The sequence below is a fragment of the Papio anubis genome, chromosome 18, assembly GCF_008728515.1.
Source record: "Papio anubis isolate 15944 chromosome 18, Panubis1.0, whole genome shotgun sequence".
Taxonomy (NCBI): domain Eukaryota; kingdom Metazoa; phylum Chordata; class Mammalia; order Primates; family Cercopithecidae; genus Papio; species Papio anubis.
This window is the reverse complement of record NC_044993.1, coordinates 68,817,088-68,934,128: the sequence shown is the minus strand read 5'-3', so window position 1 is coordinate 68,934,128 and position 117,041 is coordinate 68,817,088. Positions and strand designations below refer to the sequence as shown.

At 50.3% G+C, this 117,041-nt stretch overlaps 4 protein-coding genes and 1 long non-coding RNA gene across 16 annotated transcripts; 2 read left to right on the top strand and 3 right to left on the bottom strand.

The window, feature by feature from the left end:
* Positions 1-4,940: 4,940 nt before the first annotated feature.
* On the bottom strand, positions 4,941-14,343 carry NAGPA (N-acetylglucosamine-1-phosphodiester alpha-N-acetylglucosaminidase). The gene is made up of 10 exons (XM_031658499.1): positions 14,210-14,343; positions 13,657-14,112; positions 12,135-12,274; positions 10,443-10,551; positions 8,957-9,085; positions 8,049-8,254; positions 7,915-7,962; positions 7,351-7,452; positions 7,207-7,270; positions 4,941-5,763 (listed from the first exon to the last, which is right to left on the bottom strand). Exons 1-10 carry the CDS (start codon positions 14,293-14,295, stop codon positions 5,556-5,558), a joined length of 1,548 nt encoding a protein of 515 aa, XP_031514359.1. The 5' UTR covers positions 14,296-14,343; the 3' UTR covers positions 4,941-5,555.
* Positions 14,344-23,956: 9,613 nt separating this feature from the next.
* On the bottom strand, positions 23,957-45,366 carry C18H16orf89 (chromosome 18 C16orf89 homolog). Its single transcript, XM_009195943.3, has 8 exons — positions 44,928-45,366; positions 41,339-41,488; positions 38,932-39,082; positions 37,158-37,275; positions 34,782-34,917; positions 33,999-34,103; positions 26,677-26,763; positions 23,957-24,308 (listed from the first exon to the last, which is right to left on the bottom strand). Exons 1-8 carry the CDS (start codon positions 45,133-45,135, stop codon positions 24,178-24,180), a joined length of 1,086 nt encoding a protein of 361 aa, XP_009194207.2. The 5' UTR covers positions 45,136-45,366; the 3' UTR covers positions 23,957-24,177.
* Positions 45,367-49,637: 4,271 nt separating this feature from the next.
* ALG1 (ALG1 chitobiosyldiphosphodolichol beta-mannosyltransferase) lies at positions 49,638-63,096 on the top strand. Of its 7 annotated transcripts, none has more exons than XR_641237.3 (13): positions 49,638-49,881; positions 50,764-50,841; positions 50,966-51,069; positions 53,331-53,479; positions 55,051-55,140; positions 55,509-55,619; positions 56,344-56,465; positions 56,651-56,689; positions 57,340-57,399; positions 58,553-58,663; positions 60,188-60,404; positions 61,297-61,372; positions 62,273-63,096. XR_641237.3 is itself a non-coding variant. In XM_003916499.5 (13 exons), the coding sequence occupies exons 1-13, from the start codon at positions 49,674-49,676 to the stop codon at positions 62,402-62,404; spliced, it is 1,395 nt and encodes a 464-aa protein (XP_003916548.1). In that variant the 5' UTR covers positions 49,638-49,673; the 3' UTR covers positions 62,405-63,096. The 7 variants fall into 7 exon arrangements, 4 of the variants coding, with proteins under 4 accessions (XP_003916548.1, XP_021787422.1, XP_021787421.1 ...); XR_641235.3 differs by having other exon boundaries at positions 58,553-58,718; XR_641236.3 differs by having other exon boundaries at positions 58,553-58,718; positions 60,188-60,302; positions 62,273-62,900.
* Positions 61,875-75,393, bottom strand: EEF2KMT (eukaryotic elongation factor 2 lysine methyltransferase). 6 transcript variants are annotated; one of them, XM_003916501.4, is made up of 8 exons: positions 75,222-75,373; positions 73,031-73,093; positions 70,736-70,816; positions 69,024-69,125; positions 67,818-67,951; positions 67,470-67,735; positions 66,497-66,646; positions 61,875-63,246 (listed from the first exon to the last, which is right to left on the bottom strand). In XM_003916501.4, exons 1-8 carry the CDS (start codon positions 75,315-75,317, stop codon positions 63,146-63,148), a joined length of 993 nt encoding a protein of 330 aa, XP_003916550.3. In that variant the 5' UTR covers positions 75,318-75,373; the 3' UTR covers positions 61,875-63,145. The 6 variants fall into 6 exon arrangements, with proteins under 6 accessions (XP_003916550.3, XP_009194203.2, XP_003916551.3 ...); XM_009195939.4 differs by lacking the exon at positions 75,222-75,373 and adding an exon at positions 74,604-75,105; XM_003916502.4 differs by lacking the exon at positions 69,024-69,125 and having other exon boundaries at positions 75,222-75,393.
* Positions 75,394-75,947: 554 nt separating this feature from the next.
* Positions 75,948-82,661, top strand: LOC116271326. The gene is made up of 3 exons (XR_004179856.1): positions 75,948-77,462; positions 80,667-81,020; positions 81,983-82,661. It is a non-coding gene; the product is annotated as an uncharacterized LOC116271326 (long non-coding RNA).
* Positions 82,662-117,041: the final 34,380 nt, after the last annotated feature.

Genomic DNA, 117,041 nt, shown 5'->3' with positions numbered 1-117,041 from the left:
GGCTGGGGTTGTCACTTGTGAGAGCAGAGCCGGTGTGGTGTTTCGTGTGATGGCACGAGGGTCATCTGTCCACCTAGCTTCTGCTCCCCAGCCCTGCCCAGCACAGCTCATCAGGGGAGGGGAGGCAGCTCGCACTTGCGTGTGTTCTTTGGCGGTGACTCTTCCGTGGATTTCTCTGGAACTGTGGGTGGCGGGTTTCAAAGGAACAGCCAGCTGACTCGTGGGTGCGGCGGGTGAGAAAGAACAGCCCTGTGGGGGAAGACGGAGCTCCGGAGCGTGGGCGGGAGCTGGGATCAGGCCTGAGCTGCGGGGCCCTGCTGACACCTGTCTCAGCCACAGCGCTTCCCTGGAGACCTCCTGGGGCCTGGACCCAGAGCAGGCCAAACATGCCCATGGCTCCCTGTGGCCCAGAGGCTGCCTCTGGGATCAGTTCTTCAGGGATCAGGTCACAGACCCCTGGGACCTCTGCGGAGCCAGGCTGGACGCAAGCAGCTGCCGTGGGAGCTGGGGCAGGGCCTGGGAGGAAGGGAGCCAGGGCCTTCAGGGATGTCAGAGGCTGTGGCTGCCAACTTCTCCCTTTCACTTCCCTGTCTCCCTTGGTGCTCAGCCCCCCACCAAGGCATTTTGGAGGCATGTGGGTTCCCAAAAATCACATTTTTCTTTTGAGACAGGGTCTCACTCTGTCACCCAGGTTGGAGTGCGGTGGCGCGATCATGGTTCACTGTAGCCTCAACCTCCTGGGCTCAAGCAACCCTCCTACCTCAGCCTCAAGTAGCTGGAACCACAGGTGTGCGCCACCGTGCCTAATTTTTGTATTTTTGTAGCGGCGGGGCCATGTTGCCCAAGCTGGCAAAAAGCACAATTTGAAACCTCTGAGCCAGAATTTGATTTTTCAGACACAGACTCCTCGGAGAATCCCGTGAAAACTCAGGACACACACACGAATGGCGTTCGCTGTGGGACCCCAAAGAGTCTTTGAAAGCCCACCCATTGACAGCAGGACGAGAACCTTTCTGGGGTCTTTCTCAACACTAAAGTTCTGTGCAGAGCACCCCAGCAGCTGAGACGTGTCACCATGGCGACGGCCCAGCGCGTGGAACTCTCAGGGTTCCCAGTTGGGCTGCAGAGTCTTCAGTCTGCAGTCCAAGACTCCCGGGCCTGTGCCTGGGGGTCTTGAGTCACTACTGTGGGTGGGGGAGGGGACCCTTGCGTTGCTGGGATCGGAGCAGGGGAGACCCTTGCACTGCCAGGATTGGAGCTCATGCATCCCCAGCCAGCTCGCCTGCAGCTTGATGACTTTAGCTCTTGTATATTTGTGTCCCCACCACCACCATAGGTAGGTACTGGAATCTCAGACACTTCTGCCTCCTGCTCCGTGTCCTATCCGAGGTCTGTAGTCCAAAATCTAAATGCCTGAGCCCCCAGATGTGCCTCTCCTGTAACAATACAAGTGTCACACATTTTGGGTTGCAGGAGACCCCTAAACCCAATACAAATTGCCTCAAGCAAAAAATGGGAATTTATGGGTTCATGTAATTGGGAAGTCCAAGAATGATCTCACTTCAGGTACAGCTGGATCCAGGCATTCAAATCATGTCTCCTCCTCCACCCTGAGTTTAGTCCTTTTCCACACCGGCTCACCCGCTCCATCTCTTGGTTCCAATTAGGTCTTCTCCACGTTGGAGAAGAGTTGGTTTCCACTCCTCCTCCTTGTGGCCCACCTTGGGCCCACCTTGTGCCTCCCTTGTGTCTAACCTGAGAAGTTAGTCCCAGCAGAGAGAGTTTCTTCTTTCATCTGCAGCAGAAGTTCCAGGGTGGACTCTGACTGGCTGACCCGGGGCCAGTGCCTAACTCTGGACCCATCTCTGAGGCCCACCTGCAACTTGGGGTGAGAAGACAGTGCCACCCAAACTACCTGGATGGAGAATGGGGGAGAGGTACTACCCTGAAAGCAACACGCTAGAGGCTCACAGCCAGGACTCCTGGGTTGTGGGGTCTCCGGCAACCCCAAATGTGTGACACTTGTACTATTATAGGAGAGGCACATTTTGGGGCTCAGGCATTTAGATTTTGGACTGCAGACCTTAGATAGGACACGGAGCGGGAGGCAGAAGTGGCCACCTCCCTGGGCACTCTCATTACCATGGAAGACTTCATGTTGCAAGATGCTGCAACTTTCCCATAGCTCCCTGTGGTTGCCAGGGCACGCTCGGTCTCTGGGTAGGGCAGGCTGGCACTGCCAGGGAGTCAACCCCCAGGAGCAGCCCTCAACCAATGATGAATGGGTGTTGGCTAATATGCCAGCTTCCTCGCCCTTGAAAGGTACAACCGAGACCTGTTCTCCCAACTCTCCCAGAGGCCCCCAGCAGGATTGAGCCCCTGTTGCCCACAGTATAGACCTACTCACTCCTGCACCCTGCACAGGCTGCCTTCCCTCCCTGTCCTCTAACAGTGCTTCCTGGGGCCACCTCCCCAATAAACTACTTGCTTTCACCTCCTTGTCTTAGTTTCCGGGTCTGGGGAATCCCAGCCTAAGACAGGACTGTTACTAGAAGACAGACTGGATGTTGGCCAGGCAAAGAAAATCAATATCATGATGACAAATGAAAAAGAAATTAGAGGCCGTACGTGGTGGCTCAAGCCTGTAATCCCAGCACTTTGGGAGGCCGAGACGGGTGGATCACGAGGTCAGGAGATCGAGACCATCCTGGCTAACACGGTGAAACCCCGTCTCTGCTAAAAAAATACAAAAAAAAAAACTAGCCGGGCGTGGTGGCGGCTACTCGGGAGGCTGAGGCAGGAGAATGGCGTAAACCCGGGAGGCGGAGCTTGCAGTGAGCTGAGATCCGGCCACTGCACTCCAGCCTGGGCGACAGAGCGAGACTTGGTCTCAAAAAAAAAAAAAAAGAAATTAGAGGCTCACGCCTGTAATCCCAGCACTTTGGGAGGCCCAGGCGGGTGGATCACTTGAGGCCAAGAGTTCGAGACCAGCCTGGCCAACGTGGTGAAACCCCACCTCAACTAAAAATACAAAAATTAGCCGGGCATGGTGGTGCATGCCTGAAATCCCAGCATTCGGGAGGCTAAGACATGAGAAACGCTTGAACCCAGGAGGCGGAGCTTGCAGTGAGCCGAGGTTGCACCATTGCACTCCAGCCTGGGGGACAGAGTGAGACTCTAAAAAAAAAAAAATTCCAGGGGCCACAGGACTCACACCACTCAGCATGTTTGTCACCTGACCTGGGACCCCTCTAACCTGCTGTGACAGGCCCTCTTCAGGTACTGCTGCCTCTGGGCCTGGATTCCACTGGATTCCAGTGCACAGTAATGTCTTTTTTCCAACTCAGCTGCCGGCACAACAGAGGACAGAGATGTCCCCTCAGAGGTCATGGTTCTCAGGCTAAGGGTCATTTCAGGATGGCCATCACGGCCATCACGGTGGCCATGGCCTCAGACTGAGAGTGATCCCTGTAGATTCCAGGATCTGCAGCCAGGCTTGGGAGCCGCTTTTCGGAATACGCCTCAGTGACTAAGGTACCTGACTTTGCAGCTCCTCCTAAAGAGGCAGAGCCCGTTTCCCTTCCCCCGAATCTGGGCTGGCCTGGTGACTTGTGCAAGTGTCCACCGGAGCTGCCAGATCTTTAAAGAGAAACCAGCAATCTGGAATTTTTGTTAATCTCTGGATGTTTTTTTTTTGAGATGGAGTCTCGCTCTGTCGTCCAGGCTGGAGTGCGGTGGTGTGATCTTGGCTCACTGCAACCTCCACCTCCTGGGTTCAAGCAATTCTCCTGCCTCAGCCTCCTGAGTAACTGGGATTACAGGCTCCCACCACCAAGCCTCATTTTTGTATTTTTAGTAGAGACGGGGTTTTGCCATGTTGGCCGGGCTGGTCTCGAACTCCCGACCTCAGCTGATCCACCCGCCTCCGCCTCCCAAAGTGCTGAGATTACACGCGTGAGCCACTGCACCCGGCCCTTATTTATTTATTTTTAAATCTCTTGACTTTTACACATGGGTAACTAATTTGAATTCTATAAAAATACTGTGAGGAAAAACTGAGCCCTGGTCATTCAAAGTATGGTCGGGGGCTGGGCGCGGTGGCTCGAACCTGTCATCTCAGCACTTTGGGAGGAAAAGGCAGGAGGTTCACTTGAGGCCAGGAGCCTGGGCAACACAGTGAGACCCGTTCTCCGCAAAAGATTTTTAAAAATTAGCTGGGCGTGGTGGCATGTGCCTATAGTCCTAGCTACTTGAGGCTGAGGTGGGAGAATCACTTGAGCCCAGGAGGTCAAGGTTGCAGTGAGCCGAGATAGTGCCATTACACTCCAGCCAGGGCAACAGAGCAAGACCCCGTTTCTTTTTTTTTTTTTGAGACGGAGTCTCGCTCTGTCGCCCAGGCTGGAGTGCAGTGGCTGGATCTCAGCTCACTGCAAGCTCCGCCTCCCGGGTTTACGCCATTCTCCTGCCTCAGCCTCCCGAGTAGCTGGGACTACAGGCGCCGGCCACCGCGCCCGGCTAGTTTTTTATATTTTTTTTAGTAGAGACGGGGTTTCACCGCGTTAGCCAGGATGGTCTCGATCTCCTGACCTCGTGATCCGCCCGTCTCGGCCTCCCAAAGTGCTGGGATTACAGGCTTGAGCCACCGCGCCCGGCGACCCCGTTTCTAAGAAAGACAAGAAGTGTGGTCTGGGGACCTGAAGCATCAGCATCGCCTGCAAGCTTGTTGGAAATGCAGAGTTGCTTGCCTCACCCCAGGCCCAAATCTGCATTTTAACAAGATCTCCTCGTGACCTGTGCATATTAAAGTTTGAAAAGCACTGGATTAAACAAGCAGGGAACGAGACTTGGCTCCGGGACACCGCTGTGACCTGTTTCGGGATAAGCTACACCTGCTAAGCCCTAGCAGCGCCCTGAAGTCCATGATTCAGAATCCAGACACCACCTGGTGGCTCCTTTTATTATATCAATTTATTCAAGTGATTAAAAAAACTTTTGGCAGCAGGATGACAAAATAGGTCTGTAAACATGATTTCATCCCCCGCCCTTCTTCCAAGCAGTTTCCTATGACAGGAAATCGAATTCTAGTTGGCAAATCCTGTGATGAGGTCTGTAGGAAAGGGGTGCTGTGTCACAGCGCGGAAGGCAGGCTCGTCCGTTTAACCCACCCCAGCCAGGGGTGCTGGCCGGGATGTGCTGTTTTGTCACGATGTGGTCACCAGGCTTGGTTCATTGGCAGCCCCTTCCCCAGGAGGTGGGAGACTCTTTGGCAGTGCAGCAGCCCTCCCGGGGACACAGGCTTCTCGGCAGCAGACACAGGCAGGCAGGAAGCAGGCGGCTGAGTCTTTCCAGGGAGCGTGGTATTGCTAGGGTCACAGGTGCCCTGGCGGGTGGCCAGGTGAGGGGCTGAGGCACAAGTGCTATCAGGAACTTGGCTGCCCCACAGGGGCTGAGGACACCCACATGGTCCACGCCAGTGGCCTTGAAATTTCCCCTGCAGAAGCCAGACGATGGGGAAACAAGCTTTCGGGACGTGCCACCCGGGGCAGCTGGAGGCTTCAGTCCTTGAAGGGGTTGTGGGCGCCCCCTGGCTGCTCCTTCTCTACGGCCAGAAGCTCCCCGTTCATCTCCTGCAGCGGGTGGTATGCATAGTCCCCACGCAGGCGCCGGTTCCTCTCTGCTCTGGACAGGAGCAAGGACAGGTTCGCGGCGATGCTGAGCAGCAGGAGGAAGGCCAGCGCCAGGGTGAGGGCTAGCCAGGTGGTCCTGCAGACAGGAGAGAAGCCCCAAGTGGGGGACTGCTGGGTGGACTCGGGGCTGTGGGAGCACTGGAGGGGCTTCCTTTACCCAGTAGAGACAGCACTCAATCGGGTGCCTCCAGGGACCACACAGGGAATGTTTTGAGCAAAATGGACTAGGTGGGGATGGGGCAACATTTAAGACATGTGTAGGGAACAGCAGAGGCAGTCATGACATGCAGTGCAGGTCCGTGCTACCCCATCTCCTGATTTTTTTTTTTTTGAGGTAGAGTCTCATTCTGTCGCCCAGGCTGGAGCGCAGTGGCGCGATCTCGGCTCACTGCAAGCTCCGCCTCCTGGGTTCAAACGATTCCCCTGCCTCAGCCTCCCGAGCAGCTAGGACTACAGGCTCGAATGACCATGCCCGGCTAATTTTCATATTTTCAGTAGAGACCAGGTTTCACCATGTTGGCCAGGCTGGTCTTGAACTCCTGACCTCAAGTGATCTACCCGCCTCGGCCTCCCAAAGTGCTAGGATTACAGGTGTGAGCCACTACGCCTGGCCTCATATTTTAAGAGAAGCCACTAAAAAAGTTTTTAAGGCTGGGCGTGGTGCTCACGCCTGGAATCCCAGCACTTTGGGAGGCTGAGATGGGTGGATCACTTGAAGTCAGGAGTTCAAGACCAGCCTGGCCAACATGGTGAAATCCCGTCTCTACTAAAAATATGAAAATTAGCTGGGCACCTGTAATTCCAGCTACTCAGGAGACTGAGGCAGAAGAATCGCCTGAACCCAGGAGGTGGAGGTTGTGGTGACCTGAGATTACACCACTGCACTCCAGCCTGGGTAACAGAGTGAGACTTTGTCTCCAAAAAAAAAAAGTTTAAAAACGTGAATGTTACTGCTTTTCAGATGCTGCTAATATATTTTAAATTTTTAAAAATTGTGTAAGCCAAATAAAACACAACTGGAGGCTGGGCATGGGGGCTGGGAGGCCAAGCTGAGAGGATCACTTGAGCCCAGGACTGTACACCTCGTCTGTGCAACACAGTGAGATCCTATCTCTAAAAAAGCAGTAAAAAATAAAATTAGCTGGGTGTGGGGGTATGTGCCTGTTGTCCTAGCTACTTGGGAAGCTGAGGCGGGAGGATCGCAGTGAGCTGACTGCACCACAGCACTTCCGCCTGGGTGACAGAATGAGGAAACCCCCTGCCCCCACCCTGGGATCTCATCTAGCCCAGTTTGCATTCTGAGCTCCAAGGCGGATGCTGACAATAGAGGCTGGGCACTCAGAGGCCCTGGGCTCTGCTCCAGGGTCCCCAAAGCAGAGAGTGGGGAGAGCTGGTTCCCCTTCCTCTAAGGCAGGGAGCTGGCAGGGGACAAGGGTGGAGATGGACCACACAGGGGAAGGGTGCGGGAGAGAAGGGGGATTCTTCCCACCTTGGCCCCACCTCCCACAGAAGCACCTACCTGGTGAAAAAGGAGAGTTCTCCCGCCCTCAGGGTGGCTTCAGATGGCTGGAGACACTGCTTTACTGTAACATACCAGAGACAGGCTGAAGGGGCCGGAGCAGGAGCGTCTGCCCATACCCCCTCCCCTTGGAGGGGCAGGTACCTCCGGAGACGCTGCAGTTGGCAGTCTTGGGGTCACAGGGACAATGGTGCTCACACTCACAAGGCCTCTGGCAGCCCGGCCCGTGCCAGCCAAGTGGACACTCTATGGAAAGGAGATGGGAGAAGGGAGGAGAGAGGACAGAGGTTGGGGCCTCCAATGTCAGAGCCTTTCTTCACAGTACAGGATACCTGCCCTGCCCCATGTGTACAGAGCTGGGCTAAAGGCGAAGCACCCCTGCCCGCCCTGGGCTAGCCCCTGAATGTGACCTTATTTGGAAGCAGAATCTCTGCAGAGGCACTTCAGTTAGGATCTCAAGAGGAGACCATCCCGGATTTAAGCTGGGCACTGGAGCCAGAGCCCAGGATCCTTGTTTTAGCCGAGCCCTTTGTGGAATGGGCTGCAGCAGCCACAGGGAATCATGCAGTGATTTGCAGGTGAGGCAGGGGCAGAAGACAAGAGGCAAGCTGTTCTCAGACCAGAAGGTGGGGACAGAGGCAGCAGAGGAGCAGTGGGGGCTGTTGGGGCCACCGTCTCCCCACCCGCCAGTGGCGTGGCAGCTCCTACCTTCACTGCAGTTGGACCCGGTCCAGCCGGCATCACAGCGGCAGCCAGCTACCGAGATAAGACCGGGGAGGCCAGGTGAGGGCCCAGGGCAAGGCAGGGCCGGGCAGAGACCCCTCCCCAGAACCCCCACTCACTCTCTGTGCACAGCCCGTGCTGGCTGCAGTTAGAGGGGCCACAATCCAGCTCGCCGCAGCTGGGACCCCGCCAGAAGTGCCCGGTGCACTGGCAGTGCCCGTCCACGCAGGTCCCATGGCCGTGGCAGTCAGGTGGCTGGCAGCGGGGTTCGTGCACACACACCACGGTGGACACTTGGCGGGGACAGCGCCACATGTTGTCCTGGCTGTAGAGGGATGTGATGTGTGAGGAGAGGCCACGCCCAGACGGCCCTTCAACTCCCTCCAGGGCAGCCCCCACCGCCCCTCTCTCCATTCTCGTCTTTCTGCCTCCCTACCTATGAGATGGGGTCTATCTATTTATTTCTGAGGTGAGGTATTGCAATCCTTCCACCTGAACCTCCTGAGCAGCTGTAACCATAAGATGTGCACCATCACGCTCAGCTAATCTTTTTTATTCTTTGTAGAGATGGGGTCTCGCTATGTTGCCCAGGCTGGTCTTGAACTCTTGGGCTCAAGTGATCCTCCCACCTCGGCCTCCCAAAGCACTGGGATTCCAGGCGAGAGCCCCTGTGCCCGGCCCCTCTCCAGCCTTTTATAGGTTCCTCTGCTTCCTACAATCCCTTCCAGCCCTGGGCCTTTCACACATGGTGCCCTCTGCCCTGAAGGGTCTCCCACCCCCACCCCGCTACCACCTCCTTCAAATCTCAGTTCTTATTCTGTTATCCTCAGGGAGGTCTTTGTTGGCCGACTGACCCGTTCCTAGGCCGGGGTAGTACTGGCATCCTAGGGGAGGGACTGTAGCAATTTCTGCTCACTCTTGAACCCCCAGAGCCTGGCACACAGCAGGCACTCAATATTGGCTGAATGAGACAGGCTGGGGCAGACCTGGACTTCAGCCCTCATGATGGCGTCTTTCACGTGCTTACCAGTGATCTGACGGGTAACTGGCCAAGGTCCCATTGAGCACGAAGGTGGCAGAGCCACCCCCATCCAGATTGATGGCGTTGACCACGTCCTGTTTCAGCAGGAACTCCGCCATTTCCCACAGGTTGATGCTGCGGCACAAAGTGGCACTGTTCAGGCTCAGCGCCCACCATCGTTTCCGATTTAACTCCTTTTCCTTCCGCGGTGCGCAGCGGCACGCCCACGGTGCAGGCACAGTTCTAAGCAGCCCCCATCCTCAAGCATGTCTCGTCCTAGCCCCCAGAAGCTGTGAACATGTGAGATCACACCCATGCCTGCGCTGTTAAATGGCACAGGCATCCTTAAGGGAGGGGAAACGGCCTGGAGGATGTGGGTGGGGCCACTGGAATCACAGGAGCCGTTCAACACAGAGGACCTTCTTTGGCTGGTGGCAGAAAAGGAAGTGAGGTTTGAAATACGAGGGGGATGAGAGGGTGGGCTGGACAACTGGGGGAGGGGACACATGTGGGAAGGAACCTGGGCAGCTTGACGGAGCTGAGGCCCCAGACTGCGGCCAGCAGGGAAACTAAGACCTGAGTCTCACAGCTGAGGGGACGTGGATTCTGCCAATAACCTAAACAAGAGGATTCTTTCCAGATCAGACTGCCCTGCCTGACCAGCATCTTGGTTTTGTCCATGGAATACCCTGAACATAGAACATTCCAAGTGGACCAGCCTGGCCAACATGATAAAATCCTGTGTCTACTAAAAATATAAAAATTAGCCAGGTGCAGTGACTCACGTCTGCAATTCCAGCACTTTGGAAGGCTGAGGTAGATGGATCACCTTAGGTCAGGAGTTCGAGACCAGCCTGGCCAACATGATGAAACCCCCATCTCTACTAAAAATATAAAAAGTAGCCGGGCGTGGTGGCGGGTGCCTGTAATCCCAGCTACTCGGGAGGCTGAGGTGGGAGGATCACCTGAACCCGAGAGGTAGAGGTTGCAGTGAGCTGAGACTGCACCACTGCACTCCAGCCTGGGCGACGGAGTAAGACCCTGCCTCAAAGAAACAAACAAAAGAACATTCCCTGTTGAGTGTTGCTAAATTTGGGCTAGTTACGCAGCCAGAGCAAACCAATACTCTCTCTTTATAGGGGATAGAAATGCGGCTCAGGGAGGCTGAGTGACTTGTCTACGGCACAGGATGGCTGAGCTGAGGTTGGAACCAAGGTCTTCTCCCTGCTAACTTTGTGACCATTTCCTTGTATCCTAACTAGGGTTCAGGAAAGGTGAGGCCTTAAGCTGGAGATGATGAGTACTTGGAATCGGGAAAGATCTCAGGACCCTCATCCTGTGGGAGGGTAGGCGGGGGGGCCCTGGAAGGGGGAGTCAGATAGGTGTGAACATCCCAGAAAGCAGGCAGAATCAGAGGGCGGCTGTCATTGGGTCAACGTTCCTCCCAGCAGGACTGAGCCCCAGCCAGGGGGCCTCAGCGCCCAGGACTCACCCACGCTGCTCCGTTTGGCCGTCCGCATGAAAGAGCACCAGCTGCCCTTTCCGGTCGTGGCCAATGGCCGTCCTGGCTGATATCACATTCACAAATTTGCTAAAGGAACCTGAAGGAGAAGCAGCCTGGCTGATCACCGGCCCCTTGGGAGGCCTCCTGCTTCTTGCCTAACTCCACTTCCCACTGGTCTGAGCTACCCACCACTTTCCTGGGAAGCACAGCAGCCTCCTGGCTCATCTCCCTACCTCCCCTCTGCATATCCCAGTCTCCCCAGGACAGCCGGGGGGCTCTTCTTGCAGGTAAACCAAGCTATGCCAGCCTCCAGGTGAAGACCCTCTAATGCTTTCCCCTGTTCTTTTATTTATTTTTATTTATTTATTTATTTTTTGAGACCAAGTCTCACTCTGTCGCCCAGGCTGGAGTGCAGTGGCCGGATCTCAGCTCATTGCAAGCTCCGCCTTCCGGGTTCACACCATTCTCCTGCCTCAGCCTCCTGAGTAGCTGGGACTACAGGCGCCCGCCACCTCACCCGGCTAGTGTTTTGTATTTTTAGTAGAGACGGGGTTTCACCGTGTTAGCCAGGATGGTCTCGATCTCCTGACCTCGTGATCTGCCCGTCTTGGCCTCCCAAAGTGCTGGGATTACAGGCTTGAGCCACCGCACCCGGCCATGGTTTCCCCTGTTCTTAGAACAAGATCCAAAAGGCCAGCATGCCCTCCCCAGCCTCTTCCTCCTCCTGCCTCAGCTCCTGGGTGTCCCCTCACCACCCTGCAGCCACTTTGCACTTCCTGTTCCCTCTGGCTGAGAACTGCGCTTTTCTCTAGCTTGCTCCTTCGTCAGATCACCTCGTTAGTGAGGCCTTCCTTGACAGCCCACTCTTTTTTTTTTTTTGAGACAGAGTCTCACTGCCTTGCCCAGGCTGGAGTGCAGTGGCGGGATCTCGGCTCACTGCAACCTCCGCCTCCCAGGTTCAAGCAATTCTCTTGCTTCAGCCTCCCAAGTAGCTGGCACACACCACCATGCCTGGCTAATTTTTGTGTTTCTTTTTGTAGAGATAGGTCTCACTATGTTGCCTAGGCAGGTCTTGAACTCCTGGGCTTAAGCAATCCTCCTGCCTTGGCCTCCCAAAGTGCTGGGATTACAGGTATTAGCCACCACACCTAGCTTACTGCCCACTCTATAAAAACAGCCCATGCCCACATCAGGGCCATGGTATCCTGTCCCCACCCCAGTACTCCGCATCCCAGTGGTTCTCAACCTTGAGTGTTGGTCAGAACCAGTACGGAGGCTGTTAAAACACAGATGCTTGGGCCGCCTCTGACTCTGCAGGTCTGAGGTGGGTGGGGCTTTGGAACGAGCTCCTGGGCCACGCCGATGCTGCAGGTCCATGAAGATTTTTTTCTCTTCACTATTCTCTTCCTGTACCCATGGCTCCTGTCCCCATCTCTCCCCTTTCCCCCAACTTTATTTTTGTTTCTGAGCACTTACCAATTCTTTTCAGCACATTCTATAACTATTTTCTGTCTTATATATTGAATATAAGCCTATCTTCATCCCCATGAATCCCCAGTACCCAGAGTAGTGCTGGGCACAAAGTAGCTGCTCAATACTTGAAAGACTTAAGAACAGCTCCGCCCAGCCCACTGGTCCTGGTTTTCAAGACGGCTGTTGTCAACAGCCTCCCCATCCAACCTGTCTCCTGTGTCTCGTCGCACTCTGTGGCTTGGCTCTCGTTGATGTAGATGCTTCCATTACGAATCAGCCACACGACCCCACTCAGCAGCTGCACAAATGGGTTCTCAGTGTCCAGCACCTCCTCCTCAGACAGGTACCTGGATCCGGGGAAGGTGGGAAGCTCACTCACCAGCAGGAGCAACTGCAGAGTCAGGCTGTTTCTCCCTGGCTGCCCCAACCTGGCTGCTAGATTCCCCCTCCTGCCCCAGGAACCTGCTGGGACCTGAGTGTAGCTGAGACAACTTAATGGCCCTAGGAAATCTCCCTGTTGTCAGAGCTGAAGCCGGACAGGGTTCTAACAATAGGATCCCCATGCACCTTTGCGAACAGTCTAAGTTTCATTTAATAGAAATGACCATCCGCCAACAGATCTCAAATCCATCCATGGCCCTCAATCTCCAGGCCATGCCCAGCCCAACTACCACCTGATCCCTGTTATGGCCTCTTCATTGGGTTCCTCGTTTCTCCACTGATTTCTCTCACCTGGTCCTACTCAGGATCAGAACAAGCTTTAACATCACCAAATAATTTTTTTGTTTTTTGTTTTTTTTTTTGAGACTCAATTTTAAATAATTCAAACCATCAGTCTTGGCAGAGCGTGGTGGCTCACACCTGTCATCTCAGCACTTTGGGAGGCCGAGGCAGGCGGATCACTTGAGGTCAGGAGTTTGAGACCAGCCCCGCCAATATGGTGAAACCCCGTCTCTACTAAAAATACAAAAATTGGCTGGGCGTGGTGGTACACGCCTATAGTCCCAGCTATTCCAGAGGCGGAGGCAGAAGAATCGCTTGAACCCAGGAGGCGGAGGTTGCAGTGAGCCAAGATGGTGCCACTGCACTCCAGCCTGGGCGACAGAGCAAGACTGTCTCAAAAGAAAAAAACAACCCCACAAAATCATCAGTCTTGATGAGTTGATGTTTCTGACACCCCACTCCTTTTTCAGTCCCTCTCACACACAAGCCCCCCTGAGCCTCCGACCTTTGTGCTCGGGGTTCCTTTGGACTGAAATGCTTTCCTCCCTTCCTCCAGTTCTGTCTTTGACTTAGTGAGTAATCTTCAAGTTTCAACTCAAAGGTCACCTTGGAGAGGCCTGTTCCAGATCACCCTCCCTAAAATCAACACTGTATTTACAACCGCTTCACCCCGTTGGTTGCTTGGCTGCACACACAGCAATCAGAATGTATGTTAGATATTTACCCGGCTTTTGTTGATTTTTCTAGTAATGGGGGAGGTCTGTTAATGCAAAGACTGTGTTGTTCACGGTTATCTCACCAGGGCGCAGCACATTGCCTGATACAAGCAAGTGCTCAATGACACTGAATGATGAATAAACTCTGCAAAGAAGCGATTCCTACGCCCATTCTGCAGATGAGGAAACAGAGGCTCAGCTTGGTTAAATGACTTGAACACGGAGGCACGGCTACAACCCAAATCTCAGCCCCTCTGCCCTCGACAGCACGGGGCTCCCTGCCTCCTCACCCGATGACCAGGGTCCCGTCGCGGCGGATCCCGAACTGCGCGTTCTGCAGCCCCCCGGAGCTGCTCACCCGCCGCTCGTCGCTCACCACATTCCCCAGGCACTCGCCCGTGTTCATGCGGAAGAAGCCGCCGTTCTGGGCGACGCGGCAGCCGGCAGCCCGCGCAGTCTCCTCCACGGTGGCGCGTCGTCTCGCCGCGCAGCCGCCGGGCCCACCGGGCTCCAGCACCGAGAAGGTGAGCAGGGGCGCAACGGCCCGCGTCAGGTGGCCGGTCACCGCGCGGTCCCTGAAGTGCGACACGAAGGTGCGCACGGCCAGACCGCCGGCGCCGGGGGTCGCGGGGGGCGGAGGCCAACTCTCGTGCTCGCGGCGGCCGGCGCGCACCCGTGTGCAGTCCCGGGGGAGGCGCGCGCGCGCGCGTGGATAGGGCAGCAGGAGGTCGTCGTCGCGGGAGGCCCTGCGGGGACGGGCGGCCGTGAGTTTGGGGGGCTGTCCTCGTGAGCTCGGAGGACGGGGGGCCCCCGAACCAGGCTCGCCCCGGGAGCTGCACTCACCCCGAGTCGAGGCCGCCGGACGCTTCCCAGAGGAAGCCGAGTAGCGCAAGCCGGAGGAGAAGCCAACGACCCGTGGAGGCCGCCATGTTGGACCGGGGCCTCGGGTCACGTGGGCTGGCCTCACGTGACTCAAGTCCCGGGCTGGCCGCTTTTAGCTTGGACTAAATTACCTGTGCTCTTCCGGGGAGTCGGCCGGTGCTAGTGATGGTAACTTTTTATCTCCATGTTATCTCAAATCTACAGGAAGTTACTAGGGGCGCATAAAGAACTCTCGTAGAACTTTTATTCTTGTTTAGCAGTTGTTTAGGCTTGCCTGATTTACGCAATCGTTTGTACTTCGTTTTTTTTTCCTGAACCAATTGCAACCAAATTGCAGACATCATAATCCTTTACCCCATACCTCACTATGCATCTACTAAGAACAAGGGCTTTTTTTTTAACCCCAGGGCAAATCTCATTACGACAACCCCCACTGACACAGTTCTGTGATCTTATCCACAGCTAACGTTCAATTGTCCCTCTAATGTCTTTTTTGTTTTCTTCTTTATTTGTTTCCTTTTTGGCTGCCCCTGACCCTGTAATCCAGGAGTTGCTTTTAGTTGTCATGTCACTTTGATCTCTTAATCTGGAAGACTTCTCAGCCTTTTGCCTTTTGCGACCTTGGCATTTTTGAAGACAGCCCAGCTACATAATTTGTGTGACTCAGTGCAAAATGAAAACGTGGGGACACTTGCTAAAAAAATCCAGAAAACTATTAAGAATTTCAAGATGGTCAGAGCGAATGGTTACAGCAAGCCAGGGACCTTCTGAGTGAGGCCATGAAGCTGACCCTGAGTATAGAAGCCAGTTTAGGCCGGGCTCGGTGGCTCAAGCCTGTAATCCCAGCACTTTGGGAGGCCGAGACGGGCGGATCACTAGGTCAGGAGATCGAGACCACCCTGGCTAACACGGTGAAACCCCGTCTCTACTAAAAAATACAAAAAGCTAGCCAGGCGAGGTGGCGGGCGCCTGTAGTCCCAGCTACTCGGGAGGCTGAGGCAGGAGAATGGCGTAAACCCGGGAGGCAGAGCTTGCAGTGAGTGGAGATCACACTACTGCACTCCAGCCTGGGCGACAGAGCGAGACTTCGTCTCAAAAAAAAAAAAAAAAAAAAAAAAGCCAGTTTATTTTGTAGCATGTGCTTCAAGCTCCCTTTGAGAGGATTCGTCTCTTCAGGCCTCTTGTCCCAGTACAGTGTCCAGGGTTGGGTGGTGTCTTGGTGCCAGTGCAGTGCATGGGCCACTCCAGGAGCCACAGCAAGTCTAGTTGGCTTGATACTGTTGCAGTCTTGCCAATGCACCTTAATGTAGCAGTTTCTACTTGTCTGAACTAGTACCAGGGGTTCTTTGTCCTACCTCCAAGAAAACTAAGGAGTGTGGACACAAGGGTGGGGTTGGAGTGAACGTTTAATAAGGGAAAGAAGAAAGGTCTCCGCAGTGGAGAGGGGAGTCCGAGGGGATTGCTGGGTTACAGCTGAATGCGAAAAGCTTTTTTTTTTTTTTTTTAAAGACAGGGCTTTGCTCTTGTCGCCCAGGCTGGAGTGCAGTGGTGCGATCTTGGCTCACTGCAGCCTCCACAACCCCGCCTCTTTGGTTCAAACGATTCTCCTGCCTCAGCCTCTCGAGTAGCTGGGATTACAGACATGTGCCACCATGCCCGGCTGATTTTTGCATTTTGGGTAGAGACGAAGTTTTACCATGTTGGCCAGGCTGGTCTCAAACTCCTGACCTCAGGTGATCCGCCTCCCTTGGCCTCCCAAAGTGCCGGGATTACAAGCATGAGCCACTGTGCCTGGCCGCAAAAAACTTCTATAAGACACTGCTCTCCTCCCGGTAAAACTTAGTAACTTTTTTTTTTTTTTTTTTTGAGACGGAATCTTGCTCTGTGCCCCAGGCTGGAGTGCAGTGGCACGATCTCGGCTCACTGTAAGCTCAGCCCCCCAGGTTCACGCCATTCTCCTGCCTCAGGTTCCCGAGTAGCTGGGACTACAGGCGCCCGCCACCTCGCCCGGCTAGTTTTTTGTATTTTTTTTAGTGGAGACGGGGTTTCACCGTGTTAGCCAGGATGGTCTCGATCTCCTGACCTTGTGATCCACCTGCCTCAGCCTCCCAAAGTGCTGGGATTACAGGCTTGAGCTACCGCGCCTGGCCAAACTTAGTAACTTCTTATCAGTAAAGCTGCCTGTGCAGCTCCCCTTATCTTATGCAGCTGTGGGTATGTCTCGAGGCAAGTGCAAATTGCTGCTTCTCTTGTGTAACTGTGGGTTTGTTTTAGGTAAGGCCCCCTCCTCCCCGTGCCAGTTTCCGTGGAGCCCACCGTGTATATGCCTGAAAAGGGGAGGAAACTTTCCCGGGAGCCTGCTGACTATACAAAGAACAGAGGGCTTTCGCGCTGGACCCTGTTTGCTTCTCTGTGTGCAGGTGCAGCTTGAGTTTTTTCCCAGATTGTTTTATTTTTGCCAGTTGCTATGACTTTTCAGGCAGGCCACTTCGGAGGTGGGAATTTTCCCCAACGGATTTTTCTTTTCCTTCTCCCTCACTACCACAGGTATGGGGGGACACAGGTATAGGGGCCAGGCCAGCCCCTTTTCATCCGCAGTCAGCACTTCTGTGCTTGATCTCAGGCCGCTCTTCGAGCCACTGCTCCTTTGAGCCAGTGGACGGTGAGGGTTACTGAATTCAGAGAGTGTCCCCCCCAAACTCATGTCCTTACCAGAACCTCAGAATGTGAACGTATTTGGAAATCGGGTCTTTGCAGATGTAATTAGTTAAGATGAGGTCATACTGGAGTAGGGTGGGCCCTGAATCCAATCTGACTGGTGTTCTTGTAAAAGAGACAAATAGACATGGAGGAAAGGTCATATGAACACAGGCAGAGATTGGAGTGATGCAGTCATAAGTCAAAGAATGCAAAGATTGCTAACAGCCACCAAGAGCTAGGAGAGAGGCGTGGGACAGACTCTTGAACTTTGACAGAGAACATGGTCATACTGATGCCGTGCTTTTGGAAACTAATACAATTCAGGGACCTCAAAGGGGTCCTAGGAGCAGCTCTGACGCTCCTAGTTCACTTTCTTTAACCACGTACAAAATGATTGCTCTTCCCAGAGGCTTAAATGACCTGGCCTGACGCAAATATATTGATGTGAAGGGAGTATATCTTTCTGATCTTTGCATTGGGCCGCTAAAAATAACCAGCAGAGGAACCCAGGCCTGACGCCTACTCCCTGCCTCTGGAAGCGCTCTTTTTTCTGCCTCCGTTAGGAGTTGCAGGAACAGGCAGTCTTTGGCAAGTTCTGACTTCCGTTTTCTCCCTACTTTGAGGCTTGCGACTCCTTTGCCAAGTTTTTCTAAGCACATAATGGGTGCCACAGAAATTCTGCATTTGAACAGAGCAGCCCATATCCACAGTTCTCGCCACAGCTGCTAACAAAGCCAAGGGTTTTCTTTTTTGTTTTTCAGCCTGGAATACTTTTGTCCCCTCTTAGCATCCTCATCTGAGTTCCACCATCATTTGTGTGTTCAACAGGCTGAGCACCTCGTATATGCTCCATTGCTGATGATCCCTGCCTTCACGGAGCTTAGATTTTCAGGGGGAAACAGACATGAAACAGTTACGTGATGAATGCGAGAAGCAAAGGGCGGGACTCCGAGCGAAGGATGTTGCAGGTGTGGCAGGGAAGCCTCTCCAAGCCCATTTAGACTGATTTGAAGGGAAGAAAAGAAGGTGCAACTGTGGGCACATCAGGGCCAGAGCCTGAGGTGGGAAACAGCTTGGCAGGTGCAGCAGGAAGGTCCACCTGGTGGGAGAGGAGGGCCATGGGAGAGGGGGTGGAGGTGGTAAGCAGGGTTGAGGTGGGAGGGCCAGGCCAAGGCCAGATCCTACATGCAGGGATCCAGGGAAATGGGTGTGGATTTCAGCCAAAGTGAAATAGTAAGCCACTGGAAGGTTTTTAAAAAACTTTATTAATATATAATTTACATACTGTAAAATTCTCCTGCTTTAAGTGTACAATGCAATGATTTTTAGTGAATATACATTGATATTCCAGCATCACCATTATCCAGTTTTAGAATTTTTTTTTAATCACCCAAAAAAGTTCTGTCATGTAGTTCTATTATTTAGAGACAGGATCTCGTTCTCTTGCCCAGGCTGGAGTACAGTGGTGCAATCATGGCTCACTGCAGCCTCGACTTCTTCGGCTCAAGCAATCCTCCTGCCTCAGCCTCCTGAGTAGCTGGGACTACAGGTGTGCGCCACTACGCTCAGTTAATGTTTGTATTTTAGTAGAGATGGGGTTTCACCATGTTGGTTGGCCAGGATGGTCTCGATCTCTTGACCTCGTGATCCGCCTGCCTTGGCCTCCCAAAGTGCTGGGATTACAGGTGTGAGCCACTGCACCCGGCCAGCCTCAGGGAATCTTAAGGGACAAATCAAATTTAACCAGATTTGGGGTGGGGGCAGATTCTCAATTGCAAAAATGTGGAGCCAGCCCAAATGCCCATCGATCAACGAGTGGATAAACATCATATCTATATGATGGAATACTACTCAGCCATAAAAAGAAATGAATTAATGGCATTCACAACCACCTGGATGGGATTGGAGACTATTATTCTAAGTGAAGTAACTCAGGAATGGAAGGCCAAACATCGTATGTTCTCACTTATAAGTGGGAGCCAAACTATGAGGATGCAAAGGCATAAGAATGATACAATGGGGCCGGGTGCTGTGGCTCACACTTCTGTAACCCAGCATTTTGGGAAGCCGAGGTTGGTGGATCACCTGAAGTCAGGAGTTCGAGACCGGTTTGGCGAACGCCGTGTCTATTAAAAATACAAAAATTAGGCTGGGCGCGGTGGCAGGCGCCTGTAATCCCAGCACTTTGGGAGGCTCAGTCGGGTGGATTGCCTGAGTTCAGGAGTTCGAGGCTAGTCTGGGCAATACAGTGAAACCCCGTCTCTACTAAAGCACAAAAAATTAGCTAGGTGTGGCGGTGTGCACCTGTAGTTACAGCTACTCGGGAGGCTGAGGCAGGAGAATTGCCTGAACCCAGGAGGCGGAGGTTTCAGTGAGCCCAGATCACACCACTGCACTCCAGCCTGGGGACAGAGCAAGACTCTGTCTCAAACAAACAACAAACAAACAAACCCCAAAATCAGCCAGGCGTGGTGGTACGTGCCTGTAATCCCCAGGTACTCAGGAGGCCTCAGCACAAGAATCACTGGAACCCAGGAGGCAGAGGTTGCAGTGAGCCGAGATCGCCTGCTACTGCACTCCGGCCTCAAAAAAAAAAAAAAAAAAAAAGAAAAAAAGTTACAATGAAATTTGGGGACTCGGGTGGGAAAGAGTGGGAAGGAGGTGAGGGATAAAACACTACAAATTGGTTTCAGCCTATACTGCTCAGGTGATGGGTGTACCAAAATCTCTCAAATCACCGCTCACGTAACCAAATACCACCTGTTCCCCAAAAATCTATGGAAATAAAAAATGAGAAAGAGAAGAGGTGTAAACCTGGAAAAACCAGGGATACTGGGGGGACATTGCCCAAGTCAGTCTTCCTGGCTCTGGTGGGCGATGGGGGCCAGAGGCTTAGCCTTTGAGAGACGGGAGTGGGGAAGGAGGTATGAAAGGATGGCTTGAACTTGCCCCAGCTCTCACCAATCCCTTCCCCACCCTCTCTTGCTCTCTCAGACCTCATTCCAAGCAACGGTTCTGCAGACACTGTTCTCACAACTGCTTCACACTACAGTGACATGACAGAGAAAGTCTTAACTCATTCCTTTTCCTGTGTGTATTTACGACTTAAGAGGAAACACTTTCAACCAGGCATGCTGGCTCATGCCTGTTTGCTGACTCAGCAATTTGGGAGACCAAGGCGGGCGGATCACCTGAGGTCAAGAGTTCGAGACCAGCCTGGCCAACATGGGGAAACCCCTTCTCTACTAAAAATACAAAAATTAGCTGGGTGTGGTGGCGTGTGCCTGTAATCCCAGCTACTCAAGAGGCTGAGGCAGGAGAACCGCTTGGACCCAGGAGGTGGAGGTTGTAGTGATCTGAGATCATGCCACTGTACCCCAGCCTGGGTGACAGAGTGAGACCCTGTCTCAAAAAAAAAAAAAAAAAAGGAAAAACTTTAAGAACATGATGACTTAATAGAATTACTCGTTCATGGTGGGATTGTATACCTTGAGCCGGGAGCTGGAAGGAATGCAAGGATTGACCAAGGATTGTGGCAGGGGCACATAGAGCCACCGTGGGCCGGGTGCTCCCACCAATGAGGGCCTCTCTCTCGGGCTGTATATTTGGAGGGCAAGGAAAGAAGGCCTTGATGAAGCCCTGAGGTGGGGTTTGTGCTGGGGGACCTGCTTTTCCATCCCTCTCTCATTTAACTTCAAGTCCCAAGCCTCCTTCTCTCCCTGTCTTCCCCCCACCCACTCCAAACAATCTGCCTGTGACTGGTTTTTCCGCTCTCTTTGCTACTTGAACAGGAGGCTGTCAGAAGCTGTTCTGCTCCAACGAGGAGAACCAATGACTCTCATTTGTGGGGTGCTCCTTGTCTTGACCTCAAGTTTTGTTTCAAGCCCTTTGGAGGGTTCCCTCTTTTTTCTTTTGAGACAGGTTCTCGCACTGTCAGCCAGGCTAGGATGCAATGGCATGATCATAGCTCACTGCAGCCTCAACCTCCCAAGACTCAAGTGATCCTCCCGCCTCAGCCTCCCAAGTAGCTGGGACCACAGGCACAGGTCACCATGCCCAGCTGATTTTTGTGATTTTTTGTGGAGATGGAATTTTGTCATGTTGCCCAGGCTGGTCTCCAAATCCTGAGCTCAAGCAATCCACCCACCTTGGTCTCCCGAAGTACTGGGATTCCAGGTGTGAGCCACCGTGCCTGGTCATATGAGAGGGCATTTGAGCAGAGACTGGGGCAAGGTGGAGTGTGAGTTACGTGGATGTCAGGGGAAAAGTATTTGGAAAGACAGGAGAGCCTTGCAAGGGACGTGAGCTCCGTGTGGGCTCGGTGTATCTGTTGAGTGGATACATTCCTGGGAGCTTTTGGACTACAGTTTGGCTGTGACTTGCTCCTGAGAAAGTCTTTTTTTTGTTTATTTGTGTTTGCTTTTTGAGATGGAGTCTTCCTCTGTCACCCAGGCTGGAGTGCAGTGGTGTGATCTTGGCTCAGTGCAATCTCTGCCTCCAAGGTGCAAGCTATTCTCCTGCCTTAGTCTCCTGAGTAGCTGGGATTACAGACAAGAGCCACCACACCTGGCTAATTTTTATATTTTCAGTAGAAATGGGGTTTCACCATGTTAGCCAGGCTGGTCTTGAACTCCTGGCCTCAAGTGATCCGCCCGCCTTGAGAAAGTTCTTTTTAATTTTTGGTTTCACATCAGTCCTTTAAATAGAGGACCAGGCTGTGACCGGGTCATCAGGACAGGTTATCTGCTTCCCCACGGGTGTGCCTGGGCTGCAGGGACCTTGTTGCTGAGACTGGAAACAGCTTGTTGAGGCAGGTGCTGCATTCGTTTCTGGGGCTGCTGTAGCGAGGTACCATCGACTGGGAGGCTTAAACCACAGAAATTTATGGTCTCACAGTTCAGGAGTGCCGGGATTATAGGCGTGAGCCAAGGATTCCCTTTCCTTGAAAGTGACTGATAACGCTCCGCTTTCCGCTACAGCCATTTCACCCTCTGCCTGGTTTGGTAACTGAAGCCTTCTGAAATGAACCAGTGTCAGGCCCCCGTGAGGACTCCATCCCCAATTCAGGAAGCACAGAGGTGGAGCATAATTCCCCCGATTTGTTTACGTGCAGCCGACTTCTCTCAGGGTTGTGTGCCTGTTTCGGAAAACTTTTGTTTGCAAGACAATGTGAAAGAAATCCTTAAAGTTCACGGAGTGCCAGGTGGGTATGACATTCTGGTCCTTGGTTCCCCCAAGAAAACAGCAATCTCCAGAAAGCGAGTCAGCAGAATCCAGGGATGTTCCTCGAGGCCTGGCAACTTAAGAGTGATCATGGGAAGGCATTCAGAGGACCGCAGCAGAGGATCAGGTCAAGGGAGCCTATCTCCTAAAGGAAAGATCGAGAGGAACCATGCCCCCCACTACCACCTGGGCTGCTCAGCTGGGCACAGAAGCAGCCAGGGATATTTTAATTCAGATGCTCACATATGATTCAGTTGCCACATGAGGATGATTCGCGGCGATTTTCCACCTTGAGGTAAAGCAGGACAATGCATGTAAAGAGGTTTGCAGCCCCAGGACCGGGTTTTCAGCTGGTTTTTCTACCCCAGAGTGTAAGGCATGGAGGCTGTGCCATCAGCACCACAGACGGTCCCAGAACCCGTAATAACGTTCCAGAAGGTTTTCTTGCTAAATTAGTGTCAGAGCTCCAGGGAACACATTCAGATATAGTTACACTGAGTCAGAGCTTAAGGGAAGAGCTGTAAGCTGGGAATGAGAGAACCGATGACAAGGCAGCGGCCTCTTCTGGCAGTTCCGGAGGAGCCCCCAGTTAATGTGACATCATCCCTTGAGGCAGCAGGTAATATTTACTTGGCACTTAGTATGTTATGAGCACTGTTCCCAGTATTCTACAAACACAATACTCACAGCAGTGGAGGTGACATTGAGGTAGGGGCTGGGTTTTTTTTTTTTTTTTTTTTTTTTTTTTGACTCCCACTCTGTTGCCCAGGCTGGAGTGCAGTGGCGCAATCATAGCTCACTGCAGCCTTGAACTCCTGGGCTCAAGTGATCCTCCCTGTCAGCCTCCTGAGTAGCTGGGACTACAGGTGTTCACTGTTGTACCCGGTGAGGGTTTGTGGGGAGGTGTCTCGTTATGTTGCCCAGGCTGGTCTCCAGCTTCTGGATCCAGGTGATCCTCCCACCTCAGCCTCCCAAAGTGCTGGGATTATAGGGGCGAGCCACTGTGCCCCACCAAGGTGGGGGTTATTATTATCCCAGTTTTACTGATGAGAAAACTGAGTCCCAGAGAAGTTGGTGACTTTGCTCAAGGACACACACAGCTGGGACTTGAATTCAGGCAGCCTGGCCACAGAACCCCTCCATCAACTGCTACGCTATACTGTGTTTTGTAAAATGACATGGTGGTCACGTGAGGCAGTGTAATGATATGGCAGAGTTTTGTGCTCAGGATGTGAAAATGAGTATGTGCTGCCTTTCATGGTCATCTCTTGAGTTCTGGCTCATGACCTGAGCTCTTCTTTTCCAAGACCCTTCCTTCTCCCACTAGGAAAGATACCATATTTGATACCTGAACAAATAGCCTTTAAGATACCAGTTTATGGGGCTTTTTAGAATTTGTGGCTGGGTGCAGTGGCCCATGCCTGTAATCCCTCACTTTGGGAGGACAAGGCAAGAGGATCGCTTGAGGCTGGGAGTTCGAGACCAGCCAGGTCCATATGATGAGACCCCATCTCTACAAAAAATTTAAAAATTAGCTTGGCATGGTGGCACACATCTGTTGTCCCAGCTACTCAGGAGGCGAGATGGGAAGATGGCTTGAGCCCAGGAGTTGAAGGCTGCAGTGAGCCTGGGTGATAGAGCGAGATCTCGTCTATTAATTAAAAACAAAATAAAGAAAGAAAGAAAAAAAAAAGAATTTGTGTTGAGTGGGACTGGAAAGTTGAAACAGACCAAGAGGTTGTCCAAGGTTGTCCTCAAGGCTGAGAAACAAGACTCAACCCTGGGTCAGTTACAGTCAAACTTTATTCATCCATTCACACCTGAGTCCCTCCCGGCCCCCACCTACCCTGGTCCTGCGTACTCAGGGCTTCCCAGATGGGGCATCAGGGTGGCTTTGCTTCCAGATGCCTGCTCCCCGGGATGTGAGCCATGCCCTCCAGGATCTAAGGGAGGAGGACTGAAGGGGTCTGTTCGTCCTCCAGGCAGCAGGCGTGGAAACATCCGTCTCAGTGGCTGCTTGGTGGCGGCGGTGTGGATGGGTGTGGCTCTCTGTTTGCTGGGGGGTATTCTGCCAGGATGTATAGGAAGCCACCCAGGGCTGCCACCGCTGTGGCTGTGTTGTGGGAGGAGCAGCCATCTGCGGGAAGAGAGCCCTTGTGAGTGCTGGGTGGCAAGAACGTTGGCCCTTTAATCAACACAGTCCCATTGAAAGTGCGTTTCAGCCAGGCATGGTGGCTCACGCCTGTAATCCCGCACTTTGGGAGCCTGAGGTGGGCGGATCACTTGAGATCAGGAGTTCGAGACCAGCGTGAGCAACATGATGAAACCCTGTCTCTACTAAAAAAATACAAAAATTAGCCAGGTATGGTGGCAGGCACCTATAGTCTCAGCTACTTCGGAGAATGAGGCAAGAGAATGACTTGAACCCGGGAGGCAGAGGTTGCAGTGAGCTGAGATCGTGCCACTGCACTCCAGCCTGGGCCACAGAGCAAGACTCTGTCTCAAAAAAAAAAAAAAAAAAAAAAAAAAAAGTGCTTTGCAGGTACTGTTTCAGGCAACTTGCAAGACACTGAGTGGGTGCTTCAGTGCTCCCTTAGGCCCCTTTTGCTGGGCTGGGTGCCCTTCTCTGGGAGGTATGTCCCTCCTAAATAACTTACCAATACAGGGATACAAAAGCCTGGCCACCTTGTCCCAGGGGGATGACTCTGTGGTGCAATTTATGCTCCAAGGCATTCCCCTCCCATCCCTGAGGGGGGATCTGACCTGAGACCGCATCCTGTCCAGCTCCCGCCTGGCTTAGCCTGCTTCCCTGACTTACCTACCTCAATAAACCACGTGCACCAGAATCCTGTCCCGGGTCCTGTGTAAGACCTTCTGAGATGGGGAAACTGAGGCTCGGGTAGCCAAGCTGAGCCCCCGGCCCTGGTGACTCCACAGCTCATTTTCTGACCCCAACCGCCTTCCTGTTAGTTGCCTCTGGTCTGCCTGGTCCCATGTGACCTCATGGTTCATGGAGTCAGAGTCTCAGGCCTGCGCACTTGCCTGAGATAATAACCCTTAGATGTAGTTAGTTCTTTGAGCTCAAAGTGGGCTGCAGCCTCTAGTCTCACAATCTGTCCGCTTGTGGGAGGGAGTCAGGAATTCTTTCTTCTCTACCAGAAACTTTGGGAAGGGGAGGGGACCCCAGCCAGGTCCCTTGAAGGGAGGGAGAATGCAGATTTCAAGGTGCTGAATGATTAACCCTGGCAGTTCATGCCTCCTGGTGGTGTACTGTATGCCACATACAATAGGGAGGGCTTTGCACGATGATCAGTCATTAGCCCCCAACAGTTTGGTGCCCATTTTACAGATGAGGAAAATGAGGCTCAGAGAGGTTGTGTGACTTTCACAGCAAGTAAGAGGCAGAAGCGGGACTCGAACCCACACAACCTGACCTCAAACCCTGTGCTCCTAGTCTCTACACCAGCTGCCTCCTGCTCCGTGGGCTTGTGTCATAAGTGCAAGAATGAGCACACCCCTGCCGGGCAGTTTTCTAGGCTGCTGGTCAACCTGGAGGTGCCTCAGGGAGGGCCTTGGGCTCTGGAATTTCTGCGTCTTCCGCTCCAGTCCCTAGGACAGTTCTTGTGTTGGGCTGTCCGACTCTGGGAACAGGCAGTTGACCAGGTAGTATACAGCAGGCCCCTACCACCCCAGCCATAGGCAGCCCCAGCCCCTCTGTGTCAGGAAGGCCTAGCTAGGGTAGAGGCCTCTGGAAGTCTCCTGAGAACTTTTCTCCCTTCTGCCTGAGCTTTGGTGGCAGCTGCGAAACTGACTCAGTGTATTTCTGCTTTCACTCCTCTGTCCTGTCCACCTGTAGGCGGATGATGAGGCCACAGTGGGGTTGATGGAGAGACGTTTAGTTACTGGAATGATATACCCACATATGTTGGACATCTACTCTGTGAGGTGGTTATTCCATATCCCTTCCTGCTTTTGCCGGCAGTTATTTAAGTTTTACTTTATTTTATTTTATTATTATTATTTTTGAGACAGAGTCTCACTCAATCACCCAGGCTGGCGTGCAGTGGCACAATCTCAGCTCACTGCAACCTCTGTCTCCTTGGTTCAAGCGATTCTCCTGTCTCAGCCTCCCAAGTAGCTGGGACTACAGGCATGCGCCACCACGCCTGGCTAATTTTTGCATTTTTGGTAGAGATGGGATTTCACCATGTTGGCCCGGCTGGTCTTGAACTTCTGACCTCAGGTGATCCACCCGCCTTGGCCTCCCACAGTGCTGAGATTACAGGTGTGAGCCACCGCACTCGGCCTGTCTCCCCACTTTCTAAGAGGAGACCATCAGTGACCCCCAGCCTCCCTTCCACCTCCCAAACATGAAGGGCCTCTGATTAGTGCCCCTTTGGTGATGCCAAGTGCTTTTCTTCCATAGCAGAGAATAAACACAGGCCTCTGTTTTGCTAGGATATCTCAGTTTCATGTCAAGAAACTCCCTTGGGTATTTTCATTACCTGAAAATTGTTTTTCTCGCCTCTTCACTCTCCTCAAAAAATGCTGTTGATATTGGATAGCTTTAGATAATTCTTCATCTTCAGCATCTGGGAGAAGAGCAAAAGTTGAACTTCTCAAGAGAGATTTTTATTTTTTATGTTTTTATTTCTTTTTACTTCTTTTCTTTTATTTTAGAGATAGGGTCTCATTCTATTGGCCAGGCTGGGTGCAGTGGCACAGTCATGGCTCACCGCAGCCTCAAACTCCTGAGCTCACACAATCCTTCCTGCCTCAGCCTACCAAGTAGCTGGGACTACAGGCATGAACTACCATGTCCAGCTATTAAAATTTTTTTTGTTGTTTTGGTAGAGATGGGATCTCGCTATGTTGCCCAGGCTGGCCTTGAACTCCTGGGCTCAAGTGAGCCTCCAGCCTTGGCCTCCCAAAGTACTGGATTATATGTGTGAGCCACTGCAACTGGTCTCAAGGTGAATCTTTAAATATTACTCACTAAACCTCCTGCCCCAATAACATTTCAAGGAAATTAGGTCTTCTCTTGAAACTCGAGGCTATTCCAGAAGTTTCCATCTGCACCTGTCTGCAGATCCTTTTGCATGGCCTAAACTTGTCATCTACTGATGGTTTCCCAAACTGTGGTTCCCCAAACACCCACCATCGGAACCACTGGACGTGCTTGTTAAAAATGTAAGTCCCTCCAAGACAAGCAAAAACTGAGGGAATTCATCACCACTAGACTGGCCTTACAAGAAGTGCTCAAGGGAATCCTACATCTGAAAAGAAAAAGACAGTAATCACTATCATGAAAACATGAAAAGGTATAAAAGTTACTGGTAGAGGAGAAACAGGAGAAAGAGAAAAGAAGCAAAACGATCACTAGAGAAAAGCACCAAATAGCAGTGATAACAATAAGAAAGGAAGAAAAAAATCAAAGGATATAGAAGATAACCAGAAAACAATGAATGAAATGATAGGAGTAATTCCTCACAAGCCAATAATAACCTTGAATGCAAATTGATTCAATCCCCCACTTAAAAGATATATAGACTGGCTGAATAAATGAAAAAAACATGATCCAACTATATGCTGCCTACAAGAAACTCACTTCACTGGCAAAGACACATATGGAATGAAAGTAAAAGGGTGAGAAAAGATCTTCCGCATAAATGGAAACCAGAAGGGAGAAGGAGTAGTTATACTTAGATAAAACAGACTTTAAGTCAAAAACTGTAAAAAGAGACAAAGAAGGTCATTACATAATGTTAAAAGAATTAATTTAGCAAGAGGACATAACAATTCTAAAAATATATGTATTAAACACACTGGAGAATCCTAAAGCAAATGTTATTAGATATAAAGGGAGAGATAGACTCCAATACAATAATAGCTGAGGACATCAACACCTTGCCGTCAGCATTGGACAGATCTAGACAGAAACTCAACAAAAAAACACTGAACTTAAACTGCACTTGAGAGCAAATGAATCTAACAGACATTTACAGAACATTTTATCTAACTGCTGCAGAATATATATTCTCATCAGCACATGGAACAGTCTCCAAAATAGACCATATGTTAGGCCAAAAAACAAGTCTCAGCAAATTTAAAAGAATTTGAATCATAGCAAGTATCTTCCTGACCACAATGGAATAAAACTAGAAGCAATAACAAGAGGAACTTTCAAAATTGTACAAATACAGGGAAATTAAACAACATGTTCCTGAATGACCAATGAACAAATGAAGAAATTAAGAAGAACATTTAAAAATTTCTTAACACAAGTGAAAATAGAAACACAATATGCCAAAACCTATGGGATATATAGCAAAAGCAGTATTAAGAGGGAAATTTACTTCAATAAATGCCTACATCAAAAAAGCAGAAAGATTTCGAGTAACGAACTAATGATACATCTCAAGGAACTAGAAAATCAAGACCAAATCAAGCCCCAAGCTAGTAGAAGGAAATAAATTGTAAAGATCAGAACAGAAATAAATAAGAGACTAAAGAAACAATACAAAAGATCAATGAAACAAAAAGTTGGTTTTTAAAAAAGATCAACAAATAGATAAATTATTAACTAGACTAAGAAAAAAAAGACTCAACTAAATAAAATCAGAGAGAAAAAGGAAATATTACAACTGATAACACTGAAATACAAAGGATCATTAGAGACTATTACAAACAACAAATTAGAAAACCTAGTGGAGTGTGCCAGGCATAGTGACTCATGCTTGTAATCCCAGCACTTTGGGAGGCTGAGGTGGGCATATCACTTGAGGTCAGGAGTTCGAGACCAGCCTGGTCAATATGGTGAAACCCTGTCTCTACTAAAAATACAAAAATTAGCCAGGTGTGGTAGTGGGCGCCTGTAATCCCAGCTACTCGGAGGCTGAGGCAGGAGAATCACTTGAACCTGGGAGGCGGAGGTTGCAGTGAGCTGACATTGCGCCACTGCACTTCAGCCTGGGCAACAGAACGAGACTCTGTCTCCAAACAAAAGAAAACCTAGTGGAAATTGATAAATTCCTGGACACATACAACATACCAAGATTGAACCAAGAAGAAATAGAAAACCTGAACAGACCAATTATGAGTAATGAGATTGAATGTGTAATAAAAAGTCTCGCCAAAACAAAAAGCCCAGGACCTGACAGTTTCACTGATGAATTTTACCAAATATTTAAAGAACAAATACCAATTCTTTTCAGTCTCTTCCAGAAAATTGAAGGGGAGGCAATTTTTCCAAACTCATTCTATAAGTTCAGCATTACCCAATACTAAAACTAGACAAGGACACAACAACAACAAAACTGTAGGCCAATTTCCCTGATGAACCTAGATGCAAAAATCCTTAACAAAATACTAGCAAACCAAACCCAGCAATACATTAAAAATCATTCATGGCTTTCCTACTTTGACCACTTCCAGTAAGTAATTGAATGTTTTGCATTAAAAAAAAAAAGTCATTCATCATGAACAAGGAGACTTTATTGCAGGGATGCAAGGATTGTTCAACGTATGTAAATCAATAAATATGACACATTACACCAATAGAATGAAAAACAAAAATCATATCATCATCTTAATAGATGCAGGAAAATGCATGTGATGAAATTTAACATCCCTTCATGATAAATCTCTCAATATGTTAGGTATAGAAGGAATGTACCTCAATATAATAAAGGTCATATGACAAACCCACAGCCAACATTACACTGAATGAGGAAGATGAAAGCTTTTCCTCTAAGAAGTGGAACAACACAAGAGTGCCTACTTTCACCATTTTTATTCAGCATAGTACTAGAAATCCTAGCCAGAGCAATTAAGCAAGAGAAACAAAAAAGGGCATCCAAATGAAAAAGGAGGAAGTCAGATTATCCCTGTTTGCAGATGACATGATCTGATAGACAGGAAACCCTAAAAGCTCCACCAAAAAAACTCTTAGAACTGAATGAATTCAATGAATTCAACAAAGTTGCAGAATACAGAACAATCATACAAAAAAACAGTAGCATTTCTATACACCTGCAATGAACCAGCAGAGAAAGAAATCAAGAATGTAATCCTATTTATAAGAGCTAAAAACAAAATACCCAGGAATAAATTTAACCAAGGAGGTGAAAGATCTCTACAAGGAAAACTGTAAAAGACACTGATAAAAGAAATCAAAGAGAACACACAAAAAATGAAAAGACATCCCATGTTTATGGATTAGAAGACTTAATATTGTGAAAATATCCATACTACCAAAGTGATCTACAGATTGAATCAAAATACCAATGACATTCTTCACAGAAATAGAAAAAAAATTCCTAAAATTTATGTAGAGCCACAAAAGACCCCAAATAGCCAAAGCAATCCTAAGGAAAAAGAACAAAGCTGGAGGAATCATATTACTGGACTTCAAAATATGCTTCAAGGCTACAGTAAACAAAACAAGGTCAGGTGCAGTGGCTCACTCCTATAATCCCAGGACTTTGGGGGGTCGAGGTGAGCAGATCACTTGAGACCAAGAGCGCAAGACCAGCTTGGGCAACATGGAGAAACCCTGTCTCTACTGAAAATACAAATATTAGCTGGGCATGGCGGTGGTGGGTACCTGTAATCCCAGCTACTTGGGAGGCTGAGGCAGGAGAAGCACTTGAACCCGGGAGGTGGAGGTTGCAATGAGCCAAGATTGTCCTACTGCACACCATCCTGGGTGACAGAATGAGACTGTCTGAAAAAAAAAAAGAAAAAGGAAAAGAAAAAGGCAAATAAGCTGCATGGACGTCTCAAAAGAAGGCATACAAATGGCCAACAGGTCTATGAAAAATGCTCAGCATTCATAATCATCAGGGAAATGCAAATCAAACCACAATGAGATAGCATCTCACACTACTATTAAAAAGACAAAAAAATGGCCAAGTGCAGTGCCTCACGCCTCTAATCCCAGCACTTTAGGAGGCCGTGGCTGGTGGATCACTTTGAGCTCAGAAGTTCGGGATCAGCCTGGGCAACATGGTGAAACTCCGTCTCTAAAAAAAATACAAAAATTAGCCGGGTGTTGGTGGCTCCCACTGTAGTCTCAGCTATTCAGGAGGCTGAGGCAGGAGAATCTCTTGAACCCGGGAGGCAGAGGTTGCAGTGAGCCGAGATTGCACCACTGCACTCCAGCCTGGGTGACAGAGTGAGACTGTGTCTAAAAAGAAAAAAAAAAAAGACAACAAATAAATGCTGGCAAAGATGTAGAGAAAGGAGAACTCTTACACACTCTTGATGGGAATGTAAATTAGTACAGACGTTATGGAAAGCAGTATGGAGATTTCTCAAAAAGCTAAAACTAGGACTTGGATAATACCACTACTGGGTATTTATCCAAAGGAAAGGAAATTGGTATGTTGAAGAGACATCTGCACCTCCGTGTTTATTGCAGCACTATTCACAGTAGCCAAGATGCAGCAACCTGAGTGTCTATCAGCAGATGAATGGACAGAGAAAATGTGGTATACAGACCTAATGAAATACTATTTAGCCATAAAAATAACCAAATTATTTCATTCATAGCAACATCAATGAACATGGAGGACATTATATTAATTGAAGTAAGCCAGGCATGGAAAGATAAATGTTACATGTCCTTCCTCATTTGTGGAAGCTACAAAAATTGATCTCATAGAAGTGGAATGTTGAGTCAGGTCACCTATAATCCCAGCATTTTGGGAGGCTGAGGCAGGTGGATCACTTGAGGTCAGGAGATCCTGACCAGCCTGGCCAACGTGGTGAAACCCTGTCTCTACTAAAAATATGAAAATTAGCTGGGCATGGTGGCACACACCTGTAGTACCAGCTACTCGGGAGGCTGAGGCAGGAGAATGGCTTGAACCTGGGAAGTGGAGGTTGCAGTGAGCCGAGATAGCACCACTGCACTCCAGCATGGGTGACAGAGCGAGACTCCATCTCTAAAAAAAAAAAGAAGGGGAGTGTTGAATAGTGGTTACTAGAGGTGGGGAGGGGGATGGGGAGAAGAGATAACCAGAGGTTGGTTAGACGATGCACTAGTATGGCCAGGAGGAGGAATAAGTGGTACTGTTCCATAGCGCTATAGGGTGATTGCAAATAACAACAATTTGTGGCATGGTTGTTTTTTTTTTTGTTTTTTTTTGTTTTTTTAAAAAGACAGTATCTCGCTGTGTCACCCAGGCTGAAGTGCAGTGGTGCAGTCATGGCTCACAGCACCCCTTGACCTCCTGGGGCTCCCAAGTAGCCAGGAGCATAGGCGTGCGCCACCACACCCAGCTAATTTTTTTGATATTTTTAGTACAGATGGGGTTTTGCCATGTTGGCCAGGCTGGTTTCTAATTCCTGAGCTCAAGCCATCCACCTGCCTTGGCCTCCCAAAGTGCTGGGATTATAGGGCATGAGCGTATTGTGTATTTTCAAATAGCTAGAAGAGCGAATTTGGAATGTTCCCAACGCAAAGAAATGACAGATGTTTGAGGTGATGCATCTGCTCATTACATATTGTATACATGCATGGAAATATCACACTGTACCCTATAAATATGTACATTATTACCTGTCTATGGAGAATAATAGTAAAGCCAAAAATGCAAGTTCCATAGCCCCATCCTCAACCTGCCGAAGCTATAGGTCTGGGGGCCTAAGAATCTTCATTGTATAAACTCTGTTTTAAAAACACACCATCTTATTTCAAAAGCGTTTGCTTCTTGGAGCATCCCGAGCTTCTAATGAGGACACTAGCATTTCCTGGGAGCTGCCCTGTGCCTGGCACAGGCTATGCGGCTTCAAATGTGTCACAGCGACTCTCCTTGCAGCTCAGGAAGGTCGGGATTACTATGCTCATTTATTTACAGACAGGGAAATTGAGGCTCAGAGGGGTGAAGCAGCTTATTCCAAAGGGACCAGCTGTTCAGTGTCACCCAGCTAGGAAGTGGCTGAGTCCTCTGCGTCTCCACCCTCTGCTCTGTCACCTCCTCCCGTGTAGTTGTTCCTGACCACCCACCTGGAGAGCCTTCCCTGGAGTTTTCTTCCTCACCCTGTCGTCTCCTTTATAGCTCTTACCAGAAAGTGCAATTCTTTCACTTCTTGGTTTGTTCAGGTGATTTATGTTTCTTTTCCTCGGGGCTCTGGTTTTTCCTAGAGCCTAGATGGTGTCTGGCACATTAGTAGGTGCTCAGTATGTACTTGCTGAATGAATGGTGATGTGGTGTGGCTGTGTCCCCACCCAAATCTCATCTTGAATTGTAGCTCCCATAATTCCCAGGTGCTGTGGGAGGGACCTGGTGGGAGGTAACTGAATCATTGGAGCCGTGTCCCCCATACTGTTCTCATGGTGGTGAATAAGTCTCACAAGAGCTGATGGTTTTATAAGGGATTTCCCTTTGTGCTTGCTTCTCATTCTCTCTTGTCTGCTGCTATGTGAGACGTGCCTTTTGCCTTCCACTGTGATTGTGAGGCCTCCCTAACCATGTGCAACTGTGAGTCCATTAAACCTCTTTTTCTTTATAAATCACCCAGTCTTGGGTTTGTCTTTATCTTCGGCCTAAAAACAGTACAATACAAATGGGCTTGTTAATGCAGCTGCAGGGGCCAGCACCTTCCAATAAGGCGGGCTCCTGTCTTGCCACATTTTGGCTTCCAAAGCTCTGAGCCTGTTTGTACTTGTGTGCACACATGTCTGTGTGTGTGCACCTGCAGGTTACAAATCCCTCACCAACCTTAACACCAATGCATTGTTTCCACACCTGGCCTAGAAACCCAGCGCCGCCCCCCACCCCCCACTGTCCCCACTCTTAGCCAGGGCAGCAGCGCAGCTCACCGGGCTCCCCGAAGCATCCTTCCCGCTGTTTCTGCCAGCTGAGGATGGCCTCCAGCCACCGGAGCTTGTAGAAGTCGGAGAAGCCGCCCATTCCACAGAACATGACTGGAAGTAAAGACGGGGGCCCTCTGCAGGCCTGCCCCCCAGGCCCACCTCCTCCCACTCCCCAGGGCTGCCACGGTACCACCTGCGTTCATCTGCCTGGGTTAGGCAGCACTAGGGGGTGGGTGTTCAATGCAGGGGCTGGAAGGAGGCAGCTCGAGCCTTTGCCTGAGCAACTAAGGGCTCCCACACTTGTGTCCCACCTCCCACTGAGGGCCTTGGTCAGGGCTGCTCCAAAGTCAGGGTCAGTGGAGGGGTTTGGACACCCCAGCCAGTGAGAAGCCGCCCAAGCGCTCCCTGTCTCACTCATCCATATGACTTTGCAGGTCTATCTGCCAGTCACCTGGTCCATCTGTGTAGAGCTTAGTCACTGGGGCAGCCTTTGGGGCCAGGAAGCTGTCACACAGTGGCAGGTGAAATACAGGATGCCCAGTTACATTTGGGTTTTCGATAAACAATGAATATAATTTTTGAGTATAAGTATAACCCATGAAATATTTGGGATAAAGTTATACTAAAAATGGATTCATTGCTTATCTGAAGTTCAAATTTAACTGAGCACTCTGTTTACTTGCTTAATCTGGCAACTCTGTGTGTGTGTGTGTGTGTGTGTGTGTATGTGTTTGTGTTGGTAGGGGGACACCCTGCTCCTTTGTCCCTGGGGCAGAATGCTGGCCATACTGTTTTCCATGAAGATGTCCCGGGTAGGGTAGGCGTATCCGATGGCCTCAGCTCTGCGGTTCAAGTCCATCATGTTGGCGCAGAAGAGGTTGATATAGTCCTGGCTCTGTTGGAACGGTCCCTGTGTGCATCCCCTCTGGGGAGACAAACACCCAAAGACGAAGGAGTCAGTGGTACAGATGACAGACACATGCCCTGCTATGGGAAAGTCTTGCCGTTCTGAGACGGTCTTGCAAGGGACTGTGTTTAGGGCAGGTCTTTTTCTCCTTTTTGCAGGATTTCTTCCCCATGCACACCCCCAGCCTGCTGGGGCTCCTTCATCAGAGAGAGTTGGGTTCGAGATCCAGCTTTGCCACTTAGGAGCTGTGTGATCTTGATTTGCTAAAGTAACCTTTCTGAGCCTCAAGAGTTTTTATCGGGAAAGGGTGAGGCCGCTAGAAACTGCACCAGAGGTGCTCTCATGTGGGTGGATGACACAGCTGGGAAGTGCCCAGTGTGAGGCCTGAGCCACTAGGAGGTGCTGTATGATTGCGGGGGGGCAATGCAATCTACAACCAGCCTGACCCCGCGGGCAGCTTCAGTGCTACTCAAAGTGTGGGCCGAGAACCGGGCTGGTCACTGCCTACACTGGGAGAAAAGGACAGGAGTTGACAGCAGACTTTAGACACTTCTGCAGCAGTGTTCAGAGTGACTTTCCACCTGTTGAATCTGATGATCAAAATCATTCCCTTGTAATATGGTTTTTATTGTATTTATTAAAATATTGGTCTGTCACAGCTTGCAGAGAAATAATCATTTTTAAATTCTGTTGGAAAAAAAAAAACCAGTGTCCCCTCAGCTAAGAATTTCTGGACAAAGATGATGAACCCTACTTTTCTGTATGAAGAAATTTATATGGCCAGGCGTGGTAGCTCACGCCTATAATCCCAGCACGTTGGGAGGCTGAGGCGGGTGGATCACGAGGTCAGGATTTCAAGACCAGCCTGGCCAACATGGTGAAATTCCTTCTGTACTAAAAATACAAAAATTAGCTGGGCATGGTGGCATGTGCCTGTAATCCCAGCTACTTGGAAGGCTGAGGCAGATAATTGCTTAAATCCAGGAGGCAGAGGTTGCAGTGAGCCAAGATCACACCACTGCACTCCAGCCTGGGCAACAGAGTGAGACTCTGTCTCAAAAAAAAAAGAAAAAAGAAAAAAATATATAGTGGCATATATATATATATATATATAGTGGTGTGTATATATATAAAGAAAAGAAATATATATTGTGGCATATATATTTTTATATATGTATGCCACATATATATATGCCACTATATATATGTGCCACTATATATATAGTTCTTTATTTTATATTTTTAATATGTGTATATAAAGTGCCATATGTATATATAGTGGCATATATACACGTGTGTGTGTGTGTGTGTATATATATATATGAGAATAATGTAGTGACATGATCTCAGCTCACTACAGCCTCTGCCTCCCTGGTTCAAGTGATACTCCTGCCTTAGCCTCCTGAGTAGCTGGGATTACAGGTGCACGCCACCATGCCCAACTAATTTTTATATTTTTAATAGAGACGGGATTTCACCTTGTTGGTCAGGCTGGTCTCGAACTCCTGATCTCAAGTGATCCACCCACCTCGGCCTCCCCAAGTCCTGGGATTACAGGCGTGAGCCACGGTGCCTAGCCTCATTCATTTGTTTTTGTTTACAGAGTTCTTTCTGATGATTCTCTTTTATTCTCTCTGTCTTTCTCTCATTGTGTTTTTCTGATGCCCTGCAGTCCAGTTCAGCAGGCAAAGCTATCTGTTTCACCGGCTCAGCAGAATCCCAAATGCCAGATCCCAAATTGGCTCAGTTACACAGCAGAAGTATGGTAGGGGCCCTACTTCTCCCTCCTGAAGTCCCAAGTAGAAATCCAAAACTCTGCTTATTTTCCTGGTGTGTAGCAGACAAAATTACATTGCCACAAGCCCCTTTTCATTTCTTTCTTTCTTTTTTCTTTTTCTTTTTCTTTTTTCTTTTTGAGACAGTCTCACTCCGTTGTCCAGGCTGGAGTGCAATGGCGTGATCTTGCTCACTGCAGCCTCTACCTCCCGGGTTCCAGCGATTCTCCTGCCTCAGCCTCCCCTTGTAGCTGAGATTACAGGTGCGCACCACCACACCCAGCTAATTAATTTTTGTGTTTTTAATATAGAAGGGGTTTCACCATGTTGGCCCAGTTGGTCTTGAACTCCTGGCCTCAAGTGATCTGCCCGCCTTGGCCTCCTAAAGTGCTGGGATTACAGGTGTGAGCCACCACGTTCGGCCGCCCCTTTTCCTTTTTCCTTCCCCTTCCGCTGGCACGGCGGGGCTCCCTGGGTACTCACCATTCTGGCCCAGAGGAAGAAGAGCATTTGGTGGGACAGGCAGTAGCCCGAGCAGCCAGGCTTGGTCATGAGGCTCCAGCAGAGGTCCGAGAGGCCGCAGGGCTCGCTGCTGTCCGTCCTGGGGGAAAGTGGTTGCAAGCTGTTAAGGATGGAGCACTGACCCCGCCCTGCGTCTTCCCAGGTTGTGATGCAGCCTCCCAGTTGTAGTTCTTGGAACTCCCAGTAGATTCCAGACAACCAGCTGGGCGTGGGGGTTGCCAGAGAAAATATAGCAGTTCTGCATCTCGATTTGCTAAATCTGGCTGCCCTAGCACAGGAAAGATGATGCTAGAGCTATCCCGGGGTTGAGGAAGCCACCAAGGCTGAAACTTCCTCTTGCTCCCTGGGACAAATCACATCTTTTCCAGCCCTAAACGGTGGGTCCTTGAATACAGACCACTTGGAATCTGGGCCCAACATGCTTATTCCTCCTGCACCAGCTGGGCGCGGCGGCTTACACCTGTAATCCCAGCACTTTGGGAGGCTGAGGCAGGCAGGTCACCTGAGGTCAGAAGTTCGAGACCAGCCTGGCCAACATGGTGAAACCCTGTCTCTACTAAAAACACAAAAATTAGCTGGACATGGTGACACACACCTGTAATCCCAGCTAGTTGGGAGGCTGAGCTAGAATCACTTGAGAATCACTTGAATCTGGGAGGCAGAGGTTGCGGTGAGCTGAGATCGCATCACTGCACTCCAGGCTGGGAGACAGAGTGAGACTCCATCTCAAAATAAATAAATAAATGAAAAGAAAAAATACACATACAACTACAAAAATTAGCCGGGTGTGGTGGCGTACGTCTGTAATCCCACCTACTAAGGAGGCTGAGGCACGAGAATCGCTTGAACCTGAGAGGCAGAGGTTGCAGTGAGCCGAGAAAGAACGCACCACTGCACTCCAGCCTGGATGACAGAGTGAGACTCTGTCTCAAAAAAAAATTAAATAAAATTTTTTAAGAAAGCAGGGGTCCTTGACTGGGGCCCAACCCCTCGGTGAGCTCAGCTATGTCCTGGCCCAAGCACTGCTCTGAAGGATGCTGAGAGGATGCGGCCTGGGCACCTGCTGCCCACTTTGCCCATGGGCTCCTGCGTCCAGGGCTGCCGTAGGGTCTTGCTCCAAGCCCACCAAGTACCAGGATAAAATGAGGAGCCCAACTAGGCTCAGTCCTGCCTTCCCGGACCTGCATCCTCACTGGGGATGGGGACAGGCCCATAATACAAATGTAAATTGCATCTGTGGCTATAAGACCTCTCACGGGAGGTCTGCTATGTGCTGGGGTCGGAGGTAGGATGGGGTTTGGAGGTAGGATGCTGGCACCAACCCTGGGGGATGGACAGACTTCCTGAGGCCCAAGGGGTGGGGTGGGTGGGGTGGGGGAGCAAAGTCTTTGAAGTGGGAGGGAGCCTGGGAGAGTCTGAAAAGAGGCCTCTAGGGGCCTGGGGACTTGGAAGGGTGGAGAGGAATTGGGAATTTGTCCTGGGACCTGGAGGTGGTGTGTTCAGCTGTGGCTGCTGGAAGACCCCCTGTGGCATGGGAGGCCAGCGGGCAGCTGGAGCAAGGGGCACCCTGCGAGAGTGGGAGAGGGCAGAGCCTGGCAGCTTCGGGGAGCTGCACCTGGGTCTGCACAAACCCCTGGCTTCAGCCCTGGGGGCTTGGAGAAGTAGGAGTGGGACAGGGCCAGCTGAGAACAAGTGCGTTTGGGTTTCCAGCAAATAGGGCAAGTGCAGGGCTCACCCGGTTCCCAGCAGCTGCACCAGGCATGCGTCGCTGCTCTCCTCTGAGAATGAGTCCTGGGGCTCGAACGTGGGGTAGACCAAGGAGGCGTTGGTGTGGATCCAGGCATGTGGGAGCTTCCAAAACCCGGGCTGGAGGGTCAGCTGGAACTCTGCCAGAGAGGACAGATAGGTGGGGCAGGCTGTGGGGGTGATCCAGGAGCAGTGGGCCACCCTGGTGTCCCCACCCCCTCCGGCAGCTCTGCCCACTGGCAGGTGCAGCTCAGGGCTCTAAGCCCTGTCTCCTGGCTCCAGATTGGGTTTGAAACACTCAAGAAAGCTCCTTTCGCTTATAAAACCATTTTTTCCCCCAATCAATAGGAACAGTGTTGGGACGGGATTTGACTAAACCCACTGCATCCCATGGAAGACCCAGATAAATAAAAGGGTTCGTTTCCCAGGTGCGGGGCTCACACCTGTCATCCCAGCACTTGGGGAAGCTAAGGAAGGAAGATCGCCCGAGGCCCAAAGTTCAAGACCTGCCTAGGTAACATAGCAAGACTCTGTCTCTACAAAAATGAAAAAAGTAGAGCCAGGTGTGGTGGTGTGCACCTGTAGTCCCAGCTGAGGCAGGAAGATGCTGGAATGCAGTGAGCTATGATTGGCTTTTTTTTTTTTTTTTTTCTTTTTTTTTTTTTTGAGGCCAGTCTGCGGCTCTATGCGCCCAGGCTGGAGTGCAGTGGCGGGATCTCAGCTCACAGCAAGCTCCGCCTCCCGGGTTTGCCATTCTCCTGCCTCAGCCTCCCGAGTAGCTGGGACTATGGTGCCGCCACCTCGCCCGGCGCTATTTTTTGTATTTTTTGGTAGGGCAGGGGTTTACCGTGTTAGCCAGGGGATGGTCTCGATCTCCTGACCTTGTGATCCGCCCATCTCCGGCCTCCTAAAGTGCTGGGATTACAGGCTTGAGCCACCGTGCCCGGCTTTTTTTTTTTTTTTTTAGTGATAGGGCTCACGCCTATAATTCCAGCACTTTGGGAGGTCGAGGTGGGCAAATCACTTGAGGTCAGGAGTTCAAGACCAACCTGGCTAACACAGTGAAATCCCGTCTCTACTAAAAATATAAAAAAGAATGGCCGGCGTGTGACAGGTGCCACAGCTAGTACAGGGAGGTACACCTGGGTCTGCACAAAGCCCTGGCTTCAGCCCTGGGGGCTTGGAGAAGGAGCTACTTGGGAGGCTGAGGCAGGAGAATGGTGTGAACCCAGGAGGCGGAGCTTGCAGTGAGCTGAGATTGCACCACTGCACTCTAGCCTGGGCAACAGACCAAGACTCTGTCTCAAAAAAAAAGAAAAAGAATTAGCTGGGCGTGGTGGCGGGTGCTTGTAGTCCCAGCTACTTGGGAGGCTAAGGCAGGAGAATCACTTGAACCCAGGGGGCAGAGGTTGCAGTGAGCTGAGACTGCACCACTGCACTCCAGTCTGGGCAACAGGGTGAGACTCTGTCTCAAAACAACAACAACAACAACAACAAGTGGGGAGGTGGGATTAGCAGGGAGGTGATATTAGTAGACCGCTTTGGTTTGGTGAGAAAGTGGAGCTCTTAACTAAACAGGTGCCCAGTCATAGGCATCTTTAAGACGACATAGGCGGGGACAGTGTTAGGGACCAGGCCTGGGAGAGGGTGGGGCCCTCAACACTATAAAGGTCGGCCTGGGCTATGGTCCCTGCGGCTGGACTGCCATGTGAGTATGAAGCATGGCCTGGCTACCTCCCCGCTGAGCCCCACACATCTGATGGGAGCGGGGAGCAGGGGAGACAGGCTTGGAGCAGCACGACGGGCTGGTTATTTGTGCCCCACCCTTGCCGTCCAGGAACAACTCAGCCAGACTTATTAGGTGGGACCTTTTGCAGGGTCACCCTGAGCTAGTGAGGAAAGAGAGACTCTCAGTGGTCATAAGGCGTGAGAGAGATAAACCGCACCGTTTTGAAAAATAGAGTGTGGACAACTTCAGGAATTTTTACTGACATTTAATGAAGTGGATTAATATAATTTGGTGATATGGGACACTACTGTTTGCTGTGCAAAGGGTCACATCGCCTTTTGGACACTCTCCCCTCTGGGACAGCCCAGCCCCTCCGCTCTGGTCCAGGACCAGGACCTCCAGCTTGCGCATGCACTGAATGCATGAGAGTAGACGCCCTGCCTACTCCGCACCCCTCTGTGTGGGTGGGAGAGCCCATCAGAGTCTGAAGTCAAGGATGACCGCACGTCCCCAGGGCTTGTCTGTGGCTTGTTTGGCAGACAGGTCGAAGTTGGTTACGGACTGTCCCAGCCCAGCCTAGCCCCAGGAGAGCCCACACTGGGTTATTCCAGTCAATATCCCCAGAGGCGCTATTCCTGAGGGAATGGGACACCCCACGTGTGCTCACCTCTTAGGTACTTGGGGTCACTCAGCTTGAGGTAGAGGAGGGATCTCTGGATGGCAGCCTCCAGCTTCTCCCCCAGCGTCCCTACACGCAGGCTCAGCAGCTGCAGCAGGGGCTCCTGAGCCCACTTCTCCTGGACGCTTTTTAGCTGCTCTGGAAGAGATCGGAGTTAATTCACTCTACTATTTGGAATTGGGACTCCTTTTTTTTTTTTTTTTTTTTCTTTTTTTGCCTTGAAACAGGGAAAAAAAAAATTTCCCCGAAGTCTAATGCTTCCTGGGAGCCTCTCTGGCTTCTCCAGCACTCAGAGGGGAAGGATTTACTGAGCTGACTGGAAATGAGGCCAGGGTGGGGGTGATCTGGGCAATAAGAATGGGTGTCAGAGTGGTAGAAGGTGGTGGCTGAGAGCTTGGTTTCTGGAGGCGGACCTGGGTTCAAATCCTTGATACTTGAGGTTCAAATCCTCAAATCCTTGACTCAGACACTTTCTTGTTGGATGGCCAGAGAAAGGTTGCAGGGTAGAGAACCACTGTGTACAGTTGAGCAGGTTGTACACTGCACAAGGGCAACACACATTCGGATCATGGGTTTGTATACGTAGTAAGACAATTTCCCAGCAGATGGCTGTCAAGTGACTTCAGGAAGGAAGTGCCTTTTTCTACTTCCCACAGAGGTACCCTGTGGGCTAGCAGTAGCTTCGTTGGGGTGGGAGAGAATGGTGAAGATCCAGAGATGGCCAGAAACTAGGGAGACATGAGGGAGAGCATCTGAGTGAGAGCACCCACACAGGGCTGAGAGGGCGAGGGATGAAGTAGGGCAGCTGCCGTCAGGTAGGAACCTTGTTAGGGAGGATGGGCTAGGTTAAGAAGGATGCTGAGGACGTCCTTCAGGGCAACTGGCTCTGTCACGCCCCTCTGCTCAGTCCCCTTCATGGGCACACCCGCAGGGAAGAAGTACAGACTTGGGAGTGCTAACAGGGAGAGGCTCCCGTGTGTCAGAGTGTCTCCCCCTGTGATTGCACCGGGTCTACAAAGTCCAACAGGACAGGGGTCCTGAACCCCCAGTTCAGTACTGGTCTATGGCCTGTTAGGAACGGGGCCGCACAGCAGGAGGTGAGTGGTGGGTGATCGAGCGAAGCTTCATCTGTAATTGACAGCCGCTCCCCATCATTCGCTCTCGTTACCGCCTGAACTCTGCCTCCTGTCAGATCAGTGGCTGCGTTCGATTCTCACAGGAGTGTGAACCCTGTTGTACGAACTGCACATACGAGGGATCTAGGTTGCACACATTAGATGATGAGGATCTAATGCCCGATGATCTGTCACTGTCTCCCATCACCCCCAGATGGGATTATCTAGTTGCAGGAAAACAGTCTCAGGGTTTCCACTGATTCTACATTATGATGAGTTGTATAATTATGTATTATAACATAATAACAATAAACAGAAAGTGGGCCAGGCACGGTGGCTCATGCCTGTAATCCCAGCACTTTGGGAGGCTGAGGCAGGTGGATCACTTGAGGCCAGGAGTTCAAGACCAGCCTGCCAACATGGTAAAACCTCATGTCTACCAAAAATACAAAAATTAGCCAGGCACGGTGGCGGGCGCCTGTAGTCCCAACTACTTGGGAGGCTGAGGCAGGAGAATCGCTTGAACCCGGACGTGGAGGTTGCAGTGAGTCGAGGTGTTGCCACTGCACTACAGCCTGGGCAACAGAGCGAGACTCCATCTCAAAATAATAATATTAAATAAAAAATAAAGTGCACAATAAATGTAATGCACATGAGTCATCCTGAAACCCTCCCCTCCACCTCAGTCCATGGAAAAATTGCCTTCCGCAAAACCAGTCCCTGGTGTCAAAAAGGTTGAGGACCGCTGCAATGGGACATAGACCGTGCCCACTGGGAGCTCATTGTTTAGAGAGACACAGATGAGGAAGCCGTTGCTGCTAGTCAAGGATGCTCAGCGCTTTGATAAATGGAAACAGTAATGGCTGACAAGTACTGCCCCACTGGGAAGATGACATAGACACACAATCGCACGAGATACATGTGCATGATTGTGTGCTACTCCCATCCACCAGCTCAGCTGAAGGATGAGGAAACCAAAACTCCACGAGAGCAGGTAACTCAGTGCCATGCAGCCAGTTGGGGGAGATCCAGGATTTGAACCCGGGCAGTCCGGTTCTGAAGTTCTGTTCTAGGCGCTGGCACTTCCTTTGCTCCCTTCTAGGCACAGTTCATGGTTGTCGTTGTATTAAGCGCTGGATTCCTAGGCAATCTCTTATGGGAGCAAGATTATTGTGAGGGGAAGGGGCAGTGGATGTGTGATGTGGTGTAGGCGGAGAAGCCGGGCTCACTGCGGCTGCCAAGGAGGGGGGACCCTGGTCTGAGGCTGTTAGGTGGGGCCGCTTTCCCAGTGAATGCTACCCAGTCATGAGTAAGAGAACCCCCTCCCTTCATTGGTAAAAGAGGATAATAATAATGGGTGTAACCTCAGGGAAGACGGGGAGAGGGCATTGAAGTACTCCATGCAGTGCACCTGGGTTGTGCCCACGTTGAGCAGATACTTAGGGAACTGCAGCTTTTGCTATCACATGCGCCCCAGGAAGCACCCACCCCCGTGGGAGCCACCTGCGTGCTTGTGTGTGTGATGTGCGTGTGTGTGTGTGCGTGCATGCGTGCTTGTGCGTGTGTGATGTGTGTGTGTGCGTGCATGCCTGCTTGTGTGTGTGGTATGCGTGTGTGTGCATGCATGCGTGCTTGTGTGTGATGCGTGCTTGTGTGTGTGTACATGCATGCTTGTGATGTGCATGTGTGTGCATGCATGCGTGCTTGTGTGTGTGATGTGTGTGTGCATGTGTGCGTGCTTGTGTGTGATGTGCTCGTGTGTGCGTGCATGCATGCTTGTGTGTGTGCGCGTGCATGCGTGCTTGTGTGTGTGATGTGCATGTTTGCGTGCATGCTTGTGTGTGTGTAATGTGCATGTGTGTGCGTGCATGTGTGCTTGTGTGTGTGTGTGATGTGCGTGTGTGTGTGCGTGCATGCATGCTTGTGTGTGTGTGCATGATGGGTGTGTGTGTGTTTGCCTTGGCCTGTCTCCAGCCCCCTTCTTGGGGATCTTATAGCTCTCAAAGCTAAACAAACACTTAACTGTTTTTGCAGAACCTTCAGGAGACTGGCTGAAGTGGAGGAAGCGGGGTTGGAACCGGATCTTGAGGGTCCTGAGTTTTGTCCACAGCCACCTCCCTCAAGGGGAGGGGCCCTCCCACAAATATCTGTTGGCGGAGCACTCTCCCTGCTCCCCTTGTTCGTGGTGAGTCAGGAGGGGCTGTCAAATGGATCATTTCATTCTGAGAAAAAGATAATTCCCAAATCCCTTCCCATGTTGCCTTTAAATCTTTCCTACTTCTAAAAAGTTGCATAACAGTTAGCTGGGCCACAGTCCCCAGGAAGAGCCAGCCCCTGGTCTACTCTCTCCTTATAGCCGAGGCAGGCTATTCTGGGGTCAGGAGGCTGCCAGGTCCCAGGCATACAGAGCAGGGCAGAGGACAAAGCTGAGTGTCCAACCAGGGGAACTGGGGCTCACTTACCTTCCAGCACCCGGACCCCCACCATGCCATCCAGGTTGATTTCGGGCAGCCTCTGTTCTAGGAAGACGGTGGCTCTCTCCAGCGCAGACAGGATCGGGTCCGCAATGGTGGCTTTACTTTCGGCAGTGTCCAGTCCAGGTAGCAAGTAGGACCCCAGCGGTGGCAGTGCCGTCAGTAAGAGCAGGAGCAGCAGCCCCGGGCTGGCCATGGCTGGCCTCTGCTCACAGCTGGTCACACGCTCAGCACCCTGAGCTCTGGCCCAGCCTGGGCCGCCTCTGCACGCCCTCCTCCCACCTCCTCCCCACCTCCCCCTGGCAGACCTGAAGACAAGTGGCCTGGCAGGGCTGCCAAAAAGCCTGGGGTGGCCTGGGCAAAGGACTCTGGGAAGGGTGGCTGCCGGGGGATGACTGTGAGGCAGCGGAGGTTAGACCAGTCCTGGGCGTACAGCCTGCTGTCCGCGGGGTGCTGGGGAGAGGGGCGCCCGCCCTGTCCTTGGCCCTGATTCTCCAGACCCACAGGCTACATCTTTGATCTAGCAATTGCAATTCAACCCAGAAATCCAAAAGCTCTGAAAGCGAAAAACATTTTTTTTTCTTCCTTTGTTTTTTGAAATAGGTTCTCATTCTCTTGCCCAGGCTGGAGTGCAGTGGTTTGATCACAGCTCACTGCAGCCTTGACCTCCTGGGCTCAATAGATCCTCTTGCCTTAGCCTCCTGAATAGCTGGGACTAGAGGCATGTGCCACCTTGGTTGGCTAATTTTTTCTTTTTTTATAGAGACAGGGTCTCACTATGTTGCTCAGGCTGGTCTTGAACTCGTGCGCTCAAGTGATCCACCCTCGTCAGGCTCCCAAAGTGCTGGGATTACAGGCATGAGCCACCACACCCAGCCTTTGTTTTAAATCAATTTGAAACAAACTCTTTTTTTTTTTTTTTGAGACGGAGTCTCGCTCTGTTGCCCAGGCTGGAGTGCAGTGGCCGGATCTCAGCTCACCGCAAGCTCCGCCTCCCGGGTTCACGCCATTCTCCTGCCTCAGCCTCCTGAGTAGCTGGGATTACAGGCACCCGCCACCTCGCGGGCTAGCTTTTTGTATTTTTTAGTAGAGACGGGGTTTCACTGTGTTAGCCAGGATGGTCTCGATCTCCTGACCTCGTGATCCACCCGTCTCGGCCTCCCAAAGTGCTGGGATTATAGGCTTGAGCCACTGCGCCCAACAACAAACTCATTTGAGGGCACATCTGCCTTGAGCTGAGGCAAACTTCCTTAGAGGGGCACCGTCCAGTTGAAATAGAATTGGAGCTACAAAGGTGAGCCATGTGTGCATTTCAACATTTCCTAGTAGCCACATCCAAGAGAGCGGCAATAAGCGGGCGAAGTTAATTTTAACGATCTAGTTTATTTGACCCAAGATTTAAAATATTATAATTACATCTGTAATCAATATAGAAATGATTTATTTTTATTTTTCTCATACTAAGTCTTTGAAATTGATGAGTAGTTTACGTTCACAACACTATTATTTTATTTTTTATTTTATGTATTTATTTATTTTTGAGATGGAGTTTCGCTGTGTCGCCCAGGCTGGAGGGCAGTGGCGTGATCTCGGCTCACTGCAAGCTCCGTCTCCTGGGTTCACGCCATTTTCCTGCCTCAGCCTCCCGAGTAGCTGGGACTACAGGTGCCCGCTACCACCCCCGGCTAATTTTTTGTATTTTTAGTAGAGACGGGGTTTCACTGTGTTAGCCAGGATGGTCTCGATCTCCTGACCTCGTGATCCGCCTGCCTCGGCCTCCCAAAGTGCTGGGATTACAGGTGCCGGCCTTTATTATTTTATTTTTAAGAGACAGGATCTCACTCTGTTGCCCAAGCTGGAGTGCAGTGGCATGGTCATAGTTCACTGCGGTGTTGAGCTCCTGGGCTCAAGGGACCCTCCTGCTTTAGCCTCCCGAGTAGCTGGCACTACAGGTGTAAGCCACCATGCCAGGCTGAGCACATTTCATTTCAGACTATCCACATTTCAAGGGCTTGATGGTCACATGTAGCTGGTATACTGGGCAGTGTCTTAGTTTTGTGCTACTACAACAGAATACCTGAGACTGAGGAATTTATAAAGAAAAGAAGTTCATTTGGCTCATAGTTCTGGAGGCTGGGAAGTCCAGTTCAAGGGGCTGCATCTGGTGGGGGTCTTCTTGCTGTATCATCCCACGGTGGAGGGCAGAAGGGCAAGAGAGCTAGAGAGAGAGAAGAGAAAGAAGCTAAACTCATTCCTTTATCAGGAACACGCTTTTGCAATAACAGCATGAATCCATTCATGAGGGCAGAGGCCTCAGGAAAGATTCCCTCTCTCAACACTGTTGCGTGGAGAATGAAGGTTCCAACATGCGAACTTTAGGGCACACACTCAAACCACAGCAGAGAGTGAGGACCTAGCGTCCAACATGCGAACTTGAGGGCACACACTCAAACCACACCAGAGAGTGAGGACCTAGCTTCCTTATTTATTTCACTCAGTGTGAATGTGCATCTATTTCCTTGTAGAAATTTTCATGTTGGTTTCCTGGGCGCTGCCCCAAACCTTGCTGGGGATGTTGTATGTGTGTGTACCACATTATCTTTCTAAAAGCCAAACAATTTTGAATTCAGAAACATACTTGGTTCCAAGGGCTTCAGTTAAGAGATTATAGATCTGTAATAATAATGAAAAGAACACCACTAAAGTGTGTATCTGATGCTCCCTATGTGCAGGTGCTAGGTTAGAGTTTCTCCACCTTTTCATGTCATCATGGCTCTTTTTTCTACCCCTGGAGTGTTTTTAGACATTTTAATCCTGAAAAATCTTTAATAAGAGGCTTATTGAGCTACTATTCACGTACCATAAAATTCACCTTTTAAATGTGTACAGTTTCACAGTGGTTTTCAGCATATTCAGAAAGTTGTGCAGCCATCCCTGTCTACCTCCAGAATGTTTTTGCCACCGCAAAAAGAAATCCCACGCCCATTCGCAGAAACTCCCTATTCCCCCCTCCCCAGCCTCTGGCAACCATGAATCAACTTTCTGTATCTATGGTTTGACCTATTGTGGATATTTCATATAAATGGAATCATACAATGCGTGGCCTTTTGTGTCTGGCTTCTCTCACTCAGCGTGATGTTTTCAAGGCTCATCTGTGTTGCAGCACATATCAGTACTTTATTCTTTTTTATGGATGAATAACATTGCCTCCTAGGGAAGCCCCTCCTGCTCTGATGAGCTAAGAGGATGAGGGTTATGGAGATGACAAACCAAAAGTAGACAGCTAGGCCAGGTGTGCTGGCTTACGCCTGTCATCCCAGCACTTGGAGAGGCTGAGGCCGGCAGATCACTTGAGGTCAGGAGTTCAAGACCAGCCTGGCCAACATGGTGAAACCTGGTCTCTACTAAAAATACAAAAATTAGCTGGGCGTGTTGGCACGCAACTGTGATCCCAGCTACTTGGGAGGCTGAGGCAAGAGAATCACTTGAACCTGGGAGGCAGAGGTTGCAGTGAGCCGAGACTGCACCCCTGCACTCCAGCCTGGGCGACAGAGTGAGACTCCATCTCAAAACAAACAAACAAACAAACAAACAAACAAAAAAGGAGACACCTGGGAAACCTTGGGTGGGAGGCTGCGGGAGCTGTGGACAGACCGCACTCCATTTATCACACATCCGCTGATGAGCCTTTGGGTGGTTTCCACGATTTGATTCTTGTGGACAGTGCTGATATTTGTTTACAAGTTTTTGTTTGGAAACCTGTTTTTCATTCTCCTGGGTGTATACCTGGGAATGCTATTGCTGGGTCATGTGGTAATTCTATGGTGAACCTAATGAGGGACCACCAACTGTTTTCCACAGTGGCTGGGCCAGTTACATGCCCAATGGCCGAAGATGAGGGTTCCTCATGTACTGTCCCATGAAATTTTATTTTACTTATTTATTTTTTTGAGACAGGGTCTCGCTTTGTCACTTAGGCTGGAGTGCAGTGGTGTGATCATAGTTCACTGCAGCCTCGACCTCCCTGGGCTCAGGTGATCCTCTCAGCTCAGTCTCCCGAGTAGCTGGGACTACAGGCACACACCACCACCATTTTTTTTGGTATTCTTTGTAGAGATGGGGTTTCACTATGGTGCCCAGGCTGGTCTTGAACTCCCGGGCTCAAGTGATGCTTCTGCCTCAGCTTCCCAAAGTGCTGGGATTACAGGCGTGAGCCACTGCTTTCAGCGTTCATGAAATTTTAATACTGCAGATATACTGCAGGCTTGTGTATTGTATCGATATCGGTGCTTTATACATAAAAAGGGTAAGGATGTTTTGCTCCCCAAGAACCATTTCTGCCCCCTTGGGAGCACCACTGGGAACCCAGGTTCCAGGGGAAGCTTGTCATTGTCATTACTTCTGCTAATCCTTGACAACCCCTCAAGCGGGTGCCAACCATCCTGAACAAAATCTGAGGCTCCAAGGAAGATTTAGTGACTTATGCATATGTCCCAATACAGTAACAGCTTTACTTTAGTCGGGGAAATACACTGCTGTGTAGGGAATCTGGTGTATGTGCGTGTGTACTACAACTAATAAATCTTGGCCCCAGGGGCTCCTGGGGGTTCCCTGACCCCCTCTTAGGGAACCGCGTCCCTATCTCGCCTTCTCTCGGCCCACTTCGGAGGCTCGGTCTGCGGCTGCGCACAGCGCGCGGAAGCGCGGTCACGTGACTGTTGCGGGCCCGCCAAGATGGCGGCATCCTGGTTAGTCTTCCTGGCGCTGTGTCTGCTGTTGCCGCTGCTGCTGCTGGGAGGATGGAAGCGCTGGCGGCGGAGGCGGGCGGCCCGGCATGTAGTAGCCGTGGTGCTGGGCGACGTGGGCCGCAGCCCCCGTATGCAGTACCACGCGCTGTCTTTGGCCATGCACGGCTTCTCGGTGACCCTCCTGGGGTTCTGCAGTGAGTGGCCAAGGGTCTGGGAGGGAGGATGCTCTCTCATCCTTTGATCCTCGGTTCTAACCGCCCTGGGGAGTCGAGGCGGAAGTGCTCCTTTTGTCGCTGCCTTTGGGCAGCTCTCCGAGATTGGAGGAGCGGGTTCTGCCCAGCCTTTCCTGGGTGGATCACTAGGTATAGCCGGCGTTAATCTTGCCACGTGTCAGAACTGTGTTAAGTGAATCCATTGCGTGGTCTCACGTAATTCTCCTAGTAAGTGGAACCCAGGTGCGTGGGATTCCAGGGCTAGTGCTGGTAGCTACGTCTGTGTGCAGCTACCTTTGTCAAGCTATGTCTGAGTTGACAGGATATCTTATTCCTCATCCCTCAAAGCAGAGCTCTGCAGACAAATGTTTCGTTTGTTCTTCATGTCCATCTTTTACCCACAGTGTGCAGGGCAGCGGTGTCTGCTCCTTCATTATTCTCCACGTTGGTATCTTGAGAGGGTAGCTCAACCCCATGTCAGGGAGAAGTGGGAACAGCACTAGTTGCCTTTAATCCCTGTTTAGAGTCTGCTAGGGTGATGGGGTAGAGTGGGACTTCTAGGGATGGCTCTGTGGTGGGAAAATTCCACTATCCAGAGAATCTAGATTAGTTTAATTGAGCTCGTACTGTTTGCCAGGCATCGTGTGAAGTGAAGGTAGGTAAGATTCAGGCTCTCTCTCTGTGGGCTATCTAGAGGAAAAGAATTGGCCGCATTCTCTGTTCTGGCTAGTGAGGAACAGAGAGAGGTTTTGAAATATTTTACTTTCCAAAACACTCTTCGTGCGTGATTCAGCCTGAGTTGGGAGATTATCTGACTTTAGATTGCTGCTTCTGGTACATTAAAGGGATCATTCTCATTTTCAGACTCCAAACCCCATGATGAGCTCCTGCAGAACAACAGAATTCAGATTGTGGGGCTGACAGAACTTCAGAGTCTTGCAGGTAGGATGCGGTCAACTCCAGAATCCTCTGAATCCGTGGGCTGGGGGCAGGGGGTGTTTGTTTGAAAAGCCTTGCAGATTGCCAGACGCTCCTTTGGTAGTCACAGGTGTTTTCTGACTTGCAGTTGGGCCCCGAGTTTTCCAGTACGGAGTCAAAGTGGTATTTCAGGCTATGTACTTGCTGTGGAAGTTGATGTGGAGGGAGCCAGGTGACTATATCTTTCTCCAGGTGTGTATCAGCCTCTGCCTCCCTCTGTGAGAACCATGTTAATGGTTTATTTTCCAGCACAAATTAGTAATATATTGCATATTCATATGTGTGTGTGTGTATAAAAGTTTAAAGATGTGAGTGTTTAATCATGCACAAATTGGTAATAAATTGCATATTCTTATGTGTGTGTGTGTGTGTTGTGTGTATAGGCGTTTAAAGACATGAGTAGGAGCCTATGGTATGTGTCTGTTTATGGCACCTGTCCATGCTGTCTGTGTCATTACAGTCTTACATTGTACTGACTGTGTATCTAAGTGTTTTCCATGTATTAATTCATTTAGTCCTCACAGTAACCCTAAGAAGTATTACATTTAGGTAATATAAGAACCTGTTTCTTAAGGTTGTTCTCATTTAGATGAGAAAACCTAGACCGAGAAAGGCTCTGTAAGTAGGCCATCGCCATACAGCTAGGAAGTGGTGGCATCAGGGGATTTGAACGTAGGTAGTCAGTCTGGTTCTGTAGTATATATATACACACATATATGTATACACACACACATACACATACACACACACACACATATTTTTGAGACAGAGTTTCGCTCTTGTCGCCCAGGCTGGAGTGCAGTGGCGTGATCTTGGGTTACTGCAACTTCTGCCTCCTGGGTTCAAGCTATTCTCCTGCCTCAGCCTCCTGAGTAGCTGGGATTACAGGTGTCCACCACCACGCCCAGCTAATTTTTGTATTTTTAGTAGAGATGGAGTGTCGCCATGTTGGCCAGGCTGGTCTTGAACTCCTGACCTCAGGTGATCCGCCCGCCTTGGCCTCCCAAAGTGCTGGGATTACAGGCGTGAGCCACTGTGCCTGGCCTCTTGTTATACTTTTAACCTCTTCCCTTGATCACTTTTTTCTTTAAAAAATTTTTCTTTCTTTTCTAGCTGAAGAATACCTTTTTTTTTCTTTTTTCAAATCCATTTTTAACATATAGAAGCACCTTCCTCTTTTATTTATTTTTATTTTTATTTATTATTATTTTTTATTTTTATTGTATTTTTCCTGAGATGGAGTCTCTCTCTGTTACCCAGGCTGTAGTGCAGTGGCACGATTTTGGCTCACTGCACCCTCCTGTGTTCAAGTGATTCTCCTGCCTCAGCTTCCTGAGTAGCTGGGATTACAGGCACGTACCACCATGCCTGGCTAGTTTTTGTAATTTTTTTTTTTCAGTAGAGATGGGTTTTCGCTGTGTTGGCCAGGATGGTCTTGAACTCCTGACCTCAGGTGGTCCACCTGCCTCAGCCTCCTAGAGTGCTGGAATTACAGGTGTGAGCCACTGCGCCCCACACCTTCCTCTTTTAATAGGCAGCCTTGAATTCCAATATGTGATGTACCATACTACATGTATTTAGTCTCTTGTTAATGGATACTCAGATTCTTCCTGATTTTGTTTTTACTTTTACAAATAGTGCAGCTCCAAGCACAGTGAGCATATGCCTTTTGCATAAGTCCAGTTTCTTTCTTAGGATAAATTCCTAGTAATGGAATTGTGTAGTCAAAGTTGATGCATTTTAAAGATGTGTATGGTACTGGATAGCTTTAGAGTAAGGTTGGGCCAGTTTGGCCACTGCTGAGTGGAGGTGCCTCTTCTCCCCCATGCTTACCATCACCAGCTGTTGTTAGACTTTTTTAGAATTTGCATTCTGACAGGTGACAAATGCCATCTCTTTGTTCTGTTTTTTGCCTCCTTGATTATTGATGATCTTGGACTTTTCAGGTTGGTTCTGTTTGTTTGGTTTTGTTTGTTTGTTTGTTTGTTTTAGAGACAAAGTCTAGCTCTGTCGCCCAGGCTGGAGTGCCGTGGCACAATCATAGCTTAACTGTAGCCTCATCCTCCTGGGCTCAAGTGATCCTACCTCCTCAGCCTTCTGAGTAGTTGGGGCTACAGGCGTGTCCCACCACACCTGGCTAATTTTAAAATTTTTTGTAGAGATGAGGTCTCACTGTGTTTCCTAGGCTGGTCTTGAACTCCTGGGCTCATATGATCCTCATGCCCTGGCCTCCCAAAGAGTTGCGATTACAGGCATCAGCCACCGCACCTGGCCCATTGTGTTTCTTTTATGACTTTTTACACCTATTTTGGTGGTGGGAGGGTCTTCTGCTTATTATCAAGAGCGCTGTGAAGGTAATAGACTCATCACCATGTGTGTTGTGACTATTTTTACTTGGTTTATTGCCGAGCATGGTTTGGGTTTCCTCCTCTTCAAGTCTGTGTCTTTCCTAGAACCCCCCAGGTCTGCCTAGCATTGCTGTCTGCTGGTTCGTGGGCTGCCTTTGTGGAAGCAAGCTCGTCATTGACTGGCACAACTATGGCTACTCCATCATGGGTCTGGTGCATGGCCCCAGCCACCCCCTCGTTCTACTGGCCAAGTGGTGAGAGTCTGGGAAGAGGGTAAAATACCGTCCCCCAAACCACTCAAGGATGAGTGAGAAGAAGGGCCATTGTGGGCCTCCGGAAGCTGGTTCCTTGTGTGCTCTGCAGGAGGCGGGGTGAAGCTGGTGAATCAGGCCAAATGCTGGTTCCAAGTGATAGAAACAGGCCTCAGCAAAGGACCACATTTTTTGGCCCATGAAATGGAAGTGTCTGGGGAAAGGGTTGGTTTCAAGCTCAGCAGTGTCCCTGGAACCCAGCTCATGTCTGTCTCCACACTCCCTTCTGGTGGTGGTTCCCGGAGCTCTCCTAGCTCTCGTCCCCACCTAGGCTCAGTGGGGAGGGCAGCCCTCTCTGATCGGCTCATGTCGGTTACCTGCCTTCCTCTGATCTGCCTATTGAGGCCAGGGGGCAAGTGCTCCAATGGAAGAGCTGGGTCTCAGGAGCATCCATATCCCATGGACAGAGGGTGTGTGAGAGCAGATTCCCAAATTGAAACCCAGGGCTGCTGTTGGGAGCTGGAGAAGTGGGCCACAGTTGCTGTAGCTGATGAGACAGGGAGGGAAGAAGGGCCAGTGGTAGCGGTGGGACGTGGAGCTGGGAAGGTCGTCTGCTGTACCCTGAGCCTGACTATAACATGTCTGTTATACTCTGCACAGCCAGCCTTCATGTGCACATACAGCCTCTGTGCATGTCCAGCCTCTGTGTGTACTTCCAGCCTTGGGCCACTGGCTGGCTGTGACCTTTGCCCTGATGAGTTTGTTCACTGGCAGTGGTGACAGCAGCAGCAAACAGCTCAATTGAGCAAACTGAGCAAAATGCTTCATGGTGAGCACCTGCTGCATGCCAGTCCTCCGGCCAAGACCTTTTTGTATTTTACCTCGTTCAATCTCCATTCACCTCAGGAGGGTGTACCTTTTACAAGTTAGGAAACTGAGGCTGAGAACGATTACGCCTCTTGCCACACAGCTAAGTGTGAGGACCAAAATGTCATCCCAGGCAACCCCATTTCTGAGCTTTCTCCGCATCTTGAGAGAGGAACAGGCCATGATACCCTGGCGGCGATACCGCTCATGCCCTGTTCCGGCTCTCCCCTGCGATCAGGGCTCAGTCTCCATTAGGAGAGAACGTGTACAGCGTTCACTGAATGCCTTTGCCCCACGTTGAGAGCAAGCCGTAGCCTTACAGCCTTTGCAGTGGTAGCACAGGGTGGCTGAGATCCACTAGTGAGGCCTTTTACAGCAGGAGAGAGGATGTCCACTTTGGCAGTGATACACAGTGTCCTTTTATTGATTTTTTCAATTTGTATGTATTTATTTGAGGCAGAGTCTCGCTCTGCTGCCCAGGCTGGAGCGCATTTTCCTTTCGAAGTGATTGTATTTAAGCCAACAAATGACACAACATAAAGAAAGGTGTATACAGCATAAAGAAGGAGCACTGGCACCGGTGGGACTCAGGGAGTACAGACTCTCCCAGCTCTGCGGCCTTTTCTCTGTTGAGGGATGTCGAGTCACGTGGTGGTGGTAGCAGAGGCCTGTCTATGGCTCTGCTGACTGCTAATCCCTCTTTTCAGGTACGAGAGGTTCTTTGGGCGCCTGTCCCACCTGAACCTGTGCGTTACCAATGCCATGCGGGAAGACCTGGCAGAGAACTGGCGCATCAGGTACCAAGGCCTGGGACTACGGCGGCCTGGGAGAGGCACAGGGCCCCTGATTGGCTGCAGTGAGAGCTGCTTTGCCTGCTGTGGCCGTGCTGGCGAGGCAGTTTGAAATACTGAGGGCCTGGGAGGTGGTCCCTGGTTTGGGGAAGCCAGAGAAGGAAGGGGCAGAGTTTCTTTCCCAGCCAGCCAGGGGGTCCAGGCAGTTTTGGTCCTAGGACGTCTCTGTGCATTCCCAAGTAATTGCAAGGCTTCTTGTCATCGTCTGAGACTTGGATTCCCCAAGCATCCTTCTTTTCCTGGAGCCTCTGAGTCCTCTATTCCTGAGGCCTTTCTTCAGCCCTCCCAATAGCCCCGCCATGATTTCATTGCAGGGCTGTGACTGTCTACGACAAGCCGGCATCTTTCTTTAAAGAGACACCTCTGGATCTGCAGCACCGGCTCTTCATGAAGCTGGGCGGCACGCACTCTCCGTTCAGGGCCCGGTAGGTCTCCCATCCTCAGCTGCCTTCTCTCCTGCTTGCCACTGCCCTGGGCTCTCCCCTTCTCCCTGAAGACCTGGGAACCCACTCATCCACGGGTTGGCAAACTAAGGCCACAGGCCAGTCTCCTGCTTTTGGAAATCAAGTTTCACTGGGACACAGCACACTCATTCCCTTCTGAGTTGTCTGCAGCCGCCTTTGAACGACAACAGCAGAACAGAGAACCTGTGGCCCACAAAGCCTGAAGTATTTACTCTCTGGCCCTTTAAGAAATGTTTGTGGACCCCTGCGCTGTCTTACTCTCCTGCCAGTGGGTTCCCAGGCCTGTGGCAGGATCTGTGGACCTGTGTGTCCCCTGGGGTGTCTCATGGGGCTGAGAAGGGAATCTTTGTGCAGGTCCACACACCCTGAGGTGTGCCCTGGGTAAGCTGGGGTGGTGTGGGAGGGCACCCCAGCACCCTCATCTTGAGTCCAGGGGATGATAAGACAGTAAGTCCCATGAGGAAAGGAATGAGTCAGTCTTGTTTGCTGTTGTAACCTTAGCACCCAGCAACAATATTAGAGAAAGCAAGCCCGGGCCTCAGATGGCAGGGGTGGCCTGGTACTGCTGATGCGGCCGGGCACCCCAACCTTTCGGAGCCTGCAGGCCTCACCACAGCAGAGATGCCCGTCCTGGGTCCTGGGCCTGCTCTGTGGCCTCTCACAGGCTTTTTTCCTGCTCCTTCAGCTCAGAACCTGAGGACCCAGCCACGGAGCGGTCGGCCTTCACAGAGCGGTACGCTGGGAGCGGGCTGGTGACGCGTCTCCGCGAGCGGCCGGCCCTGCTGGTCAGCAGCACGAGCTGGACAGGTCTGCACGACCCCTGGGGCACTTGGGGTTGGTTTGACAGGCACCTGGCCAACCTGTGTTCTCCTCACCCCTGCCAGTCCTGCATGCCCCCACCCCACCACGGTCTCAGTGAGAAGGGGAGGGCATGTGAGCTGGAAGAGGGGTGTCTAGAAACAGGCCCCTGACATTCAGTTCTCTTCTTGTAGAGGACGAAGACTTCTCCATCCTGCTGGCAGCTTTAGAAAGTAGGTGTGTGGCTGCGGTGAGGAGCTCTGGGTTTGTTGGGGGCCCCTGAGCTGTGAGCTGCTTGCCTCGCCTGCAGCACGTTCCTGTCCTGGTCCCCTGGGTGGGGCAGCCTGGGGACAGCAGGGGTGGTGGAGGTGGGCTGCTATGAATCCCCACTGGGTCACTGAGTGACCAGGCTCTCAGGCTGAAATGCCCCCTCCAGGACAGTGTCTCACAGAGCCTGGTGGCCTCCCCGCCAGAGCAGTGCCCTTTCTCCGCCTGACCAGGTGACTCTGGCTATTGTTTATTTAAACATTTTTTTTCTGAATGGGCGTGGTGGCTCACACCTGTAATCCTAGAACTCTGGGAGGCCGAGGCAGGCAGATCACCTGAGGTCAGGAGTTCGAGACCAACCTGGCCAACATGGCGAAACCCTGTCTCTACCAAAAATACAAAAATTAGCCAGGTATGGTGGCGGGCGCCTGTCATCCCAGCTACTCGGGAGGCTGAGGCAGGAGAATCACTTGAACGCGGGAGGCAGAGGTTGCAGTGAGCTGAGATCGTGCCACCGCATTCCAACCTGGGTGACAGAGCGAGACTCTGTCAGAAAAAAACAGAAAAAAATTCTATCACAAATTCCATGTAGACTTGTTTCTTTTTTTAAACACAGAGTTTGAACAACTGATTCTTGATGGACACAACCTTCCTTCTCTCGTCTGTGTGATAACAGGTACCGCCTGGGACCCTGGGTGTCTGTTTGGCTGGTGGATGGCGGACGGGGAGGGGCACGCAGCCTTTATCCTCCGCTTCCCATGATCTTATCTCCTTAATCCTCACTGCAGCTCTCTGCCATAGGGTCTTATACTGCTTGGCATGGGGGAAACTGAGGTTCAGAGGGTTTCATAGCCGGGCAGGGAGCCCAGATTTGAATCTGCAGATAACAGGCTTTTACTTTCTCAGTAGTTTTCAAGCATCTCTTTGTTGTTGTTGTTACATCACTGGTGTCTTTTTTTTTTTTTTTTTTTTTGAGACAGAGTCGCTGTCACCCAGGCTGGAGTGCAATGGCGCAATCTCGGCTCACTGCAACCTCCGCCTCCCATGTTCCAGCAATTCTCTTGCCTCAGCCTCCCAAGTAGCTGGGATTATAGGCACCCTCCACCACACCCAGCTAATTTTTGTATTTTTAGTAGAGATGGGGTTTCACCATGTTGGCCAGGCTGGCCTCGAACTCCTGACGTCAGGTGATCTACCCACCTTGGCCTCCCAAAGTGCTGGAATTACAGGCACGAACCACTGTGCCTGGCCACGTCATTGGTGCCTTAACCAAGCCTCTTTTAATTTTTCAAACAGAAGAGCCCCTGTCCCACAGTGACTGCTTCTGAGCACTTTTGAGGTGATTCAGTGAAGAAGGAGAAAAGCAGAAGCGGTGTGGGAAGAGGCAGGGTCTGGGCCAGCTACTGGTCCTGCTCTCCTCCCTCCTCTGGCCTCTAGGCTGCCAGGAGTAGCTTGGAACCCACACCATGTGCTCTGGGGGCTGTGGCAGGGCAGGGGGAGCCTTCGTGTCCCCTGTGCACACCCCAGACAAAAGGCTGGGTCCATCTAGTGGGCGGTCAGGTGCCAGGCCAGTGCTTGCCCCGCTGTGTTTGCAGCCCGAGGCAGCTGGCTGCAGGTGCAGGGCTGTGCCTCAGGGATCAGGGTGCACACCCCTGCAGGGCTTGGGGCTCCTGGGTTGCTTCTGGAAGGACCCGGATGGGGCCTGGCTGGAGCTGCCGAGGGGTGGGGCTTCTGGGAAAGGGATCCCTCCTAGGGGGGAGTCTTGGGCTTGGGGCCATGTGACAGGGACAGAGACGGGTCCGTGGCAGTGTCTGCTCTTCTCTGTGAAGGCAAAGGGCCTCTGAGGGAGTATTACAGCCGCCTCATCCAGCAGAAGTGTTTCCAGCGCGTCCAGGTCTGCACACCCTGGCTGGAGGCCGAGGACTACCCCCTGCTTCTAGGTGAGAGGCCGGCAGGAGGCTCAGGAGGAGGCGGGGCCTTCAGTGGGGGAAACAGGTGGGTGGAATGGAATTTTCCTGAAAAGGTGGCTCTGGAGGCCACTTGGGGACAGGGCCTGGCCTGCTGCTGAGACCTCTGGCTGAACTCCCTGGAGGAGGCTACTTCCTGGTGTACCAGCCCCTCCCTGCCAGGTGACCCCAGAGGCTGTTTACTAAGGGGTTTGAGGAGGCCACGTCCTTTCAGCCTGCCACGCCCTCCATTCAGTCCTCTTCCTTCCCGCAGGAGGGCCGGGCCTCGGGTTCGGGCCACTGTTGCCCAGGTGTGGGAGGGCAGTGGCTTTGGGAGGTACAGGGACAATGTGTCAAACAGCGTCGCCTCTCCCAGTGAGATGGTTCTCCCCTGCCCCTGTCTCTTTCCCGTTGATTTCTCCAAGTGGGGAGTCGGCTTGGTCCTGATGTGTCTCTAGAGCCGCATCTTCCAGCCTTGAGTGAGCAGAGCATTTGGAGGCTGAGGGCCTTTTCCTGGCAGGACTCTCTAGCTAGTCTTTTTTTTAGACAGTTTCGCTCTGTCGCTTATGCTGGAGTGCACGATCTCAGTTCATGCAACCTCTGCTCCTGGGTTCAAGCGATTCTCCCACCTCAGCCTCCTGAGTAGATTACAGGATTACAGGAACCCGCCACAACACCTGGCTTATTTTTGTATTTTTAGTCGAGACAGGGTTTCACCATGTTGGCCACACTGGTCTTGAACTCCTGACCTCAAGTGATCCTCCTGCCTTGGCCTCCCCAAGTGCTGGGATTCCAGGCGTGACCCATCACGCCTGGCCCTGGCTAGTCTTTAGAAATGTTAAGCTATTTGGCTTTATTTTCATGGTGACAGCTGGTTTGTGGTGGGTGTGCTGTGGTTTATTATTATTATTATTATTTTGAGACGGAGTTTCGCTGTTGTAGCCCAGGCTGGAGTGCAATGGTGAGATCTTGGGTCATCTCTACCTCCGCCTTCCTCGGTTCAAGCGATTCTCCTGCCTCAGCCTCCCGAGTAGCTGGGATTACAGGCACCTGCCACGATGCTCGGCTGATTTTGTATTTTTTTTAGCAGAGATGGGGTTTCACCATGTTGGCCAGGCTGGTCTTGAACTCCTGACCTCAGGTGATCCGCCCGCCTTGGCCTCCCAAAATGCGGGGATTACAGGTGGGAGGTGAACCTGGGAGGTGGAGTTTGCAGTGAGCCAAGATTGTGCCACTGCCCTCCAGCCTGGGTGACAGAGTGAGACTGTCTCAAAACAAAACAAAACAACAACAACAAAACCAAATTATGGTTACGTAGAAAAAGTGTCAACTTATATTTTCAGATGTCCCAGCCAGGCCGTGTGGCTGCTTGGCCAGCTTAAGCCACTTGTGTTTGGGGCTGTCGGGGGCCTTTTCCGATTTTCACTCCCCTTGTGGGGTGTTGCCTTACTGTGCTGGGAGGATCTGTGTTCCCAGGGCAGAGGCCAGCGCTCTCACCGCACCCCTCTTGCCTAGCAGGGTCGGCAGACCTGGGTGTCTGTCTGCACACGTCCTCCAGTGGCCTGGACCTGCCCATGAAGGTGGTGGACATGTTCGGGTGCTGTTTGCCTGTGTGTGCCGTGAACTTCAAGTGGTAGGAGCAGAACCCGAATCTTTCTGGGGATAGCTTCGCAGATCCACCGCTGAGGGGGACGCAGTGCAGAGCGAGCTGCCCACAGTGAGGCCCTGCCCCTCGGTCAGTGCAGCACACACTGGAGGCCACTAGGAGGAGCCCTGCGGTTACTGTGGCTGGGCTTGAGCCTCACTGAAGTCGTTGCTTCCATTTAGAGCTCGTGTTACATTTAGGTTGATGCAAAAGTAATCACGGTTTTTGCCACTAAAAATGGCAATTACTTTAGCACCAACCTAATATGAAAAAAAAGCATCTTAAATACTAGAACTCCACTTGGGGCTTTTGCTCCTAGAGTAGAATTGGTGGGAATTGCCTGCAGGCTTACATGGTTTTGTTTGTTTCTCTCCCGCCATGTCCCTTTTGGCCAAGCTCACATGGTGGGTTTGAATCAGCTAAATGAGTGTCATGCTCTGGCCTCACTCCACCCAGCACAGACGGGTGTTTGGAAGGGCGGTGTTAGAAGAGATTCTAGAAGTAGTAGCCCCGGCGCAAGCTGAGTCCTTGGCCCCTGCTCAGGAGCCTGCCCCTGGATGGGATTCAGGGATATGCGCCCCTCGTGTGAGGCTGAGCTCAGGGAAATGTGGGGATCATACCTGGTGCCCTAGAAAGGTCATCTTTTATGTGCTGAGCCAGTCCCCAGGGGGTTGCCTTTCCTTGTTCCATGGCCATGGAGTTAAGAAAAGCATGCAAAAATAATTCTTCAGTCCGTGAAGAGCATCCAGCACAGAAGGTACAAACCCTCCTTAAGGCTCCCTCCTTAAATCGGTTTGGCCATTTTGATGTGCAACCCTCCCAGGCTTTTATACCCTTCAGATGCCAGATCTCAGAACTAGCTCCCGGAAACCACACCCCCAGCCTGGCCTGAGTGTGGTGGGGGGGTGGGAGCCCAGGCGGGCACCCCAGGGTCTGGTGTCTTCTGCAGGCAGCTCTGAGGCTCCCTTGGTTCTCCCTGCAGTTTACATGAGCTGGTGAAGCATGAAGAAAACGGCCTAGTCTTTGAGGACTCAGAGGAACTGGCAGCTCAGCTGCAGGTAGCCACGTCTGCCACATGCCAGGGTGGGGAGGGTTGTGGAGACTGGCACCGAGCCACGCTCCCTGATTCCTGCTTCCCACAGCCAGGGTGGGACCATGTGGGGTCTGGCGGAAAAGCTAGGGAGGGAGCAGAGGTCACAGAGGCCAGCTGGGGAAAGTTAGGACACACCCCCACCTGTCCTCTGGAGTTATGGAGCTGACACTCCACAAATGATGCTGGAGCCGGTGGGCCGGGCTGCAGTTCAGGAAGTGATCAGGATCAGGTAGGCGGGCAAAGGGAGCTTCTGGGACCCGCCTTGAAAGATGAGTGGAATTCTGCAGAGGTTACTTGTTTCTTGTTGCAAAAAGTAACACATCATTCTTGCCAACAGAATGATTGGCAGGATTTTCAGTAAAGGTCCAGGTCGGAAGTCATTTAGACTGGGTCCCCCAGTCTCTGTCAGAACCATGGGACTCTGCTGTGGTGTGAAAGTAGCCACAGATCATCTGTAGATGAAGGGGTGTGGCTTTGTTCCAATAAAACTTTATTTACAGACAGGCTGTGGGCTGGATTTGGCCTGCAGGCTGTAGTTTGTGATCCTTGATTCAGACAGTTTAGCAAGGCTGAAAAGAACACTGACACCCCCTTGTTACGCACAGATGCGTGGGACTGTGTTGGCCAGAGGCTGAGAGGAGGGTGCTCCAGGGGAAGGCACAGCATGTAGAGGCCGGGAGGTGCTCCAGGGCACCAATGTGGGAAAGTGGGATGTCAAAGTGGAGGCGGAGCGCTGCTGGGGCGTGAAGGGTCTGGAGTCCAAGTGAGGGAGTTAGGGGCTGGGGAGGGGGTGTTGCTGGCTCAGGGACCTGGGATGGGGTGGGGACAGGCAATGAAGTAAGCTCTGCTCTTTATTTTTTCGCAGATGCTTTTCTCAAACTTTCCTGATCCTGCGGGCAAGCTAAACCAGTTCCGGGAGAACCTGCGCGAGTCGGAGCAGCTCCGATGGGATGAGAGCTGGGTGCAGACTGTGCTGCCTTTGGTTATGGACACATGACTCCTGGGCCAGAGGCTAAAACCCCAGGACCCCGGCTGCCCTCCCTACAGCTTCTTGGGAGTCTCAGGGCAAACCCTTTCAAGCAGCGCCTCCCAGTGGCCAGTAGCTGAAATGACGGCAGTGGTGCCGCCTAGTGAATGAATTGGTTGGGACCCCGGAAGCTGTGGTTGGCCCTGATTTCTTTGGAGGCTCGGAAACATTTCCTCTCTTCTGTTCTTCACGCCCCATGCCCCTGCTAGCGTATTACTGTTCTGTGACTTCCCCATGACCTCTGCAGGACTCCTCCTCCTGTGTTTGGTCTCCAGGTGTCGCCTTTCTGCCGTGTTCCTAACGTCTTGATTCCTGTCTTGAAAAAAAGCAGCGGCTGCACCGTAAGCCCAGGGATGTGGCAGCTGCAGCGGGCTTGGCTTTGCGAGGAACCGAGTGTGTCCATGTTGGGGGACATCATACTTGATACACACGTTTTTATTTGCGCAAAGAAAATGCTATTTCTGGAGCCAGAATTTTCATGTCTGATTTATGGTGATTTTCTTAAGAACTAGAACTGCTGGCAGAAAGGGGGCACCCCCACGCTTAGACAGCCGATGTCTTATTAGAGGGCAGTTTGTGGTTCCTGGTTTGGAATTTAACATTCTTCAAACATTCCAGTCCACTGAAAGTTTTATCCGCTTTCCCATGTAAAAATTCTTCCCACGATACTGACTTGATTCTCACAGTCACGTTGGAAGGCGTGTGTGAGGCCTACAGTGTCAGGTTCAGAATTGCCATTTCCAAGTGCTCTTCGTAGGGAAACAGCTTCTGGTCATGACGAGGTTCGGCCTCCCATCTGATCCCAGCCCGGCCTAGAAACAGAGCACATGTGTTTCAGGATGGCGGTGTTTGGGGACAGGACATTAGCTTATTGTGTGGGGCTGCTAGAACAGGCCTGGTGAGGCGGGGGGGTGTCCAAGTCAGGTTACTTGGTTCACAGGCCCACCCAGGTACCTAGAATTGGCCTCCAGGATGGGACCAGAAATCTGGTTTTGCATAGAAGTGGCTAGCAGCAGGCACCGTGCCGCTCTCCACACTCTGCCCGTGTCTACCCCAGTGCTTGGCACAGCGGGACAGAAGCAGAGATCCGAATCTACATCTACCTGGCTGCTCAGTCAATCCACTCTTCACAAAGCTTAGAAAGCGGCCGGGCACAGTGGCTCACGCCTGTAATCCCAACACTTTGGGAGGCCGAGGCAGGCGGATCACCTGAGGTCAGGAGTTCGAGACCAGCCTGGCCAACATGGTGAAACCTCATCTCTACAAAAATACAAAAATCAGCCAGGTACGATGGCAGGTGCCTGTAATCCCAGCTACTCAGGAGGCTGAGTCCGCCTCAAAAAAATAAAAGAGGCTGAGGCAGGAGCATCACTTGTGGCCATGTGTTCAGGACCCCATCTCTACAAAATAAAAAAACTACTGGCATGGTGGCACGCACCTGTCATCGCAGCTGCTTGGGAGGTGGGAGGATTGCTAGAGCCCAGGAGTCGAGGCTGTGGTGAGCAATGACCGTGCCACTGCACTCCAGCCTGGGTGACAGAACAAGATCGTATCTCAAAAAAAAACGAAAATCACTCTGGCTACTGGCTCTTCAGGCATCTGTGCTTATCAGAACACCAGCCCCTTCTAAGCATTGTGTGTGTGTGGTTTTGTTTTTTGGGTTTTTTTTAATTTTTTTGTTTTCTTGAGATGGAGGCTCGCTCTGTCACTCAGGCTGGAGTGCAGGGGTGCAATCTCAGCTCACTGCAACCTCTGCCTCCCAGGTTCAAGTGATTTTCCTGCCTCAGCCTCCTGAGTAGCTGGGATTATAGGCGTGCACCACCACGCCTGGCTAATTTTTGTGATTTTAGTACAGATGGGGTTTCACTGTGTAGGGCAGGCTGGTCTTGAACTCTTGACCTCAGGTGATCCACCCACCTCAGCCTCCCAAAGCCTCAGCCTCTTACAGTGTTGGGATTACAGGCGTGAGATGCTGTGACCCAGGATGATTTTCATTTACAGTTTTTTGTTACGAGTGGAAAATGCGTATTTATAAAAATGAAGTAGTACAGACATGAACGTGTAGAAGTCTCTATCATCCTTCTGTTAACGTGTATATCAGGGATGTCCAATCTTTTGGCCTCCCTGGGCCACACTGGAAGACGAAGAATTGCCTTGGGCCACACATAAAATACACTAACGCTAGCAATAGCTGATGAACTAAAAGAAAAATCACAAAAAACCCTCATACTGTTTTAAGAAAGTTTACAGATTTGTGTTGGGCTGCAGATTGGACAAGCCTGCCATATATATATTCTAGGTTTTCCTCTATAGGTCTACTAATGTGAAAGTGATTATTGTGACAAATTTTTTTTTGACATGAAGTCTTGCTATGTTGCTCAAGGTGGCCAGAAACTCCTGGGCTTAAGCCATCCTCCTGCCTCAGCCTCCTGAGTAGTTGGGAATATAGGTACTCACAACCATGTGTGGGTGATTATTATTATTTCTTAAACAAAAATGGGGCTGGGCGCAGTGGCTCATGCCTGTAATCCTAACACTTTGGGAGGCTGAGGTGGCAGATCACTTGAGGTCAAGAGTTCAAGACCAGCCTGGCCAACATGGCAAAACCTCGATTCTACAAAAAAATACAAAAATTAGCTGGGCGTGGTGGCACGCGCCTGTAGTCCCAGCTACTCAGGAGGCTGAGATGGGAGGATAGCTTGTACCTGGGAGGTGGGAGGTTCCAGTGGGCCGAGATCGCACCACTGCACTCCAGCCTGGGCAATACAAAGCCAGACTCTGTCTCCAAAAAACAAAAAAAAAGGTGGGTGGGGCTTACACTATATGTGCTGTTTGGCACTGCTCTTTTCACCTAAACCATACTGCAGGTATTTTTTTCACATAAGTATCTGAAGAAAGACTTCCTTTTTTTTTTTTTTTCGCTTTTTTGAGACAGGGCGTTGCTCTGTTGCCCAGGCTGGAGTGCAGTGGTGAGATCACAGCTCACTGCAGCCTCCACCCCCCAGGCTCAAGCCACCCTCCTACCTCAGCCTCCCGAGTAGCTGGGACCACAGGCGTGATTTTCCATATATAGTTTTGGTATGTTTTGTGGGGATGGGGTCCCACTATGTTGCCCAGGTTGGTCTTGAACGCCTGGGCTCAGGGAGTCCTCCCGCCTTAGCCTCCTGAAGTGCTGGGAGGACAGGCCTGAGCCCCGTGTCTGGCCAGCCTGCTGTGCAAGGTCGTGCGGGACTCTCGTGGAACCCAGTGTGCCTTCGTGTGCTGGCTTGTTTGTTGACTCTAGTTAACAGGCTGCCCATGTGGACAGGCATTGGGTCGTCTGTCTCTGTGTGCAGGCAGAGGCTGCTGCGGGTGCATCTGTGCGCACGGTTGCCAGGAGGGGCTCTGCTTGGGGAGCTGGGGCGAAGGCTGGTGGCATTGGGGGGCATGGGTGTAGTGTGGAGGCGCGGGAGCCAGGCGGCCGGGCTGCAGTCTGCGGGAGCTCGGGAGTCGCCTGGCCTCCGTGTGCCCTAGTGTCTTTGTTAGAGAGATGGGACAATGACAGCACACCCTCACAGGTGCTGGGGGCTGACAAATGTCAGTTCTGAGGACAGTGGCTGGCCCACTGTGGGGCCAGTCCCCTTCTCTATAGTCACCCTGCTCGTCCGCCACTGACTGGGTGCTCAGGACAGTGGCGTGGTGGATCTGCCTGTACAGCCTGTGCTCCAGCGTCCTGCAGGCCACAGCTGTGTCCAGCCCTGACCCCGACTGCCTCTCCCACCACCTCCATTTTATAGATGAGGAAACCGAGGCCCAAGGGCTTAGGGAACTCAGCTCCGAAGCACATAGTAGGGCTGCTGGGCTCAGACCCCTCCCTCCCTGTGCTGAGCTGCCCTCCTTCTGCCCCAAGCCCCTCCATGCCCTGAGCCCACCCTGCTCGCCAGCCTCTGCCCAAGTCCCCCGCATGGCGTGGGGGTGTGGGGCATCCTAGCTTTTCCCCGGTGCCAAGTTCTTTCACTTCCACTGGAGTCTTGCAGGGACAGCTTGGGGACCCTGCAGGCCCAGGAGGGCGTGGGGGCTCACCTAGTTCGGTGGTGAACAGCTGGCATGTCTCCGGGTTGCGGACGGTGAAGGCCACGTAGACCTCAGGAGCCCGCTGGTGCTCCCGGCAGGCAGCCAGCCTCCGCAGGACCCCGACCAGCGACACGATGGCTTCTGGACAATACAGCACATCTACAGTGAAAGCTTCAGGTTACTGAAAGGGACCAGCGGAACGTTCCAGGTCATGCTGACCTCAGCCGCGGGGCGAGGCCAGAGAGACAGCGGTCATATGAGACTATTAGATGCCATCTGACCATTTGTGCCATTAGATGGAAACGCAGTTACCCGGGTGAAAAAGGAGAACCCTTAGTAGAGAAAGCTGCAAAAGACCAAAGCAAAAGAAAAAGTCTCCAGACTCACTGGTGTTCCTTAAAAAACAGCTCTGGTTCTCAGCCTATCTAGAGGGCTCTGAATGACGCAAAGCCTGACCCTGGTGTGAACGTCGTGTTTCAGGCGTCTGCCGATTTGTGTGCTGGCTTGCAGGGGAGGGCCTGTGTCCCTGGCCACTGCCGGGCCTGTGGTTTCAGGGCTGGGACCCAGGGTCACAGGCAGAACTCTGTTCGACCAGAGGGGACTGAGTGTGCCGGCGGGGGGCGAGGGGTTTTCGGTGGCCCAGCCAAACACCACCTTCTCTCACGAGCCCTGTCCTTGTCCCAGAAGTGGTGGTTTTCCTCCTGTGGTCTCTGAAGGACACGGGGCATGGCTCTGGGACACAGCCATGTGGTGACGACTGTAACGGGAGTATGCCTGTCCCCAACAAGAGGGCTGTGGCTTCAAGGTCACCTTAAGAGGCACCCCTGTCCTTGGATGTCACCCTGGAGGCCCAGAGTAACTCTTCTGGAAGCCCCATCCTGTCCATGCCCGACAGCGTCCCTTGTTCCCTTTTCCCAGAGCCAAGAGCTGGATGGAGCTGCAAGGACACCGCCTGTGCAGGGTGCCCGGGGCTGGGCATTACCTGCCGCGATGACAACATCTGGCTGGAAGGCAGAGAGCTGACAGACCGTCGTGACGTCCCAGTCCAGCTGGGCCACTGTCACCCTGGGGCTGTCTAAGTTGGCAGTGATGTCTGCCTCCAACGAGAGGCCATTGAGAAGGACATTCCCTCGGAGCTGCTCGAGGACCCGGCTGTGACAATCGCTGAAGATGTATGCCCGGGGGCGGCACATCTTGCAGATGGCCAGGCCTGTGAGGCCGGCGCCACTGCCAAGCTCTAGGACAGTCCTGGCAGAAGGAAAGCGGACCGTGTCTGCGACTGCACCAGGGTAAGCCTGCCTCGGTGCCCCGCCCTGTACCCCGAGGTCACCTGTCAGTGAAGGCTGCTGGGTTCTCGATGGCCCATTCTGCAAGGTAGAGGGCAGCATCCCATGTGACCAGGCCCGTGGTGCCGTGGGAGATGATGGCTGTGCTCTCGGAGAGCGTGACCGAGCCTTCCGAGGGCTGCGCCGAGAGAGGGCGAGAGAATCAATCTAGCGATCAGAAGACAAGTGGCTTAGAAGACAAGTAGCCATCCACCCCATGACTGAATAAACCATGACAGGAGCAATCACCACTCAGCAATGAGAAGCAGCTAACTGTTGACATGCCAACAGCTTGCACAGGCCTCAAGGGTATCACGCGGCGTGAAAGACGCTCATCTCAGGCCACACAGGATTCCATTCATCGAACATTCCTGAGACGATGGAATTCTGGTGATGGAGCACAGGTCAGTGGTGGCCAGGGAGGGGCCAGGTATGGCTATGAAGGCTGCCTTGTGATGATTCGGTGTGCTATGTTTTTCCTTTGTGGTTTTCTGTATCTATGTTTTATCTTCTTTTTTTTTTTGACATGGATTCTCAATCTGTCACCTAGGCTGGAGTCAGTGGCACGATCTTGGCTCACTGCAAACTCCGCCTCCCGGGTTCAAGCGATTCTCCTGCCTCAGCCTCCCAAGTAGCTGGGATTACAGGCGCCTGCTACCATGCCCTGCTAATCTTTGTATTTTTAGTAGAGACGGAGTTTCACCATGTTGACCAGGGTGGTCTCAAACTCCTGACCTCAGGTGATCCGCCCGCCTCAGCCTCCCAAAGTGCTGGGATTACAGGCATGAGCCACCGCGCCGGCCTAATTTTTGTATTTTTAGTAGAGACAGGGTTTCACCATATGGGGCAGGCTGGTCTCGAACTCCTGACCGCAGGTGATCCACCCGCCTTGGCCTCCCAAAGTGCTGGGACTACAGACATGAGCCACCGTGCCCAGCCCTGTCAAGTATTCTTTGAGGACTGGGCATTAGGTCTTTGTGAAGCAGGTAGTGTGTGTTACCTACAGGACAAATGCCCAACAACCCCATGAGACATGCTGTTGTTGAAGTGCCTGATTTACAGACAGGGAAACTGAGGCTAAAGGAGGTTAACAGACCTCATGTCTAAGACTGCAGAATGGGTGAGTCAGGATTTGAACCCACACCCGTGTTTTCACTTTGTGCAGGAAGGGTATCTGGGCTGTGAGGGGGAGGAGGGTGCCCTTCTCATACCAGCAAATAGCTCCGGTGGCCATGGGGGGACTCCTCGGCCATCAGGGTCTCCGCCAGCGCCTCGTACAGCTCGTCCAAAGGCTCCGTGTGGACAGCCTCGTGCTGGGGGCAGACAGAGAGCTTGTTTGCTTTCTTTCTAATATGTAAAAATGGCCAGATGATTTTCACCAAGTTTGGAGGGGAGATTTGGGACAGAATGGTGTAATACTGGCCAGGTGGCATATAAAATATTCACTTTGCTGGGTGTGGTGGTGTGTGCCGATAGCCCCAGCTACTCTAGACACTGACATGGGAGGACTGCTTGAGCCCAGGAGTTTGAGGACAGCTTGAGGAACAGAGACCTTGTCTCTAAAAAAATAATTCACTAGGTAGGGAAACCTGGATGGGAGGGCCTTCAACAAGAGGTGCTGAGAGGGTAGGGTTAGGGTAGTCTAGGGCAGGAGACAAGGATTCCGTGAGAGCTGTTGCGTGACCATGACAGAGGTCTGTGTTTGGATGAAACACAGAGAGGAGGAAAACCAAAGGTGCTGTTAAGTGCGCCCAGGCAGAGCTGGGAGGGCGGCCCATGCTGCAGGCCGTGGCTGTCAGCAGGTGGCTTCTCCACGGCTGGCCCCGGCCTACGATTCACAGGGCAGCAGCAGGGTACACTGGGTGACTGCTGCCCTCTCCTGGTGGCACAGGGCAGACCTGCTGGTGACCACAGATGTACCCTTTGGGAAGGACTAGGGAGAAAGCGGGTATTGGAGAAGCAGGGGATTGTTTATTTGCTACAAGTGTGGCCCTTTTACTCAGCAGGTCTGCTACTGCCTACTGAGGAACGGCCTCTCTGACATCCTCCCTCATGTCAAACCATGTTCGGGCCCATCTTTAAAATCCATCCTAGGCCAGGCGCAGTGGCTCATGCCTGTAATCCCAGTACTTTGGGAGGCCAAGGCAGGTGGATCACCTGAGGTCAGGAGTTCGAGACCAGCCTGGCCAACATGGTGAAGCTCTGTCTCTACTAAAAATACAAAAATTAGCCAGGCGTGGTGGCGTGTGCCCATAGTCCCAGCTTCTTGGGAGGCTAGGCACGAGAATTGCTTGAACCCAGGAGGCAGAGGTTTCAGTGAGCCAAGATTGTGCCTTGGTACTCCAGCCTTGGCAACACAGTGAGGCTCTGTGTCAAAAAAATAAATAAATAAATAAATAAAAAATAAAATCCATCCTGAATCAGTCAGGAAAGAGCTGATTCCAGCAGGATCACTGCGGAGAATTCACCAGGGGAACTAGTTCCAAAGGTATGTTAAGAGCTAAACCTTCCAACAGGGGCCCGTGGCGCAACCCAGAGACGGACAAGAACAGCAAACTCCAAACCCTTCGGCAGGCAGGACAGAGGGTGTGGGCGGGCAGGACAGAGGGTGTGGGCGAGGGTCCCAGGGCCGCGGGCTGGGCCAGCCTGGTAGGAATGAGAATCCATATGCTAGGAGCTGGGGCCCCGGAGAAGCAGCTGCTGCGGAGACCCCAGGAGGCAGCGTGAGGGAGAGACGCTGGCCTCCCCTTATTCCCACCCTGCACTGTCTCCCATGGGTCACACCCAGCTGCAGCCAGTTGCCTGGGAGGCACCTGCCATGCTGGGGTCTGCAAAGGAGGCCCAGGGCCCGGGAAGGACGGGGGCTCCAGCACGCAGGTGGCTATGCTGTCCGGCTACTGGGTGGACACTGCCGATAACTGACCTTTTTGATGAGTTCTGAGAGAAAGCACCGGGCATACTTGACTGACGGCGGGTGCTTCACACACACAGGGTGCTTCACAGTCTACGGCAAAGGACAGAACGTTGGTTGCTGGGGAGACCCCGTCTGAAGTCTCCTATGAGCTTCAAGCCAACACAGCAGAGGGCAAACTCCGGGCTACCCAATCCCTCAGCAAAGATGTAGATGGACACAGCGTTCTGGCCCCACGCATCTGAAGTTTGTCTTAAGATATAAGCCGTTTCCTAAAAATGCTTCCGCTGCAGCGGCACAGGCTATGGCCTGTTTCTTCTTTTTTTTTTGAGACGGAGTCTCCCGCTGTCGCCCAGGCTGGAGTGCAGTGGCCGGATCTCAGCTCACTGCAAGCTCCGCCTCCGGGGTTCACGCCATTCTCCTGACTCAGCCTCCCGAGTAGCTGGGACTACAGGTGCCCACCACCACGCCCGGCTAGTTTTTTGTATTTTTAGTAGAGACGGGGTTTCACCGTGTTAGCCAGGATTGTCTCGATCTCCTGACCTCGTGATCCGCCCGTCTCGGCCTCCCAAAGTGCTGGGATTACAGGTGTGAGCCACCGTGCCCGGCCGCTATGGCCTGTTTCTAACGCCCATTCTGAGCAGGAACACAGGGCATGTGGGCCTAACCACCTCCCTCCCAGGGGAGCCAGTGTGAACCAGGGTTTGCAGGAAGGACAGTCGCCAACTGTCTGGGTGTATGAAAGAGAGGCGGGAAGGCCCACTGGGCACCTGCTCTCTTGGAGCGTGTGTCCCTGGGGACAGGATGGACGGGGAGGGGACTCTCAGGGTGACATTCCAGCTAAAGCCGAGAGAAGCCAAGCGCAGGACGAGCAAGTTCCAGGCAGCGGGAACAGCCGGTGCAAGCTCCGAGGTGGCCATGGCCTGGCGCTTGGAAAGGAGGGCAGAGGGACTGGTGCAGCAGGAGTGGGGACGGTAGGAAAACAGGAGCCTGGAGGGAGGGAGGAGATGGTCCACAGTGCCTGCTGGCTGGGAGGGACGCAGATTCTGCCCAAGGGCAGCAAAGTACCCCACGCAACACACAGGCCCTTCAGGCTGGTGCTGGTTTTTCTTTTTTTTTTTTTTTGGACACAGAGTCTTGCTTTGTTGCCCAGGCTGGAGTGCAGTGGCACGATCTTGGCTCACTGCAGCCTCTGCCTCCCAGGTTCAAGCTATCCTCCTGCCTCAGCCTCCCGAGTAGCTGGGACTATAGGTGTGCACCACCACGCCCAGCTAATTTTTGTATTTTTAGTAGAGATAGGGTTTTGCCATGTTGGCCAGGCTGGTCTCGAACTCCTGACCTTAGGTGATCTGTCCACCTCAGCCTCCCAAAGTGCTGGGATTACAGGTGTGAGCCACTGTGCCCAGCCTTTTGCTGGGTTTTAAAGCAGCTCTCCCTACATTTCATGTTTCACCACCTACGACGGTGAGGCTCAGGGTGAAACTCAGAGCAGGGTACGAGATAACTTCAGGTATCTCCATGCTCGAAGCCCTGACCTACTGTATTGCTCCGAAAGTCTTCCCTGCTGTGGCTGTATCTTTTCCATGTGGATGATCTTGGTTCACTTCTAGCACAGGAATTCCTAACCAGGGCTCCCAGGATGGGCTGGGTGGGTGGGGGTGGAGGATGTCTGCCTCCCCTGAGTTTGTATGGAAAATGTATTCTTTTGATGCGCGTCTTTCTGGGAGGGAGTCTATTGCTTTGTCTTTTCAGAAGGGCTCATGGCCCTTCGAAGGTGAAGACCCAGGATGCAAGGTGATCTGCACTTGGCCCACAAGGCCAGGGTCAGGCTGTGGCTGGGCCGGGTGGTGATCCTGCCTCTCACCTGCATGCAGATGTACTTGAGTCCAAACCCCACCCTGGGTAAAGCACGGGCCCACTTATGTGTAGAAGAGACAGGAGTGGGCAGGACAGGTCTCATGTATGCAAAAAAGAAAGTCTCTGAGCATCTCCCAAATGCTAGAAGCTGTTTTGCACCTGTCATCTCTCTTTTTGCTGTGGATGGGGATGGTTTAAAAAACATTCCCTAGATTCCCCCCTCTCATGCAGATTTTTGTATATTCTGATGTCTCTAAGTCTTAGATAGAAAACGAAAGAGCTGGAGCTGTCGGAGGTGCTGAAACCCACCTGCAGTGCTGACTCAGTGGGTTTGTTCTTTGAACAGAGGTGTTTTTAAAGGGTACAAGCACACCTGTGGTTCTTCCAGCAGGTCTTCCGGAGAGATTCAGGAGGCAGGGTCATGAGTCCGAGGGACTCTGGGATTCTTACCTTCTGCAAAATATTCCGCAGCAGCTCAGAATCTGATGAGTCTCTTAACTTTGCTTCTAAGCTCTGTGTGGAGGGGAGAGAGAAATCTCAAGGGCGCATTCACGGGAAATTAAACACGCAATAGAATGTGCTGGCAAAGCGTTGTGTGATCTCTCCCTGGGGACGTGGAGCCAGTTGGAAGTGGAAGCCACAGCGGCTGAAAGCCTGACCTTCGGATGTTGCAGGGTGCACCTGGATGAGTCACAGGAAGAAGGCTAGAAGACTGTCTCTTGGCCGCATTAGTCCTGGCTACTTAGCTGCCACCCGGGTCATGGGCCACCTCCCTGGTTGCACGGGTCAGCCAGGAATTACCAGGGTAGCCATGGTACCAGGGTTTGATGGGCTTGCCATCTGAGTTAAAGTGGAAATGCACAATGTGCCTATATCAGCCTGGATTACATTGTCCTCTTACAGCGGCCTCAAGCCCAGCAATGAGCTTTGGCTCCCGAGTTACGCAGTTCATGTGTGTCTTGGCTCATACGTGACACAGGGCAAGGCACTTCATTGCTTCAGAGCTCCTTCCATGCCGTAAACGGCCCTACAAGACCTGGTCCTAATCCCTCTCTCTGGCCTGTTCTCCCTCACCCCTGGCCCACCCTGCTCACTCCACTCCAGCTACACTGGCTGCTTTGCTGTTGTTCCTCAACCACCGCTGGCTTGTTCCACCACAAGGCCTTTGCATATCCCGTTCCCCAAGCCGTTCCCATGCCTGACTGCTTCACCACTCAGGCCCCAGTTCAAATGTCACCTCTTTGAGGAAGGCTTCCCTGATGCCCTGACTTTGGTGACTCTTCTCCCCAGTTGCTCCATTCACCATTTCCCTGCTTTATTGGCTTTAAAGCCACTTCTGGTCTTTTCTTGTTTATTCATTTATTTGTTTATTCTCTGGCTCTCCCATGCAAGCAGAGCCTCATCTGTCATGGGTACTGCTGATCCATGGTGCCTGGCTCACGGAAGGCATTTATTAAACATTTGGAGACTGAATAAAAACACTACTTAACACCAACATGCATTTCCCATGAGCTAGGCACTGATCCACAGGCTTTTGTACTCAACCCTGAGAGGTAGGTGTCATTATATCCCCCATTTTATTAATAAGAAAACAATAGCACACAGAGATGCAGTCACTTGCCCAAGGTCACACACGGCCAGGGACTGGGCCGGGATTGGAAGCAGGCAGGCTGCCTCCTGGGTCTGAACTCTCAACTACTGCACCCGAATCAAACAATCCCTCTGGTCAAATGTGAGTGATAACAATAGTACCCACCTCGTGGGTGTTCAGGGTGAGCCCATCAGCATTCAGCGTGGGCATGTGAACAAATTATAGTCAACACTGAATGGAGACCTATGATGCTTTTATGAAGGTTTCTATTTTGGGTTAAAAATGCACAAATTTCTCCAGACCAGAAATGATCTCTGAGTGCTAAATATTTTATGTCAATGGAATAACACAAATGATTAAGCACCACCCCATAAAATGGGGCAGACCCAGGGAGGAATAGATATCCAAACTGCCTCATCCCAGTGAGCTCACCGCACATGAATTACAAATGGGGCCGGGTGCATTAAGCCCCTCTGCTGGCAGAAGGGAGGCTGCTGCTTGCCATGAGCCTGTGCTGTGGATGGCAGGTCCCCAGGGTGACGAGAGGCCACCCCCTCCCTTCTCTGTCTCTTCCATCACAGGCGTGAGAGCCTCAGCGCATGAGCCGATTCTGTGCAGTGCTCGATGTACAGATGAGAACACTGAGCCACGAGGGACAGCCTGTGATCTGGTCACCGCGCTCGGGAGAACGTGGTTACCCGCGGTCCTGAGGGCGCTGACTTTTTAGAATGGGCGAGGGCAGCTGTGTCCCAGTGACCAGAACGATTACTGCCTTTAAAAAGTCGTGAAAACGATCGTGAACTGTACCCCACACCGAGCGCGCGTCGGCCCCCAGCCGACCGTGGAGCCGCCCCCAGCCTCCGCCGCAGGAGGGGTGCGAGCGACTCTGGCCAGGCCCCGGGGACGGGGACCGGGACGCGCGGCCCTGAGTGTCGGGAGCCCAGGCACTCACGTGGCGGGAGCGCCGGGGGCTTCAGCACGGAGACCCGTCCCGTCTGCCCCTGGACTCCCCCGCGCCCCGCGGGCCTCTCCGCGCTCCCCGCCGCCCACCTGCCAGGGGAAGGAGCGCAGCGCGCGCGCCGCCAGGAAGCGGCGCTCGAAACTCTGCAGCAAGAGTTCGGTCCCCGTATCCTCCTCCGGCGCCATGACGTGGGCGGGGCCGCGGCGTTGCTGGGAGACCGGGCGGAAGCCGGGCCTGGACTGAAGAAGGGGCAGGCCCGAGGCAGTGAGTCGCGGCAGAGAGGGGGAGGGGCCCGGGGTAGGGCCAGGTGGAGCGACGTGGGGGCGGACCCGGGGGCGGACCCTGAGGCGGGGCCCGGGGTGGGGCCAGGATGAGTGCCAAGAGGGCGAGGCCTGGGGTAGGGCCAGGATAAGCGTCGTTGGGGCAGGTCCTGGGGCGGGACCAGGATAGGGCGATCCTGGAAGCGGGGCTTCGGGAACGCCCAGGTTGGTGGCGTCCTGGAGGCGGGGCCTTGCGTGGGGGCAGGATAAGAGTCCTGGAGGCGGGCATTAGGGCGGGGCTAAACGATGATTCGGTTCAGCAGGTGGGACTCGGAGCAGAGCCCAGTAGACAGGTCTTAGGGCGGGGCTAAGGCCAGACCAAGAGAAGAGCTCCGGAGGCGGGGCCGGGGCGGGGCGTTGACTCTGTCGTAGTACACGGCCAGGGCCCGGGTTCCGGGAGGCGGGGCCGAGTCCGGATTGTGGGCTGCGCTCAGGAGGCGGGCCCTGGGGCGTGGCCAGGCGCACCTCGGGCCCTGGGAGGCGGAGCTTAGGGAGGGGCCGGTACGGGGAGGGACCCAGGGCCTGGGAGGCCGGTCGGAGCTGGGCTCAGGGGCCAAGACGGAGCTGGGCTTGGGGCGAGGCCGAGACGGAGCGAGGGGTCCAGGGTGTGGGCAGCGGGGAGGAGTTTGAGGAGAGGGTTGGAGTGTGGCTCAAGTTCGGGAGGCGATACCTGGGGAGGGTTTGAGGCAGGCCCAGGAGCGGGGCCATGGTCGGCCGAGGCGGGGCCAGGGGCGGGACCCAGGATTCGAAGCTTCGGGCGGGGCCGAGTCTGGGGTTGGGGTCCAGGAGGCGGGGCAGGTTAGGGCGAGGGTCCCTGGGATCGTCGGGTCAGGCCTTGGGCCAACATTGGCGCTCTCGCAGTTCCGGCGCCTTCAGGAAGGTGTTTTTGGCAGGGGCCTTACGGGTGCGCGCTTCGTTGCGGGAGGCCTTATCCTACCCTCTTTTCTATCAGCGCCACCCCTCTGGGGCCCGGCAGGAGGGAGCTTTTCCCCTGTCCCCCAGCCTTTGGACTGTCACCGAACAAGCCATTCGTTCACCAAATACTTACTAAGCGCCTACGATGTGCCTGGCAAGGGAGATGTAACAGTGAGAAAAACTAGGTGTGGTCCAGGCCCTCCAGGAGCTCAGGGGCTCGTGGGAGAAGTGGACATTGAAGTAATTATCACACAAATAAGCATAAAAGTATAATAGCGATATGTGCCACGAAGGCGAGCACACAGAGCTAGCGGGGCTTCCAGGAGGAGTTTTGATCTTGAAGGGACAGGAAGGGACAGGACGGGGTGGGATGGGGGTAGTGGTGATATAGACGTGGGGACAGAGTGGAAAACAACAACAAAAACATAATTATTTTAGTTCAAAGTTATTGTGTCTTGAGTTGAAAGGCAGGGCAGTTAGCAACACAGTTCAGATTTCAGTACCGCCCCTGAAATCTGAACTGTGTTCAAAGTCTGAAACGTTTACCTTAGCAAATCCCTCATAAAACTCCATTTGGAAGAGTCCCGAGAGCTAATTTGTTAAGTATACTTGCAGAAGGTAGATGAGGAGACAGATTAAATCTTATTACCTCTTTCAGATGAGAGGCACTTGAGCCCTGCTCAGCTATGAGAATAAGAGAGGGGAATTAATTCTAATTGAATACACTTGTTCTCTCATGGCTGTTGTTCCCCACCAGAACCAAATGAGCTCAAGATCTGACAAAAAAAAAAAAAAAAAAAAGGTTCATCTTTTATTCCTCCAAACACTTTCATTTAAATCAAGAGGGTGGGATGTAGTTATTGCTGTGTTTTTAGACAAAATTAACGGTTTCTGGGTCTGAGATGTTGCATACACCCTCTCAATCCCTGTATCCTGAGATGGAGTCCCCTGAGAATCCACAGCAAGTCCTAACCAGGGATGGGTCTGGGTGATTCAGGAAAGTTGGCTTCAGAACTGGGCGAGGGGCACTGCTTTGCTTTTGCTGTTTTGATCAGCTCTCTGCCTGCAGGAGACAAGGAAAACCAATGGGAACAGGTTAGTTACACTCATAAATCCTGGGCTTACTTTATTAACTCACATAATAGCTATTAATTGCCTTTCCTCCAGGGAGCAAAAGGGGATATACGGTCAATGCCATAGTAACTAATATTGTATTATGTTATACTAAACTATTAATAAATCTAGGTTGGTTCAGTCTTTCCTGATTTCATAGATTGGAAGCAGATTGAGGAAGGACTCTAGCGAACCACAGAGCTGAGCCATGCACACAGAAGAAATCTCTTTTTTTTTTTTTTTGAGATGGAGTTTCACTCTTGTTGCTCAGGCTGGAGTGCAATGGCGCGATCTCAGCTCACTGCAACCTCCACCTCCCAGGTTCAAGCAATTCTGCTGCCTCAGCCTCCTGAGTGGCTGGGATTACAGGCGTGAGCCACAATGCTGGGTCATTTTTGTATTTTTGGTAAAGACGGGATTTTAACGCGTTGGCCAGGCTGGTCTCAAATTCCTGACCTCAGGTGATCTGCCCGCCTTGGCCTCCCAAAGTGCTGGGATTACAGGTGTGAGCCACTGCGCCTGGACAGAAGAAATCTTTATCTTGGTGTGTGGGCTCTGGTGAGGTACAAATGTCATCTCTCTTGGATCTGAATCTGGAAGGATCAAGGCACTGAAGGGATTTGTTTGTTTGTTTGTTTGAGACAGAGTCTCCCTCTGTTGCTGAGGCTGGAGTGCAGTGGCACGATCTCAGCTCACTGCAACCTCTGCCTCCCGCGCTCAAGCGATTCCCTGCCTCAGCCTCCCGAGTAACTGGGACTACAGGCACGCATCACCACGCCCAGCTAATTTTTGTATTTTTAGTAGAGATGGGCGTTTTACCATGTTGGCCAGGATGGTCTGGATCTCTTGACCTCATGATCTGCCTGCCTTGGTCTCCCAAAGTACTGGGAATACAGGCATGAGCCACCGCGCGGGGCCTCACTGAAGGGATTTTTAATATCACGTGGCTCTCACAGGTGCGGTGTGTTCAGGTGCAAGTGAAGATTAGGACTGATGTTTAAAACCAAAAGTAAAATTCCAGGTGGTGTTGCTATGGAGAGCAGCATTAGGACAATCTGAGTGGTTTCAGTTGCAAGAGTATGTGTGTACGTGCAAGAACTACAGTCAAGATCCAACTTCTGGCTTTGAGGCTCTCTTTAATAACAGTAAGAGCAACCTAAGGCATTTTAACAGTGTGGAATGGTTGCCTTTTAGAAATTAAGCTGTGGGCATTGAAGTTCAATCAGTACATTGAAGTTTTTCCTTTCTCTCTCCTGTGGTTAATGGTTTCTGCAGAAAAGGACCAATTGATTTCTTTCTAAAACGTTGCTTCAGGGTGTAGAGACCTTTATAGGTCATGTTTCAACTTATAGAAAATTTTTATAGTTCAAATATAAATTACATTCAATGTGGACTTTGTAATAGAATTTAAGGTTAAGTAAAGTTTCCACTTTTCTTAGGCTGTTTGCAGTGGCCAGCAGGCCCCATGATATCGAGATGGAAGCTATGTTAAAGGAGGAGATTGGTCAGGAGTGGGCGGAATAAGAAATACGGGCAGCTCAGGCTAATCACACAATGATTGAGGTGTAGAAAGAGGGCCAGGCATGGGATAACGCCTGTAATCCCAGTGCTTTGGGAGGCCAAGGCAAGAGGATCGCTTGAGGTCAGGAGAACAGCCTGGTCAACAGAGTGAGACCTCATCTGTACAAAAAAAAAAAAAATTAAAAAAATTAGTTGGGCATAGTGGTGTGTGCCTGTAGTCTCAGCCACTTGGGAGGCTGAGGTCGGGGATCCCTTGAGCGCAGGAGTTTGAGGCTGCAGTGAGCAATAATCACTTATTGTACTCAAGCCTGGGTGACAGGGTGAGGCCCTGGCTCAAAAAAAATTGTATCCCCTAAAAACATAAATTGGAAATCTTAATCCTCGATACCTAGGAATATGACCTTATTTGGAAATAGGGTCTTTGTAAATGTCATCAAGTAATGATGGGTCATACTGGATTGGGGGCTGGTGAGGGGACAAATGCAATGACTGGTGTCCTTATAAAAGAAGAGAATGAGGGCCGGGCATAGTGGCTCATGCCTGTAATCCCAGCACTTTGGGAGGGTGAGGTGGGCAGATCACTTGAGGTCAGGAGTTCAAGACCAGCCTGGCCAACATGGTGAAACTCCATCTCTGGTAAAAATACAAAATTAGCCAGGCATGGTGGTGGGCGCCTGTAATCCCAGCTACTGGGAGGCTGAGGTAGGAGAATCACTTGAACCTGGGAAGCGGCGGTTGCAGTGAGCCAAGATTGTGCCACTGCACTCCAGCCTGGGTGACAGAGGGAAACTCCATCTCAAAAAAAATAAAATAAAAGAGGAGAATGTCAGGTGAAGACAGAGACACAGGGAGAAGGCAGCCATGTGATGAGGGAAGAGATTGGAGTGCTGCATTTACAAGGAACACCAAGCATTGCCGGGCGCCACCGGAAGCCAGAGGAGGCAAGGAAGGATTCTCTCTTACTTGTTTCAGCGGGAGCGAAGTCCGGCCGACACCTTGATTTTGGACTTTGCAGCATCCAGGCCTGCAAGACAACACATTTCTGCTATCTCGGCTCACTGCAACCTCTGCCTCCTAGGTTCAAGCGATTCTCCTGCCTCAGCCTCTGGAGTAGCTGGGATTACAGGCATGCACCACCTCACCCAGCTAAGTTTTGTATTTTTAGTAGAGATGGAGTTTCACCATGTTGGCTGGGCTGGTCTCAAACTCCTGACCTCAAGTGATCCGCCCACCCGCCTGGCAGCCTCCCAAAGTGCTAGGATTACAGGTGTGAGACACCGCACCCAGCCTTGTGGTTATTTTTTTAGACAAGATCCTGCTCCATCATCCAGGCTGGAGTGTAGTGGTACAGTCTCAGCTTCTACAGCCTCGACCTCCTTGGGCTCAGGTGATTTTCCCATCTCAGCCTGCCGAGTAACTGGGACTACATGCTTGGCTAATTTTTATATTTTCTGTAGAGTTGGGGTCTTGCTATGTTGCCCAGGCTGGTCTCAAACTCCTTGGGCTCAAGTTATCTGCCCGCCTTGGCCTCCCAAAGTGCTAGGATTATAGGCATGAGCCACTATCCCTGGCAACCCTTGTTAAAAAATAAAGAATTTCAAGATGGCAATGGCAGATTATTAAACCACAATGAGGACTCTTCTGTGTCCCTGTGGGACTGTCCAGGTTGTAAGCCCATGAAACCGGCCCTGGCTGCTGGGTTCTTGGAGCGCTGGCCCTCCCGTGGCATGTGGCAAGGAGTTGTCATGGGTTATCACGACGTATGACGATCAACTACAGGAGACCCAAAGAGACCACTCACTCCTTTTTCCGAGGAATGGTTGTGTATGCCACACTAGCGACAAACAGAACCGCAAGAGCTCCTGTGAATATGCTGAGCCTGATCACTGCGCCTTGCAGAGCAGATGCCCTCTGTACCTCCGCTCCTATTAAGAAACCAGAGGGTTTTTAATTGCCTGATTATTAAGAAGCTGTTCTGGCTGCTCCTGGTTCCCTGGGAAGTTTCCCATCTAGCCGCTAGTGAGTATTAATTATGGAAATGAAATGTACATTTAAACCCAGAAAATGCACACTGTAGAGAAATCTCATAGGGCAAGTCGTTGAAAGCCGATTTACTAAATGACCTCTTCGCCAAATGACCCATTTGCCTAATGACCACTTTGCCAAATGATCAATTTGCTAAAAGCCAATTCGCTGAAAATCGGTTTGTGGGATATCCTGCTTATCAGTAACTGACAGTCAGACGTAGCTTGTCCCAGGCTCCCAATGGGATGTGGGACAGGGGAGGGGCTACAAAACAGTTGTGGTAAAACTCCAAAACTTAAAAAGAAGAAAAATCCTCCATAATTGGGTGAATTGGTCATTCATTTAATTAGTTTTCTACGAAAGGGACTGCTTCCTGTATGTTCACAAGGAGATCATGGGCAGTGGCTTACAAGAAGAGAAAGGATGAATATCACCCCTGCCCTCCTCTCTTTTCCTTTGTTTTTTAGAGGCAGGAATTGGAGTGCAGTAGTGCAATCATAGCTCACTGCAGCCTCAAACTCCTGGGTTCAAGCAATCCTCCCGCCTTAGCCTCCCCAGTAGCTGGGACTACAGGCATATGACACTACACCCAGCTAATTTTTTGTAGAGACAGAGTCTCACTGTGTTGTCCAGGCTGGTCTCAAGCTCCTGGCCCCAAGTGATCCTCCTACCTCGTCCTCCCAAAGTCCTGGGATTACAAGTAGGAGCCACTGCGCCCAGCCCTTTACTCCTTTTTGCATGTAATTGCCTTAAGCACTGGCTAGATCACCGGACAGTATCCAAGCCTCTCCTGGCAAAAGGAAAGATAGCCAGTGTTTGTAAACAACCCACAAAAGAAGGCAACAGCAAATTCTCAGAGATGATTTTATTCTTCCTTTATATCACCCAGATTGAAAGGGTTTGAAGTCTTAAGAATTTGCAGTCTCATTTCAGACTCTCCCCTCTTGTTTTTTCAGCATCAAGTGGAACAGCAGGGTTTTGCTCCTCCCCTGTGAACAGCTTTCTGTGCTACTGAAGGCGGCTGGTTTCTGTATCTGAAAGGGGCGTCTTGGGGGCAGACTGTACACAGTGATTTCCTGAGGACCGGAAGGATTACAGCCCGACTTTCTCTATAGAGCACCTTCCCTTTGCCTAACAGGCGCTATATAAAATGTTACCAGCAGGTCGAGGGATTCCCTACCTCCGCTGCTGTCTGGAGCTATTGGCTTCTTGTTCCTGGGGCTCCAAAGCTGCTGGTAAACAGGATTGTTCTGCTTGAATTCCCTCCTGCCCACCCTTTTTGATTCTTTTCTACCTCAGGACAGAGCAGACTATGCTGATAGTTCTGGTGGCTGCTTCTGTATCTCACCTGGCTGCTGGTTGTAAGAGTTCACAAGCACTTCCTGGGTGACCGCCAGGGAGCCGTTGTGGGTTTGGGGGTGACTCCCAGGAGCTTACACATGAATGGGTAGATGTGGATGCTGTTAAAAGGCTTGGCCAGGAATTTCTTCTTGAAATCTGGCCCGAAAATTCTGAATATGGTCTTCATATCCATGAGGATATTATCAAAGCCATGGCTGCCTTTGTTGAAATACATTCTCTGAAAAATAATAACAATAAAAAAGCCATTTTAGATTCCAATCCCCTGAAAGAAAACTGTCCCTTAGTTAATGTCGTACTTGTTGGATCCATGAAGTCTTTGAAAATTTAAACTCCAAGGACACTGCTCTCTGTGGTGGTGGAGAGAATACCAAGGATTTACAGGTCTTTAAGAAAGAGAATGTAGAAAGCGTACCCATTGGAAACAGCAAGATGATGATAATCATACTGACAGTAATAATAAGCTCAAACATATAGAGCTTACTATGTATCATGAATTGTTCTGAATGCTTTATAAATATATGTGAACTCCTTTACCCTCATGGCAGCCCAGTAAGGGCGCCATTCCTCATTTTACAGCTGGGGAAACTGAGTCACAGAGCTTGTCTGCACTGAGTCATCAGGAACAAATGCTAGATCAGGTAACTGAACGCAGGCAATCTTGTTCCAGAGCCAAATGGATGTATTTTTATGGCATAAAAAGATATACATACGTTTTTAGGGGGAGAATGGGGGTAGGATGGGATGAGGATTCTGAGTAATTGCTTGGTAAATGCCAAATACCTTTCTTGTCTGTCCCTCTTTTCAAGTGATAAAGTAATGTCAATTGCAACTTTTTTTTTTTTTTTTAAGAGCCAATGTCTGGCTGGAGTACAGTGATATAGTCATAGCTCACTGCAGCCTCAAATTCCTGGGCTCAAGCAATCCACCTATAACAGCCTCTCAAGTAGTTGGGACTACAGGCCTGCACTACTCTGCCCAGCAAATTATTTTATTTTTTTGTAGAGATGGCAGGTGGTGGTGGGGGGGTCTCGCTATGTTGCCCGGGCTGATCTCGAACTCTTGACCTCAAGTGAACCTCCTGCCTCAGCCCCACAGAGCTCTGAGATCATAGGCGTGAGCCACTGTGGCCGGCTACAATACTGTTTATTTATATTTTAGACCAAGAGATATTCTAGCATATAAGAAATGTGATGCTCTCTGTACATTGAAAGTTGGTCTAATATGTGCCCTGGTGGATACAGAAATTGCGTCTGCTCAGCTCTGGTTGAGGAAACCAGTCCGACTGTCTCTGAGGCTGTGGGGCAGTCCATCAAGAATGAATGCCCTCAGCCAGGCACGGTGGCTCACACCTGTAATCCCAGCACTTTAGGAGACCGAGGCAGGCAGATCGCTTGAGCTCAGGAGTTTGAGACCAGCATGGCCAACATGGTGAAACCCTGTCTCTGCAAGACATAGAAAAATTAGCTGGGCACGTGCCTGTCATCCCAGCTACTCAGGAGGCTGAGGCAGGAGACTCGCTTGACCCGGGTAGACGGAGGTTGCAGTCTTCGGAGATTGCACCACTGCACTCCAGCCTGGGTGAAAGAGTGAGACTGTCTCAGAAAAAAAAAAAAAGAAAAAAAGAAGGCATGTCCTCATGATGGCCTCAAGCACCTCGGTCCCTGAAGAGAGACAAGGAAAGCCCACTTTACTCTGCACTGCGAAGCAGGTAGGTAGACAGAAATCTGAGAAGTGGATTCAGTGAGAGGCACTGACCCAAAGGATTTTCTGCCTAATGGTCAGTTCAGCAGAAGATTAAAGTGAGCACAGCATCCTGTTCCCTGAAACGATCTGGTTGGTCAGTGGGGAATGTTCTTGTCTCGTTAAATGTCCTCATGCTACTGTTAAGCTGTCCTGTTAAAAAAGGTCATAAACCAGGTTTACAAATAGGCCAGGTGACTGTGGAATTTATCCTTGGCAAGGCCTTCGCTGTGGGCGTGCGATTGGTGTCCGTTAATTACAGTGTTCTGGGCCACTTGAGGGATAAAATATACCTTAGGTGATAAATCGTTGTATTTTATTGTGAGTATTTCCACCAACATTAAACAGTAACCCCATGAGTTTTCTCATACCTGTTACGCTCTGGAGTTGCAACAAGCTAACGTGAAGCAAGTTGCAAACATAATTATCACATGTGGCTCCTGTTCACAGCAAGGGTTCTTCAGGCTGTACCTGGGGCAGTTTTCCCTCATATGAGGTTCATAACGTCATTTATTTAATTAATTAATTATTTATTTTTTGAGACGAAGTTTTGCTCTGTCGCCCACGCTGGAGTGCAATGGCGCGATCCTGACTCACTGCAACCTCCACCTACCGGGTTCAAGCGATTCTCCTGCCTCAGCCTCCCTAGTAGCTGGGATTACAGGCACCCGCCACCATGTTCGGCTAATTTTTGTATTTTTAGTAGAGACGGGGTTTCACCATGTTGACCAGGCTGGTCTCAAACTCCTGACCTGAGGTAATTCACCCTCCTCGGCCTCCCAAAGTGTTGGGATTACTGGCGTGAGCCACCGCGCCTGGCTGTAGCATCATTTAAACTTTGTTTCTGCCATGAATTGTTAAGTTGGTAGTTAACAAAAAATAGACCACCTGGTTTATGTCCCACAGTTAGCATTGGTTTTTGTGTTTTCTTATGCTTGTTTTTTAATTGATTTTAAAATTGTGAAATAGGGTCTTGTTCTGTTGCTCAGGCCAGAGTGCAGTGATACAGTCTTGGCTCACTGCAGCCTCAACCTACTGGGCTCAAGCAGTCCTCCCACTTTAGTCTCCTCGGTAGCTGGGACTACAAACACGAGCCACCACAGCTGGCTGTTTTAATTTTGTAATTAATTAATTTTCTTTTTTTGAGATGGAGTTTCGCTCTGTCGCCCAGCAGGTTGGAGTGCAGTGGCGTAATCTCGACTCACTGCAACCTCCACCTCTCAGGTTCAAGCGATTCTCCTGCCTCAGTCTCGGCACCCACCCCCATGCCTGCCTAATATTTTTAAAAAATATTTTTAGTAGCGACAGGGTTTCACCATGTTGGCCAGGCTGGTCTTGAACTCTTGACCTCAAGTGATCCACCCACCTTGACCTCCCAAACTGCTGGGATTACAGGCGTGAGCCACCACACTAAGCCTAATTTTTAAATTTTTTGTAGCGACTGGGTTTTGCCATGTTGTCTAGGCGGGTCTTGAACTCCTGGGCTCAAGTGATCCTCCTGCCTTGGCCTCTCAAAGTACTGGCCCTTATGCCTGGCCCTTAAAGTTGCTTTTTAATAACAGCTTTTATTGAAAGCTGATTCACCTACCATAAATTTACCCATTTAAAGTGTACAATTTGGCCCGGCATGGTGGCTCACGGTTGTAATCCCAGCACTTTGGGAGGCTGAAGTGGGAGAATCGCTTGAACCCAAGTGTTTGAGACCAGCAACATGGCAAAACCCTGTCTCGACCAAAAATACAAAAAAAAATTAGCTGGGCGTGGTGGTGTGTGTCTGTAGTCCCAGCTCCTCAGGAGGCTAAAGTGGGAGGATGGTTCAAGCCCTGGAGGTGGAGGGTGCAGTGAGTTGACATTGCACCACTGCACTCCAGCCTGGGCAACAGAGCCAGACCCTGTCTCTAAATAAATAAATAAATAAAGTGTATAATTCAGTGGTTTTTAATATATTCACAGAGTTGTGCAGCCATCACCACCACCAATTTTAGAAATTTTCGTTACCCTGAAAGAAATCCTGTATCCATTAGCAGTTACCCCTCATTTCCCCCTGACTACCCCCACCCCTGGCTCCTGGCAACCACTAATCTACTTTCTGTTTCTTTGGATTTTCATATTCTGGGCATATATATATATATAAATAGAATCATCTAATATTTGTCCTTTGGTGTCTGGCGTCTTTCACTTAGCCTGATGGTCTCAAGGTGTATCCAGCTTGCAGCAGGAATCAGCCCTTCCCTCCATATTTTGGTTGATTAATGTTCTGTCACACGGGTAGACCGGACTTGTTTGCCCATTCATCTGTTGTTGATGGGCGTTTGTGTTGTTGCCACCTTTTGACAATTATGAATAATTTTGCTACGAGCATCTGTGTGTCTTCGTGTGAACAGGCTTGCATATTTTTTTGATGTGGGCAAATGAGAACCAGTGGTGGGGGGCCTTTGTGGTGAATTTTTCGGTGATCTGTGTATCCTGTGTATAATGATCAGTCAGCAGGCTTGGGGGCAGCCCTTAACCTTACATTTCTTTCCTTTTTTTTTTTTTTTTTTTTAAAGATAGGGTCTCTCTCTGCCACCCAGGCCAGACTGCAGTTGATACAGGGCAGGGGAGCCCCGAAGTGGAGCATAGCACCTGAGGGTTCTTGGCTTTGCCCAGGAAAGAATTCAAGGGCAAGCCGGAGGTGTAGAAGAAAACAGCTTGATTGAGGAGGCAGCGTTAGAGCCCTGTGACTGCTCCTGCAGGGCAGGGCTACCCTGGAGGCAGAGGGTAGCGGCAGAGAGTTTGCAATCACATTTCTACGCACTTTTAATTGCATGTAGATTAAAGGGCAGTTTATGCAGGAATTTCTAGAAAATGGGTAGTAACTTTTGAGTCACTGGGTCATCGCCATGGAAAGGGGCAGTAACTCCCGGATGTTGCCATGGCAATGGTTAACTCACATGGTACACTTGGGGGCATGTCTGATGGAAAGCTGCATCCGCCCCAGCCCTGTTTGAGCTAGTCCTCAGTTTGGTCTGGTGTTGAAGCCCTGCCTCTAGAGTCAGGTCCTGCCTCCTATCTCAGTGGCGTGATTATGGCTCACTGCAGCCTCAACCCCCACCCGGGCTCAAGCAGTCCTCCCACCTCAGCCTCCTGAGTTGCTGAGACCACAGGAACGTGCCACTATGCCCAGCTACATTTTTTTTGCATTTTTTGTAGAGATGGGGTTTCACTATGCTGCCCAGCATGGTCTCAAACTCGTGGGCTCAAGCAATCTACCTACCTCAGCCTTCTAAAGTGCTGGGATTACAGGTGTGAGCCACTGCACTCAGCCCAACCTTACATTTTTAATCTTAAGTCACTTCTCTCTAGGTTTTGGTTTCTTCTTTAAAATGGTGGAACTAAGAGCATCTATTTTATAGGGTTGTTGGGAAGGCAAAAATGAAAGAACTGTTACTCAATGTTTAGTGAAGCGCTAGGCACAATTTTGAATAATGAAATTGGTGTTTATTCTTTTTTATTATTTGTTTATTTTTTAGATACTGAGTCTTGCTCTGTTGCTCAAGCTGGAGTGCAGTGGTGCAATCACAGCTTGCTGCAACCTCGACCTCCTGGGCTCAAGAGATCCTCCCACCTCAGCCTCCTGAGTAGCTGGGACTATAGGCATGCATCCCCACTTCTGGCTGTTTGTTTATTTATTTGTTTTTCTTTTTTTGGTAGAGATGGGGTCTCTTTATGTTGCCAGGGCTGGTCTCGAACTCCTGGCCTTAAGCAATCCTCCTCTCTTGGCCTCCCAAAGTACTGAGATTACAGGTGTGAGCCACCATGCCCAGCTTTGTTTTTATTTTTAAATCAGCCTTGTCAAGTTGAATTGGTCATTATTCTTGTATAACGGTAATTTGGGGCAGCATTGGTTGGGCAGGGAGTGGGGAACATTTAGGACCCTGTGTGCTGCTACTCGTAGTGTGTGCAGTTATTTCATTTTGTTTTGTTTTGTTTTATTTTATTTTATTTTATTTTATTTTATTTTATTTTAATTTTTCTGAGACAAGGTCTCACTCTGTTGCCCAGACTGGAGTGCAGTGGCGCGATCTTGGCTCACTGCAACCTCCGCCTCCCAGGTTCAAGTGATTCTCCTGCCTCAGCCTCCAGAGTAGCTGGAACTACAGACGCGCGCTACCACGCCTGGGTAATTTTTGTATATTTAGTAGAGATGGGGTTTCACCATGTTGGCCAGGCTGGTCTCAAACTCCTGACCTCAGATGATACACCTGCCTCGGCCTCCCCAAAGTGCTGGGATTATAGGCGTGAGCCACCGTGCCCGGCTGTGCGCTTATGTTTGATTTTTGCAGAACCACCCTTCCCTAGTGGTTGTCTCCTAGATCCAAGGTGACTTTATTCATTTTAGAATGAACTGACCCCATTGATACCGTAACCAGAGTTGGCATACATCAAGATTGGCAGAACCCGGTCAGGTTTAACAAGATGGAAGGGTTCTGGGAACTCCTCCTTCTTGTAGACGTGGAGGTGAGAGTGTGCATTCTTCAGTGCCTGGCAAAGGGCTTCCTCCTGCCCCAGTTTGGTCAGGGGTATCCCAAAGCCACCGTAGTCCACAATATCGACCTTGACCAAGTCCCTGAACTTGATGTAGGTGGACAAGGGGATCTCGTTGACATTGGGTCTCTGCTTCTCGGTGGTCATCCCATGGTCTCCTGTGATGATGACGTGGAGGTGCTCTGTCAGGCTGTGCGTCTCAGTGGCTCCCACCAGATACCCGATGGTCCTGTCCATTTGCTGAATCATCAACTTCCTGTTCTCTGCCTCTGGCCCAAATCGATGTCCCATGTTACCTGGCTGTCCGTAGTACAGAGTCACAAAGTCAGAGTCTTCCTCGGTGAACCAGGTCATGATGGTATCTATGTTCTCCCTCTGCTCTGTCTCGTTGCTATTTGGATGAGTGTAGGGCTCTACCAGGGACCTCTGGACAGCCTCACCCTTGTATTTAGCACCTCCCCCGGGGTAGCGGAACGATGCCGCGTTCTTCCCCTGCACGTGCAAGAAGAAAATTCCATCAGGGCCTTTTCTCATCCCTTTCTCACAATCAGCAAAGCGCGAGTTGTCTGCATCTGTGTCCCAGTCCGAAGGCATAGAAAATATACAGTCTTTGGAGTCAGACAGGGTGGAGTTAGATTCTGGGCTTCCCCAGGATTTCATAGCATCTACAACACTGTTAGTTACAAGATGTGCTGTTATTTTATGGGCTACTAAGCAGAAAAACGCTGCCAACAAGACCGTGACATTCCAGTGGTTGTAAGATATATTCCAACTTCAGAGATGGCAAAATGAAAAATAATTCCTTAGAATAGAGGGAGACGGTAATTTCTGAGTTGTTGGTGGTGAGTCTGTGTGTGTGTGTGTGTTTTGTGTGTGTATATATATATGTATATACACACACATAAAAAAATATATGTGTATATACACACACACACACACACACATATATATAGTGGTACAGTGGTATAATCATAGCTCATTGCACCCTTGAACTCCTGGGCTTAAGCGATCCTCCCACCTCAGCCTCTTGAGTAGCTGGGGCCACAGGCATGTGCCACCATACCTGACTTTTTATTTTTTTTTCGAGATAGGGTCTCACTCTGTCACCTAGGCTGGAGTGTGGTGGCACGATCTCAACTGACTGCAACCTCTGCCTCCTGGGTTCAAGCAATTCTTTTTTTTTTTTTGAGACGGAGTCTCGCTCTGTCGCCCAGGCTGGAGTGCTGTGGCCGGATCTCAGCTCACTGCAAGCTCCGCCTCCCGGGTTCACGCCATTCTCCGGCCTCAGCCTCCTGAGTAGCTGGGACTACAGGCGCCCGCCACCTCGCCCGGCTAGTTTTTTGTATTTCTTAATAGAGATGGGGTTTCACTGTGTTAGCCAGGATGGTCTCGATCTCCTGACCTCGTGATCCGCCCGTCTCGGCCTCCCAAAGTGCTGGGATTACAGGCTTGAGCCACCGTGCCCGGCCTCAAGCAATTCTTATGCCTCAGCCTCCCAAGTAGCTGGGATTGTAGACACGTGCCACTATGCCCAGCTAAGTTTTGTATTTTTAGTTGAGATAGAGTTTTGTCATGTTGGCCAGGCTGGTTTCGAACCCCTGGGCTGAAGTGATCCACCTGCCTTGGCCTCCCAAAGTGCTGGGATTACAGGTGTGAGCCACCGTGCCTAGCCCTAATTTTTTTTTTTTTTTTAAATATTTGTAGAGATGAGGTCTTGCTATGTTACCTAGGCTGGTCTTGAACTCCTGTGTTCAAGTGATTCTCCTGCCTCAGCCTCTCAAAGTGCTGGGATTACAGGCTTAAGCCACCACACCCTGCTGGTGGTGAGTTTAAAAATCTCCTAGTGTCTCAGTGTTTCTACCTGTACAATGACAAAAAGTAGATGGCATCTTTGTGAGGATTAAGCTGGCTAGCTTTTTTTTTTTTTTTTTTTCTTTTAGAGACAGAATTTCGCTCTTGTCACCCAGGCTGGAATGCAATGGCGAGATCTTGGCTCACTGCAACCTCCGCCTCCTGGATTCAAGTGATTCTCCTGCCTCAGCCTCCCAAGTAGCTGGGATTACAAAGCCAGCTAGCTTTAAGATAAAGTGTTGGGCATCACATTTTGGCATGCAGCAGGCACTCTTTTCTTAGCCCTCAGATGGGACTAAGCCACCACAAGGCTTCCCGGTGTGTGCAGTGGGTGATGAATGCTTGCCTGCTCAGCAGTCACTTCCTGGTGGGCTGGGCCACACTATTCTGACTCCCCCTGGAGCTTCAGCCCACTCCTGGTTCACGATGTACTGACTCTCCTGAGGATCCAGAGGTGGGATGTGGCTCTGGCCTGGCCAGAGGACTGAGGATGCCGCATCCCATGGCTACAGCAACTGGCTCAGCTTTGGGCTCATGTCCTAGTCAGAGCCAATGAGATGTGATCTTGAGATATCTGCTGGGTTGTTGGAAAGGGACATCGATTTGGGCCAGAGGCAGAGAACAGGAAGTTGATGATTCAGCAAATGGACAGGACCATCGGGTATCTGGTGGGAGCCACTGAGACGCACAGCCTGACAGAGCACCTCCACGTCATCATCACAGGAGACCATGGGATGACCACTGTGAAGCAGAAACCCGATGTCAACGAGATCCCCTTGTGCATCTGGGTTGCTGGAAAGAGCAGGCTGCTCTGCTCATCCCCATTCCTGATGCTGAGGGACCTAAGAAAATCACTCATAAAATTTGGGGGTGTTTGGAAGAAGGGGAGACCGACGTCTCATTCTCTCTACAGACATCTGATCCGCTACAGAGCTTGACTAACCTACCCGGAGGCAGAATGATATGGTGGTTAAAAGTATGCTCTGGGCTGGGCACAGGGGCTCACGACCGTAATCCCAGCACTTTCGGAGGCTGAGGCAGGAGGATTGCTTGAAGTCAGGAATTTGGAACCAGACCCTATCTCTATAAAAGTGTTTTTTAAAAATTAGCTGCCCAGATCTCCTGTGGAAATGTAATCACTCATGTTAAAGGTGGGGGCCTCATGGCAGGTGATCGTATCACCAGGGTGGATTTCTCATGAATGGTTCAGCACCATCCTCTTGGTGCTGTTTTGCAGTAGTGAGTCCTCACAAGATCTGGTTAAGAGTGTGTGGCGCCTCCCCTTCTCTCTCTTGCTCCTACTTTCACCATGTGACATGACCACTCCCGCTTTGTTTTCCACCATGAGTAAAAGCTCCCTGAAGCCCCCCTAGAAAGTGAGCAGATGCTGGCACCATGCTTGTACAGCCTACAGAACCATAAGCCAATTAAACCTCTTTTCTTTATTTAAAAAACAATTAGCTGGGTTAGTGGTGAATGCCTGTAGTCCCAGCTACTTGGGAGGGTGAGGTGAGAAGATTGCTGGAGCCCAGGAGTTCAAGGCTGCAGTGAGCTATGATCGGGCCACCGCACTCCAGTTTGCGTGACAGAGACCCTATCTCTCTAATTAAACAACAAAAAAGTGTGTGCTCTGGTGCCGCACTCCCTGGTTAGATCCTTTGTCTACCACTTAGATGCATGTTATATAAATGCTCTCCTCAGTTTCCTTGTCTGTAACTTGAGGATGATAATGCTACCCCATGAAGTGCTTGTGAGGACCAAATGTATGTGGGCACATTGGTAAGTATTCAACAAGCTTCATTTTTCCTGGAGAGGGAGAAAGAGCATGGAGTGAGGTGGCATGGTCAGGCGCATTGGGTCAAGAATCATTTCCTCTGGCTTCTGCCTCCTGGGAGGTACTAAGGATGGATCTGAAATGTGTCTGCAGACCCCAGAGTTGGGGACTGCAGAGGGAAATTGAGATCAGGGACCCCAGTCCTGGCAGAAATGGCTGCAGCATGGGGCATTGGGTTCTTTCCATCAGAGGCATGAGGTGTGTTGCAGACAGTCATGAAATGTGGCTGAATGTTGCAAGGCACCCACGGTCCTAGGGTTGCTGCTTGAGACAAAGACCCCTGTCAGTAGAACCTGGTGACCTTCACCCTTCTGTGTCAGGCTGCAGACAGCAAGACATGGCAGCAGATTACACCCAACAGGAAAAGGGCCATTGCCATCCCACAGGTTGCCATAGGAGGAGATGACATCTCTTCCCTCTCCTCCTCCAGCAGTGTCAGCTGGGGAAGAGGTGGGTGGGTGTGCACCAAAGAGTAGACCATAGACCATGCTCCTTCTCCTCCAGGCTGCTGGGGCCCCCAGAGAGTCTGCAGCCCTTGGCCAGGGACCAGCTGACACAAGAAGACAAAAGACCTTAGGCTGGGATAACATGGGGGTGCAGTTCATCCTCTGGAGCTCCCTGCGGGATCCGACTGGAGCTGGTCTCCAGCTGAGACCACATCTCACTTAGCTCCTTCCCTGCCATATACTGCTTTCCTTACTCCTATCTCCTGAGAGTTCTTCCTGAATGAATTACCTGCACTCAGTCCCTGCCTCAGGCTCTGCTTTTAGGGAACTTGACCTAAGACAGAAATCTTTTTTTTTTTTGAGACGGAGTCTTGCTCTGTCACCCAGGCTGGAGTGCAGTGGCCGGATCTCCGCTCACTGCAAGCTCCGCCTCCCGGGTTTACGCCATTCAGCTGCCTCAGCTTCCCGAGTAGCTGGGACTACAGGCACCCACCACTATGCCCGGCCAGTTTTTTTGTATTTTTTTAGTAGAGACGGGGTTTCACCATGTTAGCCAGGATGGTCTCGATCTCCTGACCTCGTGATCCGCCCGTCTCGGCCTCCCAAAGTGCTAGGATTACAGACTTGAGCCACCGCGCCCGGCCAGAAATCTTAATCCTAAATACTTTGCAAGGCCTCAGAGGCTCTGCTATCCACAGGCAGGTGAGATATTACCTTCCCTACTGCCTGGCAGTCATATTGTATGATGCGATTCAACTTCGTGGAAGTGCTTCTCTAAAGAACTTCCCCCAATTTAAGATGATCTTAATTTGCTTACTTGTTTATTGTCCATTTAGCTGCTCTAAAATGTGAGCTCCAAATCAGGAGCCATGTCCGGTTCATCACCCATTTCCTGGGACCTAGAACAGGCCTAGCTCAGAGCAGATGCTTACCATTGATGGAATGCATGTTGAATGAATGCATGAACCTCATCTCCTTTTGTGGGTGAAAAACTCATCCTACTCTCACTCCTGATTAACTTTCTTTTTTTTTTTTTTTCAAGACGGATCCATGATCTGTCACCCAGGCTGGAGTGCAATGGTGCCATCTCAGCTCACTGCAACCTCCGCCTCCTGGGTTAAAGCAATTCTCCTGCCTCAGCCTCTGCGTAGCTGGGATTACAGGCACTCGCCACCACGCCCGGCTAATTTTTTTGTATTTTTAGTAGAGATGGGGTTTCACCATGTTGGCCAGGCTGGTCTCGAACTTCTGACCTTGTGATCCTCCCGCTTTGGCCTCCCAAAGTGCTGGGATTACAGGCCTGAGCCTCCGTACCCAGCCACTCTTGATTAACGTAATGGAAATATTTACAGAGATTCTTTCTCTTCTGGGTTCTAGCGTCTAATCTGTAACCTCTGCAGGTAATGCATTTTCCTTTCTGATAATAGCATTTCTATGGTTGCTTTAACATGCAAATCCTCTAATACTTATTTATTCCATTTCTGATTGGCATTAGACATAATTCTCAGTTTTTAGTGACAGCACTTTGTCTAACTTACATATAAATCGACTTTGCCTTGAAATGTGAAATTGACTAGAAGGATGAAACTTCTAACGTGCTGTGGAACATAGTTTGACTGGCTAATTTATTATTTAGAAGAAGCTAATATTGCCGTTATGAGGGACTCAGGTGACTCTGAAGAACCAGTTGTATTTCTGATGTTTGCAATGTTAAATCACAGATGTGGCCAACTTGAAATAGTTTCCGTATGCTGTGTTCTCAATACACACCTTTTCCAAAGATATCCCAAGCTTTCTTAGGAAACTGTGACTTTTCTTATTTAGTCTCATAGGAATTTGGGGAACTATGCGGGATCTCCATAATGAGCTACGGAAAGACACGTGTGCACGCACACACACAGTCACACACATGTACCACACCACACTTGACTCTGTTTATTTGGGACCGTGATTATCAAAAGTGCTATTTTCAACAAATACTTCTGAGAAATAATCTGAGCATTTAATTGGATGCAAAAGAGTGGGTATTTACTATTCTACCCTTTAATTAGCATAATCAGTGTTTCCAGCAGCAAAAGCAATTGGAAAATCGCTAGTTTTATTAGGTTCATTATTCTCCCTTAGCGTAGTGTGGCATCAGCGTGGCTATTACTCTTAAATTGCCTCTTTAAAACAGGGCTGGTGCTTCTTACAGGCGATTCCTAACTCTTGAGTTTTATAGAGAGTCCACAACTCTTTAGAACCTGTAATTCATGGAAAGGCCCACTTTGGTTTTGCATTTTGTCTGGTCTCTTTAGGTGACAGAATTTATGTCACAAGGTGCACATGTTTGAGGGAGGCTCATGGACAGCCCATCGTGCTTGTGCTTTGGTGGGAAGTATGTGCGGTTAAGGGGAAGGATTTAGTGACTCATTCCAGGGAACAATTAAGTAGAAAGAGATGGATTCCCTGTGTTTGAAATTCAGAACTCAAGCTTGGCTCTCAGTGTTTCCTTGCTTTGCTGTGCTCCAGGGGAGTCAGTGAGCAGAAGGAAGCTAGTTGCCTAAGATTCTTCAAACCCCCAGCCCTTTTGGAGGTTAGATTGTTATTCTCAGAGCCTTTATGATGCATAATAAAGACCTAGCTTGGACCAATATTAGGATGAGTAATCTTGCTATTAACATTTTTTTAGGTAGAAGTTGCTGGTCCCATCTTGCTCACAATCCTCCAGAGTTTGGAAGTTAGTTTCCAGGAGACTTAGGTTGCACTGAGAGCTGCCCTCCCCCCTCTCTCCAAATTTCCTCTTGGGGGTAGCCTAACAAGGTGCTGTCACAGACCCTTGCCAGCCACGACGACCCCACCCAGACCATCCCTCTGCTATTTCACTCGTCAGTACTCTCTGGAGCTCTCTGGGGAGGGGTGACCTGCCGTCTGGTTTGTACGGTTTTCCCAGGTCTTACAGTCATGGCTGGCTGCCTCTCTCTGAGAATTGGGACTCCTGAACTTGGTGAAATACCTCAGCCATCGATCATGTTAAATTATCAGGGATACTTATTTAAAATCCGAGCCTGTTCCAGACGGACTGTCTCTCTTTCTGCCCTGACCGTGAGCGAAGCCCTGCTGGAAGGTGGAGACGCTTGTGGGCTGTGAGCAAGGGGTGCAAAGGCTGCCGGGAATCCCGTCTTTCCAGTATCATCTGCCAAGGCACATAATTCCTGGGTATCTTGATGGGTTCTGCCAGCATTACTGTCATTGAAGGAAAACATTTTAGCCATATTAAAGGTTAATGCAGCAATCTCCACACAGGCTGCCTGAAAGGGACTCGTGACAAGGGTAGGTTTTCCCCAGGATGGATAGGAGGCAGGCGGCCCTCCCACAGCCCTGCCTGGCAATGCAGATGTGCCCCGAAAAGGCACTGGGGGCCAGCTGGAGTGCTGTGCCGAGGCGGGCTGACCCGGGCGGTGGGTTCACTCTGATTGCAGCAGTTTCCCGCCAGCTCCTTGGAGAGCTGGCGGATGGCCCAGCCCCACAGCAGGAGCCGCAAATGGCAGAACGAGATACAACAATTTGATATCCACTTGCCAGACGAGCGGGTGTCGTCAGTCTCCTGGCTCTGCGCCCAACCTCTTTTTGCACAAACACTTATGAATTCAGCCAAGAGGAAAAGCACTCTGATTATAAATTGAGCAGAAGGAAACAAAGTTCTGCAGATAAACACCAATGAGACAAAAACCACGAATAAGAAAAATGACAGAAAAGGAGAACCCTCCCAGAAGCCTCTTGCCAGTGAACGGCCACCATAGCAGGAGCGTGGAGGCCCTGGGTTTTGAACTGTGAGATGAGGAAGATGATGAAAACGGCCAGGCAAGCACGAGATTCCTGTGAAATCCAGGTCTAAGTGTTTTGACCACAGAAGTAATATTATATCATAGGTAAGAGCTGTGAGTTGCTAAACCCAAAGTGAGTTCAAATCCGAGCTCTGCCTCCTGCTACCTGTGTGACTTTGAGAAGTTCCAGCCTTGCTTTGTGCCTCAGTTTTCTCATCTGTTAAATGGGCATAATCACAGCTCCTGCCTCAGAGTTGTTATGAATTAATACATGTAAAGTACTGAAATCAGCCTGCTATACAGTAAGTGTTATGAACGTTATTTTCTTGGAAGGACAGTACTTATTTTCATGGTCTAAGCCTGAAAATCTAAAAAATATGAGAGGAGGAAAGAATTTAGAGTCCCACGGCGAGGGGGAAAATAAACTTGAAGCAAGACAGGGTCATTGACAGTTTCCTGTGGTTCTACAGCTGCCTTGTACACTATGGTAGCTCCTAGCCAGTTGGTATTTAGATTTCGTGATTTAGAAATGAATTAAGGCCGGGCACGGTGGCTGACACCTGTAATCCCAGCACTTTGGGAGGCCAAGTTGGGCAGATCACCTGAGGTCAGGAGTTCAAGATCAGCCTGGCCAACATGGTGAAATCCCGTCTCTACAAAAATACAAAAATTAGCTGGGCATGATGGTGGGTTCCTGTAATCCCAGCTACTCAGGAGGCTGAGGCAGGAGAATTGCTTGAACCCGGGAGATGGAGGTTGCAATGAGACGAGATTGTGCCATTGCACTCCAGCCTAGGGGACAGAGTGAGACTCTGACTCAAAATAAATAAATAAATAAATAAATTAATTAAAAGAAAATGGAAAATTCAGCTCTTCATTCTCACCAGCCACATTTCAAGGGCTCAACAGCCCATGTGGGTGACTAGCAGCTCCCATGTTGGACAGTGCAGAATAGAGCAAGTCCACCATCGCAGAATGTTTGATTGGACCGTGACCAAATAGTCTATTACAGCGGTCCCCAATCTTTTTAGCACCAGGGACTGGTTTCCATGGATTTGTGGGGGGAAGTGTCGGGATGATTCAAGTACATTACATTTACTGTGTGCTTTATTTCTGTTGTTGTTAACATTGTAATATATAATGAAATCATTATGTAAGTCACCATAATGTAGCATCAGTGGAAGTCCTGAGCTTGTTTTCCTGCCACTAGATGGTCCCATCTGGGGTGATGGAGACAGTGACAGATCATCAGGCATTAGATTCTCATAAGGAGCGCTCAACCTAGTTCCCTCTCATGCACAGTTCACAATAGGGTTGGTGCTCCTATGAGAACCTAATGCCGCTGCTGATCTTACAGGAGACAGAGCTGAGGCAGTAACGCTAGCCATGGGGAATAACTGTAAATACAGATGAAGCTTCACTTGCTAGCCCGCTGCTCACCTCCTTCTATGCAGCCCAGTTCCTAACAGGCCACAGACCACTACTGGTCCGTGGTATGGGGGTTGTGGACCCCTGGTCTATTGGATAACACTGGCTTGCAGTGTACTGATCAGTCAAAGAAGCACTGAGATGATTTGGCCTCCATTAATAAGAATGATGGACTTTTAAAAATTTTTTTATTTTTTATTTTTTTGAGACAGAGTTTCGCTCTTGTTGCCCAGGCTGGAGTGCAGTGGCACCATCTCGGCTCGCTGCAACCTCTGCCTCCCGGGTTCAAGCGATTCTCGTGCCTCAGCCTCCCAAGTATCTGGGATTACAGGTGCCTGCCCCCATGCCCGGCTAATTTTTGTATTTTTAGTAGAGTCTGGGTTTTGCCATTTTGGCCAGGCTGGTCTTGAATTCCAGACCTCAAGTGATCTGCCTGCCTCGGTCTCCTGAAGTGCTGGGATTATAGGTGTGAGCCACCGCGCCTGGCCAGATGGACTTTTTTTGAGCATTTAGTTCCAAGCGCCTTCCCTGCCTTTTCTCAGTTAATCCTCCCAGTGACTCTTTGAAGCAGGGACTATGACAATCTTCATTTCACAGATGGAGCAACTCAGGCACAGAGAGCAAGTCACTGGCCACGGTCGCCCAGCTGAGGAAGGATGGAGCCGGTTGAGATCCTGTTCTGGGGAATCTAACTCTGCAGCCTGCATTCTGCGCTGCTGTATTCTCCCATGTTGCTGTCTGACAAGCACAGCATGGGCTCAGAGCACAGAGAGGAGGCACCAGGTAATAAGGATAGGTCTGGGGTGAAGGCTGGTACCTTGGGGAAGAAGAGGGAGGCCCCATTCTAAAGGGATGGCATTGGAAGGTCATAGTGATAAAGCAAAACCAACAGGTTTTGGGACTGGGAGTTAAACACACAGCTCTGGTTTCTGCCTTTTCACAGTGGTGACAGATGGGCACTGAGACCCTCTCAAGCTAATGTTGTCATCATTGCTCTTCATAGTCTGAAGGTGCACGAAATGGTCAACTTTCTTCCAAAGGGCTTTTATGCCTAAGTCTGTGGTTAGTATATAAACAGGTTATTTACTGAAGTCCTGCTGGGTGCAGACACTGTGGCCAGCCCTGAGGCTACAGTCAAGACGAAGCCAGCCTCTGTCCTCATGGAGACCTGTCTATTGATAAGAAAAGAGAAAGCTCACTAAGCATTGACCCTGTACCCACTGCTTTTGATGCATCTCTCATTTAATCCTTCTATCAAATCTGTGAAATAAACACATCACCATCATCCCTATTTCACATTTAGGGAAACATATGCTTAGAGAGGGTAAGTAACTTGATCAAGGTCACACAGCTTCGAACTCTCGTCCCACAGGCGCAGGAATGAGAGGCAGCTGCCAGGGAAGCCACGGTCTCCAGCAGCCCTTGTCTCTGGGCGGTGATCCAGAGAGAGAGAACACCATTGTCTCACCACTCGGTCTTCTTCTGAGTCATCTTGAAGGAGTACTTCCGGAGCATCTCGGGGTTAAACATCATGTTGTGAATGACTCCGTGATCTTGGACCCCGTGACCTTGGGGATAAAGGAGGGGAGGTACGGATAAGCTCTTCGAATGGATGTTGCCGGGGTGTCAATGTTCTTTGAGGGCACAGGCTACGTGTCACCAAAGAAAGAGCTCAGTGCCTTTTCTCATTGCTCAAGAGGTTGACGGGGCAGGAAGAAAAGATGGTAAGTTATAAGCATGTTTCAGTTTTGGTACCCCTTGAACCAATTTACATTTTGAAGAGGAAAGAGTCTTGCCTACCTTGTCAGTCCCTGGGTTTTCCTTCTGCCTATAGAATCCAGGCAATGGGCAAAGAGAAAAAGAAAACTAACGAATCTGCCAGGTGCAGTGGCTCATGCTTGTAATCTTGGCACTTTGAGAGGCTGAGGCACATGGACTTCTTGAGCCCAGGAGTTCAAGACCAGCTTGGCCAACATAGTGAGACCCCATTTCTACAAAAAATACAAAAAGTTGCTGAGCGTGGTGGCATGCACCTGTAGTCCTAGTTACTTGGGAGGCTGAGGTGGGAGAACTACTTCAGCCCAGGAGATCGAGGCTGCAGTGAGCCATGACTGTGCCGCTATACTCCAGCCTGGGTGACAGAGTGAGACCCTGTCTCAAAAAAAAAAAAAAAAGAAAAAGAAAAAAGAGAAAGAAAACTAAATTAGGGAATCGGGACAGAATAATTTTTTATATATAATAAAGAACTGAGATACGACTGGGTTGACTGAGTATTTGAATTGCTTTTGACTGAAAATTTCCTATTGGAGTCTACCTCTTTTTTTTTTTTTGGTTTAGTTTTGTCTTTTTGTTTTTTTTTGAGACGGGGCCTTGCTCTGTTGCCCAGGCTGCTGGAGTGCAGTGGTGCAATCTCGGCTCACTGCAGCCTCTGCCTCCTGGGCTCAAGCAATTCTTCCGCCTCAGCCTCCCCACTAGCTGGGACTACTGGGCATGTACCACCATGCCCACCTACATTTTGTATTTTTAGTAGAGATGGGGTTTCACCATGTTGGCCAGGTCTGGTCTTGAACTCCTGAGCTCAAGTGAGCCGTTTGCCTCAGCCTCCCAAAGTTGTGATTACAGGTGTGAGCCACTGCGCCTGGCTAGAGTCTACCTTTCTTTGAATTCACTGCAGTGCAAGACTGGGACATGTGGAGCTCTGGGTGTATATGGGTTACATAGAGATGCTAGGGGCTGATTAAGGAAAGAAAGATACGAGAAGCCTGCAGAGCATGCTTTCCTAGACTATGTGGGCCCTGGGAAAGGAGAAATGGACAGAAAGGGAACACTGGATGCCCTGGAAGAGAAGATTCATCCAAGTCATCAGGGGAGTTACTAATGCAAGGGAAGAAATGCAGAGACAGGGCCAAACACGCTTCTTCCAAGTCCTTTCTGTCTGCTTAGTCACCTCTATGCTCATTTTTCTTCTTTCCTCTAAGTAGTGTCATGGGTTTTCTTCCCATTCCTAGTCACTCCTAGTCAACTAACTCTTTACCATCTTTTCATCAGACCTTGAAACCTCGTCTCCTTCATGGATTAGTGATCATGTTTTAATACTGCTAGAAACAAGAGTTGAAACCTGGCATGTTGGCCAGGCTGGTCTCAAACTCCAGACCTCAAGTGATCCTCCCGCCTCAGCCTCCCAAAGTGCTAAGATTACAGGCGTGAGCCACCACGCCCCACCCCTATTTTCTAATAAGGTCACCTTCTGGGATTCCTGGTGAATGTGAATTTTTGGAGGACAGTATTCAGTCTAGCAAAAGGCAGGGCATCCTCCTTTTCTTCCCTGCCTCAGAAATGAGGAAGTTAAGTTCCACCCCTCTGAGAGACAGAGGCTTCCTGAGCTTCCAACAATCAGTTATCCAAATACTAGTCACAGAAGAGCACTAAGGGTTGTGCACAGCACGTGGCCAGCCCGTTCTCAGAGTCTGTCAAGTTTAAGGTGAACGCTGATCCTGAATGAGTTTTAAAACATATTTGGCATTTCCTCATCATTGTAGAATGTTCTCACATTGTGATGGCTGGGGCTTCCCTCTCAGGTGTCATCTGTGAAGTCAGACGTGAAACAGCCTGGGTGAGGTGGGCCAACTGGGAACTGGGTTGGGAGGGAAGCTGGGGAATGATCTCCAAGGTCTCAGATCCCAAACTGGCCTTAGCCTGATCCACGCAGAGGGACCTGGTAAAAATGCACATTTCACGGCCCACCCCAGACCTAATGAATCAAAATTACCTGGGCAGGAGCCTGGGGAGCTGTGTTTTCAAAAGAAGCCCAGCAGAATCTCATGGTCAGACAGGGCTAGGAAACCAAGCTCGGTCTAGGGCAGTAGTTCTCAAACTCATCTGTGCTTCAAAAAATACAGGTGCTGATGGCCAGGTATGGCGGCTCACGCCTGTAATCCCAGCACTTTGGAAGGCTGAGGCGGGGGGATCGCTTGATCCCAGGAGTTTGAGACCAGCCTGGAGAACATAGGGAGATACTGTCTCTATAAAAAATTTAAACCCCGGGTGCAGCGGCTCATGTCTGTAATCCCAGCACTTTGGGAGGCTGAGGCTGGCGGATTGCCTGAGCTCAGGAATTCGAGACCAGCCTGGGCAACACGGTGAAACCCCGTCTCTACTAAAACACAAAAAATTAGCTGGGTATGGCAGCATGCGCCTGTAATCCCAGTTACTCGGGAGGCTGAGGCAGGAGAATGGCGTGAATCTGGGAGGCGGAGCTTGCAGTGAGCCGAGGTAGCACCACTGTACTCCAGACCGGGCGACAGGGCGAGACTCTGTCTCAAAAAAAAAAAAAAAAAATATCATTAGCCCGGCATTGTGGTGCCCGCCTGTGATCCCAGCTACCCTGGAGGTTGAAGTGGGAGGGCTGCTTGAGCCCAGGAGTTGGAGGCTATAGTGAGCTATGATTGTACCACTGCACTCTAGCCTGGGTAACAGAGCAAGGCTCTGTCTCAAAAACAAAACAAAACAAAAACACAAAAAACAGGTGCTCTGTCCCGTTCCAGAGGTTGAGGTTTAATTGTTTTGGGGTGTGGTCTGGTGTTGGAACACTTAAAAAGTCCCAGGTGACCCCAAAGTGTAGATGAGTTTGGAAACCACACATCTAAGGCACACTTGAATGGGGGAGCAGTGAGGTGGCGTGGGCCAGCCGGCCAGAACCCAGGGGTGAGGCAGTCGGAACCAGCACTGCAGAGGCCATTAAGGCTGGGAAGCATAGTGTCTGGGGCCCATAACAATGCTTGGACATGAATGCTTTAGACCTAAGACAGTGGGCTCCTAAATATGAAAACTGCAAGGCTGAAATGAATGCATGTTTAATGCTTTGCAACATTGTCAAGTGGTCATCTGCAACTCTGTTCTGAGGGCATGATGCCTGAGATATGCCTGCAATGGGGGTTGATTTTAGTGAATTTAATATGGTGTGGAGTGGGGACTTCAAAGGTAAAAATGTCAGTTCTAAGTTGGTCGCAGGGGTCTGGGCAAAGGCTTTAAAACCCCACGGTGAGCAGATGGCCAATCCTGAACACCCCAATTTTAAAACAGGACCTTTTTTTCCAAGAGGCTCTTTGAAAATAGCTCCTATTTTGAGGGGAGGAACCCTGGCAGGAGAGAGCCAGAGTTAAGCCCAGCTGAGAGGGGGTTGGCAGGCAGGGGTCTGCCTGGGCCTCACTGAAGCTTGCTACTCAGGGTGAGCTTCCAAAACCAATGCAGATTTGCTGGTCCACTGAGCCTCCCAGATGAGAACCTGCATTTCAACAAGGTCCTCAATGCAGCAAAGTTGGAGATATGAGGGCTGGAACAACCAGGGACCCAAAACTAAGGAAACTAAGGAAAACTAAGGAAAATAGGCTGGGTGTGGTGGCTCACGCCTGTAATCCTTGTGTTTTGGGAGGCCAAGGCAGGCGGATCACTTGAGGTCAGGGGTTCAAGACCAGCCTGGACTAACATGGCGAAACACCTTCTCTACAAAGAATACAAAAATTAGCTGGGTGCAGTGGCGGGTACCTGTAGTCCCAGCTACTCAGGGGGCTGAGGCAGGAGAATCGCTTGAACCTGGGAGGTGGAAGTTGCAGTGAGCCGAGATTGCACCACTGCACTCCAGTCTGGTGACAGAGTAAGACTCCATCTCAAAAAGAACAATAAATAAATAAATAAAAAATAGAAATAAATACTGAGCTAGAAGACCCAAGAGACCTGAAGATTCTCTCAAAACTAAGGAAAATAATCTAGATCACAAATATATTCTCTTTCTCTTTCTCCCCACTGCCCCCCTCCGCCAGTCATCTTTATAGACTCAAATAGAGTTGATGTTCTACAATTAATTCTAGTCATTTATATTTATATTTATTTATTTTAGAGATGGGGTCTCACTGTGTTGCTCAGGCTGGTCTCAAACTCCTGGACTCAAGTGATCCACCCACCTCGGTCTCCCAAAGTGCTGGGATTGCAGGCATCAGTCACTGCGCCTGGCCGTTACTTTTATTTTTGATGTTCAAATTATCCCTTACGTGGCCAGTGGGAGCTAATACCTCTGAGACCATAGATTCTTTTTATGCACTCAATACGTTTTCGTTTTTACCTTAAATTATTGTTACGGAAAAGATTTCAGTTTTTTCCACTTGTTTCTATTTGATAATGAACCCCTCTGTGCCTATCACCAGCCTCAGTCGCCATCATCTCATTACCAAGCTGGGTTAATTTGAAGCAAATATCTTCTAATATTTAGCCAGTGTTCAAATTTCCCTAACCATCCTAAATGAGCGTTTAGAATAGTTGTTTCATTGGAAACAAGGTCAAAACAAGTACATTTTACATTTTTAGGCCAGTCTTGAAAGTAAGTGTGAAACCATATGTGGGGTAGGAGGCGGGACTAGCCTCTCAAGGCGGGGCCTGGATACCAGGCCCAGTTGAGGACTAGCTAAGTCAGATTCCACAATGAATAATACCGCGAGGTGGGAACGTTAAGGGCCATTGTGAAGGTCGGCTCCCACAGTCATTTGATCACTAGTTATCAACCCTGAGTGCAGCTGAGAGAGATTGGTTTTTGCTTTTTTTTTTTTTTTTTCAGTGACAGGGTCTTGCTATGTTGCCCAGGTTGGACTCAAATTCCTGGACTCAAGTGATTCTTCTGCCTCAGCCTCCCGAGTAGCTGAGACTACAAGTATGTCCCACTGTGCCCAGCGAGATTTTAAAAAATACGTATGCCCAGACACCACTCTAAACCAACTAAATCAGAATCAGATATAGTGAAGTCATTAATCATTTTGCTCCTGGGTCTTTATGACAGTTTTGCTCCTGGGAAACTCCTGGGATTGTGGAAGAGAGAGAGAAAGAAAAGGGAAAATAAGATTTTAAGAAGTGTTGCTGTGCATTTTGAAAATAATTTTTCTTTGGTGTTTGTCCTGAGGGACGGCGGTAAACATTTCAATTGCCTTTAAGTGTGCTTGGATGCTGGAATGATGGTTCTTTGAATGCAGCATCGAACTGGGATTGGGCCACATGACAGCCAGCGTGAGCCTTTATGCCACATTTATAAAACGTGAATGTCATGAGCTCACACTCAGGGACCTTACAATTTGGAGGGTTAGGTCAGGTCCACAAATCTCTTCTACCTCATGGTAAAGGAAGCCTGGATTGTAGCAGGAGATGGTGTGATAACATATTGCATGATCAATATTTGGATTCTTCTTAGCAATATTAAACTTTTCGACCCCCTCCATTGTGTCATGAATTTGCTTAATACAGTTTCTGCCTCAGCGTCTGTTTTTAGGCGTGGCATAAGCTGTTTGAAACCCAGGCATGTACCCTGCCCGTCATCTTTGGCCTAGTTAACACCTCCCCTCCCTGCGTGGTGGTTTGGAGAACCTGCTTGTTCCTCATCCCACTGATCCCAAACCCAGGACACCCCGCAGCTGCTGACCATGATTAAACTTAACGGAGATTCAATGCCTTTCTTTTGATTCTCAGGGACCGACATTCATTCATTTCTTAAATACTTGCAGAGTCAGCCAGGCATGGTGGCTCACGCCTGTAATCCCAGCACTTTGGGAGGCTGAGGTGGGTGGATCACGAGGTCAAGAGTTGGAGACCAGCCTGGCCAACATGGTGAAACCCCGTCTCTACTAAAAATACAAAAATTAAGTGCTGTAGCAGTGCGTGCCTGTAATCCCAGCTACTCAGGAGACTGAGGCAGGGGAATTGCTTGAACCTGGGAGGTGGAGGTTGCAGTGAGCCAAGATTATGCCACTACACTCCAGCCTGGGCAGCAGAGCGAGACTCCATCTGAAAAAACAAACAAACAAAAAACCCAAAAACTTGCAGAGTGAATTTAGGAAACCATGAAGTCCAGAGTTTGATCCAATCCCTTTCTTTTTCTCTTTCTCAAATATTTTGAGCCAGGTACTATCCTAGATTGTGTTGTGATATTTACAATCTAGGAGAAGGCAGGAGAGAGAACTAAGAACAGAGAGCATGTTCTGAGATGTCTGCTGTGTTTGCAGGTACCTTCCCTCAATTTCCCTACTCACTGGCCACGCTGGAAAGCAGGTCTTGGTGCCATATTTGTACCATGGTACTCCCCCTCCCTACACTCAACTGGACGGCCAGAAACCCAATTGTCTCTCTCCCTCCCTTCCTCCCTCCCTCCCTCCCTGTCTCTCTCTCCGTCTCTTTCTCCCTCCCTCTCCTTCTATCAAGACATCCAGTAACTAACTGATCAGGTAGGGCTCTGCTGGCTGCCATGATGGGCCACCAGCAAAAAAGGAAAATTGGTTGTGAGTGAGAGAAGCAGAGATAAGAAAGTCCCAGGCTGGATAAGAAAGACATGGGTGGAAAGACACTGTAATCCCAACACTTTGGGAGGTCGAGTAGATCACAGGTCAGATCGACACTCCTGGCTAACACAATGAAGCCCCTGCCTCTCAAAAAATGTGGTTAAGGGGTAGGGAGGCACTGTGTCCAGGCCCTCTTCGGGAAGCGAGGCAGGAGGATCACATGAACCCGCCGAGGTGGAGCTTGCAGTGAGCCGAGACTGAGCCACTGCACTCCAGCCTGGGTGATGAGCCAGAGTCCGTCTCAAAAAAAAAAAAACCAAATTTCATGAGCCAGAAAGAGGAATTTTGTTTTGTAACTGCAGTTTCATTCTCTCATGGCCTCTCATTTGTTTGCCCATGAGTTTGCCTGTTAAAGATAAGGTGTGCTCCTTTTCCTCGAGCTCATGCAAATGGGTTTCGTTTCTGCCAATCATTGTTCCCAGGTAATGATGATGACTGACGCCTCTACTAAATGCTGAAAAAGCAGAGTAGAAGCACAGAAAGAGGGCTTCTGAGGAGGTGACGTTAGAGCCCATTTGAAGGCAGGAATGAATAAAAACGATTTTAGATTAAAAACTTGGCATTCTACTGCTTGGCACATGTAGATAGAAAGTGATTTAACAGTAAACTGTCCCAGTTGTACCCATTGTCAGTTACCTCACCCACAAGGGTTATAAAACTCGAGCCATTTTATGCTTATTTATTTTAGGGTTGTTGTTTATCCAAACTCTCAAATGATACTGCACTTGGAAACAAGAGATAGCATCGCCGCTGATGTTAACAAACCAATTCTTTTGTTACTCAAGACTGGGTAATTTATAAAGAAAAAAGAGGTTACTTTGGCTCACTGCTCCATGTGGGCCAAAGAAGAAGCCTCAAAATCATGGCAGAAGGCAAAAGGCATGTCTTACATGGTGGCAGACACGCAGTGACAAGAGCTATTTGGTGCTTGTTTGCTGGTCATAGAATTTAATTCTATGTGTGTGTGTGTGTGTGTGTATATATATATATATATTTTTTTTTTTTTTTTTTTTTTTTGAGACTGAGTCTCTGTCACCCAGGCTGGAGTGCAGTGGACATCCGCTCACTGCAGTCTTCGGGCCGGTTTATGCCATTCTCCCACCAGCCTCCCGGTAGCTGGGACTACAGGTGCCCGGCCACCCCTCGGCCTCGCTAGTTTTTGTATTTTAGTAGAATGGGGTTTCACTGTGTTAGCCAGGATGGTCTGGATCTCCTGACCTCGATCCGGGCCTGCCTCGGCCTCCTGTGCTGGGATTACAGGCTGCTTCACCGCTACTCGCCTACTTCTATATTTTGAACTAAGACGAGAGCCAGGCACACAAGACGGTGATAGGTCTGTCTTTGTTTGATGGTGATGATGATGATGATGATGATGATGATGATGAAATGGCTGACATGATTCATGACTTGCTTTTTCTCATCATCTCAGATCTAGAGTTTTGGGTGGACTATTGGCCTGGGATAGATGCAGATCATTCCTTGTATCCCCTGATCTTAAAGTCAAGACTGAACCAGTCTCCAGACTCAAGCCTTCATGGGGCTTCAGATTCCATGAGGAATGGGCGTCCCTGCAATATCGTCATGGCTGTGAAAAGTTGCATTGGAGCTGGGCAAATGGGCGCTCTCCTGCCAATCCATCCTGCTTAGATTTCCCATTCAGCACCAATCTTATTTCCTTTTTTTTGACAGAGTCGCACTCTGTTGCCTAGGCTGAAGTGCAGTGGTGGGATCTCGGCTCGCTACAGTCTCCACCTCCTGGGTTTAAGTGATTCTTGTGCCTCAGCCTCCCAAGTAGCTGGGATTGCAGGTGCACAGCATCAAGCTTGGCTAATTTTTTTTTTTTTTTTTGTATTTTTAGTAGAGACAGAGTTTTGCCATGATGGCCAGGCTGGTCTTGAACTCCTGACCTCAAGTGATCCACCTACGTCGGCCTCCCAAAGTGCTGGGATTACAGGTGTGAGTCACTGTACCCGGCCTCATTTTCTCTTATACTGCAAGTAATTGCCTGCAAATGTGTTTTCTCCATTAGTTTGCAAGCTTCCTGAGAGTAGGTCTCTGCCTCGTTTATTCTGGAATCTCCCTGGCACAAAGCACAGGGCTTTATCCTCAGTAGGTATTCAACAGATGTTTAATTTAATTCAACAGCTCCCCTTACCACTGCCCCCACCTTATTTGCTGGTGGTTAAGTACAATCAGAACAAGTAGGTATCATAAGATTTATTCCAGAGTGAATCTGGGAAAAGATTACTTTAGTGATATGAAAAGAAACCATGCTACTTAGTCAGAATACTTCTGAGAGTGTCCCCTGTCCAAGCATTTGCTGAATTTCTATCTACTAATTTTCAGGTGGAACAGTATAATTGCAGAGAGTTCATTTGGACATAGATACACTTCCATGCATTCATGTCTTTAACAATTCTTTAACAATAATTTGTGGCCCTACTGTGTTCGTTCACTAACTCCTTTGAACTAACTTACCATATAAGCTATATATTTTCCTTGTAATTTGGGAGGTCCAAGGCTTCATTAAGCTCATGTGCCCGAAACTAATGAAGAAAATAGCTCGTTAAGCAGCTAGTATAAAAGTAGCCACCAACTCAAGTCAATTACCTGCCTTAAATCAGCCTAGCACTCCCATCGTGAGCAGAGAATCCCATTCTGAATCGCGGTCCAGACACGGAGGGGAAAAACAGCTCCCTCCGGGGCATGAAAACTACGCTCGCCCCAAATCCTCCTCGCCAGAGTTCTACTCATTGCTTACCCACCGAACCCAGAACAAACCGGAAGTGCTTAAAACGAGGACAGGTAGCTCCGTGTACAAATCGGAATTGAAAACTGTATCAATTCCTGCTATAGCAACAAGGCTTCTCCCCAGGACTAGCATTCCAAGAAGGCAGCCCTTTTCTAGACGGATAAACTAGAACCTGAAGGCACCCGTTTCCCTAAACTGCTCTTGCTCATGTGTAAGTACAAATGAAAAATGCTGACGCTGCTTCTGTTGGCATTGCTTTTTAATTACGGCCATCAATAAATCATTTTATCTTTGAACAAGACTTGAGAATGGCCTGAAGGCAGAGCCACGATTCCTTAGGAATTAGGCCAACAGAGAATGGGCTATCTCTCTTCCCACCTCTTTTCTTACTCTACTGTCAAAAACAGAAACCTTCTCTGAGTAGCTGGGAGCAGACGGCCACACTTGAGTTCCATCTGGGGGTTCTGTTAACACAGTTTTACCCCAGCCTGCCTTGATGGCCACTGCCACACAAGCTGCATCTGTTCCTTCTTCTGTGCCTTGTGTTACTTCGTTGTTTTTCCTATTTCTAGCGTAGTGAGCTGAATGGTGGCTTCGCACAAGATATATTCGGATCCTTGTGCCTAGAATCTGTGGATGTGGCATTATTTGGAAAAAGGGTCTTTGCAGATGTAATTAAGAATCTTGGGATGAGATTATCCTGGAGTATTTTAAGTAGGCTGTAAATCTAAAGACAAGTGTGCTTATAAGAGGACACTCTTGTCTGGGCGCAGTGGCTCACGCCTGTAATCTCAGCACTTTGAGAGGCCGAGGCGGGTGGATCACCTGAGGTCAGGAGTTCGAGACCAGCCTGACCAACATGGAGAAACCCCGTCTCTACTAAAAATACAAAATTAGCCAGGCATGGTGGCACATGCCTGCAATCCCAGCTACTCGGGAGGCTGAGGCAGGAGAGTTGCTTGAACCCAGGAAGAGGTTGCAGTGAGCTGAGGTCGTGCCATTGCACTCCAGCCTGGGCAATGAGTGAAACGCTGTCTCAAAAAAAAAAAAAAAAAAAAAAGGGCAGTCTTCCTCCAGGGGAGGAGACCCAGACAGAAGAGGAGGAGGCAAGGTGACCGCAGAGACTGGATCATGCGGCCACAAGTTGAGGAATTGTAGTCTCTACAAGCTGGAAGAGGCAAGGAATGGATTCTCCCCTAGAACTCTGAAGGAGCATGGTCCTGCTGACATTTGATTGATTTTGGACTTTGGCCTCCAGACATTTTTTTTTTTTTTTTTTTTTTTTTAAGATAGACCCTTGCTTTGTTGCCCAGTCTGGAGCGCAGTGGCACGAGCTCAGTTCACTGCAACCTCCACCTCCTGGGCTCAAGCCATTCTCTTGCCTCAGCCTCCCAAGTAGCTGGGACTACAGTTGCCTGCCACCATGCACTGCTAATTTTTGTAGTTTTAGTAGAGACGAGGTTTAGCCGTATTGGCCAGGCTGGTCTCGAATTCCTGGCCTCAAGTGATCCACCCACCTCGGCCTCCCAAAGTGCTGAGATTATTTAGGTGTGAGCCACAGCACCCGGCCCAGACATTGTTTGAAGCCGCCCACTTCATGGTTCTTTGCTGCAGGGGCTGTGGAATATGAATGCGCTCGTGCTGTTGGTTGGACTTTGCTGACCTTGTGTCTGTTATTCCCTGGCAGTTCTACAGGGCCTGGAGCTGGTACGAAAAACCTCCCTTCTTTCCCAAGTGATCCGCAGCTTCCCCGTTCACTGAAGGCCCTGCAATCAGGAACAGTCAGGACTTTGCATCCAATTGCTGTGGGTGTTGGGCCGACCCTTCCTCTTGTGTGATCCACGGACCTGCAGCTTTGCGTCACCTGGGAGCTTTTGGAATTGAAGACTCTCCGGGCTCACCCGGGAGGACTGGCTGGGCCAGAATCTGCATTTTAACAAGATGCCCAGGTGATTTGCATACATGTTCAGATCTTAGAAGCGCTAGTAGGAGAGGCTTTAAGGTGGTAATTAGATCTTTTCTCTATCTGCAAGAATCTTAGTTTCTTCATGTTAAACCTATTCACTGTGGCAATGGCATGGGGGTTATAAAACAAAACAAAACCCTTACATCAAGAATGCACCCTGGTGTGTCATGGATGTGGGTGAAATGACATGTCTGGCATTTGCTTTAAAATATTCTAAAATAGCAAGAAGGAAAAGAAAAGTGGGAATTGGAATGAGGCTGGCGAAATGTTGACAAGTTCTTACAGTGGGATGATGGGTGCATGGGGGTTCATGGTACAATTCTCTCCCTACTTTTTGTGCATATGGGAAATTTCCATAATGAAGTTAGAGGTTGGGCACGGTGGCTCATGCCTGTAATCTCAGCATTTTGGGAGGCTGAGGTGTGTAGATTGCTTGAGCCTAGGAGTTCAAGACCATCCTGGACAACATGGCGAAACCCCGTTTCTACTAAAAAATGCAAAAATTAGCCAGGCATGGTGACAACAAGCCTGTAGTCATGTTGAGGCATGAGGTTGAGGTATGAGAATCACGTGAACCCAGGAGATGGAGGTTGCAGTGAGCCGAGATTGCACCATTACACTCCAGCCTGGGTGACACAGTGAGACTTGGTCTCAAAAAAATTTTTAATTTTCTTTTTTTTATTTTGAGACAGAGTCTCGGTCTGCCGCCCAGGTTGGAGTGCAGTGGTGTGATCTCAGTCACTGCAAGCTCCGCCTCCCGAGTTCACACCATTCTTCCGCCTCAGCCTCCAGAGTAGTTGGGACTATAGGCTCCCACCACCATGTCCGGCTAATGTTTTATATTTTTAGTAGAGACAGGGTTTCACCATGTTAACCAGGATGGTCTCGATCTCCTGACCTCGTGATCTGCCCATCTCGGCCTCCCAAAGTGCTGGAAATTACAGGCATGAGCCAACGTGCCTGGCCTTAATTTTCTTTAATTTTTTTTCTCTTTTGAGACAGGATCTCATGCTATAGCCCAGGCTGGAGTGCAGTGGTGCGATCCCGGGTCACTGCAGCCTCTACCTCCTGGGCTCAAGTGATCCTCCCACCTGAGCCTCCCGAGTAGCTGAGACCACAGGCATGTATCACTACGCCTGGCTAATTTTTTCACTTTTTGTAGAGGCAAGGTCTTGCTACGTTGCCCAGGTTGGTCTTGAACTCATGAGCTCAAGTAATCCTCCTGTCTGCGCCTGGGAGCATTCCCAAAGTGCTGGGATCACAGGTGTGAGTCGCTGTACCCAGCCTCAATTGTTTTGCGTGACTCCACTTTTTCTCTGCTCTTGGAAATGACTAGTCTTCGAGGGAATGTCTTTTTTGTCTCAATCTGTGGTTTCTTTGCTCAGTGCACCTGTGTTGGGGGCTTTGCTGATCTCCAGGCCTTTTTTGGCAGCGTTGTCCCTGGAGGGCGGGATGGGAGCTGATGGCTTCTTAGCATCTTTTAACTCAGTTTCCAACAACATCTAGTTGGCATCTGTTGCTCTCGGCAGCAGGAACTTCATTTGCTTTCTCTCTCTCCACCTCTCTCCCCTCTGTAAGACTCTGTGTTTGTCATGGGTGCAGCATCACATGTGTGGCCCTTAGGCTCTCTTACTTACCTGTGATCTGCGTATCATGTCTTTACTTGAGGGCTTCTCAACCAGGGGGTGATTTTGCTCCCCAGAGAACATGTGGCTATGTCTGGAGACAATTTTGGTTGTTACAGCTGGAGGAGGTGGTGCTACTGGCATCTAGTGGGTAGAGGCCAGGGCTGCTGCTGAACATCCTACAATGCTCCGGACAACCCCCACTAAGACAAAATAATGATCCAGCCCCAAATGTCAATAGTGCTGAAAGTGAGAGACCCTGATTCCATCTTAGAGATCATCCAAGCACATTTGGCCAAATTGTTTTTTCCCCGTCCCATGAAGAAAAGGCAGACTCATGACTGATGACAACATCGATGGGAATTTTGTTTACCTCTTCTTGGTGGACTTTGGGATACGATGACTTACCATTTCTGCACGTTGTGCATTGCACACCTCCAGGGGGCGCCACCCACATGTTTATGAAAATGCCACCCCAGGAATTGCACAGTACATAGTCTACGTGGCTATAAGTAGTTGCTCTGGTTTTGGGGTTGCCCTGGGATGCTCTGGAACTGGGAGGAACTTTATTTCTGGCCATTAGAGGCCAGGAGCATGACATTGAGTGTCCTTTCAAGAAAGGAGAAATGTTGAACAGAGAGGACCTCATTTTTATAACTCTTGACCATCATCTAGTTACAGAGCATCCACTTTTCACCCCTGGGCCATATCCATTTGACGGAGGTAAAATCATCAGATTATGATACCATGGCTTACACTTTTGATAGCTTCTGCCCGGAACATGGTGGTAAGAGCTTCTCATTTTCAATTGATTCACTGGGGGAGAAACTATACATGGCTGCCCTAAGACTTTCTATTACACACCATTTGTTTGACGGGATTTCTTTAGTTTCTGTAACATAACTTATTCTAACTGGTCCTCAGTCACTTTGCAATAAAAACCGAGATTGTGAAAATGTTCATTGTCATTACCACTGATGGAGCAATAAGTACAGAGTTCTGGAGAGAGAAGGAATCAAAGAGATTTAAAATAGCAGAATGAGCCGTTCACCGTCAGCATTGCTTTTAATCTTGGTGAGAACTGAGGGGAATTTTGACAGGGTTCAGGGGAACTGCAGGGAGTAGGACTGGGAGGTGGCTGTTTGCACGTGTGGTCAGCACATCCAGTGGGGGTCCAAGTACTGCGAGCAGCCCCGCAGATGGAGTTGGGATTGCCCTCCATCAGACTGCAAACCCCCATTCTCAAGACATCGGGGCCCAGGCTGGTGCAGGAGATACACCGCAGTGTGTCAGCCTTTCTTCCATCGCTCCTCTCCAATGACAGTCCCTGATTGTCCACCGAGGAGTCACTAGTCCCCCATGGCATGTGTGGGACCGGCCACTCCCCACCCTGATCTGGGGCTGGGGCATGTGGTCCCAGCCTGGATGTCAGTATCCTTCCACCACCCTGGCCACACCGATTGGGTCTGAGAAGCAGATGAGCCGAAGGAGAGACAATCTTGGGAGTTTCATGTTCACACTTAAAGTAAAATGGAAAGTGACAGGTGGGTGAGGGGCCATTCTGATGATATAGTTTGAGAACCTGGATGTAGCCACACCTGTAGCTGTCAACTATGCCATAGTACTGTTTTTTTTTTTTTTCTTCAAATTTAAGTACTTTCTAGAGACAAGGTCTTGCTATGTTGCTTAGGCTGGTTTTGAAAAGTCCCTTTTTGGGGGATGCTTTCACTGCTTCGCTTCCTTTCTGTGACAGCTTAGGAAATCAGAAGACAAGGGAGATGAGTTTTTTTTTTTTTTTTGACACAGGGTCTTGCTCTATTGCCCAGGCTGGAGTGCAGTGGTGCAATCACAGCTCGCCACAGCTTTGACCTTCGGGGCTCAAGCGACCCTCCTGCTTCAGCCTCCTGAGTAGCTGGGACTGTAGGCGGGTACCACCATACCCAGTTAATTTTATATATATATATATATATTTATTTTTTTTTTTTTTAAGAAATGAGATCTCACTATGTCACCCAGGTTGGCCTCAAGCTCCTGGGCTCAAGAAGTCGCCCTGCCTTAGCTTCCCAGACTTACAGGTGTGAGCCCCCACATCCAGCCAAGGCTGTGTTCTTATGCACCTGGTATCCCCCCAGGCCCTGAGCAATGATCCTCCTGCCTCAACCTCCCAAAGTGCTGGGATAACAGGTGTGAGGCACCAAGTGTGGTCCACATAGTATTCTTATGGATTAAATTGAGTCCCCCTCAAAGAATGTTGAAATCCTAAATTCTAGTAGCTCAGAATATGACCTTATATAGAAATAGAGTTATTGCAGGCCGGGCACGGTGGCTCATGCCTATAATCTCAGCACTGTGGGAGGTCAGGGCGGGCGGATTACCTGAGGTCAGGAGTTGGAGACCAGCCTGACCAACATAGAGAAACCCCATCTCTACTAAAAATATAAAATTAGCTGGGTGTGGTGGTGCATACCTGTAATCACAGCTACGTGGGAGGCTGAGGCAGGACGATTGCTTGAACCTGGGAGGCAGAGGTTGCAGTGAGTTGAGATTGTGCCATTGCACTCCAGCCTGGGCAACAAGAATGAAACTCTGTCTCAAAAAAAAAAAAAAAAAGAAATAGGGTTATTACAGATGCTGTTGATTAGAATGAAGTCATCCTGGTGGAGGGAGGGCCCTAAGTGAATGACTGGTATCTTTATAGAAGAGGAGAGGACACGCCCAGTCACAGAGACACAGAGAAGAAGGCCATGGATCGGATGGAAGATTGGACTGATGAGTCTGCAAACCAAGGAATGCCGAAGACTGCCAGGAGACCACGGGAAGCTAGGAAGAGGCAAGGCAGGACTCCCTTCCAAGTGCAGGAGGGAGTGTGACCCTGCTGGCACCTCCATTTCAGACTGCTGGCCACCAGAGCCACAAGACAGTCAATTTCTCTTGTTTCAAGTCACCCAGCTTGTGGTACTTGGTTGTGGCAGCCCTAGGGAATGAACATAAGTACTTTTTTTTTTTTTTTTTTTAGAGAGGGTCTCTCGCGCTGTGTCACCCAGGCTGGAGTGCAGTGGCGCGATCTCGGCTCACTGCAAGCTCCGCCTCCCAGGTTCACGCCATTCTCCTGCCTCAGCCTCCAAGTAGCTGGGACTACAGGCACCCGCCAGCACGCCCGGCTAGTTTTTTGGAACATAAGTACTTTTAAATGAACTCTCCTCTTCTCTCCATCTTCTTCTAAATCATCATTTTTGCCTAAGCAACAGATAGGGTCTAATACAGATGTGATGACTTACTTCAAAGCCAGCCCCCATGTGCGCCCAAAGCTCCTGCTGCGTTGGCCCTGGGCTCAGAGACTGGACCGTCATTCTCAGGGCTTGCTGGAGATCTGAGCCGGGGCACCATGCTCTGTTGCCTTTAAACAAAGGCTGGTGCTCGCCCAGGCATGTGAGCTCCACCGAGGATCTATTTGTGGAAGGCAGAATTCTGAGATGACCCCCTAGGTTCTTGCCCTGGATAAATGCCTTGTGTCATCTCCTCTCCCCTGGAGTGTGGGCAGGACCCCTGGCTTGCTTCTAATCTATACCTATGGAAAAGTTGAGGGGATTTTGCAGACATAACTAAGCCCCTACTTCGCTCACTTTGAGTTAATCAAAAGGGAGATTATTTAGGGTGGGCCTGACACCTTCAGGTGAGGTCTTCAGTGAGGGTCTGGAGGGGAGAGACTCCCTCCTGCTGTTTTTTCTTTCTTTTTTTTTTTTTTTTTTTCCGGAGATGGAGTCTCACTCTGTCGCCCAGGCTGGAGTGCAGTGGCATGATCTTGGCTCATTGCAACCTCTGCTTCCTGGGTTCAAGCAATTCTCCTGTCTTAGCCTTCTGTGTAGCTGGGATTATAGGTGTGCACCACCATGCGTGGCTGATTTTTGTATTTTTAGTAGGGATGGGTTTCACCTTGTTGGCCAGGCTGGTCGGGAACTCCTGACCTCAGGTGATTCACCTGCCTCAGCCCCGCAAAGTGCTGGGATTACAGGCGTGAGTCACCGCGCCCGGCTGGTTTTGAAGAAGCCAGTCGCATGAGTTCCACAGTTGAATGGAAATAAATTCTGCCAACAACCATGTGAGGTTGGGAGAAGGCCCCAAGCCTCATATGAGACCCTAATTCCAGCCGACACCTTGACCACAACCTTGTAAGAACCTGAGCAGAGGACCCAGCTAAAGCTGCACCCCCAGACTCCTGACCCATGGGAAAGGAGAGGTAATAGATGGGTGTTTTAAGCTGCTAAATTTGTGTTGATTTGTTATGCAGCTTAGACAATGAATACAT

Coding starts and splice junctions, on each gene's coding strand:
- NAGPA (XM_031658499.1), bottom strand. CDS start 14,295: ATGGCGGCCTCCACGGGTCGTTGGCTTCTCCTCCGGCTTGCGCTACTC. Junction 7,453..7,914: donor CGGGTCCAACTGCAGTGAAG/GTAGGAGCTGCC, acceptor TCCTTTCCATAG/AGTGTCCACTTGGCTGGCAC. Junction 7,271..7,350: donor CAACTGCAGCGTCTCCGGAG/GTACCTGCCCCT, acceptor GGTATGTTACAG/TAAAGCAGTGTCTCCAGCCA.
- C18H16orf89 (XM_009195943.3), bottom strand. CDS start 45,135: ATGGCCAGCCCGGGGCTGCTGCTCCTGCTCTTACTGACGGCACTGCCA. Junction 37,276..38,931: donor GTGCAGCTGCTGGGAACCGG/GTGAGCCCTGCA, acceptor ACTTTCCCCCAG/GACGGACAGCAGCGAGCCCT. Junction 34,104..34,781: donor GGACATCTTCATGGAAAACA/GTATGGCCAGCA, acceptor CTTTACTTCCAG/TCATGTTCTGTGGAATGGGC.
- ALG1 (XM_003916499.5), top strand. CDS start 49,674: ATGGCGGCATCCTGGTTAGTCTTCCTGGCGCTGTGTCTGCTGTTGCCG. Junction 49,882..50,763: donor GACCCTCCTGGGGTTCTGCA/GTGAGTGGCCAA, acceptor TCTCATTTTCAG/ACTCCAAACCCCATGATGAG. Junction 55,620..56,343: donor CACTCTCCGTTCAGGGCCCG/GTAGGTCTCCCA, acceptor CTGCTCCTTCAG/CTCAGAACCTGAGGACCCAG.
- EEF2KMT (XM_009195939.4), bottom strand. CDS start 74,747: ATGGAAGAGACAGAGAAGGGAGGGGGTGGCCTCTCGTCACCCTGGGGA. Junction 69,126..70,735: donor TCTCAGAACTCATCAAAAAG/GTCAGTTATCGG, acceptor GTCTGCCCCCAG/CACGAGGCTGTCCACACGGA. Junction 66,647..67,469: donor AGATGTTGTCATCGCGGCAG/GTAATGCCCAGC, acceptor CTTTCACTGTAG/ATGTGCTGTATTGTCCAGAA.